Source organism: Natator depressus, chromosome 1 (genome assembly GCF_965152275.1).
Source record: "Natator depressus isolate rNatDep1 chromosome 1, rNatDep2.hap1, whole genome shotgun sequence".
Classification (NCBI taxonomy): Eukaryota; Metazoa; Chordata; order Testudines; family Cheloniidae; genus Natator; species Natator depressus.
The window spans coordinates 37,420,303-37,525,001 of NC_134234.1; the positions used below are offsets into that span (position 1 = coordinate 37,420,303).

At 43.4% G+C, this 104,699-nt stretch overlaps 1 protein-coding gene and 2 long non-coding RNA genes across 13 annotated transcripts; 2 read left to right on the forward strand and 1 right to left on the reverse strand.

Moving 5' to 3' along the window:
• Positions 1-860: 860 nt before the first annotated feature.
• On the reverse strand, positions 861-81,392 carry LOC141990437 (protein O-glucosyltransferase 3-like). Of its 6 annotated transcripts, XM_074957658.1 has the most exons (12): positions 81,144-81,385; positions 53,053-53,210; positions 48,699-48,855; positions 43,667-43,724; positions 39,632-39,758; positions 15,976-16,173; positions 13,226-13,512; positions 12,110-12,326; positions 10,120-10,316; positions 6,970-7,164; positions 5,752-5,856; positions 861-4,445 (listed from the first exon to the last, which is right to left on the reverse strand). In XM_074957658.1, the coding sequence occupies exons 1-12, from the start codon at positions 81,260-81,262 to the stop codon at positions 4,320-4,322; spliced, it is 1,944 nt and encodes a 647-aa protein (XP_074813759.1). In that variant the 5' UTR covers positions 81,263-81,385; the 3' UTR covers positions 861-4,319. The 6 variants fall into 6 exon arrangements, with proteins under 6 accessions (XP_074813759.1, XP_074813742.1, XP_074813750.1 ...); XM_074957641.1 differs by lacking the exons at positions 39,632-39,758; positions 43,667-43,724; positions 48,699-48,855; positions 53,053-53,210; positions 81,144-81,385 and adding exons at positions 4,944-5,074; positions 28,678-29,030; XM_074957649.1 differs by lacking the exons at positions 39,632-39,758; positions 43,667-43,724; positions 48,699-48,855; positions 53,053-53,210; positions 81,144-81,385 and adding an exon at positions 28,678-29,029.
• LOC141990480 (uncharacterized) lies at positions 21,458-24,759 on the forward strand. Its single transcript, XR_012640189.1, has 3 exons — positions 21,458-21,751; positions 24,233-24,335; positions 24,427-24,759. It is a non-coding gene; the product is annotated as an uncharacterized LOC141990480 (long non-coding RNA).
• On the forward strand, positions 29,547-73,033 carry LOC141990472 (uncharacterized). 6 transcript variants are annotated; one of them, XR_012640184.1, is made up of 6 exons: positions 29,547-29,750; positions 43,914-44,006; positions 48,753-48,795; positions 58,927-59,061; positions 59,307-59,493; positions 71,916-73,033. It is a non-coding gene; the product is annotated as an uncharacterized LOC141990472 (long non-coding RNA). The 6 variants fall into 6 exon arrangements; XR_012640182.1 differs by lacking the exon at positions 71,916-73,033 and adding an exon at positions 65,216-67,066; XR_012640185.1 differs by lacking the exon at positions 71,916-73,033 and adding an exon at positions 60,390-60,576.
• Positions 81,393-104,699: the final 23,307 nt, after the last annotated feature.

Sequence of the window (104,699 nt, forward strand, 5' to 3'; positions counted from 1 at the left end):
GAGGGTTGAGGGGGTAGCCACGCGGTGGGGGGAGGCAAAATGCGACCTTGTAACGAAAGCACATGTGCTATGTATGTAATGTTAACAGCAAGGTTTACCCTGAAAGAGTGTAGCAACTGTTTTATAAAATGTGTCTTTTTAAATACCGCTGTCCCCTTTTTTTTCTCCACCAGCTGCATGTGTTTCAATGATCACAGGATCTTCTCCTTCCCAGAGGCTAGTGAAGATTAGAAAGAAAAAAAAACGCACTCGTGATGAAATGTTCTCTGAGTTCATGCTGTCCTCCCACACTGGCAGAGCACAGACGAATGCGTGGAGGCAAATAATGTCAGAGTGCAGGAAAGCACAAAATGACCGGGAGGAGAGGTGGCGGGCTGAAGAGAGTAAGTGGCGGGCTGAAGAAGTAAGTGGCGGGCTGAAGAGAGGGCTGAAGCTCAAATGTGGCAGCAGCGTGATGAGAGGAGGCAGGATTCAATGCTGAGGCTGCTGGAGGACTAAACCAGTATGCTCCAGTGTATGGCTGAGCTGCAGCAAAGGCAGCTGGAGCACAGACTGCCACTACAGCCCCTATGTAACCAACCGCCCTCCTCCCCAAGTTCCATAGCCTCCACACCCAGAAGCCCAAGAACGCGGTGGGGGGGTCACCGGCCAACCAGCCACTCCGCCACAGAGGATTGCCCCAAAAAAAGAAGGCTGGCATTCAATAAATTTTAAAGTTGTAAACTTTTAAAGTGCTGTGTGGCATTTTCCTTCCCTCCTCCACCACCCCTCCTGGGCTACCTTGGTAGTCATCCCCCTATTTGTGTGATGAATGAATAAAGAATGCATGAATGTGAAGCAACAATGACTTTATTGCCTCTGCAAGCAATGATCGAAGGGAGGAGGGGTTGGTGGTTAGCTTACAGGGAAGTAGAGTGAACCAAGGGGCGGGGGGTTTTATCAAGGAGAAACAAAGAGATCTTTCACACCGTAGCCTGGCCAGTCATGAAACTGGTTTTCAAAGCTTCTCTAATGCGTGCCGCACCCTCCTGTGCTCTTCTAACCGCCCTGGCGTCTGGCTGCGCGTAACCAGCAGCCTGGCGATTTGCCTCAACCTTCCACCCCGCCATAAACGTCTCCCCCTTACTCTCACAGATATTGTGGAGCGCACAGCAAGCAGTAATAACAGTGGGAATATTGGTTTCGCTGAGGTCTAAGCGAGTCAGTAAACTACGCCAGCGCGCCTGTAAACATCCAAATGCACATTCTACCACCATTCTGCACTTGCTCAGCCTCTAGCTGAACAGCTCCTGACTACTGTCCAGGCTGCCTGTGTACGGCTTCATGAGCCATGGCATTAAGGGGTAGGCTGGGTCCCCAAGGATACATATAGGCATTTCAACGTCCCCAACAGTTATTTTCTGGTCTGGGAATAAAGTCCCTTCCTGCAGCTTTTGAAACAGACCAGAGTTCCTGAAGATGCAAGCGTCATGTACCTTTCCCGGCCATCCCACGTTGATTTTGGTGAAACGTCCCTTGTGATCCACCAGAGCTTGCAGCACTACTGAAAAGTACCCCTTGCGGTTTATGTACGCGCCGGCTTGGTGCTCCGGTGCCAAGATAGGGATATCGGTTCCGTCTATGGCCCCACCACAGTTAGGGAATCCCATTGCAGCAAAGCCATCCACTATGACGTGCACATTTCCCAGGGTAACTACCCTTGATATCAGCAGATCTTTGATTGCGTGGGCTACTTGCATCACAGCAGCTCCCACAGTAGATTTGCCCACTCCAAATTGATTCCCAACTGACCGGTAGCTGTCTGGCGTTGCAAGCTTCCACAGGGCTATCGCCACTTGCTTCTCAACTGTGAGGTCTGCTCTCATCTTGGTATTCATGCGCTTCAGGGCAGGGGAAAGCAAGTCACAAAGTTCCACGAAAGTGCCCTTACGCATGCGAAAGTTTCACAGCCACTGGGAATCGTCCCAGACCTGCAACACTATGCGGTCCCACCAGTCTGTGCTTGTTTCCCGAGCCCAGAATCGGCGTTCCACCGCATGAACCTGCCCCATTAGCACGATGCATGCATTGGCAGGGCCCATGCTTTCAGAGAAATCTGTGTCCATGTCCCGATCACTCACGTGACCGCGCTGACGTCGCCTCCTCGCCCGGTATCGCTCTGCCAGGTTCTGGTGCTGCATATAATGCGTGTGGTGTTTAATGTGCTCCTAATTGCCAAAGTGATCTGAGCGGCCTCCATGCTTGCCTTGATATGGCGTCCGCACAGAAAAAAGGCGCGGAACGATTGTCTGCCATTGCTCTGACGGAGGGAGGGGCGACTGACGACATGGCTTACAGGGTTGGCTTCAGGGAGCTAAAATCAACAAAGGGGGTGGCTTTACATCAAGGAGTATTTCAGGCAGGACTTCACGGAGGGTTCCAATAAGAAATGGTGCAGCTAAGTTATTGTTCTTATTGGAACAAGGAGGTTAGTCTGGCCTCTGATTGATACATGGCTAGATTTACCTCGCTGCACCTTCTCTGTGAGTGACTGCAGTGTGACTTAGAGGAATGAGTCCCCTAGACGGGGGGGGAAGCCTTTGTTTGAGTACAAAACAAATCTGGTCTATTTTTTGTTTTGATCCACTCCATCTATCTTTTACATCTTTGGCTGGCAGCAGACGGTGCAGAAGGACTGCATGCCATCCACATCTCATGGCTGCCTGGCAGAAGATGATGCAATAGGACTGCTAGCAATCCGTATCGCCTGCCTGCTCACCATAAGACGGTTCAATAGGACTGACTGCAGGACTAAAGAGAATGACCTGGTCAAGTCACTCCAAAATTAGTCCCTGCGCCCATGTCTGCCCAGGCGCTCCTGGCCGACGTGGCCAGGAGCACCTCGGACATGACGAGGACGGCTACCAGTCGTACTGTACTGTCTGCTGCCACAAGGCAAGGGGTTGATGCTGCTGTGTAGCAATGCAGTACCACATCTGCCAGCACCCAGAAGACATAGGGTGACGGTTACCTGAGCGGGCTCCATGCTTGCCGTGGTATGGCATCTGCACAGGTAACTCAGGAAAAAAGGCGCGAAATGATTGTCTGCCCTTGCTTTCACGGAGGGAGGGAGGGAACAGGGGCCTGACGATATGTACCTAGAACCACCCGTGACAATGTTTTAGCCCCATCAGGCATTGGGATCTCAACCCAGAATTCCAATGGGCAGCGGAGACTGCGGGAACTGTGGGATAGCCACCCACAGTGCAACGCTCCGGAAGTCGACGCTTGCCTCGGTACTGTGGAAGCACTCCGCCGAGTTAATGCACTTAATGCACTTAGAGCATTTTCTGTGGGGACACACACACTCGAATATATAAAACCGATTTCTAAAAAACCGACTTCTATAAATTCGACCTAATTCCGTAGTGTAGACATACCCTAAGTCAATCTAAATGTTAAGTATAGGCCAGGGCTAACTCATGGTCTATACTACAAAATTATGCTGAAAAAATATCACTCCCCCAAGTGACATGGCGATGCTGGCAAAGCCCCCAGTGTTGTCACAGCTATGCTGACAAAAGCATGCTGCTGCTGCTGGCAGCATAGCTGATAATGTTTGGAGAGGAGGTATTACTATGCTGGCAGAACTCCTCTTGTTGGCGTACACTGTGTGTGTCTACACTAAGTAGCTATACCGGCATAGGCTCTCTAGCAGAGCAGGGAATTGAACCCAGGTCTCTTAAATTTCAGGCTAGAGCTCTGACCATATTAGGATCATATATTTTTGAATATCTACACAGTCTACAGTAGGGGTGAAGGTATCTCATTCTGGTCACACGTGGAGCGTGAAAGAATACCACCACCATTTTTTACCTCCATTCTGACTCTTGATTTGGACAACTTTTTCACTAGGAACTGAATGGAGATCACAAGATTTATCTGACATCGACCATCAAGTGAACATCAGATGGTAATACTAGATTTGGAACTTGCAAACCTAAAATGATCCACTTTGTGTCTACAATTACAAATCTGCTGTATATATTGTATTCATCTTAATACTGTTGTAGAATAATTTCTGGTTTTAAAAAGTTATTTTCAGTAGAAAATAGAAATCAGCAGATGACTTAATGGAGAAATCTAATATTGTTCTGTAGAAGAACTTGCACTAAATTGTATATCATAGGCAGAGTGAATAAACGTGTGCAAATACAATAGGAGTGCTTAACCAAAAATGTTCCCCAGTGCACAAGTATGTTCTAGTTTTCACAGCTTAAATCCCATGTATATTTTTGCATCATTAGTGAAACAAGAGTGGTTTTCTTCATTTGGTACAGTTATAGATCTTCCCTTAAAGGCTTTTTCCTATGGCAATTGCAGACAGAAGTGCTGTCATCAGGTTGAGGTACAAGTTCCATTCCATCTCTTATTTCAGGTTTGCTGGCTTGGTGCTTGGCATATTTCTGAAATATGTAAGTGACATTTAAGAGAGCTGACACACTAGCATGTAATTCATGTAACAGACTTCTCCTTTCCATTCTTAAACCTTGCTTTAAACACTGCTTTCTACATCATTTACAGTCTGTTTACTAGGTTTTCACTGAAACACCTACTAATAAACTCAATTGCCTCTGGAACTTCCTTTAATGTTTTGTCTTATGTTCTATTAAATGTCAGCTTTAATACTGTCATCAACAGTATGAAACTGCTTAATATAAACACATGCAAATGATTGGTCATATTTTGGCACACTAAACAGTCCAAAAAGTGATGTCATTAACCTGTGCATGCATATGAGATCTGATTCTTTTAGCAGAACAGCAAAGCAATTCAATACCCATAAAGGGTTTCTGAGTCACATTAGAATTCTGCTTCTTGAAGTGAAAGTAACGTCAATTGTGCCATTCACAAACTGGTTGGATCTATACCCTTTTATTCAATCCTGCATCTCTTTCACATACCCTCTTGGATGGCCAGTTATCATCTTAGATGCTTCCCAAGTCCCCTCTGTGGACAACATTCCTTCTTCTGCTCTCCCGCCCCGGTCCTCAGGCTGTGACCAACTCCTGTTACTCCTTCTTTCACAATATCTCTGTAATTCAATTAATAATGGGCCCAACCTTCCATTCCCATGAGCAAATCCATAGAAGGAAGCTAAAAGGGAGGATCTCTGTGGGGTTCTCAGTTTTATCCGCAATTGTTACATTGCTGAGTATGAATTGCTCACCACCAAGAAACAGGCCCTGGGACAGCCCACAAATTCCATGGATCCCCCAGAATCAGTGGGAGACTAGTGCCATCTGCAACACACTTGGGTCTTTGGTCTGCTCTGCTACCTGGCAGCACAGCTGCCATATTGCCAGGGCTTCCTTTCCCAGTAACCAGAACCAGGGCCACCCAAAGAACCAATGCCATGCTGGGACATTAGTTCAGGAGGATGAAGTTGGAGCAAAAGGAGGAACACTAGCCAAAGGGTCAAAGGCCAATGGAAGATCACCTGTCTTAATCAGAAATAAAGCATTACAAAACACTGAATACAAATCAGATGGGGTGAGGGCGGAAAGTCATGAGACCCATTTCACAGTAGGACTGCTGGTAGCTCAGATTGCATCCCAATAATAATGAGATACGTTCTATCAGAGTTCTTGAATGATCCCTTACAACCTATCATGAACAATGTCTTAAGATATGTGGACTGAATAGAAAACTGTAGGGCTAGAACTAGTACCAGCTAGGCAAAAACGTAACCAAATGACACACTGTACTAACCTGGAACACTTTGTAATAATAGCAGTAAAGCCTGTGAGGCTGCAGTAATTCTCTTGCAACTAACTGACCTTCTTTAGCAATCTTTCTAGCTTCTTCATCATTTACCTGAGAAATTGGAAAGAAACAGCGGGGAATAAAAGAGCAATCAGTGAATCACTCAATTTCCTTCTAGCATGATAACTCTCATTAAGAGGGCTGTTCAGATCTGCAGTAATAGCTGGAATGCTATCCACGTACAATTACCGATACAGTGCAAGAACACTGTTCCAGGTTCCAGGTTTTTAGAATTTATCAATATGCTTGCATGGTCACAAAGACATTGATATCTTTAGGTTGTTGGTAAGAGTATTGGTGGCCAATTGTATATATTTGGAGAAATCAGTCAGTTACCGCTCTACTATATTGTTCAAGTCACAGCCCAGTTCATAAGCAGCTTTGATGTCTCTCACACAGATTTGATTACACAGAATACAGAGCTGTAGTTGTTGTCTTTTCCTACTGCGTGTAATTAAGTGTTTTTGTTTCCAGCTTTGTTCTTTGTGAAGCTTTTCAACTGAACCATCCTTGGTAGCACACGTGGAATGTGTTTTGGTGATGTGGGTAGTGTACTAAACACTTGTATTCAAGAGTTTTAGAGCTTCCATTTCAAAGCTTGTAGTGTCCTTCATCTGGTCCTTTGTGAACAACTACAGTACTCAGAACTGAAACATTCCTTGTGTTTCTCACACTGCTCGTTTCAGTTTTGAAGCCTAAGCTCTATTCTACTTCACCACAATAACGTTTGGCATATTTATAAATATCCCTTCTCTCTCATTCTATGTTACAGGAAGGTATTATTTTGGTGCATCTGATCAGGATATCTGTATTAATAATTTGTACTCTGTGATCACAGCATTTGAAAAAAAAATTAATCCAAGGTTTGAAAGCAATCTTTAAAGATCTGAAAATCTGTTTAAAGTTGTTCTACAGCAAAACATTTAAGCACATGCCTAAAGTTAAGCCTGTGCTTAAGTGCTTTCCTGAATGGGGATGTTTACCTGAATTGGGGCCTTATTATTTATTTAACTAAATGAAAGTAATAGCAATATATGCACCTTTTATCTCAGTGCAGAGTTGATGCAGAACACGGATTTAGCAATACAAAAGGAAGAGGACCACTAGGAATGTGTGTTTGTGTGTCAATTTACCCCTTTTAACTTTGTTGGTAACAACACTTACCTTAGCCCATTTTATTTTTTCTAGCAAGTCATCAAGGCTTCTTTTAATTGGAACATAATGCTTCCATGGCTTTAATTCACTGTAGAAGTGCTCATAGTATTGAGAAGTTTGTTTCAGTACTAGACTGTCACCCAACATGAGGTATGGGAATCTGTACGCTGCTACTGTCCCATCTACATTCACTTGATATTTGTACTGTAAAGTGAAAACAAAGAAGCAAAAAAGGAGAAAAAATATTTTGAATCAAAATATCTAATCTTTCAGCCTATTTAGTGTTATATACATGCACAGTTTCAAAACATCCTGGAAATAATAAGTATCCAGAGAAAGGCACCTGTCATAAATATAAAGGGAAGGGTAACCACCTTTAAATCCCTCCTGGCCCGAGGCAAAACCCTTTCACCTGTAAAGGGTTAAGAAGCTAAGGTAACCTCGCTGGCACCTGACCAAAGTGACCAATGAGGAGACAAGATACTTTCAAAGCTGGAGGGTGGGGAACAAAGGGTCTGTCTGTCTGTGTGATGCTTTTGCTGGGAACAGATCAGGAGTGCAGCTCAGAACTCCTGTAAAAAGTTAGTAAGTAATCTAGCTAGAAATGCATTAGATTTCCTTTTGTTTAATGGCTGGTAAAATACACTGTGCTGAATGGAATGTATATTCCTGTTTTTGTGTCTTTTTGTAACTTAAGGTTTTGCCTAGAGGGATTCTCTATGTTTTGAATCTGATTACCCTGTAAGGTATTTACTATCCTGATTTTACAGAGGTGATTCTTTTACCTTTTCTTTCATTAAAATTCGTCTTTTAAGAACCTGATTGTTTTTTCATTGTTCTTAAGATCCAAGGGTTTGGGTCTGTGTTCACCTATACACAGGTGAGGATTTTTATCAAGCCTTCCCCAGGAAAGGGAGTGTAGGGCTTGGGGGGATATTTTGGGGGGAAGACATCTCCAAGTGAGCTCTTTCCTTGTTCTTTGTTTAACACGCTTGGTGGTAGCAGCATAGGGTTCAAGGACAAGGCAAAGTTTGTACCTTGAGGAGGTTTTTAACCTAAGCTGGTAAGAATAAGCTTAGGGGTCTTTCATGCAGGTCCCCACATCTGTACCCTAGAGTTCAGAGTGGGGAAGGAACCTTGACAGCACCATCTTGTGGTTTAGGCCCAAGACTGGTAATTAAGAACCTTTGGATTCTAATCATGGATCTGACACAGATTTTGGGGAAATCATTTACCTCTATGCCTCAGTGTTCGCACTTACCTACCCCACAGGGCTAACCTCAGGGTCAATTAAAAACATGCCAAATACTGCTCACCCTAATAGTCCCACAGAAGTCAATAAATAAAGCAAGATGGATATGGCTCAATGTTTGTGAAGTGTAAACCCAGTAAAAAAAAACAAAACAAAACAAAAAAAAAACCAACTGACAGTAGGAGTAAGAAAATCAAATGCTTTCATCTAGGTGCCCACCAAGGCTTTTCAGATCATCCATATCAGCTCCATGTTTTATATGCATGAATTCCAAATATTATACAGTTTATTATGAAGAACCTCACCCCTTGTTGTCCTCAGCTCACATCACAAAACCACAACACAATTCACATGGACACCATAATGGGCATTCTGTTAAGAAGAGGGCTGGGACAAGGACAGAGCTGTGGGTGAGGAAAGCTGTCATCTAGTTTTACTCTATGTTTCTCATGAAAATCTCTCATTTCAATTAAAAGGAAACAGAGCAATAGTAAAAATTGCACTAAGTCAGTGTTTCCCAAACTTGGGACACCGCTTGTTCAGGGAAAGCCTGTGGTGGGCTGGGCTGGTTTGGTTCGCCGCTGCAGGCCAATGGGGGCTGCGGGAAGCGGCGCAGGCAAGGGACGTACCAGTTGCCACTTCCTGCAACCCCCATTGGCCTGGAACAGCAAACTGCGACCAGTGGGAGTCACGATCGGCCGAACCTGCGGATGCGGCAGGTAAACAAACTGGCCCGGCCCGCCAGGGGCTTTCCCTGCACAAGCGGCGTCCCAAGTTTGGGAAACACTGCACTAAGTAATATAAGGTGTTCACTTTGGAGAGGGCTGTTTTTAGCATTTCTGATATAATCCAAGGGGCAGAACCTCAGATGGCATAAAATATAATAGCTACTGAAGTCAATGCAGCTGTGACAATTTATACCAGCTGAGGCTATGCCACCTTTACTTCCAGAGATTTATAACTCTGCTGCAACTTTGTTTACAGGATCGCTGTTCACTTTCCCTCAAGGATCAGCAGATTCATTACGTTCTACTAAAGCCACTAAATCAAAATTAAAAATTTGTAAGGCAAAAATAAGGTTTAACAGAATTGCAAATGATAATGTTTTTAATATATTAGAGGCTCTAAGTTGAATCAGTCCCCAAATGCTCTCCTCTCCATCTCCTCACTCACAACCCTTCTCCTTGAGGTGGTGTGACTTCATACCATCCCCAGTGAATGGCACAATATAACCCAAGCAGTTTAATCTGGCACAATATAACCGAAGAGGACAGAAACAGAACATTGATGCCAACCATGCCTGCCTGTTTTGTGAATCACATTTAATAGTAAATATGAAGAAGAAATAACATTAGGGCTAAATCCAGCTGCCAGGAAACTCTGACTGCAGATGTCTGCACATGAGCAAAGTAAAAGAGGACATTTCACATCCTCCCCCTCGCCACTGCTCAGATCTGGGTGCTGCTGACATGGCAATTGAAGGAGCTGCAGGATCAAATAAATCAGCAACATTCAATATACTTCTCTGATACACTGCTACAAGAACTGTTTTTGAAATACACAGTGCACCTACATCTATATAAAATATGCCTATTGTTTGCATGTTAAGTAAGAAATAAACACAGTTACAGTGGGTCAGAAATCTGCATACAGGACCTGATCCAAAGCCCACTAAGGTCAAAGAGACCATAGTGGATAGCACAGTATGGCTTTTTTAAAGGATGTTTTACACTGTTTTTATTTATGGGTAAAATATCTATTTTGTATGGACACATGTGCCCAGGGCAGCATAACTTTTTCAAACACTGAAATGCAATCAGCAAAGTTAAAAAGGAAAGCTGCCTCTCTTCAGTTAGTAACCATTTAACTGCAAAGTAAGCCCATGTCTTCAGTATAATGTGGCAAACCTTAAAGAAGTCAAAGAATCCCATCAGCTGAGCCTTTCCCAGCTCTTTCTCCTTGTCTCGGAAGAAGAAATATCCTGTTATTCCAGCATCTAGTAGCTCTGGATTCTCCTTAGATAGCTGCACCAATTGAAGACGTTCTTCACGGCTGTCTCGACCTCTAAAGAAAGCTCGCTCTGTTTTGTTGTGCCAGAAAGGGCCTACATATATTGAATGGGGGGGTGGGGGGGGAAGAAGCCTTGAAATCTTCAAGTTACACATGCTCATACATTCAATATGAATTTGTTATGATATCAGGGTCATGCTCCCATGTATGGTAAAACAGGTATCAACATAATTTCCATTATGAACTTGTTAAAGAAATATTTAAACCTAACTGGTAAATATTTGCCCTGTCCTGAAGTTTTGGCAAGGAAAAAATTCTTAAATGTGAAATTAAGTCTTTTTTTCTTTTAAGAAACAAAGAGCTCTGTGAAGCTTGAACGATTGTCCGTTCCACCAACAGAAGCTGGTCCTATAAAAGATATTACACCTCACCTATCTTGTCTCTAAGAAAATTATTTGTCTTTCAACAAATTGTCAAGAAAATAATTCTGTTAGTTTTTAACTTATATGAGTACTGAATACTGTGAAATCTGAGCAAGAGACCTTCAATCTTAAAAGTCCATCCAAATATCCCAACACATAATTCCACTCCACTTTTAGTAACCTCTGTTAAGCAGCCAATATTGCCATCTTTGAGGGGTCACTTAAAGGTGACCTACAGAGGAATAAAAAGGTGGTGTATCCTTTTCTGTATCTTTACAATATACAGAGAAGTCCTGTAAGATTTTCACTCTGCTTGCTTGTTGTTATACTTTTAGAAATATCCAAAATGTCAAATCTTGCCTTTCCTGTTTGTGCTGGTAGTCTCCCTGGAGGACCCAGAGAAGTGGAATGGGAGCAGCTTATTCCATCTTTAATTGAAGGAACAGGTATACTGAGTCATTAACAGAGACCTTGTGTCCAAACTGTTTATCAGGTATTTGAATTAAGTAAATATTTGGTGAAGGAGAGGGAGCTTTAAACTGTCTAAATAAACATCACTTCCTTAATCAGGTTTCATTTTTTTGGTGCTCATCACTTCATATTACTAATTCCCTAAGCGGCCACAGAGGCTCCCAGGAAAAACAGAATTTTTCTAGCGTTCAAACAAACAAATTGGGGAAAAAAAGCCTGGCCCTTGAGGTTTTCTTTATACACAGACAATATTTTTCCATTTTCAGGCCAAATGAAAGACAATTTTCAGTGTAGTGGAGGCTGTCTTGAAAGAGGTTATGCAGTCATTTTCACAGTTTAATTTAAACAATTACAACAATAGCCCAAATCCTCTCTCAGGAACTGGACTAGTATTTGGTTATAATTAGCATTCTAAAGCACTTTACTGGATGAAGGGAGTTATAATCATGATATTTACATCTGTCAAGAAACCAGAGTAACTACACTTCACTGGGCACTTATTTTCTAAAAACATTCCAATGCAAAATGTAATAATTGTACTTTGCATACTAACATGACAGAGCACAAATCACTTCAAAGGGATTTTTATGGTCTGCTTTGTGAACTTTTATACCTGTAGGAGGAAAAGATTATTTTTAATACAAAGTATTGTTCCCAGAACCCAAATGGGAGACTGTTAATTTAAAAGTCAGTGACGTTGCATGGGTGTAACTAAAGTCTGAATTTAAGGCCAAATTTTCAAGCCTGAGTGCCTAATGTTAGGCTTTGAAATCCACATTTAGGAACTAAATAAGAGCATTTTCAGCTCCCACTGATGTCAGTGGATGTTGTAGGTGTTCAGCACTTCTGAAAATCAGGCCACTCTTATTTAGATACTTATATAAGTTATCCGGCTTTGAAAATTTTGGCCAATATCTCTCTTTACATATATTCTGCTACTTCGCCTTTGACAGAGTTATGAATTGATTTGTAAAGCCTATGAGTTCCGATTTACCTGTGTTTCCTTGAATAGAAAGGAGGTCATTTGTAACACCACGTAGGGTTTCAAGTGTTGAATGGGTTATATCATATGTTGGAAGGACTAGGTCTCTTGAATCCACAGAGCCACACCATGAAATGACAGGGATAGGGCCAGGCGTTTCATTTGCTTTTCGATGTTCCATTGGCCAGTCTCCAACATTAAGATAAAACTCCACATCAGGGAGACGAACCTAGAAGTATATCCAATACAGGACAATTACACACGAATTTATGCTTCAACTACTCATGCTTTAAAAGTAAAGTACGGTCATCAGTTTTCTTGTGTCAAAGAATCAATCGTTTTCAGTGTTGTAGCTGGGTTGGTCTCCGGATATGAAGACACACAAGGTAGGAGAGGAAGTATCTTTTATTCCACCAACTTCTGACGGTGGAAGGGACAGTGCCGTAGGAGACCACTTAAAATGAAGTGTGCAATTAAGAGGTATCAGACAGTAAAGTGTGTTATAAATTGTTGTAATGGACTCATTATTTATCCAACAGCCTGAAACCCCTTAAATGCCCACTTCACTTTAAGTGGCCACCTACAACATATGTAAACCCCCTATGCTTAACAATCTGCCCTAACTTGTATTTAGCTCTGACACTCTAGTTACCTTCCCCAGACCTGAAGAACAGCTCTGTGAAGCTCAAAAGCTTGTCCCTTCCACCAACAGAAGTTGGTCCAATAAAAGATTTTATCTCACCTATCTTGTCTCTCACAATCAGTCAATCAAGCCACCAAACAATGATCAGCACTGTTTGAGATAAAGACACTGACTACAGGCTCAATCCTGCAAGCCAGCTGTGCAATTGGAGTTCCAATTCAGGAAAGCCTGTAGCATCGTAGTGCCTGCAGTTTTCCTACTGACTTCAATGGGCTTTGGATCTGATAATTAGTCACCAGTAACATCAGGCTTCCTAAACAGATATCATGCAGATGCAGAAATAAAAATAAAATCTTGGTTTAATAATTAAATATGTAGCAGTAGTTTAAGGTTTGCTACGAAAATAAAAGTATGAATATAATATTCAAATGGTAGCAAATCTGTGTGATCCAAAAGTCTTTAAGTGAAGGCTTATATAGCTGTACCTTTCTTGCCAATGAGAGCAACATTTCATCTGAGAACATTTTGAAGTCTGTGTACTTCCCTAAGGAACGACGGTAGATGTGATTATTGAGAACAGTGTAATGAACAATAGCACCTCTCGTTTGCCCAAACCTTGTTGGGACTTCATGAAGCATCCGCTGAAGGTCGATGGAGGGAAAAGAAGTGAAGTCCTTAGTAACTTGAGGCTCCTGTGATGGACAAGAGAGAATATTCTGCCAGGTCTGAGAATCTTCTTCTGGGCACTCACAGTACTCATGATAAACAGGCCCTGCAGAACACAAAGCAACGAGAATGTATGACTTCTGTGATAGTCTCAGCTCACAATACCCAAGACTCCTGATGGATACAAAAATCTAAAACTAGAGCTGGTGCAAGTCTTTTGATTTTTTTGGTTTGCTTTTAAAATAAAAAGACCATTTTTACCAACAAATATTTTCTTGGAAAATTTTCTCCTTCTAAAGTGTCAGGGTTTTTGATGGGAAAAAAAAGCCATTTTTTTTATTTTTTAGAAACCCAAAACAACTAATCATTGAAACAATTTTATTTTGGCCAAAATCCAAACAAACTGAAAATTTTTTAAAAAAAGATTTTTTTAATTTGTCATGGAAAATATCTACCATTTTTCAATCATCTCTACTGAAAAAACAAAGTCGTGTACCAGTGTCATGCTACCTGCCAGTGAGCCAGAATGCCTATAGTTATTTAAAGCATCCATCAATACTATTATTCAGCTGTACAGCTTCATTTATCAATATTTTAAGCTTTATTTAGGACTTTATGGTGCCAAAGTCTTTACATTTAATATGAGGTGCTTTCTCTCATGTAGCCTGTCCTTTTGGATCAGTGTGGATTTATACACTGTAATAAGGCCTAAGCATTTAAGTAAACTTTATTCCGTAAACTTCTAGCCAAAAACAAGTACTCTGTCACACTTTTCTTTCTGTCACACGAGTGACTATGTAAGTATGCTCCAGCCCAATACCCAGGGTACTGTCTTGCTGCAGTTGGACCACATCCCCCCTATCTACTGTCAACTTCACTTGACATCCACAGTCCTCCAATTTTTCAAAACTTTTCATTGTCTTGCACCAACATTTTCTACTGTTGTATCAATCTATTACCCCATCTGCACTGTCTCTGGCTACAGTTCTGTCCTCTCCATGTGAGCAGTAGTGGAAACAGGGAGGAAATTGTTGTAGGAGCAGCAGTGATCTGTATGCGCTGTATGACTATGCTATGTTCAAAAGGTCTGTTACACTTCCCCCCCTTTTGTCTCCTCTCCGTCTGTGAAGTCCCTCCTTGAATGCCTGTGGGATGAATGGGCTGCTGGAACAGCTGGAAGATCAGAAGAGCTCCCAGGTAGACAAGGTGTCTGGGACTCTAATAAGGCAGCACTCACACACCCAGTGCATGGACACTGGCCGAGGTGGAGTGTAACCAACCAGACGTGCCCAAGTCATCTCTAGTCGCAGGCCATGAAGAGCAGGTCCTTAAAAGGGGAAGGGGCCATGTGCTCAGGAGTGCACTCACAAGCTTGTACCTCCCGTGAAGGCCCTTTGCCCGGACCATCTGGCCAGTGGTTTGTCGCGTTGCATTCCATCGTGCCTTACCTTCAAACACTTACCTTTAAGGATCCTGACATCTCCAGTGCCGTGCCTGTCCTGGGAGCGTGAGTATGCGAGTGTGACCCCCCCTTCTCCCTTCTTTTGAGCTTAGCTATCAATATAATAAACATGCTGCTTTCTGCCAAACTCTGGTGGGTCGTTAGTCCTCCTTAAGTTTACTAGCTGGCCCAATTTCGGGTAACAGAAATTTGCTTTCATTTTTGTGGTTCCAAACTATCTGGAACTCATACTCCAATTTACTGCCTTTAACTCTCAGTTTAAAACCATTTTTGCTTCAGTTTTATAGTGTTTTATAATAGTGTACATAGGATGCTATACAAAAATAAAACTTTGATCAGGAGAAGGAAAGAGTGGGAAATGATGCTGAAGAAGTAATTTCATTTTCAGTGTTCATCCTTTCCCCTTGGTAGGCAACCAATAAACTATGAGAAGAGAGAAGAAGACCAAAGAAGCAGACCAGAAATTTGAAAACAGTTTGCATTATATTCCCCTTTTAAGTGGAATTTATAGTGTAGGGACCAGCATTGATCTAAGGTGGGCCTGTAGGAAGAAAAGAGGAGATAATGTGGGGCTGGTTATAAGATTTCAATGTCTAGAAAGGACCGTGCTTTAGAAATAACAAAGGTAAGATGGACTGAACAAATTATGAATTGCTGGGAACAACATGGATTTCCTTGCTTTACTAGGTGAGGTTTCCTTTAGACAAATATAGCATCACACTCTGGCAGATGCTGTGCTTATGTGGACACATGCCAGAAAACTAACAGCTAGGCCACAAATGAAGAAGTTCTGTCTCTGCTATGGCACTCCACAAAACCTGAAGGTCACCCTGCCTCAAGAGCTAGGGAGGCATGTTCTGAGGCAGGCCCTGAAGTTCAGGGACCATGGTCTACATGCTTAAATATTTATGTCCCATAACTTGGCAACGATCTGTATGTAGATTATTTCTGCTCCTTTAATCTGTGTAAGAGGAAGGATGTGTAAGGGGCTGCTTAAACCAGAAAAAGCATCGGTACCTCCAGTTTGTTACCCTCTCCTGACTAGCCAAAGTTTAGTCCATAGCATTTCTGTAGCTGTCACCATAAAATGGTAAACTGAAAACTTACCTTTCAAAATATAAGGAGACTGAGCTACGTGTTCATTACCATAAAGCACCTCAATCTTTAACCCTTCGTTGACACTCCCATACATCCGATACTGTATAAGAAATGACCCATCATTCCTATCCATAAGGTTAGGGATGTGGATCCCAATGACTTCTTTGGGGGAAAGTGCTTTAATTCCCACTTTAAACTGTGTTCTTCCTGAAAAGAAGAAAATAAAAATAGTTGTAGACACTGCATGCTATTAGGGTTACTTACATGAAAAATAAAAGAGAGATGCCACTGATGGATCAAATTCTGCTCTGAATTATACCAGTGTAAAGCTGAAATAACTCTATAAAACTCAGAGACATTTCTCTGGATTTACCCTGTAAACTATTCTGAGTGCACAAATTTAGCAGTCTTGCTTTATAAGATACACCAACATTAATTCCAAGAATGTATGTAAGAGGAAGAGATCACCCTGTCAAGTTTTCCCGATCACCATATGTCTAATATAAATGGACAAATCACAGATGAAAATAAGCAAGATGTAAGTTACCTCGAGGTGTGACAGTTACAATGCAGTAAGAATGTCCCAAACGTTTTGAAGCAAAGATTAACTTTATTATTCAGAATTCAAGTTAATACTGTGAGGATATGTTAGTTCCTCGGGAATCAGAGACAAGGAAAACCAGGATAAAACCCAACAGGAGTGAAGAATACTTGCCAGATGGTGGGAAGGCACTTGCAGCATGCAGGAGTCAAATACAAAATCACAGAACCATACAGTTAGAAGGGACTGCAAGGGTCATGTAGTCGAACCCCCTGCCAAGATGCAGGATTTGAGAAAGATTTATTCCTCCAAGTGGAAGAGATTCTTCATAAGGGCAGCTGGCATTCCTCTCCATCCAGTGCTGGTGGTCCAAGTAGAGATGTTGCTGAAGCCTCCATTTCCTGGAGGTTAGAGAGCGTGGACCCAGTATGCCCAATAGGGTATGGCTGGCTCACATAGTGTGAGCTAGTCCATTGCCAGTCATGATAAGACTGTGATGGAGCCCTGAACAATGATCCTCCAGGTCTCTCCATCGGGCCATGTACTGACCTCAAAGGGGAGAGTTCTCTACTTGAGGATAGTGAAAAGATGTGGCCCTGTGAAGTGAAGGATGAGTACATCTCCTCTAGGGGAAGTGCTGAGGTGAACAGCAGTCTTGGTACCTGGGCCTGTTCCAATGCTGGCGGTGGTCTCAGTGTGGAGTCATCCTTGGAATCTCTGTGGACTCCTCTGAGAGGATGTCCTCCAATGCCGTGAGTGATTCTACTGAAAGGTCATCATCGGCGTCTGTGTGGTCGCTGGTGGGACAGGTGCAGGCTATGCTCTATTGGTACCATAATAGCCTGCTCTGCAACATTAGCCATTGCTTCTGTCTGGGGTTTAGCAGTCTTATCCTTGGAGGTATGCTTTCGTACTTCCTTGCAGGATGACACTGAGAAGTGCTTGGAGTCTCAGCTTTTGTGCCTGGAACCTCAGCTTCTGTGCCTTGAACAGCCTTTCTACCTGTCAGGCTTCCATGTTGAAAATGGTAGTGCCTCATACATTGGTCCCAGGGTTCTCTATACCAGTTCTTTTATTGATGTTACGGGTTTATCATTGCTGGCTTTTGGCGTTGCATGCATGCTAGAGGGGGCATTCATGGATGTTCACTTCTTTGATACCTGATTGGACATGGTACTCACTTCTTCAGGGTCCGAAGTGACCTCAGTTGATTACTCCAGAAAGTGAAGCTTAAATCAAGCATCCTGTGACTTGTGCATCCTGGTGGAAAAGGAGTAGCATACTGTCCACTGCTCCAGAGTGTGGCTTTCACCCAAGCAGAATAAGCACCTGCTATAACCATCAGTTAGTGGTCTCAAGCCACTGCAGGAGGGGCAGGGCTTGAAGCCCAAAAGTTGAAAGTCTGCCATTGCCCTGTAAAGTTGTACTAAGTGTCATCTATACAAGGGGGTCTTCTTCCTTTTTGATTTTTAAACCGACAATTTAGGTAGAGAGGAAGATTTCCTACCAGAAGGGTAGAAGATTATCTGGTTATCAGATGAACAAGTAGAAGAATTAGTGAACACTGAGAAGTAACGGATTGAACACTGCTGGGTTCCATTTTGCTGCCTGGTTAAGAGGGAGCTGAGGGAGGAATGAGGGAGAGGGTATGTGTGCAGTCTCGACAGACACTGCTACTGCAAAGACTCTGGGTTCATGCACATGAGTCATGTGTTTACCTACAGAAGGATTTACACTTACTCAAAGGAGAATTATATATTTGTTTATATATATGAATCACAATGTATATTGATATATCCATGTAATATGTTATGTTCCGAGAAAAATATGGAGTATCAGCAGAAAAGAAAACACCACCAGCTGGACTGATAAAAATTGTATAAGAATTGGAGAAAATGGCATGCCTTGGATCATGGTGGCCTGCCCAGGATTGTCTCTTTGGAATTGTGTGAGTAGAAGGCCTAGTAAATAAAGGCAAAGAACCAATGATGTGACGAAATGGACTATAAATGGTTGCCTATGGTTTCTGCAAATCAGAGTAGTTTATTGATCCAGAGCCCGTGTGGATATAGATGTGGTTTTTTCCGGCTCCCCGCATCTTATGATCGGAAGGAATCTCGACTGGCTGTCGGGACCATTCTGACCTTTGGACTCTGGTATAGTATGTTTGGGGTGTGAATGTGGAGTGAGTAAGGTTTGTTTTGTAATCAATAAAGAGCATTTAGAGTATTATATACCAACACTGTGTCCGGTATCTGCCTGCTCCCCATCCCATAGGGAGAGCTCTACTGCGGGTCTAACGAATGGTGGAGAATGCGGAGGGGGGGAGAGATATTAAGGAGTGACAGATTTCGAGATGGGGTCTTACAGTGTTGGGGGAGTCCTTATTTAAGACTAATAAGGGTGACTCCTTATTTGTGAGAAATTTGTGAAGAAAGAAACAACGCGTGGGGAGATACCGCGTGGTGTTATTGTAATAATGTTGAAACCACTATTTAAGAAGAGAAGTAAAGAGGTGAAAGAGGCACCCCAGTGAACTAAAGTTAAAGCCCCTTCTCTGTTAGAGAAGGAGATTATTGCATTTGGAACATGCCCTTGGATGGAAGGTGCAGTGGAACGGGATGTAATTCTGGATACCTTAGAAAACATGATTAAAAAATATGTACAGCTGTACAAACCTAATGCCAGTAAAAAGCAAACGGCTATAGTATGGCTGTTGTGGCAAGCTGTAAAAATGGCAATTGCATGTAAGTGGGAAGTCTGTGCAGAGTTACAGACATTATAAGAGAATTTTAAAACTTGCCAGGAAAATTTGGAGTGGAAAGTGAGGCAGGCATAGATCATGCAAACTCAGAACAAATGGGGAAACAAAATAGGGAACTGAAGAAAAGAATGATGAATTGGAAAAAGATTAAAACAGACAAAGATAAATTAGACCATCAAGTAATAGAAATAAAACAGTTAATTTGAGATTTGACTAAGGAAAGGGAAGAGAGATTGCAAGCGTTTCTCACAGTTGGTGCCAGAAAATTATAGCAGCATTGAAAAAGCAAATGAAAATACAGGAGCTGCAAGTTGCAGCTGTGTGTCAAAAAGAAAGAGATTTGGATTTGGATTCCAATGATATTTGGTATGAAGAGGATCTGTGAGGGGGTCAAGAGAAAAGGGAATTTGACCAACATCGAGAGGACCTTTATACTAAGTTGAGGGAAGAAATAAGAAACTGACCAGAAAAGGCTAATCCAGAAAAGTCTGTAGCAGTGATAGAATGGAGATAAACCATGAAGGATGCAGCAGGGGAGATACAGTCAGAGCAGACATGGAGATAAACCATTAAGGATGCAGCGGGGGAGATACAGTCAGAGCAGACACAAATAATCCCTGCGAGTTCGTCAGACTTACTGTTGATGGTAAAGTCATTAGGACCAGTGAATATGAAAAACTACATGGCTAGTACAGTGGGCAGAATTAGAAGGAACAAAGAATTTAAATGTAAATGAATCTTATAGGTTAATCAGGGCAGCTACCACTGAAGAGATTAGACAGGCAGTAGATCTAGTGAAAAATGCTTTCGACAGGCAGCCAGAAGCACACCAAATTTATTATGCTGTTAGGGAAAGAGAGAGGTCAAAAACCAATAAGGTTTTATCCAGTGCAGATTGCATGAAGCCTGGAGATTCACCCAGGGATTACCTATTAAGAAAAATAACATTGGGATTATTGGCTGGAAAAATACAACTGGTGATTAATCCCAGGTCGGAGGTTGGCAGACATGTCACAGCTGATTCTTTGATGGCAGCTGACTTAAATCAAAGGGAATTTTGAAATTATGTGTTTAAAGGATTGGACAGAAATTTATTAGCGATGTCTACTGATCTGGTGAACCAAGCAGCCCAGGATGAGGGGTTATGGATGCACTGGAGCACTGGATAACATGCCAACAACATGATGAAAGGGGGAAACCAGGTAGAAGGACTGAAACCCAGAATACCTTTTGTTAAAGCAATAACATATTCAAATGAGAGTGCTTATAGATCAGGATACTGAGAGAGAGGAAGAGGCCATGGTAAAGGACAAAACACCCCACCCCACGGAGGTAGAGAGTGGAATAATCAAAATGAGCCCCAGAAGAAAGATGTGATTTGGAATATCGCTTGAAGGTATTTGAAATTGAGGGGAGTAGATATGAATAAGTGAAATGGGAGACATACTGATGAACTGATCAACAAAATGCAAGGGATGGAAGAAGAAATATTGAAGGAGCAGAAAAAGGTTGCAGCTATGCAAGCTGAGAGTTCAGAAAAAAAAGCCCCAATAACAAGTTGCTCCCAGTGGAAATGGGTCCTCAGGAGTGGGAGATGGTAACTAAATTAAGATGGAATTCAAATCGAAGGCCTAGATGGGTGGAGAGGCGATTCCCACCAGAAATCATAATGCAGAAATCACTGCCAAAAAATTGTTGGAAGTAGTGTTCAGTAGATATGGAACTCCAAAAGTAATTGATTCAGATAATGGGCCACATTTTGTAGGAGAAGTAATTAAAAGTTTATTAAAAGCTTTAGGAATAAAGCAACAACTACATATCTCCTATCATCCTCAATTGTCAGGAACAATAGAAAGGATGAATCAAACTATTAAACAAGCTCTACGCAAAGTAGCGCAAGAAACTGGCAAAGACTGGGACAATAAATTGCCAATGGTGTTGGCGACAATCCGAAGTAGTGATCAGTTGGGTACTGGCCACCAGCCTTATCAAATTCTCTTTGGAAGGCCTATGAGATTGTGGAGCCCTTTATTGTACCCACAAGAAGAAGAGGAGGTATCAGTTACCCATTGAGTAAGGAAGTTACCAATAAAACTGAAAGAAAAATAAAATTTAAACTAACGCCACTGAAAAAGCAAGAGACTATGTGGATTCACATGTGGCTCAGGACAGTAAATTATGGAAAATCAGAGATCGAGTAATGTATTTAAAATTAATATCAAAAAATCATGTCCTGGAGTCTAGATGGGTTGGGACATTTTCCATCATAAATAAAATTTCACCTACTGTAGTGCAGATTAACAATGGGGAAAGGGAAAGTGGGCCAACACATCACAATTGAAGTCATGGCATAAAGATTAATAATGTTCCTTTCTTTTTCTTTTAGTTTATCTTACAAAGGAAAAGAAATGCCTAGCTGCACCAGAGATTATCCTGTACGGACCTTGGATTTGAAGTGTGAATACAGTGCTACAACTTTTGTAATTGGTTTATTGCTTATGCTTCTTTGCATTCTGTGCTTAGTAAAAGAATTGAGTTGTGTGCATTATATTTTAGGGGGAAAAAGATAATGCCGGAGCTCGAGTGAAGATAAAAAAGGTTAGTGTAAGTATCTAGAATAATACGGCTGGAATCATCGGACACTATGGAATAATGGCCATGGCTTCAATATTAAGGATCCTCATCATTCAAAAGGGTGGAAATATGGCTTTTGGCTTTTATGGTTTTTGAATATTTAGGGGTACATGGATATACATATGGGAGCACCTCTAGGATGGAGGTATAGATCAAAGGGGATAATACATTCAACTATTCGTGGGACAGAATGGAAAAAACAGTACCAAACAAAACCAAATGTTAAAAAAAAACCCTTTTGAGGTAAAATTTAAAATATGGTAGAAAGATGGCAAAAATGTAACATGGAAATATCTAAAGCCAAAACATTTGGAAGAGCAGTGAAAATATTTGTACATACTAAGGGGGAAGGTCACCTAACATTTAAATTTAGTTATAATAAAAACAATCTGAATATAAGTGCTCTAAACTGTACCTGTTGGAGTTTGGGATTTGATGTAGTCACTAATACTCATGTGGAATGAAATGAGTCAATGGCTCTTAAATTATGAAAATATGGTATAATGGCAAATCCTTCCATAATGATAAGATTGAGTTGCTTTAGGAAAATTAATGGGGGAATATATTTTCGGGAATATGGTCAGTATTTTATGTTTATTAATCAGATATCAGTAAAGAAGTTTGCACCAAGAATCATGGCAGATGAGCACCCCTATAGGAGGGGAAAAGTAATCAAAGACTCAGCTATTGTGGATCAAACAATCTGGTTGGAAGGAGCGCAAGTAAACATAGGTGCACAGCATCTGGAGTGCAGTGCCTCTATTACAAGCATGGCAACAACAATGGGGAGACGGGACTATACGAAATAAGAGAGGTATAGGGGAATATATCGTAGGTAGTATTGGTGCTGGAGCTGGAGTTTTAAACTCATTTAATATTAAGACGTTACAAGAAAAAATGTCAGCTTTGGGTAAGATTTTGGGGGCTATCCAGACACATGTGACACAAAATGTTGGTTCATTATTGAAACAAGGAAAAGAAGTGTGGAACTCCAATTAAAACAAGCCCAAGCCTTGAAAACGTCTCTAAATGTATATCTATTTGGTGTGTCTGAGATTAACAATAAAACTGTATGAGCAATACGATGTGTACAGATGCAAACTTATGGAATACAATACATAAAGAAAATGATTAATCTGTTAAGTAATGGGCAATGGCCTTTTAAGTGGTTCAAAGATCCTCAGATATGGAATCAACGCATTGCAGGATGGAAGAAATATATTGAGTTTAATTGGGATCAAGACACTCTAAGGGGAAAGTGAAAAGGCAGAATACTGTTACACAACACAGGGAAGAAAAGAAAAGCAGCAATGGCCTGGGTGTTGCCAAAAATTATTAATAAAGAGTTATGGCAAATAAAAATAAGTGAGACACACTTAATTCAAGAAGAAGGGAATTATAAATTAGTAAAATTAATGAAACATTGTAGAAAGTGGGGACAAAGTAAATGGGTGTGCCGACAACTAACTTGGTCCCTAAAGGGATGTCACTTGAACCATTGAAGCGGACAATGTACCATGCAATATTTAACCTCTAATGGCACAAAAGTGTTTGATTTAGGGAACGGGTGTATTTGTGTGGTAACCACTGAAAAACATATATTTTGGGGAAGTATGATAGAAAAAGGCCCAATTGAGTCATGTAAATGTAATGTAACAGAGGTTATTATTAATGAAATTATTTACTGAGGTCCTCTATTTTTTTTTTTAAAAAAAGTTGTTTGGAAATCAAAAAATATGAACTGTTTTTTTGATCTGCGGATACATTGGGAACAATGGGAAAAATTTATTAATAAAAGCAAAAAAATCAGGCAACATGCAAAAGATGTATCTAAGTCTGCTCAGCTGGGAAAAATAAACATTTTGATCCACATGGTCGAATATTAAAATTGGGGAAAGAAGAAAAAGAATTGGCAATTTCTCACTGGTATAGTATTTTTAAAGGACAGTGTCCCAGTGTCACAGATTTTCTTAATTAATGCTACATCCCATTGTCATATTATTTGCATTAATAATTTTGTTAACCTTTATTATGCTATGTTTATATTGCCAAATATAAAAGCGACATGAAGTTTTGGTGCAAGTAATATATAAAATTTAATTGCTTGCAAAATTATAAAGTAATACAATAAATTAATGGCATTAATCATGTATTAAGAGGGGGGCCTGGTATGAATGACGCGTGCTTGACATAAATAAGTGTGTGCAAGTTGGCAACCAAAGCAAGAACTTAAGGTCAAGAACTATTAGAACTATTTGTGCAAAAACAATCTTGTTATGTTCCAAGAAAAATACAGAATTCAGAAAAAAATCACACCTTACTTCTAGCTAGTGGCAGTTCAAGTCAGGACCTGCTGTAGGCCAACAGGGATTGTGGAGACAGGACAACAACAGGACACCAGTGCTCATCAAGGGACATCTAGATCCACAGGTACCCGAGGATGGGATGCTCTGGGAAATCCATAGGTCATTTTAAAAAAATAGTATTTGTAAATTGTTGTTATTTCTTGTATCCCTCGCAGAAGAAAAAGGAATTCCATGCGTAGAGTGGGGAAAGGTACAGAGACAGGGTACGAGAAAGAAACAAATTGGGCACTGATACCAACAGAGAAAAACAGCAAAGAACTGGCAGACAACAACGGAGGAGCAGGCATGTCTGAAGTATATGCAGAGGAAGATCAGTGAAGGGATTTGAAGGTAAGGTTCCATCTAAGTGTATATAATTGTACCAGCAATGATTTATTTTATTTTGCGTGTGTGTATACATATATATATACATACACCCCCACACCCACACACAAACAAACACACACACCCCAAATCATTTCTGGTAAAACTTGCAGATGACAAACATTGTGGTAAACAATGATGGGGGCAGATCAGTTATATAGATTAACTTTACAGTCAAATGCAAGGTCATACATTTAGGAACAAAGAACATAGGTCACACTTACAAAATGGGGGACTGTATTTTGGAATGCAGGGATACTGAAAAGGACTGAAAAGGTCAAGGTAGACAAGCAACTGAATATGAGCTCCCAATGTGATGCTGTAACGAAGCAGTTCACTGCAAGCCTTGGATGTATAAGCAAGGGAATTATCAAGTAGTAGGAAGATGGTATTACCTCTATGTATAGCATTAGTGAGACCATGACTGGAATACTGTGTACAGTTCTGTTGTTGAAAAGATTTAGAAAAGCATTACAGGAATGATCTGAGGTTTGGAAAACACGCCTTATCCTGCTATAGTGAGGGAGTTAAAAAGCACTGTCCATTTATCGAAAGCTTATGCTCAAATAAATTTGTTAGTCTCTAAGGTGCCACAAGTACTCCTTTTCTTTTTCTGAATACAGACTAACATGGCTGCTACTCTGAAAACTGTCCATTTAGTTTATCGAAAAGAATGTTGTCACATTCTGGGGTGCAATCCAGACCACTGAGGGGTTGTGTCACTGCCTGCCCTGTAACCTTCATGATACTTTGCTGCTGTAGCTCCCAACCTGGGCCACTCATAACCAACCAAACAGCATGCAGGCCACCCTGAGTGTCTGTGTATAGCTCCAGCCCGGGCCCCGCAGTTCTGACCCCAGCCTCTTGCCAGCAATACACCAGTCACACACTGGCTTCCACCAGCCTTGCCACAACTTGCAGGGTGACCCCAACACCCTCCCAGTACCAGAGTTTCCCAAATACGTGTTTTCTGCAACATCCAGCCCTCTCCTGGACAATTCAGGTATTAAGGTTCATTGCCCCTGTAAAGAGTCGATCAATATTCGACCATTTGTTACTTTAACTGGAGTTACCGAACAGTTCAGATTACACACAGTACTGGATTGGTTTAGATTAAAAATAAGTTTATTGACAAAAGGAGACAGGATTTTAAGTTAATTCAAGTACAGGAGATAAAGTTGGAAATGGTTACCAGCAAATAAAAGTGAAAATACTTAATCTAAAAATCTAAAACCTAATCGAGCAAATTTTGAGTCAAGGCTTTGTTTAAGATGGCCTTTCTCACCCACAGTCTTCCAGCAAGATGGTGACTGACCCTTTCCGTGGTCAGGATCTCTCCCAGAGGCCCAAGGGTCCTAGTGCCTTTGTTTTCTTGGGGTTCTCTGCCCCTTTCCTTAATAGTGCAGTGAACCTCTGAAGTGAATTCTTCTGAGGGCTACCTTTCAAAGTAAAGTTTATTCAAGCAGTAAGGAAGGTGACATGGAGTCGGAGGGCGGGGGGGGGGGGGGGCGGCCAAAGGAGACGCCAGGCTCTTTCTTCCCCTCTTTGTGCTTGCTAAAAGGCAAATTGTTTGGTTTCCTGCCATCTCCTCCCCCCGCTGTCTCCAGAACCCTGTTTATTACTTATATATAAATTGAGATAAACACACATTCCTTTGTTTAGGATAGGTCTGTTTAACAACTTTTGACTAGGAAGAGCTGTCTGATTTTGAAAATGTGCTAATAACGTCATAAAGAGAGCATTCACAACTTTACATATAATTTTATATACATTTCACCATCATGTTATTGACCAGCGAACTAGTTTTCAAATGATACCTCACAAGACATATTAGTACACAAAGGTTAAGAGGTGACTTGATCCTGGTCTACAAGTACGCACATAGGGAAGAGATTTCTGGTAGTAGGTGGCTCTTTATCGGAAAGAGGCATAATGAGATTCAATTATTGGATTCTGAAGCTAGGCAATTCAGACGAGAAATGTCACATATTTTTATTGAGGGTAATTAACCAGTGGAATAAAATGGATTCTCCTTCCATCACTTTAAGTCTTTAAATCAAGAGTTAATATCTTTCTAAAATATATGCTGTAGCGCAAATAGAAGTTATAAGCTTGATGTAGAAATTCCTGGGTGAGGTTCTATGGCCTGTGTTATGCAGGAGGTCAGATTAAATGATCATAATGGTCCCTTCTGGCATTAAAATCTATGTTTTATTCTATATAAATTTAATACTGGAGGCAGAGTAGTACTTTATATCTGATCTAGTAACATTCTGTTTCATAGCAGGAATGATGCTTGTACTGGAAAAGAAGCATGGTTTGCCAATTTAACATGAGTTTTACAGACGGGAGGCATGAGTCCTTGCTCTACCTCAGATTTCCTCTATCTATCTATCTATCTATTATCCTCTATTATCTTGTTTGTGTGGGGGGGAGGGGTGAGAAAACCTGGATTTGTGCTGGAAATGGCCAACCTTGATTATCATGCACATTGTGGGGAGAGTGGTCAGTTTGGATGAGCTATTGCCAGCAGGAGAGTGAGTTTGTGTGTGGGGGTGGGGGTGAGAAAACCTGGATTTGTGCTGGAAATGGCCCACCTTGATTATCATGCACATTGTAGGGAGAGTGGTCACTTTGGATAGGCTATTACCAGCAGGAGAGCGAGTTTGTGTGTGTGGTTTTTGGAGGGGGGTGAGAGAACCTGAATTTGTGCAGGAAATGGCCCACCTTGATTATCACACACATTGTGAAGAGAGTGGTCACTTTGGATGGGCTATTACCAGGAGAGTGAGTTTGTGTGTGTGTGTGTGTGGGGGGGGGCGGAGGGTGAGAAAACCTGGATTTGTGCTGGAAATGGCCCAACTTGATGATCACTTTAGATAAGCTATTACCAGCAGGAGAGTGGGGTGGGAGGAGGTATTGTTTCATGGTCTCTGTGTATATAATGTCTTCTGCAGTTTCCACAGTATGCATCCGATGAAGTGAGCTGTAGCTCACGAAAGATCATGCTCAAATAAATTGGTTAGTCTCTAAGGTGCCACAAGTACTCCTTTTCTTTTTGCGAATACAGACTAACACGGCTGTTACTCTGAAATCTATTATCTTGGGTAAATTACTCACATTTCTCTTAGTTGCCTCATCTGTGACATAGAGATAATAATGCATATGTATCTACTAGCCACACAGAGGTGTTGTGAGATGTAATTAGTTTACATTGGAAAGCAGTGTATTAGTGCTACGTATTATTAATTACAATTCTTACTGACGTTTCTCAGACATAAGTTTTGAGACTTTTGAAGCACAAGGGAGGCTGAGAGGCATAGATGACCGCACTAAGGGCCTGATTCTGATCTCACACTAGTTATGTACCTCAAGCTATTTCATGTACACACAGAATAGACAAGAGAAGGCGGAAGTCCTGCTATTTTTCCACAGCAGGCATGAGAAGGAATGACCCATGAACAGCAAAGCAATATTTCCAAAAGTTATCTGATTAGTATTAATGGTTGTGGTTGGATTAGAGATAGTTAGTTTGTCCTTACCACTGAAACACAGAGTGCTGGAACTGCTGTACCAAAGACTGGTCCCAGGAGGCTAATTTATTCTGAACACGCTGTTTTAATGCTGCTAATTGTCTGCTATTATTTACGAAACTGAGAGAAGATGCAGCGTTGCATGGAAAGACACACTGGACAGTAGAAGAGTAATGTAGGATTTTAATGTTTTCGGTGAGCTTATCACAGAGTGAGACTTTATGTGTTCAAACGTACGTGTATTATTGTAAAATGAGTCTGACGTTGCAACATGAAAAAGCGGCAGTGATTGATTCCGGGTTGCTGGAGCACACCAAAGCGCCTCGGGCGCTAGGAGGGGGAAAGGGTAGGGAGAAAAACTTAAGGCTCTTTGGATCCGCTTCTCATCCTAAGTCAACTCCTTCCTCAGCCTCAGACCCCCCGTGAGCCAGGCTTGCGGCTCAGATCCCAGCCTGGAGATCAAAACCCACAACCAGGGGCAGAGGCAAAGAGCAAATGCATGCACAGTACCTGGGGGGGAGCGGGTGAAGTTCTGTCCAGCTGCGCTGACCGCCTGGATGTAGAAATACCTGACGGGCAGCGTGAGCTCCGGTTCCAGACCGGGCCCCCAAACCAGGCTCCTCTCTGCACTGACAGGGGCTGGGGGAGCCTCCCCCGCTCGCAAGAGCGGCAGCAGGAGAAGCTGCAGCGGCAGAGCCACTCCTCGCAGCAGCAGCAGCAGCTGCTGCCATAAGGGGAGCACAGAGGCACAGCCGCGCCCCATCCTCCTGCCCGCCACGGAGGTGCAAGGTGGGGGGCCGGCCGGGCGGTCTCAACTTTTGGAGACGGGGGCGCGAAGGGAGAGGCGAGCTGGCTGGCTTTGATTGGAGGGTGCTGTGGCCAATCGGGCGAGAGCGAGACGGCCTCGCTCGTTCGCTGCCCAACGCAGCCCCCAAGGCGGTGGGTCGCGGGAGCGGCCAGCGAAGGGGTCCGGCCGGGCGGCTGGCGCGCGCCGCGCCGGGGCGGGGCCGGGGCGCTCGGCGGAAGGGGACTCCTCCCCCCGCGCGCGGCCAGTTCCTCAGGCAGTCAGGCTGGGCTTATCACGCCGTCCGTGACTGACCGCCCGGCCGCTCAGTCCCCTGGCTGGGCGGGGGCGCGGGCAGGGCGCCCGGAAGTTGGGTGACCCGACATCCCGCTGTTCCAGGGACCGGCCCGTTGTTTGAGGCCGCGTCTTCCCTCGGTGCCGATTTCCTCCCGCCCCGGCTGGCTTCTTGCGCTCTGGTCAGGCCCGCCCAGAGCGGCCTAGTCGGCCCTGTTGCCTGTCAGCCTGACCCGGGGCAGACTGACCGCAACCCCCTGCCTAACTGAACAGGCCGACGCTCCCCCCCTCCCCCCCGCCACGCTCCGGGGCGCAGCCGGTGAGCGGGTCGGCGCGCGGGCTCGGGGCTGCCGCGGCGCTGGGGAGGCGACACTGCGCGCGTGAGGCCCGGGGTTGTCGCGCAGCGTGCGAGATGCTCCCATGGGCCGGTAACCGCGCGTGTACTCTCGGATGCTGCTCTTAGCTTTAAAAAAAACCACACACCACCGCCCTAGCTTTAACCCAGGTATGTGTCAAAACCTTTATCTTTGAATATTGAAGTCAGACTAATAATTGAAGGGTGCTTCCTGGCAAGTCAATAAGGGTATCCATGTGTGTTGTTGGAGCCATATATAGACACCATTGTGTATGGAGTAGGGACACACAAATATACAATATGTTGTCTCACACTCATATTCAGCTTTACATTGACATCTCAAAAGAGAATCTCGGCCATGTTTCAGCAAAGCACTTAAGGATGGAGAATCCTTTCCTTTCCTTCCACAATTTGCATAACTCCCCCGCCCCCACTCTGCCCACTGAGGCTGGCTGCGTTATGCCAAATATCAATTAATAGTATCTAAAAGTGGCTGCTCGACATGCTTTTTCATACCCCAGACCATGAATTAACTTTTCCTTTCTTGTTGCTGGGCCATTTTGGTAGGTGGCTCATGGTGCCGCCAGTTCCCAAACTAGAACTTTCCTGAAGTGGGATTCATGCTCTCTCAGGCTTGTGGCATTTGGGAAACAAAGAATCATACTTCACTGGGGGAGCAACTTGGTAGCAGCCCCACGCTTGATTGACCCTATCATGCGTCTATCAAAAGGAAGGTTCCCTCTCTTATCCTCTCACTGCATGTAAAGGCCACAGTGATGTTCACACATATCACTGCAAATGTTTTTAAAACTATTCTGTTTGAATGATGTTTTGCTACTGCTCAGAATACAGGGCTAGTAAGATGCATACATTGTTATAGAGAACCATTTTATCTCTGATTGAAGAGAAGGCATTTGTGCCCCAAATGGTTATCTACTGTAAAGAGAAAAAAAAAGTACTGACTATAGTACAACTGCAGATGTGGACATCTAATAATTGACTTAATCTATAGCCATCTAGCTCCATTGCCAGCACTTGGCAGTTTAACGATTCAAGTCATTCATCTGCACAAGTTATTCCTCTGTGCATAGGTGTCAAAGGTGGCTAAATCAGACACACAGTTCTTGTAATACATTGAAAACTCTAGTGTATCCTTGGACATGCCTAGAGCTTATGAAGGATTATGCTTGGACACTTAATTCTAAATCTTTTAATGCTCTTAGCATTGTTTGGCATCAGCATCCCGAAAGCAGCATTAAGATATTGTAAAAGCATAAAATAATTAAGCATGAGTTAGAGTGCACAGATAAAACCAGTACAAACATTTATTAAGCAGTATGCACCATTTATTTTAAACCAGTCATTTTCAATATTAATATCCTATAATATATAAGCATTTATAGAATATATGATAGCTAAAGAGAAGGCGTAGAAGACATAACATGCCAAATTCACCACCAGGCAAAAGATGGTGTAAGCTCCATTCAATTTAGGAGAGCCGTATCTTCTTATTGAAAGGGATGAATTTGACTTCATGTTTTTATATGAGTGACTCTTAACAAAATTACATCAGCCCTATGTAAACATTAGTTACCAGCCACTCTGACCCACCACAGTCTTGCACAACTAATTTAGGACCAAATTCTAAACTAATTTTGATTTCTTTGTATGGCTCCTTGTTTTCGTCATATACCTAGCACTGTATTTAATGAAAGCCTCCTTTATGCATCCAACATGAGAACTTAGTCCAAAATCCACCATATGGGTAGAAAATATTTACAAGTATGAACATTCAAATAATCCACTTTTACTGGATCAAATCACATGACCATTTATCTCCCTGTAAACGTATCATAACAGAAAATCCTTAATTAGTATTAAGTGGTTTATTAATCTTATAGTATGGAACCCTGTATATATGGTGTAAAACCATGTACATAAAATAGTCATAGCATTTCTCAGAACAGCATATTTTACAAGTTTACATTTACATGGCAATTATTTCCTTCCAATGCTGTGTGCATCAGTCTGTATGTGCAAATCATTCCAAAATAGATACCTAAAGAACAATTCTGAATATAAATATGTAGTTTATATTAGTCTTATGTACAACCAAAGAAAATATCAAAGTATGTAACAACAATATTTATACATCAAAACTCTTTCAAACTACTGCTCCACTTCTTTAACGAAGTATACAATATCAAAAATAAGGGTACCAATTGTTTAATACAATATTTTTCATGTGGAGCATTCAGTGATACAAACTTTGCTTGCTTTGCCTAAAATATATTACTTTAAAATATCACGCCATTGTCTTTCCAGCTATATAAATATAATTTGTGTCTTAGAGAACTTTATTAAATGAAAAAATATACAGAATCTGGAAAGAGATTAATTAGAGACCAGATGTGAAGTTAGTAAAGATTAAGTACAAATAAACGTATGTGATCTTCTGGCTCTGAGCTACTGTGATTTTGAGTGGCCAGAGATGAAAGCTCAGTTCAAGATTTCAGGGCCCGGTGTGGGTTTTGGCTACTGTGTAATGCCGATACAACATTTAGTAAAGTGGTATGGGAACAGCTTCAGGGAAAACATTCATAGCCTTTCTATTCGAAGGATGAAAGGTATTGCAATGACAGAGAGCATGTTAGAAAAATACCACAGGGAGATGCTAATTTAGGGAAGATGCGAGACACAACATGTCAAAAAATGTTCCTCCTCAAGCTCTGACATGCTTCACTACATACAGAAAAAATTGCAGCTATTTAAAAACAATAACAATGTTGGCTTATGGGGCCAGATCTTTCAGCCTCATTAAGTGCCCACCAAAGTGGTGTAAGAGGCCCTTTAAACGGTCTTAAGCAGACAGCTGAGGCTTCATCCAGCACTCTCCTTCCCTCAGAGTAAGGGGTATAGTGGGGAGGGGGAAAAGAGGAAAGATGGGGCCAGAAAGTACAGCACTCTGCCCAATCTTCAGCCAGCACAGTAGTTCCTAGGACTGCTTTGTTGGTGCCATTTACAGTAGCTTTTTGGGCTATTCTAAGATCTGTTAAGGACGGTTTTAGCCCCCTGTTGGGCTGAGGGCTAGGGGAGATGGAAAAGTGATTTAGAGTCACCTTTGCTTTCCCACTAACAGTGCTGTGCTCAGCATGAACTACATGCAGCTAAGGTCTGAGCCCATGAAGTGTAGGAAATGAAACACATAGGAAATAAACAGAAGAGAACTAAGTTACAGAATTTTTTAAAATTCTGGTTCAATTTAGTGCTCTGTGAAATGACACATTATTATTAGAAACTAGAATCATCCCCAGGACAAAGGAAGACACCCTGGCAATGCACCTCAGCCCCAGCCAGCAATGACCGTTGCTATTTCAACCCTATGTCTTCCATATGATGCTTTAAAAGCATACTATCACTCATCTGTACTTATCATATTAAGGATTTGAACCCAATTTCCAGTAGTGAAAGTGTACTGCATGCATCTGTCATGCTCTTCTTTAGAGTTTTTGCCTTGCCTCAATAGGGTGGTTTTCCCCCTTTGTTCTGCCCAAAAGGGGGGGTGCGTACCTGGCCACTTAGCATATAAGAGCTCAATCCAGCTCCTACTGAAGTCAGTGGAGATACTTCCATATCATTACACAATAAAAAGCTCCACGTTCATCTTCCTTTTCTTAATAAAATACATATTTTTAAGAAAAGATTTGTGAAAATTTATCTTTTGCTTGCAAAAGAAAATGACAGTTTTAAATACTTCTAAAATAAAAAATGGCTAAATTGAGCTTTCAGAAATCAACATAGCTTCATTAAAGTCAATGGACCAACACTGATTTACACCAGCACAGGATCTGGCCCAAAATGTGTTACATGTTTATGCCCATCCAGGAACCACCAAAACACCGTTCAGATCATAGAATATCAGGGTTGGAAGGGACCTCAGGAGGTCATCTAGTTCAACCCCCCTGCTCAAAGCAGGACCAATCCCCAGTTTTTGCCCCAGATCCCTAAATGGCCCCCTACAAGGATTGAACTCACAACCCTGGGTTTAGCAGGCCAATGCTCAAACCACTGAGCTGTCTCTCCCCTCAAATCTCACTCTCACTCTTGTATTAGAGGAGCTCACAATTCTGATTCTTTATCAGTCTCACAAATATAGTATTCATCATCTGTGGTGGTATCAGTGTCTGAGTCTGAATAAACCATTAGTTCTTCTCCATAGATGTCAGTTGGGTCTCTTGGGGATGAAGCATCTACTGACATTTTGCTCCTAGCAGAACCTGAGCTCAAGAGCTCAGCCCTCTTTAAAGAATCACTCTCTTCACTTCTCAGAAAGCCAGGGTTTTTAAGAAGACATGGTCTCCATAATCTCCCTTCTGTGAGCGATCGCTTGATATTTTCCAGGAACGCCAGTTGTTGTTCTTTTCCAAATATACCAAACTCAATAGAAGGATACATCACACGGCTAGTGCCGTAGATGGTGTTCCTCTTATCATACGAAGCCCAGTTTTCATTTTCATCACAAGAACACAGCTCGGAATAAGATTTAAACTTTCTACTGTACCTGCTTTCTTTAGGTAGACAGTTACTTCCAGAGCCAGGGTTGTCATGGGAATCTTGAGTATAGGTGCTTTCAGAAAAGTGACGTTCACGTTGATTCTTTGCATGACTTATGCGTGACTGATTACTGTGCAGGTTTGCATTTTTTAAACTCTTTGACCGATGGAGGTTTTGATCATGATCACACTCATCTGGGGAAAGGACCTGTTTCTGTATACAAACACTTGCCTGCATATTTTTTATAAACGGGTTGGAGTTTTTGTCAGTTAAAAATGGCAACAGTAGAGGATCATAGGAACTACCAGTACTTGTTCTCTTTTGATTGCCTGATGAATCTGCTTCAGTAGCTCTGGAAAAGATGGTCTGATTTCTGTTTTCCAACCCCTGGCCAAGTGTTTGGGAATTTTTACTTCTTGCAGCTCTTTCCTTTGGAAATAGGGTTGTGGGGCTCAGCATGCTTTCCACTTCATTCTCGTTTTGTTTGGGATTGTTGACTTCTCTTCTCTGCTGGCATGAATTTGCAAAAGGCCCTTGATTCTTGTTTTTAACTAACAATGGAGAGTCATCATTAGCTTGTGATCTCTTATTCTTCTCAGATATTTTGTGAACAGGGCTGTTACAAACACCAGGGGTCAGATTTTGATTCTGGTCTTCATTCCCAGTTTGCAGAAATGGCTGGATAGAAGCAGGGGAACGCAATGTGCTGTGGGTCATGTTAATCTCTAACGAAGTGGTACCTCCATCATTCTGTGAAAATATATTACTTACGTGTGGTTTGGGGTTTACCTTTTTACTAGAAAATTTTCGGCTTGTTTTGTAAATGGCTGCCACTTCATTTTTAATTGAGGGCCTATTTTTCCTTTTTTCTATATTACTGAATTTCTCTCTAGTGCCATCAGACCTAAGCTTATTTTCGTTCACTGCACTTTGCAGCAGTTGCAGATCCTGTGTGACACTGGAGAGTTTATCTTCACTGTACATCACAGCTTTCTGCAAACTAGTGCAATCTTTGTCCATCTGAGTGTTCAGGGATATTTGCTCTTGTTTAGTTTTGGGGCTCACTAACTCATGTGTGTCTGGGATACCTGTTTTGGCTGGTTGAAGTACAGGTTTAGCTGCAGAAACCGTGCCAAGCTGAAATGGTTTGTTATGTGAATTTTGAAGCATTTGTCTATCAGAAATTAATGCTTCATCGGTGCTATTTCCGGAACTTTCAGCTCCTAATTGAAATTCAGTACATTTATTGTTATATAGGGAAATGCTTTGGTGTTGAAAATCTGATCTCTCTTTGGCTCCTGCATCATGTCTAGATTTACTTTCAGCAGAGGTTATTGGTGTTTTATTGACTGCAGACTCTATACGACTTTTTCCTTCATGGGAATTATTTTTATCTAACTGGGGTGGTAAAATATTCTGATTGTTACTCCCTCCTACTTTAATAGATTGCTGGCAATTTTTGGAGTCTCTGTTTTGCACACGATTAGTATTATTAATTGCAGAAGTAAAATTAAAAACATTCTCTGGAGGGTCTTTGGGTTTTGGGGGGGTTGACAAAGTGGAGATTAACGGTGTGTCAGTATGCAATATGTCCTCCTTCTCTTTACTTTCTTTACCTGAAGAAAAGCATATATCAATATTTTGGTTGTGTGAAACAGTAGAAATTGCCTTAACAGAAGTATCTGCTTCTGCAGTGGATTCTGGATCACGAATAGAAATGTCTGATGTCACCATGTCAGGAAGTACAGATGTGCTTTCTTTTAATGCAAGCCCTGGTGAAATATCTTTCTTATTATGTACAATGCTCATTGATTGTGAAGTACATACTTTCTCAGTGCTGGGAGAAAAATGTGAGCTTTCCTGATCAGTGTCAATAGCTCCTGTCTTTGCAGTCTGGGGTGTCATTGAAGCTGCAGGAGTTTGATCAGGAGTATGTGGGGGTCTCTCTTTTTCTAAGGTGCTAGGAAAAGCTACATTTGCTAAACCCATACGAACTTCAGAGTTCTTGTTTGGCATTTTTGGTGATTTAGATTTTTCTGTGAAAAGAGGTAAAGCTGTCCTCTCTGGATCATCTAGAAAGAGGTTACACAATGTTCTTGAATGACTCCGTGGTAAGGTGTAATAAATTGAAACCAACTCGTGATATTCAACATGATCCTCATCACCAGAAACTGTAAATGTGCTAATAGTTCTGTATTTCTGCAAAGAATCCCCCATTTCCTTTTCCAAACAGTCTGAAAATACAGGGGATTCTTTTTTGTTTACAAGTTTCTCTCTCTCTGTAAGTCCATCTGATTCAGAGACTACTGTACTTCCACTTATGGAGTGGTTAGGGCTCCTGTTTAGAGACAAAGGGTGATCCTTAATTTGCAGGACACTTCCTTTGATATCTGTAATACCATCTAAAGGTATTTGTCTTATTGAAGAATGTGCTGGTCCTAAAGAAGATATTTTATCTCCTTGATTAAAAGAAAAGGCAGCAGTTCTGTCTGAGTTCTGCTTCTCTACATGATCCCACCTGGCTGTTTTGCTTTGAGGGAAAGAGATGGACATATCTGACATTACACTGCCAGCAATGCTAGCTGATTTTCTAGGTAAAGTGTAATAAACGACAGGAGGCTCTGGAGACTCAGGGTTGCTTTTACCAGGAGAGCCAGAAATGCTGCTACTATGTGTGTGTCTCAGTAACCTTCCTTGCCTATAGAGACTTTCAGTACAAGATGCATTTTGTCTTGTTTTTCCATTTTCTCTTTCCAAACAAAAATAGTTTAAACTACGTTCTGCAATCTCTGGGCTTCTGTCATAACTATGTGCATAAGTATTCTCACAGTTCCTGTTTTGTGAATCACCAGTAGTTAATTGACTATTATGGTCCTTACTGGCTAAAATATTTTGATCTTTGGGTTTTTCCTGGGGAATATCTTTTGCAACAACATCTGCCAACTCAACTACTTTCCCACCTTCTGCTGGAGCTTCAGTAACTCTGCAATTCACTGAAGAATTAGTTGGAGTTTCTAAAGATTTCAGATAGCTCTTATGAGAAAAGTCTTCTAGAGAGCCTTGTGAACTATGAGACAAAAGTTCTGGAGGACTGGGCAATACGCTTTGATGGTTTGCCAATATTTCAGTAATTGGAGCAGAATGAACTGATGCACTACTTTGTAGAACATCTACCAGGAAAGACTCTCCCTTAGGAGTGATATGATCAGTAGTTTCTGCTCTCTGGCTTCCTAATTTAATGCCTTTTCTTTTTGCTGAATTAAAAAGATTATGTTCCCATTGCTTTAGATTTGAAAGAAACGATCCCCTTCTGCTCTCATCAACTGACAGAAGAGAAGGGGCCTGATTAAGTTCACTGTGAGCAGGAAGATCATTTTCCTTTCTTTGTAGGTTTCTTTTACAACTCTTTGATATGCTATTTTTTGTAATCTCTCTGGTGGCGGTGAGCTGGGTTTGTCTGCTTGAACTCAGTGAGAGAGGTGAATTAAGAATAGATGTGCTGTTTTGCAAGGCAGCAGCATTATTAGAAGGAGAAATCTGGGGATCAGTGGTATTTTTTGTATCCACTTTCTGAGAAACTGGCTGTAATATTATGTCTTTGATACTCTTCTGGTCTGCCTTGCCTGATCGTTCCAAGTCTCTGACCTTGTCTGAAGCAGCTTTTTTAACGTCTTTCTTAATATTCGTTTGGGTAACCAAAGGCTGTGGCTGGCTTTGGGAACCCTTAGTGGCAGAACTGCTGTTCTCTGCTACCAATTTCATTTTGACCCTTGAACCCAGTAAGACAGTCTCATTAGACACATCTGCGTTGATGCTGGGTGAAGTAATGGCAGATTTATAAGTGAGACAGCTCTGAAGGTCTTTTGAATTCTTTGAAAGCAGTTTACTACTTCCACTACTTGATATCTCCGCACTATTTCTGTTCTCTAGCACACATGTTTGAAAGCCACTCTGACGGCACTGTGAAGCAAGTTTAGCATTCTTTGCATGTGCACTTTGCTGGTCATTTAAATGAGATGTAATCATTTCACAGTGAGCATCAGGGGAAAGAAACACTTCATCATTGTAGTACTGATAAATATCAGAACAGGAAGGGTGCTCCTCTTTTCTTCCAAAAGGAGAACTCTTTTGGTGCATTTGGAACCTACCATGACAAGCTGTATCTCTATAGTGGGACCTAGAGAGGTTGTTTTCCAACCAGCATAATGGATAATTCTCCCAGTTATCAAAGGATAGTGAAGTAGCAGCTTTGTCTGTGCAACTGACGCTACTAAACCAATTAGTACTTGACACAGCTCTTCTGAAATGGTGTTTTGACCGGTAAAATTCATATTCTCTGTTTTCATGCAGAGGGCAAGGATATGTATCCTGTTTTGTGGCATTATATTCCGTTAATGATTGAGTCCTAAAAAGATTGTCTTGATTTGATGCATGTCCAGAAGTATATGGTTTATTCCATACAATAGAAGAGAGGGGAATTCGCTTTGGGGTTTGACGATTGTTCCTTTGTACAAATCCACTGTTGTTCTCTGTTGCCAATAGATTTTGTAAACTAGTTGTTGAAAATGGGTCAGGGGATGCAGAAGATGGATATCTCTGAAGAGAACACACAGAGTAACTTCTCCCAACTGTACTCTTGCCTATATAACTGTTGTGTCCGAATCCACTGCTCTGTCTTATGGAAGGAAGATGCAAGCTACCTTCTGAGGACTCTCCAAAAGATACAGAAGACAGCCTTCTGCTCAGAACAGGATAACTACTGTCTAATGAATCCTTGTGCATGTAATCTTCTTTAGAGGCTGAATGGCGCCTGTTCATATATGTATCATAAAATTTCCTTGGTCTGTAGAAAATTTTATGATCCTCTTTGGCTCTTATTGTTCTTGTTGCATCAGAGAAAAATGTGCTGGGTGTTTCACTGCAGTTATTTCTGTGTCGTCCCCTAATAGCAGTCTGTCTGCTTGTACTGGGAAACAGATATTGTGCTCTTGGTCCACTGTCAACTAGACGCTTTCTGTTCACTGAATCTTGGGCTTGTTCCTGTGCCAGCTGGTCATCCAGATCACCTAGAACTACACAGAAAAAGATAGCTATTTTATTAGTGTTCTCAAACTAATTATGCTGAAAAGCGTAATATACTATGTCAGCAACCAGATCAGGTTTTGAAAGGAGACACCTTCTCCATATTCAGATCCTGCCCCCAAATATACTTGTACTCATCAGATTTGGATTAATCTATAGAGACTTCATTTATAGAAAGGATCTCCCATCAGGGGTGCTGGAACAATTTTTATAATGGGAGTGATGAGAGCCCTTTAGCCAAACTGTAAACCCTGTATATAATGGAAACCACTTCAGGCCAGGGGGTGCTGCAGCACCCCCAACACCTTTAGTTCCAGCACCTAGGTCTCCCATATCCAGTTACATGTGTGTTGTTGGTACTACAGTCTAAAAACAGCATGAGTGCACACACTTACCACGGAAGAACTCTTTTTCTAGCTGTTCATTCCATATAGGTGCACTGTCCTCCATCATTTCAGCTTGAGTTGCATCAAATAAATTACCAGGTAGTTCAGCTGGTAAAGATGAGTTGCATATTTCAGCCTGTTGAAAAGTTTGAGAGACTGTATGGCTTATTTTCATAGCAAAACAAATCATCTTAAAATGAACAAGAGGAGAGAAAACCCTAATGGGTTCTAATATTCTTTTTAATAACATATGCCTGAAGTCACAGTGCTGCACGTTTGAAGTATTAAACTCTACATAGTAAGAACAAGGGATATGGAACAACCATCTATAGTTCAGACTTTCACTTGATTTTGGGGGGATTTTAGTCCATCTTCTTGTCCAGAGGCTGTAGCACACTCCAGAGCACATTAATGGTGGTTCTGTATTATAACTGATATTTGTAGTTGTTGGCTGTTTACTCATTTCACCTCCACATACATTCTAGTAGGATATTGCCTCTGTAATTTAAATTTTCCTAGTCCATTCTTCTTTAATGGGCACATTTACAACCCACGCCAACAACAGGTGGTGTTCACCTCCCAGCAAAAATGTAAATACCACAGTCACCTCTCCTATACTAAGATTTCATCTTTACACAATACTACAACTAATTTAGTAGTATTTTATAAATATTCCAGTAAAGACTGATTAGTAATGGTTTAATGAAACAAATTCCATTTGTGATGCTTTACTCTTGAGTTTTAAAATTGTACTTTCACATGCGCACTAATTAAAAAAATTCAGTAATTAGTAATCAGTCTCACAAGTGCCTGTTTCCCCCGTCCCCAGTCCACCCCAGTGGGAAGCAATCCCACACAGAAGTTGCAGTTTGGTCATGTGTGATTCTTCCCAGGGTTATCCAGGGTTGGGAGGTACCTTGCTATACCACCTGCCCTTAATCTGCGAAAGTCTTGGTCTGTGCCTGCCATGGATCAGCTACCTAATTACATCAGCCTCTGGCAACACAAGCACTGCCTTCCAGGCCTCTGCAAGCCTTGCTCTCTCTGTACAGGTTAGCTATAGGCACACACGACCCCTTAGCTCCTAAACATCTCTCTGGAGTGCCAAGCCCCTGATCCCCTGAACGCTCACACAACTCCCAGATTCTCTGCTCCCAAAGGAATAGCACACACCCGCTTACTAGATTCAACACAGGATCACTGCTCCATTTAACACACAGCACTTAGATACATTTACAGTGAAAACAAGAATAAGTTTATTATTAAAGAACTGAGATTCAAATGATAGTCAGTAAGCCTATTAGAAACAAACTGATACATATAAAACAAAATCATAACACATTTGCTAGAGCCTAAACTTAACACACATAGCATTCCAGTCTCCTACAGGATAGCTTACCCCAAGTCCTTTTCCCAGTGTTTTCAACCAGCGAGGCTGAGATTCCCCTTGTCATAAGATCAAGCCTGCTGCCAGCTTGTCGTCCCAGCTTGAAGGATGCCAGAGCATCTCTCTGCATCCCCAGATATATGACCCCAGACCTTTGATCTTCCTCTGAAAACAGGGTTCCTCCCCTCCTCCTGCTGTTTACCTCTTCCTGTTAATTTCCTTCTGAAATCTCCACAAACTCTTCATTAGGATTAGACTCAGTATGCTAACAGATTTCCATTGTGAGATACACAAAGGTTAGCTAAGGAGAGAAGTGTGTCTCACTGCCTGTCTGGAGAAGTTTGCCTCAAGGCAAGCTACCTTTGAGAGAACCTGCCTTTAACTGGAAGGCCTAGAGAACACAATTTTCAGCATATATACAAAACTCACATAGTTTCGGTATATACATCTCTGAATGATTATGATAACCTGTGTGACACAGGCTTTCATTAGAGACCTTACATTACATTCTTTTGGTGAACCCAGGGGATTGCTGGGCCCCTATGTACCTCACTGCCCTTTGCCAGTTACCATTAAGAAGTCTTTGGGTCACTTCATGGGAAAGGGACACCCTTTAGGGGGCCTAAAATGGAGGACCAGAATGCTGACTGCATGAGCTATTCTCCGCTGAGCACCTCTGTGGGTCCCACCATGGAATGGGGGTGAAGTCCCTTCATGACCTTTCCTGCTCTGGTCTGAGTGATCTCAAGATCGATCAGACTGGTGCAGAGTCAGCAAATGCACATGGAAAGACTGAATGAGCCCTTTATTCCTGTGTAATACGGGACCAAAATTCCATAAAAATGTAGGGATTGCCAGACTGGATCAGACAGATGATTCATCTAGACCAGTATCCCGTATCTGACTTTAATGGATTTTGGCTGATTTACATGAGCTAAGCATCTGGTCCCACTCTCATTAAAAAAAAAAAAAAAAAATCTTTTCAATTGTAACTCTGGATGTTCTTGTTATTCATATAGACATCCAGTCTCTCTGAATCCTGCTCAGATCTTTGTTTCAATGATATACTGTGAGAATAATTCCTCAGGCTATCTGGGCATTGTATTTCCTTTTATCAGTTTTAAATTCTGCCATTAGGTTCCTTGTTCTGGAAGCATGAGAGAGGGTAAGTAGGAGTGCCCAATTTATCTTCTTGATACTGTTCATTATTTGTATACCCTTATGTTCCCTGTTAGACTTGGTCTACACTACCATCTTATGTTGGTATGACTATGTCACTCAAGGGTGTAATATAGCCAAACCCCTGAGCGATGTTGTTAAACCCGACCTAACCCTGGTGTAGATAGCACTATGTCAATGGGAGGGCTTCTCCCATCGACATAGCTACGGCCTCTCGGAGAGGTGGCATATCTACACCAATGGGAAAAGCTCTCGTCAGTGTAGGTGGCATCTTAACTAAATGCTACAGCAGCACAGCTGCACTGGTGCAGCACTGTAAGTGTAGACAAGCCCTCAGTTGTCTCCTCCCTGATTACACCATGTAACAGAGGGCATGTTAGTAATACAGGGCAATGAAATGGTTAAAACTGAGACTCTGAGCCAACTTCATCCCAGGTGTAATTCTGTTGATATCCAAGGACTACATTGAAGTTACACCAGAGAGGAATGTGGTGCCTCATGCTTGAAACGTCTGTGTGCTACCAATCTGGAGCATCCAGCCAAAACAAATCACCTGAAGTTAGAACACAAAGGAGCCTTTCTAGTGCCCAGGCTCTATTTAGCTAAAGTAGTTCATCGTGACATCAAAAAGCCTCATTCCTATAAAAGCTCAGCGCATAGCACTCTCAGTGTATGGGAGTTCTGTGCACCGACGGCTTGCAGAATCAGACAAAAAATACTATTGGACCAAATCTTACTCTCACTGGGTGAAATTCACCCCCATGCATAAGACCGACAGAAGGCCTTATGCATCGCTTAACTCCCACTTAAGGCCTAAAAATAGGATTTAAGTGGTTCATAGGTTTCGTGCAGGCTGTCTGCATGGGGGTGAATTTCACCCACTGAGAAGCCCCTTATCAGACAGACAGTCCCACTGACATCACTAGAACCAGTAAAGGTGGCAGAATCTGTGCCTAACAGAATCTGAATGATCTGCATCTGAATGTAAACTTGCACTGAAGCCAGAAATCATGTGGATATGTGCTCAACCTGTTTGTAAGCACAGATGCAACAAATAAAACTAAAACAATTATAAATAAATCCAAACGGTAAATATTTGTTCAAAGTGAGTTCACATTTATTTGCACTTTGGTTACTACTAACAAAATATATCTTGTGTTTGTCCCATAACAATAATTTATTAAATAATTTCCTTGTTAAAGAGAACTGAAACTGCACTGCAGAAGTTAGACTGCGGACTTCTTTGGAGACACTCATACAATAAATGGGGCGAATTCATCTCTTGTGTGACACCACTGAATTCAACAGGCTTACACCACATATGAATTTCCCCATGTATTTAAATACAGAATTGCAAGAGTCATGTTTAAATAAGTAGCCAGCTGGACATAATGTCTATTCTACAAAGACAGTGGACTAGTATTCAAAATATTCCCTGCTTTAAACATTTTTGACAATAAAGTTACCAAGCTACCTACCTGTGCCATTTCCTCAACTTTGGAAGAAGTATGAGCGCCCAGAGCAAAGCTGTCATATCTGTGAAAAGAATTTAAAATGCTACTTTGAAGATGAACGCAATAACATTTTACAAGGGCGTAAATAACCAGCTTCCTTCCTTTTAATAGCCAGCAAGAAGCTTCCGAAAATACTTTTTATGAAGAGTCCACAGAGATTGTCATGTTGTTTCTCAAATGCATCTTCTGATATATTTTTTTCACCCATCAGGTTGCTCGAATCTGCAACTTGTTAATGTTCCAAGTGAACAGCCAAGAAGGGACCTCAGATTAATGGCATTTACGCTGTTGGAATATCAGTAAGGTAACTCTGCATCTGTCATTCTAACATAAACGGTTATTTTGCAATCGTAGGTCATTTTCCAAGTGACAAGAATTTATTAAGTACTGAGGAGAATCGAAGGTTTTGGTTATATGACCTATAACATTCAAAATGGCCTGAGAGCTACTTCTCTGAAAGACTGCCTCTCTTTCTGTCCCAAATTGCCACAGTGGAGATCACAGGGGCACCCCATTTGTATAAAAAAGTGGGGGAACTAACAGATGATTCTCTATAAGGCCCTGGGGAATTTGTTCCCACCAGTCCAAAGTAATCCTAGTTTTTCAACTTTCAGTGCACACTGCAAGACCTAACTATTATCCCAGGTTGTGAGGGATTGCCAGGACTCTGGTGGGAGTCCTTGTAAGGATCTTCAGTCATTTTTTAGCTGCTGCATTAATGTTAATTGTTGGCCAAAAGAGGGTTGTATATGAAATAATGTATTTTTAGAATTGTCGTTTTTTAAATGTGTCCAGGGTCACCAAGAGCAAAGGATGGGCACTCTTTTTAATGGAATGAATGTATCTATCTAACTAACTAACTAAATAACCAAAGGAAAAAAGAGAAGTGCAGCTGATTTAAATGGGGATACTCACGTGAGTAAAGCAAGATGGATTTGTACCCACACAGGTGGAAAAAAAAATGTTCCTAATTCAAATGAGGAAATTAAACCAATCACAGTAAGATATGGTTCCTTCTCCCACTTGCAGACCTTTGTTTAAAAATTAACATGCCTATCCCCTTCCAAAAGGGTATTGAAAAGAATTTTGCCTAGCTTGTGGTTGCTCTTAACTGTTCAGCCCTCCTCCCAGAGGGCTTTGTTTTGCTTATTCTCATTTTTTGTGATCACTCCTATGAAAGTCTCTTTTTACAGTCATTATTTATTTTGGTTCTTAAGGCTTTCACTGGACTGAGGTAAATTATTTTATTGTGCTTCAGCAGCAAGTATAAACTGGCTTGTTGGCATGTTCTGTGTATCCGAGTCTTTCTTCCCACTGTGCTTTGTCATTTGTTTGTAATGCGCTTGCAGGCAGGGAAGAACGGTTGGAAGGGATAGTATTTTGTTTTTGCAATTGGGAAGGTTAAAATCAGGATCCTTTCCTCATAGAGGGCATCATCCAAAACCCACTGAAGCCTATGGAAAGATTCCCTTTGATTTCCATGGGCTTTGCAGAATAAGGCTCTGTGGGCCTGTTCCACTCCTTAACTTTGCTTGATAGCAGTTAATCATGTGAATATTCCCATCGAAGTCAATGGGATTACTACTCAGTGTGTGTTAGGGTTTCAGAATCAGATCTCAAAGCCATATTTAAACTTTTGCTTTAAGCTAAATGATGCAGAATATGCATTAACACTTTTAACACAATGTATAGAGTTGAGCTTGTGATATTTCGGAATCTTTACAATGATTTCTTTCAAACCAAATGCGGTGAGTTTGGTGTTCTGTTTTGTAAACAATCTCAAGTCTTATTCCATTAGAAATGGAAAAAATTCTATTGGCTGCTTCAACTTTGCAGATGGAAAATTGTTCTGTACAGCACACTTGCAAGTGCTGTCCCTAGCCCAGTTTTAATTATTCCAAGCAGTGGGACATCCATTATTCCTTTTCCAATAGATCTAGCCATCAGAAATGTTGGGTTTTTTTTAATATTCTGGCCAAATTTTCACTTTCCTAATTTAATCTCATTACTCCTGGTTACACCTCCTTGCACCATCCTAAATAATTTTTCCCCATCCTTGTTATTAGCACTCTAAGTAATAGATGATGATGTTCCTCCTTTGTTGTCTCCTAGTCAAATTACAATAATATTGTGTCCTACATCAGTCCCTCCAGCCCTCTAATCATTCTCATTGCTCTACTCTGAACTCCATCCAGTTTGTCAGCATTTTGAAATTAAAGGTTTGTTTTCCTACATGCAAGTATTTCTTGAATTCATTACCATAGAAACCAGAAATAATTTGATTTCTTTTGGTCATCAAACCACGAACACACACACACACGAAACTAGGTACCTGTAGCTAGACAGCTGATTATGGAGTGCAACACTAAAAGAGTGATTGTATTTAATAATAATACACAATAACTCCATGAGATAGATTCTGAAGCAAATTGTTAGTTTCAGTCGGGCTCGAATCTGCAATGGCTCGTGCCTGGGTTCTCTCTCAGATCGCAGCCTAATTCCTTTTAGTATTCATATGAGTCTTTTCGTATTTGTACGAGCATTACACAGTACCTAGCTACACAACAATCAAATTATGCAAGCATGCTGAAAACACATGGTTAAGTAAAATTTAGCGCTTCTTTTTAAATGTAACACCTATTTAAACATGCTATAAGAAGAGGAGAAGAATAACTTAAAACATCAAATACCTAGAATCGAAAACAATCACAGGTTGTACTTACTGCATACTTTTGGTGTTACAACCCTTTTATTAGCCTCTTAAATAGCTCCACGTAAAGAGACTTCTTTTTGCAGCCTTCCATAATATTTTTCCCACAACAAAACACCCCACAGCAGATGAGACTTTTTTTTTCCTCCCCCTCTTTCCCAAAAGAGACAAAGTACCATCTAAACAGTCGCTAATATCTAGCTGTTTACAGGCTTCTGCCAGTCAAGCTTACTTACATGACTTACAGTGCTGCTGTCTATTGTATATCACTTACTCTCCAAATAACTTTACCTGGTGACAGGCAAAGTATTTTTATTGCTCTGTCTACACATAAAACAAGTCACATGCAAAGACAACACCTATAAAGGGCGGAGAAGTTTTCAATAGGGAGACGTGACTAGGCTATTTAGTAATTGGCTCAGCTCTACATCAGAATAGCCTTGCTGTTTATTTTTCAAATTCTGCCTTGTAATGAGTCAAGATCAGTGCTAGGCAACATGTGGGCCTCATGCGGCCCATCAGGGTAATCTGCTGGCAGCCCGCGAGACAGTTTGTTTACACTGACCGTCCGCAGGCACGGCCGCCCGCAGCTCCCAGGGGCTATGGTTCACCATTCCCGGCCAATGGGAGCTGTGGGAAGCAGCACGGGCTGCAGGGAAGTGCAGGCCACCACTATCAGCAGCTCCCATTGGCCGGAAACAGCGAACCACAGCCACTGGGAGCTGCGGGCGGCCATGTCTGCAGACGGTCAATGTAAACAAACCGTCTCACGGGCCACCAGCAGATTACCCTGATGGGCCGCAGGTTGCCCACCATTGGTCAAGATCATCTGAACCCGAGATCTAATTTATACATTTTCTGTTGAAAAATTAGGATAAATATATAATCAGGAAAACCAAAGCAGTGAGTACATACCATTATATGCATCTTCTATTGCTTTTTCAAAAAAGCCATTTTAATACTGGTAAAGGCTGCCAAATTGAAGAGCCCAGAATCTGAAGCCCCCTAGGCTTTGGTTTCATTTGATCTCATCCCCCAAGACTGATTTCACACCAATATATAGGTATATCCCTCCTGAAACCCTATTCTCTTTCTCAGTTACACAAATGCTCCTTTATGCTGTTTTGCTAGCATGGAATGGCCTCCTGAATACTCCCTATACAGAGGGCCACCCTGGTTTGCATAGAGATGGTGTGAGAGCTCTACATTGGTCCTGCTCCCAGTCCCCAGTGTAGGGGTTATGCCAAGGGTGAAGGAGGAGAGGGAATAGCTGGACTGTGCTGTGCCACGGCTAGTATCTGCTTCCCAGCACTCACAGGGGGCCAGTAATTTTCAATTATTGTCACCTTGCTACTCTGCTAATGTGGGAGGAGCTCTCTGGAGACATCTGCAAGGCTACCTCACTGTCCCTCTTCAGATCCCACCTTAAAACTCTCCCCTGCTGCAATACAAAAACCTCACCAACTGTTAAGCAGCTGGTGTGCTAAAACAACTGCTTATCACACTGACCAGTACTGTCTCATTATTACCTTATGCTTTCTTCCCCCTCCCCCAGTCTGTTGTTGCATCTACCTGTTGTCTCGTGTTATTTATTATTTGCATTATTATAGCACCTAGGATCCCTGGTCAGGACCCCGCTTTGTTAGGCTCTCTACACACACAGAACAAAAAGGACAGTCCTTGCCCCAAAGAGCTTACAATCTAAGTTTGTCTTACAATAAGTCCGTACGCTCTTCAGAGCAGGGTCCACCTTTTTGTTGTGTGTTTGAAAAGGACCTTGTACCATGTGCCCCTGATCCATGACTGATGACCCCAAGCACTACCTCAATATAAATAATAATAACAACAACAACAACAACATCGCATCACAAAGAGGGGTTTGACAGTGAGGTGTTGCCAATGTGTCTACAAACTACTTGAATCTATTATCCAGGCCCCATGAAGAAGGGGCATAATGGGCTAGAGCTGCTGTTATAGCCCAGAGATCATAACAACCATGCCGCTTTCGTGCAAAGCCTCAGCAAATGAAATTTCATCAAAGGATGGGAATTTGGCCCTTACTTTCTACTTAGTCTTTTTTCTTTCTGACATTTAACTGATAACTTCGCATTACATAACCAAATAAAATCATGCTCCTACTGGGACATGTGAAAAGCAGTAGGCTGGAGGAGCATCTAATTCAAAGGGGGCTGTACACAAAGTTTTGCAAGCGAGGCACGAAACAATTAATTTTCTTCTCTAACTACCATTAAGTAGTAGAACGAACACCTGTTGTGTATAGCTCACCGTGGCTGCTGCCGAGTCTGATGCTTTAAACTGTGCTTCCTTGATTTTTTGAAGGAGAAGAGTGAAGCGAAAGGAGTTCTGAATCCCAGAATGGAAGGTAAGACATTCTTTTGCGCTTGTGGATTTTGGGGAGATGACATTTTAAACTCTTTAGGATCTAAAAAAAAATTTAAAATGTTGCAATTATTTGATTTATTTCCAGTTCTTGTTAAAATCTAATTTTTTAAACCATTTTTTAAATAAGCTACATCTTTGCATGCCTGAATAAAGGCAGGCAGTAAGCTGTAATTAAAGATGACCTGCAAAAGAAGCAAAAAGGGATTTGTTCCCTTTTGTGATTCTTTATCGACACAGCAAGTTTGTAGTTGTTTTCCCCAGACAAGTACATTTTCTTCTGCATAAAGTTTGTTAGAAATTTCAGACCATCACGGATTTCTTTTGACTAAGCAAAGTGACATGCTGGCCTTTGGTATCTAACTGGAGAATGGGGAAAAATGGTCCCACAAAACACAGGTCCACATTTTCAAAAGGGACCAATGATTTTGGGTGCATCCATGCTTGGGTGCCCAACATGAGATAAGTAAATTAGCCTGACTGTCAGACACTGCTGAACACCAGCCCTGTGAAAGTCAGGCCCCTGTTAAGATGTCTCCCATTGGGCATCTGCAATTAGTCATTTTTGAAAATTTTTACCAAAGATCTATAATGGGTTGACTTCTCAAATGTGTAAGGCACTCGGATACCACTGTCCTGAGCATGCTATAAACACCATACAGACAGAATCATTAATTACATGAGTCATTTATATTATATACTAGAATGTTATAAAAAAAAAAAAACTAGTTATACCTAAGTTTATGATGGATTCACCAGCCCATTCTTGGTGGTTGAATGCTACAGTTAATATTTAAAGTGTTTTATTTTATGTACATTCTCAGCTTATTTTGTTTGCAGAATCATAAAAGGGCATCATACTTTAATTATTTTGGGAGAATATGGCCTTGTTTCCACAGGGAACATGAACCCCGTCCTCTTGGCAAAAGCAGTTGAAAGTGGGTGTGAACGACAGATTGGTTCACAGAGTAAGCAGAGAAACTGCAGTCTCTGCTGCTAATAGGTGCCCCAGTGGGACCAGGGAAGCAAAGCAACATTCAGATAACAGGGCACCATTGAAAAACTGAACATGTCATAGGCAGCATTCCCTCTAATTTTTTACATCCATGTGCAGAATGAATTTTGTTATGTGCACACATCAGCTTCATATTGGTGCACATAAAATTCACGTTGTGCAGGTGGAGCCGAGGGGTTCAGAGTGTGGGAGGAGGCACGGGGGGGTGCGGGCTCTGGCTGGGTGTGCAGGCTCTGGGGTGGGGATGAGGGGTTCAGGGTGCAAGAGGGGGCTCAGGGCTGGGGTAAAGGGTTGGTTGCAGGGGGTGAGGGCTTCGGCTGGGGTGAAGGCTCTGGGGTGGGCCCAGGAATGAGGGGTTCGGGGTGCGGGAGGGGGCTCAGGGCTGGGGCACAAGGTTGGAGTGCAGGCTCTGGGGTGGGGCCGGGATGAGGGTTTTGGGGTGCAGGCTGCCCCGGGGCTGTGGTGGGGAGAAAGGACTCCCCACAGCCCTCTCTTGTTGCAGCAGCTCGGGACTGGGGAAGGGGTGCCTGTCCGTACCGGGGGAGAGGCATCTCTTCCCACCACAGCCCTGAGCGCCTGTGCAGGGCTTAATAGGCAGCTGCGCAGCTTAAAGAGAACTTAGGTCACAGGGTTTCATTTTTGCCTGTAGTTTATCACTTGTACTTCACTGACAGGCAGATTTCATGTTAGAAAATCTTTACTCCTTTTGGAACCTACCCTTTTGGTGACAGTAAGCATGACATCAAAAGAGTTACATGAACCTCTTTGCGACCTTTAGGTGACATTTTTGGTATACAGCCCTTCTATGGAAATGTAATTCTGCTTCCTATGATTCTGCCTCCAGGTATTGAGAGGCAGAGGTGATGTATGTTTGTGGCAAAGGGTGACAGATGAAAAAATTATACCAGATAGAAATGTGAATGGAGAAAAGACCTATTCATGAGAGCCACATGGAGGGGGGATGGGGGAGACACCACACCAGGGGTTCTCAATGGTTTTATTTCTGAGCCCCTGTGCCACCCTCCCCCCCAACATGCTATAAAAACTCCACGGCCCACCTGTGCCACAATAACTGGTTTTCTGCATATAAAAGCCAAGGCCAGCATTAGGGGATAGCAAGCAGAGCAATTGCCTGGGACCCCACACCACAGGGGCCCCAGCAAAGCTACTTTGCTCAGGCTTTGGCTTCAGCCTTGGGTGGTGGGACTCAGGGCCCCAGGCTTCAGTTCCATGCGATGGGGCTTTGGCTTGCTGCCCTGAGCCCAGCAAGTCGAACGCTGGCCTTCCTTGGTGGCCCCCCTGAACCTGTTCGCAGCCCCACAGCAGACCCTGGTGCGACGGGTTAGATCACAGAAACCCCCTTGGGACTGCCACCTGATGTGCCTAGACTACCTCTGAGCCCGTTTTCCCTGCCAGCTTGGGACTTCAGTACCTTGACTTGTTTGAGCCAGACACGTTTGCCTGCTTCAAACACAGATCCAAGTCTGAACCATGTCCCCCACAAGCTGCAGGCTTAACCGAAAACAGCTTAAGAAGTGCTCCTGCCTCCAGCACTCAGATACCCAGCTCCCAATGGGGTCCAAACACCAAATAAATCCCGTTTTACCCTGTATAAAGCTTATACAAGGTAAACTCATAAACTGTTCGCCCTCTATAACACTGATAGAGAGATATGCACAACTGTTTGCCCCCACCACCCTGGGTATTAATATATACTCTGGGTTAATTAATAAGTAAAAAGTGATTTTATTAAATACAAAAAGTAGGATTTAAGTGGTTCCAAGTAATAACAGACAGAACAAAGTAAATTACCACGCAAAATAAAACAAAAACACGCAAGTCTAAGTCTAATACAGTAGAAAACTGAATACAGATAAAATCTCACCCTCAGAGATGTTTCAATAAGTTTCTTTCACGGACTGGATGCCTTCCTAGTCTGGGCCCAATCCTTTCCCTGGTACAGTCCTTGTTCCAGCTCAGGTGGTAGCTAGGGGATTTCTCATGACTGCAGCCCCCTTTGTTCTGTTCCATCCCCTTATATAGCTTTGGCACAAGGTGGGAATCTTTTGTCTCTTTGGGTCCCCACCCCTCCTTCTAAATGGAAAAGCCCCAGGTTTAAGATGGATTCCAGTACCAGGTGACATGGTCACATGTCCTGTGAGACCCCAAGCCTTAATTCTTCCCGGCCCGACTCACAGGAAGGCTTGCAAGTAAACAGAGCCATTTACAGTCAATTGTCCTAGCTGATAGGAGTCAAGATTCCAAACCACCATTAATGGCCCACACTTTGCATAATTACAATAGTACCTCAGAGTTATATTTCATATTTCTAATTTCAGATACAAGAATGATACATTTATACAAATAGGATGACCACACTCAGTAGATTATAAACTTTGTAATAATACCTTACAAGAGACCTTTTGCATGAAGCATATTCCAGTTATATTATATTCACACTCATTAGCATATTTTCATAAAAATCATATGGAGTGCAACGTCACACCTGGACCCCAGGTTGAGAACCACTGCACTACAGAATGGGAAATTTGATAGGGACATTGTCCATGTTGGGACCTGATGGGCAACAGCATGCATGGAAGACGACCACCCAGAGTTCTATCACAGTGGCAACCAGGCAGCAGACAGGGTCCATCTCCCACCTTGGTAATCTGACACTTGCACACATTTTATTCCTGTGTAATCAGTCAAGCTTCTATTCAAATACATTCAAACCTCTTTCATCCAAATCTTGATTATCCAAAATTGTCCCCTGACATCTACTCTGCTTCTCTGAAGCCTCATTTATCTAAAGTTATTTCCATTTCCCTCATCTCCTTTAAAAAAAACTAGGCTTGACTGTAATCATTATATTTACCTTTGATTTTTATTTCTGTGGAACTAATGCAGTCTATACGAAGCTAGCACTCATTCTTTCATCAGATAATACCTGCTGTATCTATTTGCTTATAATCTTTCCAACTCTTAACTCTAGGGTAAGAAATACCAAGAGCTTCGTAATCTGTTGCACGGTTGTGCTTTTAACACAATTACTTCAAAGGAACACATTTCCCTTTGGAAATGTTATTTTGCAAAGCTTTGATGTGAGAAGGGGTCTAACACAATTTCAGAAACTTCTCTCTTACTGAACTCTGGGATGCTTTGCTGCAGGGTTTTGGTGATCATCACATAAGAAAGGGATTTGAAAAACTCGCTATGACTCACCATTTCTTGATGTCTTTCTTAGCCAATGTGCTAGTGGTCGTTTTAACATTCTGTTAACATCAGTTTCATTCAGAAATTTTTTTCTCTGTATTTCTTCAAACCATTCTCCTGTCACTCCCTGTAGTCCAGTTACATCTTGCTTTTTCTTCTGAAGTTTGCTAAAAAGAAAACAAAATGCCAGTCAACTATTTCAGCTGATTTAGAAATTTACCTTCTATTACTGTTCACCACTAGTAACTCTCCTTTCCGTCATGAAAACACTTATGCTTGATTTCTACAAATCAAATTACTTTAAAAAAAAAAAAAGTGTAAAAGCAAACCAAATAAGGATTAGCACATGATCCATAAAAGTCAATGGAAAGATTCCCTTTGTCTTCAGTGAGAGCTGAAAGCCCAGTTCAGCAAGGTATTTAAGCATATGCCTAACTGATTTCAGGAAACTACCCATATGCTTAAGTTAACCTTCTGCCTTGCAGAACCGGGGCCGTAATGCATAAGCAACTCATTAAACCTAAGACTGAGGGTCTGTCACATCAGTAACCTAAATAATATATATTGTAATTAAACCATTTTTGAGATTTTTCATCCTCAGATTTCTGTAGGGGGAAAAAAAAAAAACAGTAAAATTGTTCTTGTCCTAATAGTAAACTACTTGCAGCAAGGACTGTATTTTGTAAAAACAACAAGAAGTCCTTGTGGCACCTTAGAGACCTAACAGATTTATTTGAGCATAAGCTTTCATGGGCTAGAACCCACTTCATCAGATGCATGGAGTGGAAAATACGGGAGCAGGTAAGGCAACTCCCATCTTTTCATGTATTTATACCTGCTCCCGTATTTTCCACTCCATGCATCTGATGAAGTGGGTTCTAGCCCATGAAAGCTCATGCCCAAATAAATTTGTTAGTCACAAGGACTCCTCATTGTTTTTGCTGATACAGACTAACACGGCTACCACTCTGAAGCCTGTATTTTGTAAAACACTCAGCAGTGTGGGGTCCCTGTCTGTAGCTTTCAGTGTGTAATACAAACACGATACTAAATGCAGATTGTATAGCTATGCACTGTCAGTTAAACAAGATTGTTACTCTTAATTTTCATAACTGCCTCGTGGCTTGCCCGTATTTAACGTTGTGTATAACCAACCTACAAGTTACAGATTTCTCCAAAGGAGATTTAGGCATGGATTAAACTATAGAAATGTGGCTTGGACAAGGTACCAAACTGAAAGAGAAACTGAACAGAAGTTGTTATTTTTACTCAAAATAACTGGTCGCATGAATAGAGTATTTATTGGGACCTAAAAGAATAGTGTGCAGATGCAAAAAAGCCTGAATGATGCATGTTGCAGGGTGGACTGGGCCCTTTCAGAAGGAACTGCTCCAGCCCACCTGTGCAATGTTAACAGCTCTGATGGGGCGTAATGGAAGACAGGTGTCATCTATGAGATCAGCAGGAAGCTACAGAGAGGAGTTGTAGTGAGCAGGAGGCTGCTGTGGGAGACTCTGACAGGGAGAAGGGTTTGGGCCTGGAAACCAAAGCCAAAGAGCTGAAGAAGGCTGAGGCCTGGAAGAGGGGGTTTGACTGCTGACCTCTAAAAGATGGAGCGTAGACAGCATTGGGAGGATGTTGAGCCCTTTCCTGGAGATGAAAGGACTCGGGGTAGGAAGACTGGAGAGTATGTGTTGGGAAGAGCAGGGAAGGACTCCAGCTAGAAGGGGCTGAAATAGCTGGTTGATTGAAGAGCAGGCTGGGACTGAAGAAGAGCCCCGAGACTAGCAGAGTAGAATAGGTGGTGTATTGATGGACTATATTTTGGGACTTTGAGGATGGTTTGAATTGTTTATGTTAATACATCGAGATCCCAAGGAGGGTTACTGCTGGCCACGAGAAAGCCTCCAGCACAGTTCTTAAATGCTCCTGAAGAGGGTAAACAAAGGCAGGGTGCTACACAGCCTGGCTATGCTGGGGTGCTCAGCATGTGGCCAGCCCTGTTACTGTGTGCCTGGATTGCAAAACTACTGTAATGTAATTTGAAAGCAAGAAGTGCCACACCACGTGGTATTTTGGATGGGGAGAAAGCCTTTGTGGGCAGCCCTGTGACCGAATGCCAGTGTTGAACTATGGCTCTCAAAAAATCTTCCCTGTGGTAAATCCCACGACTCAGGAGTGCCTGTGCTCTGAGAGGAGGGTTACAGGCTGAGGAATCTATTCACTTATCCATTTACATACGATCACTTTCTGTCTCTGTTCGAGAGACCGCTGCTGGCACACAAGCTTACATTAAATGCACATCCTGGGAACACACACACTTCTTCCAGAAAACAGTACTGAGTAATGCATTGTTTAGCTGATGTCATTTGAAGGAAGGTAGGATCGGGGTAGACCTTTATAGGTAGGTTTGTGGAGATTTCCTTTTTTTTTTTTTTTTTTTTAAAAACAACTGGATATTTGGTGCAATCTGATGCTAAGGCAAAAACTCTACTCTTCAGGAAACCCTGGATGATTAAGAAGTGTTTAGGGAGATGGTGAATTCCATCAGAAGCAGGAAAAATCACCCCCACTCCCATGTCAAACTGCTGGAAGAATTTGAACAAAGATGCTCCCATGAGCCACCTCCATTACCTCACTAGTGCAGCCTTAACACAAGGGATTCAGTATATCTGAGTGAGTAAAAATACAGACATGGAACTATAAATGCAGCATCTGGGGAGAGTCTGTAGTCACAAGGAGCACAAACTGCCTCAGAAACAAGCATAGACCTGCTTTGCTGGAGTTCTGAAAGATGAGAACATCTATAAGGCATCCCCATCGTCTCTTCGAAAAAAATAAGTATAAATTATTAGTCTGATTTGTGTATGATGTAACGATATGACAGATCAGAAGTTACATATATATATTATATATCAAACCAGGTTAATGTTTGGACTTATTTTTAAGAGGAAAACAGTTCAAGAAAGGCAGATGAAAATCATATTCAATTTATTGCCATCTAGTGGTAAAAAGCAAAAAGTGTTCAGAAAGCTTGATGAAAAACGCCTGAATTTTCCTACATCAACAAGCTTCCAAAATCAAAATGGTTTTTTGGAGGGACAATTCTTCATGGAATCTGTGGGCTCCCAGGCACTGGAAGGTGATTTGTTTACTCTAACGAACCTTAGATTATTTATATATATATATAAATATCCTAACCAGAACCTCAAAACTGTTGGAAGTTTTGGGCAGTTTTTTTTAAATCTGTTTTTAAGATTTGCTCTCCTGCTAGGTCAAGAAGGTGTAAAAACAAAACAAACAAAAAAATCCAACCAGCCCTACACTCTGCCTTATAATATGTTGATATTTCATTCCAACTGTACAACACTGCAAAGAATTTTTTTTTAATCATATACTGTAAATATTGATCCACTCCCTTTGGAGTAGCTCCCATCAACACTATCTTACCCCCGCTATACATTTGCCCAATCATGTCTACATGGTCCCTCTAATCTGTGCTGAACAACAATATTAAACTACAATGAAAGTAGTTCTTGAGAATATAAAGTAATTAACAATCTTGTGTTGTTATCTGACTCCAAATATAGACCAGCCTTTGAGTCACTGGAATTAATATTTGGATTGCAACACTGCTGAATAAAGCAGAGAACAAATTAAATATTGAGACAGTGCTCTGTAACACTGTCTAAACCCTAACTGCTCTCTAGTCCCCCTCTTCCATCTCCTCCACTCCAGTTCTCTCACGGCATCTATTTGAGCATCTTGGGAGGAGACAACAATGTGACTGGCAAAACTACCTCCAAAAACTTGGAGGATAAAAGATTATTTCTAGGGCCCTACCAAATTCACAGTCCATTTTGGTTAATTTCACAGTCATAGGATTTTAAAAATCATAAATTTCATGATCTCAGATATTTAAATCTGAAATTTCATGATGATGTAACTGTAGGGGTCCTGACCCAAAAGAGGGTAGTGGGGGGGGGGGGGTCACAAGGTTATTGTAGGGGGCTCATAGTATTGCCATCTGTACTTCTCTGCTGCTGACGACAGCACTGCCTTCAGAACTGGGTGGCTGGAGAGTGGCAGCTGCTGCCCGGGATCCCAGCTCTGAAGGCAGTGCCACCAGCAGCAGCAGCACAGAAGTAAGGATAGCATGGTATGGTATTTCTACCCTTACCCTTAGCCAGCAGTCGCCACTTTCTAGCCACCCATTGCCACCCTTACTTCTGTGCTTCTGCTGGCGGTGCTGCCTTCAGAGCTGGCCACCTGGCCAGCAGCTGCCACTTTCTCGTCACCCGGCTCTGAAGGCAGTGTAGAAATAAGGGTGGCAATATCACAACATCACAACCCCACAATAACCTTACAACCCTCCCCCCCCCCCCACCGCATGACCCCTTTTTGGGTTAAACTAACCCCCCAGTTTAAACAACACTGGTTTCCCCTGTGAAATCTGTATAGTATAGGGTGAAAGTACACAGAAGACCAGATTTCATGGTCCATGATGCATTTTTCATGGCTGCGAATTTGGTAGGACCCTAATTATTTCCAAGGACTTCACTCAGAAGGCTGTGTTGGCTGTTCAACAAACTATAGCAGGTACAATCCTGAATGACCCTTCTTTTCTCACTTTTCCCCATCTTTATCTCAAACAATATCTCAACTATACATTGCTCAATCCATGAACAATTTCATAACTTTTTTTTTAATACACACCTCTTCCATATTTGCATAAACATGTCCTAATGCTTCTTATGTAAGCCTGGAGATCTCTAATAACTGGAGATGGGGAGGAAGTTACCCGAGTTTTTTTGTTTGTGCTTTGATATGGAGCCTACTATCATTAACATAATTGCAGAGAAAGCTACAGTCCCAACATGGCACTTCCTGTTGTGACACTTGTGAGTTTCTACTGCTAGAGAAAGAGGAAAAGTATCTTTTCTACCATCCTCATACTTTAGAAGGGGGAGGGAAGGAACTAGTAAGGTAGCAGAGACTGGGTTGCTGAGCAAGAGCCTCTGAAAGATGCTCTGTAACAACCTGCTGTTTACTTGTGAACGAGGACCCAATTCTGCTTCTTCTTAAGTCAAAAGTAAAACTCCCGTTGACTTCAGTAGGAGCAAGATCAGGCCCTAAATGATCCTTGACTATAAAATGGCAAACTATACATCTTGCAGTACCCAGAGAGAAGAGGAAGACTTCATAGGGGGAAGGAGAGGCAGACCAGAAAGAACTCATCAGTTCAAGGCAACCATTGGCTGAGAAGGCAAAGCTGAAGTGGCTACATGAAAAAGAAAACAACTGTGTCCACAGCATTAGATACCAACTATTGCAGTGCAAATAATTTGCAGCAGTCATTCAAGGAATTTATTCTTTTATTCTGCTCATACTTGAAATGCATTGCTTCGTCAGTGAGGGGTATACAAACACATTGGGAAAACAGCACTAGAAAACCATTTTCTTGTCTAATTGGAACCCAAGATTTCTCTTTACAAAGAAAATCATCTTTCCCTGGTATTTTAATTTACTATCTTCCTCCTGCTTTATTCTGTATGCCCCTTTGGTGAACTCTCTATCCTTGGCTTATGTAACTAGTTAATTTTCTAGAGTAACCATGGCTCAGTTACTGCAATCACACGTCCCTCAAAAGGCATAAGCCAGCAGTTCCACTAATTATGTATGTATGTATGTATGTATGTATGTATGTATGTATGTATATTGTAACTATAGAAGAGATATTTAAATGTACACGGGCAAGATGTCATCATTAAAAAAAATTCTTTATGTGTTACTAACAATAGCTTATATTATTACAGCTGAGAAAATTTAAGATCTTACTTATGTACCATTTATGCTCTTGTTTTTTTCTTGCACTTCTTTCAGTTTAGAGAATGAAAATTTCACTTCTCCGTTGGAGGCACACTGCAGGAGTATTAAGAGCCAGAAAGTGAAACTGACTACAATGTCTGGGATGAACACACTATAGGGATTTCTATAAAAGGCTGTAATCCTGCAAAGGTTTATTTATCTAATGTTTTCATGTCTGTCAAGTTAAGCATGTGCATATTACATCTCTGCAAAATTAGAGTCTAAATCTGAAAAATGTTTACACTGAATTTTTTTTTTAGAAGAACAAAATAGTTTTTGTCAATAGCGGATTGGCAAAATAATACAAGGGTTGGGTGTAGACTACTAGAAAGTGTCCTTTTAACCTGTCACCTTTCATTTTCTCTCATTTCTCTTCTCTGAATGTCTTCACACAGTGGCGCTATTATTTACTGCTTTTACAACACTCATAATCAAACGAACAGTAAAGGGAGTTTGAGATAAAGGTCACAACAAGAAGACTGCACAATATATACATTCAATCTTTTGGGCTGGATCCAAAGTCCACTGAAGTCAATGGAAAGACTCTTCCCACTAATGCAAGGAAACTCCTCAAAAGTAAAGGTACAAACGATTTTGGGGAATGAAACCTCTGACTCTGTGGATCAGCCTCTCAACTCTAGCCCTCTGGCCCTCCTCTCTCAGGTTGCATACAACCTTAAGGAGCTGGACTGTCAATGGGCAGAGACCCACTCTTGCACATAACTCCCACACGCACCCTGGAATGCAGTTACTGCTATTTGAAGCGGGAACGTCTTAAGGCAAGTCTACATTAAAAAATTAAGTTGAGCTAAGCCCTGGTCTACACTATGAGTTTAGGTCAAATTTAGCCAAGTTAGGTCGATTTTAAAATGAATGCATCGACACAACCAACCCTGTTCTGGCGACCTAAAGGGCTCTTAAAATCGACTTCAGTGCTCCTCCCTGGCGAGGGGAGTAGCGCTAAAAATCGACCTTGCAGGGTCAAATTTCGGGTAGCGCAGACGCAACTTGACGGTATTGGCCTCTGGGACCTATCCCAGAGTGACCCAATGTGACCACTCCGGACAGCACTTTGAACTCTGATGCACTAGCCAGGTACACAGGAAAAGCCCCGGGAAGTATTGAATTTCATTTCCTGTTTGGTCAGTGTAGCGACCTCAGCAGCACAGGTGACCATGCAGTCCCCCCAGAATCGCAAACGAGCTCTAGCATGGACTGAAAGGGAGACACTAGATCTGATTGCTGTATGGCGAGAAGAATCTGTGCAGGCAGAACTCGGATCAAAAAGAAGAAATGTAAATATATATGCCAAAATTGCAAAGGGCATGGTGGAGAGAGGCTACAACAGGGACACACAACAGTGCTTCGTGAAAGTTAAGGAGCTCAGGCCTCAGACCAAAAGACAAAGGAGACAAACGATCACTCTGGGTCAGAGCCCCATACATGCCACTTCTATGATCAGCTGCATGGCATTCTAGGTGGGACCGTACCACTACCCCACTGCTGTCCTTGGACACCTGCAAGGGGGAGTCTCACGCAACAGGGAGGAGGATTTGGTGGAAGAGGAGGAGAATGCGCAGCAGGCAAGCGGTGAATCTGCTTTCCCTGGCAGCCAGGACCTTTTCATCACCCTGGAGCCAATACTCTCCCAAGGCGGGATCCCAGACCCTGAAGCCAGAGAGGGCAGCTCTGGTGAGTGCACATTTGTAATGAAAGAACAGGGTTTAAAAGCAAGAGTGTTTAATGTTTGATTTGCCCTGAAGAATTGGGATGCATTCGCGGCCAGTACAGCTACTGGAAAACTCTGTTAACGTGTCTGGGGATGGAGCGGGAATCCTCCAGGGACATCTCCATGAAGCTCTCCTGGAGGTACTCTGAAAGCCTTTGCAGAAGGTTTCTGGGGAGGCTGCCTTATTTGGTCCTTGTTGGCTTTCCTGCAGCTCCAACAGACCGAATGTTGCTTGAATGCAGCCAAAACTCAGTCGATTTTTAGAAATTGATTTTATACAGTCAACTGTGTATGTTCCCACTAAGCGCATTAAGTCGGCGGAGTGTGTCCTCAATACTGCGGCTAGTATCGAATTACGGAGCGGTGCACTGTGGATAGCTGTCCCGCAGTCTCCACTGCCCATTGAAATTCTGGGTTAAGCTCCCAATGCCTGATGGGGCAAAAACATTGTCAAGGGTAGTTTTGGGTACATGTCGTCAGTCGCCCCTCCCTCCCTCTGTGAAAGTAATGGAAGACAATCGTTTTGTGCCTTTTTTCCTGGGTTACCCATGCAGATGCCATACCACAGCAAACATGGAGCCCGCTCAGCTCACCACTGCTGTTGTGAGCATTGTAAACACCTCATACGTTATCCTGGATATCTGCAGAACCTGGCTAGGAGATACCAGCACGAGGATGATTGTGATGAGGACATGGGCACAGATGTTTTGCGGATGTGGAGAGACGATGCTTGTCTTGTGAGTCTTTGAGCGGCCAGAAACCAGGGCGATTAGAAGAGCACAGCTAGGTGCGCTGCGCATCAGAGAGGCTTTGAAAACCAGTTTCATGACTGGCCAGGCTGTGGTGTGACAATTGTGTGTGTTTCTCCTTGCTGCAAACCCACCCCCTTTGTTGATTTTAATTCCCTGTAAGCCAACCACCCTCCTCCCTTTGATCACAGCTGGCAAAGGAAATAAAGTAACTATTGTTTTGAAACTATGCATTCTTTCTTTATTAATTAAAAAAAAAGTGAGATAACTGACAAGGTAGCCCGGGTGGGGTGGGGTGTGGGAGGAGGGAAGGATAAGGGCACATTGCTTATTGTAGCCACACTACAAATCAAAACTGTTTGAATGACAGCCTTCTGTTGCTTGGGCCATCCTCTGGAGTGGAGTGGCTTGGTGCCCGGAGCCTCCCACTCCCCCCCCCACCCCCACCCCATGTTCTTGGGCGTTTGGGTGAGGAGGATATGGAACTTGGGGAGGAGGGCAGGCAGTTATACGATGGATGCAGTTGGGGGGGGGGGTGTCTGTGCACTTGTTGGTTTTCCTGCAGCTCCAACAGACACTTCATCATGTCTGTTTGCTCCCCGATTAGCCTCAGCATCACCTCCTGCCTCTGCTCTTCGCACTCACTTAATGCTTTCCTGGCCTCTGCCACTGAATGCCTCCATGCATTAAGCTGTGCCCTATCAGTGCGGGAGGACTGCATGAGCTCAGAAAACGTGTCATTGCGAGTGCGTTTTTTAGCCTTCTAATCTGCGATAACCTCAGGGGCGGAGGTGATGGGGGAGCATAGAAACATTTGCACTTGGGAGGAGATAAAAAGTGAGAGTAAAATTTATGATACATTTCTGAGAACAAAAGGGAGACTCTTCCACAGTGAATCAAGAAATTCATAGGAGACAGCACATGTGCTTTAGTTACATGGTCGCATTTTGCCTTTTATATTGAGCGCCTGCCAGTACGGTGACACCTCACACACGGCTGGGCAACAGAATTCGGTTTCCAGGAAGCCATGGTAAGCCTTTTCGTATGCAGGGTTGGCTTCTTCCGCCTTCATAGCATGTGGAAATGTTTTCAAACTGCAGCGCCATCCTTTCCCACAGCAAGCAATGCTGGTTGGGTTTCACATTTAAAAGGAGGAGCTGCGGTTTTCGGGTGTATGTGCAGCACATACCTCTCCCCTCCCCACCGTGTGGCTACTCTCTGGGATGATCCCTTCACCCCTCCCTCAGTCATGTGGCTGTTTTCTGGGATGATCCCTCTTAGCCAAGCGCAAACAACCCAGCATGAACGGGGTCCTTTTACTCTTCCCTTACAAAAATTCCCCTATTTCAACCAGGTGACTATGAATGATATCACTCTCCTGAGGCTAACACAGAAAGATAAAGACTGAATGTTGCTTGAATTCGACCAAAACCCAGGACCATTTGCTGCCATGCTTTGTGCTGCAATGATTCCAGACTACTTGCTACTGGCTCGGCATGGTAAGGTGTCCTACCGTGGAGGATGAAATAAGGCAGCCCTTCCCAGAAACCTTCTGCAAAGGCTTTCGGAGTACCTCCAGGAGAGCTTCATGGAGATGTCCCTGAAGGATTCCCCCTCCATCTGCAGACACGTTAACAGAGTTTTCCAGTAGCTGTACTGGCTGCGAATGCATCCCAATTCTTCAGGGCAAATCAAACATTCTTGGTTTTAAACCCTGTTCTTTCGTTACAAATGTGCACTCACCAGAGCTGCCTTCTCTAGCTTCAAGGTCGGGAATCCTGCCTTTGGAGGGTATTGGCTCCAGGGTGATGAAAAGGTCCTGGCTGCCAGGGAGAATGGATTCACCGCTTGCCTGCTGCACATTCTCCTCCTCCTCCTCTTCCAGAAAAATCTTCCTCCCTGTTGCATGAGACTCCCCACTTGCAGGTGTCCAAGGACAGCGGTGGGGTAGTGGTACGGTCCCACCTAGAATGCCATGCAGCTGATCATAGAAGTGGCATGTATGGGGCTCTGACCCGGAGCGACTGTTTGCCTCCTTTGTCTTTTGGTAGGCTTGTCTGAGCTTCTTAACTTTCACGCGGCACTGTTATGTGTCCCTGTTGTAGCCTCTTTCCACCATGCCCTTTGCGATTTTGGCATATATATATTTACATTTCTTCTTTTTGATCCGAGTTCTGCCTGCACAGATTCTTCTCGCCATACAGCAATCAGATCTAGTGTCTCCCTTTCGGTCCATGCTGGAGCTCGTTTGCGATTCTGGGGGGACTGTATGGTCACCTGTGCTCGCCACGCTGACCAAACAGGAAATGAAATTCAAAATTTCCCGGGGCTTTTCCTGTGTACCTGGCTAGTGCATCAGAGTTCAAAATGCTGTCCGGAGTGGTCACATTGGAGCACTCTGGGATAGGTCCCAGAGGCCAATACCGTTGAATTGCATCTGTACTACCCCAAATTCGACCCTGCAAGGTTGATTTTAGCGTTACTCTCCTCACCGGGGAGGAGTACTAAAGTCGATTTTAAGAGCCCTTTAGGTCGACGGAACAGGGTTGGTTGTGTAGACGCATTCATTTTAAAATCGACTCAACATAGCTAAATTTGACCTAACCCTGCGGTGTAGACCAGGGCTAAGTTACAGCGACATACAGCCATTGCAGTAATTACATCGCTTTTGCATGTCCACACTATGCGCCTCGTGTCGACGGTGCGCATCCTCATCAGGAGCACATGCACCGATTTAACTCTCAGGGCGGGGCATTGTGGGACAGCTTCTGAAAGGCAGCAACAGGCATTGTAAGCAATGCAGTGTCTACACTCATGCTGCGCCAAACTAACTATGTCAACCTAAGCACTACGCCTCTTGTGGAAGTGGAGTTATTAAGTTGGTGTAGTAGGCGTTACATTGCTGGGAGCTACATTTTAGCGTAGACGCTTAGAGTTAGGTTGATGTAAACTGCCTTAGCTTGACCTAACTCTGTAGTGTAGACCAGGGCTTGGCTTGTGGCTATTTGATTGCTGCGTCTAGGAGAGATAATGCCACAAATAAGGGGTTTCTAGCACTGAAACTGCAAGAGCCCTGTTCACATTAAGCATTTGCAAAAGGTCTTATGGGTGGGGAATATTTTAGTGGAAGCAGCACTCCTTTATCTTCTCTGCCCCTTCCAGGAGTTCCACTGCCTATAAATCTCTCCTTCCAGCTGCTTGTAAAAAAAAAAAAAACCACACAAAATCTGTCCAATATATTTCTCTTAATGAGCTATGATAATAAAAACTGCTACTGTACATCACACAGCTTCAAAGCCCTTAGAGCAAAGAAATAATCAGAGGTACCACATACCAGACAGATGCCAGAACATCTGGGAGACAGAACAATAAGCGTGTGAACAATGTGCATGCTAGCTCTAATCACAAGTTTATACGTTTAATTTAACACTGACTGTATTTTGGTAAAGCCTAACCCAGTATGAATGTAGAGGTTAAATTTTAATCAGCCTACAAAGGAACTGATTCCAGAAGACTAAGCTATCACATCACTGATTTAAATTAATCATCATCTCTGGACTTCCTCCCTGGGTTTTAACCACAGGAGCAGCCTTGCACCCTATAATTTATAGTTGTCTTTGGTGCCGTAATCTTAAAATGAGCCCCCTCTAGTCAGCGGCAATAGGCTACCCTCATTTCCCCCCCATCCACTCCAAAGCAGCAATTCAGCATATTAAACCATATCCATGAGTTTCCTTACTGCAGGCATTTTATTCTAGATGTTATTTTTCCTGTATTTAAGCCCAAAACTCGATCTCCATTAACTGCAGTCTGTTCTCCTGGGCAGGAGCATAGGCAGACAGACTGCTTTGAAGCGGAAACCATTGGAACTTCATAACAAGCTGCCAGTGGGCAGCTACAGGAGCAAGAAGCCAGATTCAGCCCCATGGAGAGCACACAAATTACCTCGGTTCTAAATGACAGCGTAGGAAGCAGGAGTTCACAGAGGAAGCTAAGAAATCAGGAATTCAGATTGTTTTTAAGTCAAATACTGCAAGTCCTTAAACCACAGAACACTACAAACTGAGATCACAATAGCTATAAGTGTATTCATCACCCAGCTCAAGCTATAGTGACGTCTCAACCCCTCCTGCACATTAAACCACTTCATTACCAGAGGCTGAAAGAACAGTCAGAGAGGAACTTAGTGTCGCTGAATCTTGACATCTGAATCTCACTATTACCTTGTACGAGACAAGGTGGGTGAGGTAATATCTTTCATTGGACCAACTTTTGTTGGTGAGAGAAGCTTTTGAGCCACACAGAGCTCTGCTTCAGGTTTTATCTTGTGTAGTCACAGTTTATTGTGAAGATGTTATTTTGTGCCATGTTGATGTCAGGGAACAAGTAGACAAGGCAGAAATTGGAGTATCTTTTTACTGGACCTATGAATAGGTTAGAAAACGCAAGTTCTTGAGTGACAGGTCACTAAGAGCTAATGCCATTGGGCTGTCAGCGGCTCTCTAGAAAGTGGGCCTGATTCTCAATTGTCCTGAGCCTGGTTCAGTTATTTACCTTTATGCAGAGTGCATTATGGGTGTACAATGCTACCGTTGTGATCTGGTAATATTTCATAACCGCTTTGTGCTGTCTGTGCACAGCTATAAATTACTATCGCAGCTGAAGGACAGAGGGAAAAATCTGGCTGTGTAGAATGGCGGATGTTCTGCACTTGTTATCACGCTGCCGTTAACCAAGATGTTCACAAGCTGCCTCGCCATAGAGTAATAAAACTAGAGGTTCATGATGCAATTCAGGGGAAGAATATTTATAATCTTTTAAAGTATGCTGTGTGGGTGTGTAAATTCCAAATGGTAGGTAAGGTAATGTAGCCACTGACGTAACCTGACGATTAGAAGGGACTCTCTTAGATAATGTCCCTCGTAGTGGTTTTGATTTGTATGTAACCAAGAAATGTCCCCGCTTCCAGTCTAATGAATGGGGACATTAGTGGGTCATGAGAAAAGACTTTTCATAAACAAAATACCATAGATAACAGATAACAATAACGCGCTGAGGGAAATCATAGCAAGTCCCTGCTCTTCTATGCGGGTAACTTATATACACTTGGTGTATGCAGTAATAGATACACTTGGTGCTTTAAATGTCATACAGCTGAAAACAATTATAAGCCAAATCTGGAAGAAAAAAATGTAACCAGAACAATCTAAATGACAATGGTTTAAGAACACTCTACTACACCGTTTTTCAAAGTTCGAGTTGCAACGGCATGTCAGGCACCGGGTCGCTCTGGTCAGCACCACTGACTGGGACATTAAAGGTCCTGTTGGTGTTGCTGCCCTGCTAAGGGAGGCTAGTCTACCTGTTTCGACACCGCACTGCACCCCGAAAGTGGCCAGAAGTGGCTCTGGCTTCTAGGCACGGGGACCATGGGGCTCCATGTGCTACCCCAACCCCAAGCACCAGCTCTGCACTCCCATTAGCCTGCAGGTGAGAGTTGCACGAAACCGCTGGTGGGCCTCCACCTAGGAGCTGGACCTGCTGCTGGCTGCTTCCGGGGTGTAGCGCAGTCCCCAGTGCCAGGACAGGCAGGAAGCCTGCCTCTGCACCCCGGCTGCGCCGCTGACCAGGAACTTCTGGAGGTAAGTCTGCACCCCAACCCCATGCCCCAATCCCCTGCCCCAGTCCTGAGCCCCTCCCAAACCTGGAACCCCTTCCTGCACCCCAAACCCCTCATTCCTGGCTCTACCCCAGAGCCTGCACCCCCAGCCCAGAGCCCTGACCCCCTCCTGTACCCCAACCCCCTGCCCCAGCCCAGAGCCCCCTCCCACACCCTGAACTTCTCATTCCCAGCCCCACCCCACAGCCCTAACCCCCACACCCCAACCCTCTGCCCCAGCCCCGAATGCCTCACACACCCCAAACCCCTCATCCCCAGCTCCATTGGGTCAAAGGCATCAATAATTTTCTTCAACTGGGTCCTCAGAAAAAAAGTTTGAAAGCCACTGCTCTACTAGATGTCCAAAAAGCCATAATCAAGAAAGAAGGCCATATTGGTTAAAAAAAAACAACCTGGTTTAGAGGGTAAATGAAGGCAGCTATAATGTATATAAAAAACAAATGGAAGAAAGGGGAAGTCGATAGTGATGAATATAAATCAGAAGCTAGGAATTGCAGAAAATTTAAAAGGGAAGCAAAGAGACACAAGGAGAAAGCTATAGCCAGCAGAGTTAAGGACAATACAGAATTTAAGTATATTAGGAACAAAAAGAATCCTAATCGTACTGGAAATGGTAGACTCATCAATAACAATGGAGAAAAGAGAGAAGTGTTCAATAAATATTTCTGGTATGTATTTGCGGAAACAGATAGAGTCTCATCATACAACACACTTTCCTTTCCACTAGTATCTCAGGAAGATGTTAAACAGCAGCTACTAAAGTTAGATATTTTAAAGTCAGCAGCTCCAGATAACTTGCATCCAAGAGTTTTAAAAGAGCTGCCTGGGAAAACTCACTGGACCGTTAAAGTTGATATTTAATACATCTTGCAACACTTGGGAAATTCAAGAAGACTGGAAGAAAGCTAACGTTGTGCCACTATTTAGAAAGGATAAATGGGTAATTATAGGCCTGTTAGTCTAATATTGGTCGTGGGCAAGATAATGAAGCACTGATACAGGACTCTATTAATCAAGAATTAAAAGGAAGGTGATATAATTAATGCAAATCAACATGGGGTTTATGGAAAATAGATCCTGTCAAACTTACTTGATTTTTTTAATGAAGTTACAAGTTTGGCTGATAAAGATAATATTGATGTAGTATGCTTAGGGTTCTCTAAGGCGTTTGACTTTCTACTGCACAACATTTTGATTAAAAAACTAGAACAATGTAAAATTGACATGGCACACATTAAATGAATTAAAAACTGGCTAACTGATAGATCTAAAAATGTAACTGAAAACTGGGAATAATCATCGACCAGGTGTGTTTCCAGGGGGGTCTTGCGGGCATTAGTTTTTGACCCTCTGTTATTTAACATTTTTATCAATATTAGAAATGGTAGAAAACAGAGAAGCATCACTGATAACATTTGCAAATGATACAAAAATTGGGGGAGTGGTAAAGAAAAAAAAGAGGACAGGTCACTGGTACAGAGCTATTTGGATTGTTTGGTAAAATGGGTGCAAGCAAACAATATCTGTTTTAATATGCTAAATGTATATATCTAGGAATAAAAATATAGACTAACTTACAGGATGGGGGACTCTATCCTGGGAAGCAGTGACTGAAAAAGATTTGGGGGTCATGGTGGATAATGAGCTGAACAGGAGCTACCAGTGTGACACTATCTGGCTTTAAGATTAAACTTGATAAGTTTATGGAGGAGATGGTATGATGGGATAACATAATTTTGGTAATTAATTGATCTTTAAATATTCATGGTAAATAGGCCCAATGGCCTGTGATAGTATGTCAGATGGGATGGGATCTGAGTTACTCAGGAAAGAATTTTCTGAAGTATCTGGCTGGTGAATCTTGCCCATATGCTCAGGGTTTAGCTGATCGCCATATTTGGGGGTCGGGAAGGAATTTTCCTCCAGGGCAGATTGGAAGAGGCCCTGCAGGTTTTTCACCTTCCCCTGTAGCATGGGACACGGGTCACTTGCTGGAGGATTCTCTGCTCCTTGAAGTCTTTAAACCACGATTTGAGGACTTCAATAGTTCAGGCATAGGTGAGAGGTTTTTCGCAGGAGTGGGTGGGTGAGATTCTGTGGCCTGCATTGTGTAGGAGGTCAGACTAGATGATCATAATGGTCCCTTTTGACCTTAGTATCTATGAATCTATGACACGGTGGTCAAAAGGGTTAATCCTATCTGTGGATACATAAACAGGAATCTTGAGTAGGAGTACGGAGGTTTTTTCCTCTTCCGTATCTGGCACTGGTGTGATGGTTGCTGGAATATGGTATCCAGTTCTGGTGCCCACAATTCAAGAAGGATGCTGCTAACTTGGAGAGGGTTTAGGAGAGCCAGGAGAATGCCTAAAGGATTTGACAAAGTGCCTTACTAAAGGATTAGAAAAAGTGATTGCACTCTGTTAAACTAAATAAAAAGAAAATTAAGGGGTGACTTGATTACAGTCTAAGTATCTACATGGGGAACAAATATTTGCTAATGGGGGTTCTTTAATCTAGCAGACTAAAAAGGCATGACCCAAACCAATGGCTGGAAATTGAAGCTAGACAAATTCAGACTGGAAATAAGAAGTGAAATTGTAACAGTAAGCATAATTAACCATTGAAACAGCTTGCCCAGGGTAGTTGTGGATTCTCCATCACTGGCAATTTTTAAAATCAAGATTGTATTGTTTTCTAAAAGATTTGCTCTAGGAATTATTTTGGGGAAGTTCTATGGCCTGTGTTATACAGGAGGTGAGAATAGATGATCACATTTATTCCCTTCTGGACTAGGAATCTATGAACGTACAGTGCAGTCATAAATGTTATCATGAACTACTTTATGAAGGTGCAAGATGCAGACTTTTCTCATATAGCCATATTGCTTTTTTTTGTACAAAGAATAAAAGGGAAAAATAAGGAAAGAGTAGCAGAATATGTATGAATTCTGAAGTTACATGAACTGGGAAATGAGCTCCAATTAAAAACTAAGATGCCAGTCCTGCAAGCAAATTTGTATGGAAGGAGCTCTGGTCACAGGCAGAGCTCCAAAGTTTAGGGGGGATCTACATAGGGTCAGAGGTCTGTTGGCAGAGTTCTCATTGCAGGAGTGGGGTTTAAGGGCCAGATGCTTCTCTCAAAATATGCAGTTACATTCCTAGGTGATCAAACAGAGTTGTGCACACAAATTTGGGACTAGAATTTGGCCCACAGCATTGCTTACATTGTGTGTGTGCGCGCGCGCATGTGACACACATATATACACACACACGATGACGGTTTATATGTAGCTATAATGCTGTGATGTCATTGTTAGTTTACAATCCAATAACTCTTGTTGTTGTTTTTTCTCATAAAGAGCCATTAAATACTTTCACAGTGTAAAATACTTCCATCCTTTGAGGAAAGCAGACATTTGTACTTTCTCATGACAAGTCTCCAGGAGGGAGCACAGTGTATCAGTGTCTCCTCTATAGCAGGCAGTAACTCTGAAAACAAAATGTACCATTCTTACTTATATGGTCCCTATTACTATACTATCTGAGGACCTCACACTCTTTCCCCTATTTATTCTCTTAACACCCTTATGAGTTAGGGAAATACTGCTACACTTACTTTACAGCTGTGGGAAACCGAGGCACAGAAACTAAGTAACCTGTCCAAAGTCATGCAAGTCAATGGTGTGCCAGAGAATTGAACACAGGTCTCCCAAGTCACAGGCTTGCACCCTTAACAATACACCACCTTCCTCCTAGGCTACTGTCTCTGCACTCAGGCCAGTATACTTTGATGTGTAAAGGTGCAGTACACAGAACACAAAAGTATCATGGTTTCCTAGCTACATTCACCACAAATTAAAATGTACATAATTATTAGTAATAAAATCCAATTAGATTTAGATCTTATCTACTTCACTTAGCCTTCTTTTGCATTAAATGTGTTAGGTCTCAGTTGTTATGGTACCAATACATGTAACTATTTACCGCGTAGAACTGGAAAAAAATATGAGTAATGGTTGCCAAGCCCAGGCATTTATATACGTGTTACTGCACTTAAATATGTCAAGCATAATTGTTCAACTGTTAAAAAGACAGAGTAAATCTCACATCAATTTTTAGTTGCACAAATCATCAAGAAAACTCTTTTATAATCTTTTTTTTCCTACTTTGATTTTTTTTTCTTACATGAAAATTTAGAATTTATGAAAAGTTCCAGATTGTCAGCTCTAGGAGTTGAAGTCCTTTATTTTGAATAAATCCAGGAATGGTAGAACAAATGTCTCCATGCTGTTCCTGGACAACATGCCTCATCTCTGTCCTGGAAGGACCACCTGCATCAATGAGAAAATCCATCCCACCATCCACCTCAGCCTGGATCAGTCCCATAAGAGATCCACTTCATCGCTTATTAGCACTGTAGTGTCCAGGGTCACATAAACACCACCCTATACCAAAAAGAAAAGGAGTACTTGTGGCACCTTAGAGACTAACCAATTCATCTGAGCATAAGCTTTTGTGAGCTACAGCTCACTTCATCGGATGCATACTGTGGAAAGTACAGAAGACGTTTTTATACACACAAACCATGAAAATTTTGTAGTGATAATCACCCATTTTTTCATGGTTTGTGTGTATAAAAACGTCTTCTGTACTTTCCACAGTATGCATCCGATGAAGTGAGCTGTAGCTCACAAAAGCTTATGCGCAAATAAATTGGTTAGTCTCTAAGGTGCCACAAGTACTCCTTTTCTTTTTGCAAATACAGACTAACATGGCTGTTACTCTGAACTGTGCACCCTATACCAGAAACCTACTGACTGCTATGCTTACCTACATGCCTCCAGCTTTCATCCAGACCACACCATACGATCCATTGTCTACAGCCAAGCTCTACGATACAACTGCATTTGCTCCAACCCCTCAGACAGAGACAAACACCTACAAGATCTCTATCTAGCGTTCTTACAACTACAATACCCATCTGCTGAAGTGAAGAAACAGATTGACAGAGCCAGAAGAGTACCCAGAAGTTACCTACTACAGGACAGGCCCAACAAAGAAAACAACAGAATGCCACTAGCCATCACCTTCAGCCCCCAACTAGAACCTCTCCAGCGCATCATCAAGGATCTACAACCTATCCTGAAGGACGACTCATCACTCTCACAGATCTTGGGAGACAGGCCAGTCCTTGCTTACACACAGCCCCCCAATCTGAAGCAAATACTCACCAGCAACCACACACCACACGACAAAAACACTAACCCAGGAACCTGTCCTTGCAACAAAGCCCGTTGCCAACTGTGTCCACAGATCTATTCAGGGGACACCATCATAGGGCCTAATCACATCAGCCACACTATCAGAGGCTCGTTCACCTGCACATCTACCAATGTGATATATGCCATCATGTGCCAGCAATGCCCCTCTGCCATGTACATTGGCCAAACCGGACGTCTCTACGTAAAAGAATAAATGGACACAAATCAGACGTCAAGAATTATAACATTCAAAAACCAGTCGGAGAACACTTCAATCTCTTTGGTCACTCAATTACAGACCTAAAAGTGGCAATTCTTCAACAAAAAAACTTCAAAAACAGACTCCAATGAGAGACTGCTGAATTGGAATTAATTTGCAAACTGGATACAATTAAGTTAGGCTTGCATAAAGACTGGGAGTGGATGTGTCATTACACAAAGTAAAACTATTTCCCCATGTTTATTCCCCCCCCCTTCCCCCTACTGTTCCTCAGACATTCTTGTCAACTGCTGGAAATGGCCCACCTTGATTATCACTACAAAAGGTTTCTCTCCCCCCCCAACCCCCGCTGTCCTGCTGGTAATAGCTCACCTTACCTGATCACTCTTCTTACAGTCTGTATGGTAACACCCATTGTTTCATGCTCTCTGTGTATATAAAATCTCCCCACTGTATTTTCCACTGCATGCATCCGATGAAGAGAGCCGTAGCTCACAAAAGCTTATGCTCAAATAAATTTGTTAGTCTCTAAGGTGCCACAAGTACTCCTTTTCTTTTTGCGGATACAGACTAACACGACTGCTACTCTGAAAAAAAAAGTTTGTCTCCAGGTCCCGGGCTTGAAAACTCCATTTGCCCATTCACCACGGAGGAGCAGGAAATTTTAAAGGGTGACTAAACTCAGTATAAATAAGCAGTTTACAACTCTTATTTTTAAATTGCATGGGGCATAGCCTTGGAAGGCAGGAGATATACGTGCAACATTTTTCAAGCCCTGTCAAAGCCCAAGATGGCCTGATCCAAAGGCTGCTGAAGTCAATGGAAGTCTTGACATAGATCTCAGTGTGCTCTGCATCAGGCTCTAAATCAAGCCTCCCTAAGCGTATGGAGCAGTAATTCCCAGTTCGAGTAGATATACCCATGCTAGCTCTGATCAAGCTAGTGTGCTAAAAATAAAAGTATAGCTGTGGCCATGTGAGCAGCAGGAGGGAGCACAAGTGAAACAAGGATAATTACTATGGTTGGTTGCCCTTGTATTTCCCTCTCTTGGCCTCAGAAGTTGCTGTGGCATAAGGCTGGATGTTAGAAATCTCCCTTAATGATAAAGAGTTAGAGGACTCTATCCCATTACTCCTAACTCCCATCAGTTCATCTTCACTCATGCAAGTGGTCTCATGCTTCTCAATGGGGCATTTTGTGTAAATGAGTAAAGGCTGGAAGATCAAGCTCTTAAAAATGTAAAGTCAGAACAAATTAAATCCCAAGATGCACCAAGTCTGCTCCATAACCCAAAGGAGCACAATCTGCTATGAGCGGAGAACGCATATGAAAAAGATGCATTCCCTATGCACCATTTTATACCTGGCTGCTACAGTAAAACTCTTGGGATCAAGCATCTCAAAGGAGCAAAACTCCAAATACCACCAAGTGCACTGCCTGCCAAACATAAGGAGTAAGTTCAGTTGGGAGCAATTATTTATTAAGAAACACAAGAGTCCAACTGTAGCAAGTGTTTACAAAACAGTGTGAAGAGGATTCATCTTTCTTGCATGCTTTCTGTATTCATAACCCAAGGGGGCATTTACTGAAAGGGGGCAGAGGTGCTGAAAATTCATTACTTTGGTTTGACTCTTTAGCTCTAATGTAATCACAATCTGCTCTGGTGCCAGCTGCTCCTGTTCCCGTGCCTGGACAGAAACAGTTAATAAACAAGCAATCAAGCAAGACAATTTAGAAACAAGAGTGACCGATTGATTCTGTTCCCTTCCTCCTTTATTATCCCTATGTGCTTCCCTCCCACCAATTGCAGCTGGTGCCCATAAGTGCTGGGGCTGGCAATTACATCCTCACCACTCTCCCCACTAGAGAAGGCACCTAAGAATGTGATCCACAAAAGCCATCATGCCAGTGGGGAGCCAACTAAACTAGCCAAAGGGAGATGCTGCCCAGAATGCTGTGTGCTCTCTCTGGGAGATAGGTGCCTAGGGAGAAGCCTAGCTCTGCACAGCAATTCACAAATATGCACCTGCTGCAGAGAGCCAGGCAGCTTAGGCACACAGGGCTTTTCTTGTGGGAATGAGTTAGGTGCTTGCCTTGTTCCACACATGGCCAGAGGAAGTGGTGATGGTGGTACCCACTGTATAACTTTCAGTCCAGTGGTTAGAGACACAGGTTCAATTCCCGCCTCTAGGAGGGTGTTCTAACCATGGAGTTATGGAATATTTTAATGTGGAGCTTTCTCAGTCTCTCCTGCTGAAGCTGTTTGAGCGTAGCTAAATAATGGAAGAATGGTAGGAGAAGGGGGACTGGACCTGGGGTCTCCCAGCTGAATTTCCTAACCACTGGGGTACAGTCTCATTCTTGCTCTCTCTGGCCCAATGATTATTTAAGTATTGATCCACTGTGGAACAGTCATTTGGGCCACACAGAGAGAGAGAGCAAGAAAAAGAGCAGGAATAACTCTGTAGCCCAGTGGTTAGGGCATCCACCTGGAAGGCAACGGATCCTAGGTCTAGTTCCCCTGCTCCAAAGATTCTTTCATTTTGTATTCACAGTGGAACATTTCAGCAGGAGAGACTGAGGGAATCCCCTTCCCCCATCAGAATAGCTAGTACCTCAGTGGTTAAAGCACCTCCTGAAAGGTCGGAGACCCCGTTCAAATCCTTTCTCCCACCTGACAGAGAGGGGGGAATTAAACCAGGGTCTCCCATATCCCAGGTGAATGCTCTAATGACAGGGCTAAAACGGATAAATAGGCTTGGATGGATTAGACTTTTATTTGATAAACGTTGGTAATGTCGATTTCACCATACACACCCAGGCCAACAAAAAAATATTTCCATCAATAATAATCAAAATGTAGAGATAGGAAAAGTAAGAAAAATGCTGCCTGAGCAGTTAGACTCTCAGACAAAGGCCAGGAGGGACCATCATGATCACCTAGTCTGACCTCCGGCACGTTGCAGGCCACGGAACCTCACCCAACCACTCCTATAATAGACCCCTGAACTCTGGCTGAGTTATTCAAGTCCTCAAATCATGATTTAAAGACTTCAGGTTACAGAGAATCCACCATTTACACTACTTTAAACCTGCAAGTGACCCATGTTGCAGAGGAAGGCAAAAAACAAAACAAAACCGAGGGTCTATGCCAATCTGAGAATTTATTAGAGTAAAAATCCAAAGTGATTTAGATTTTTGAATTAGGCTTGTTACAAATGGACTAGTAACTAAATAGTAGAAATGGGTATAATTTGCTGATCTAAAGATATTTACTTTGTATATTTTGACATGTGATGTTGACAATATGCGTTTTAGCAGTTATAAAACTAACTTTTTGAATCTCAACATCTGTCATTAAATAATTGTCTGACTCCCTCCATAATTTCCCAGAACTGTGAAAATTTAAAACTATAATCTTTAAAAACAAAACATTATTATCCATCAAAATTATTTTAAAAACCCTGAATTCTGCAAAGCCTAGTTATAAGGTCACTGGCAGCACTACCACAATGATGATTTTGAATGGGATCCAATCTGGTAGGTGGCCTCTGAGCACACCTACTGGATTGGGCCTTGTAGGGAGCCAGGGTGGCTTCCCTCCGAACCCGAGGGTAAAGAGCCACCCTCTCAGCTTGAGTGAGCGGGGCCAGACTAAGCTTACGCCAATCCCCGGAAGGGGAGGGGTGGGACAGGAAGTACAAAGGGTGGGGCCCTTTGCCCAGTGAGGAGAGTATCAGGGAGGGAGACAGACACAGGCTGCTCCCTCGCGATCCTGCTGCCGACCCAGGGGAGGCCCTGGGCCAGGAGGAACCTGGCCAGAGGAAGGCCTGTGGCGACCAGGACTGCCAGCTGCTGAGTACCCGGAGGACCTGGAGGGGCCCGACTGTAGCCCAGGCCAGTGTGAGTCCGACACAGAGGGGGAGCTGGAGCTGCCAGCAGCGGAATACCTGGACGAGCTGGAGGGACCGGAAAGACCCACTTGAGAGACCGGGTAGGAGGTAGCCCAGGGGCAGGACTGCACCATGGGGTGGGTGTGTTTGGTCAACGGACGCGGGTGGCCCCCCGCTGACCGAGCGGCGGGACCTTCGGCTCCCGCCACTGTCAGGGCCCTGGGCTGGAACGCAGTGGAGTTGGGTGGGCCTGCGTTCCCCTACCCCAGCCAACCTGCCTGAGGGGCGCGCTGCAGACTCGTGCCGGCGCTCCCCTCTGCCTGAGGGGCGCGCTGCAGACTCGTGCCCGAAAGGTGTGACTAAGGCCTGCCAGTGGGACCATAGCTCTCCATCGCCCCCTAGGGGCTTGGAGGACCGATTGAAACCTGTCATAGGTCTGTATGCAATTTAGACAGCCAAATGACTTGCTTCCCCAGCTCATGGATCGCTCTGCAGCTTAGGTGGAAGGCAGTAGTACATGCGTAATGCTGACCCCGGTCATCGGCGGGCAGGATTGAACAGGGGACCTCTGGAGCTTAGTGCATGAACCTCTACCGCATGAGCTAAAAGCCAACTGGCAGTTAGCTAAGTCTGTAGAGCAAACTCATTAATCTCTCTCTCTAGATCAGGAGTGAGCAAACTACAGCCCATGGGCTGCATCTGGCCTGCAAACCATTTTAATCCAGCCCTTGACCTCCAGCTGGGGATCGGAGTCTGGGGCTTGCCCTGCTCTGGCATTCCAGCCGGGGAGCAGGGTCAGAGGCCGCTCTGCGCAACTCCCGAAAGCAGCGGCTTGTCCATACCTCCGGCTCCTATGCATATGGGCAGTCAGGGGGCTCTGCTCCGCACGCTAGCCCAAGCGCCGCCCCTACAGCTCCCATTGGCTGGGAACCGCAGCCAGTGGGAGCTGCAGAAGTGGTGCCTGCAGATGGAACAGCGCCTCCGCGTAGGAAACAGAGGGGGGACGTGCCGCTGCTTCTGGGAGCTGCTTGAGGTAAGCCCCACCTGGAGCCCGCCTTTGAGCTACACCCCCCGGCACTCCAAGCCCAATTTCGTGAGCATTCATGGCCCACCATACAATTTCCATACCCAGATGTGGCCTTCGGGCCAAAAAGTTGCCCACCCTGCTCTAAGTGGTCTCGGTTCCACTAGATGGGACACAACACCACACCCAGAAGGTGTGTGGGTTACACATGTGCTCAGAAGGGGGCAGCTGGGGAACTTTTACCCTGAAAACTCTGAGTGAGTTTAGGAGTTTAGTGACCGGATTTGGCTGAAGTTTTGTGGATCACAGTGGAGCCAAAACTGGGACTTATGTTTATCTCTGGGGCTTACATACCTAAGTACCTCTGTGGAGCTGAGCCTTATTATCTTTGTGCCTCAGTTCCCCACCTGTAAAATGGGGATAATAGTACTTCTCTACCTCACTGGGATGTCGTGGTGATAAAAACTTAAAGGCTGTGAGGTGCTCAGATACTGTAGTAATTGGGTCTATATAAGCTCCCAAATAAGATCAACTACCTAAACAATTTGGGGCTCTTCCTATTAAATAAATTCAATACCTGCCCATGGGTCCTCTGCTGTACTTCCAAGCTTTTTTTCCCTGGTCCTTGTGATAATGAACAGGGAGCCTGCTCCCACCTTGCCAGGTTACAGACCTACTTCTTTTAAAGGACTCACCGGCCATCTCCTCACTCCCTCTGCCTTAGCTTTCTCCACTTAGGCCCCGGGTGCCACTCCACTGGTGGAGGTTGTTATCTGTACTGAGGCAGAGCCTGTGCTCAGACAACTTGAAGCAAATCTTCTTTGCCTCCAGAGATGACTGGAAAGGCAGCCTGTGGGTGTGCCTGGCCTGACCTCAGACCTGCTCTAGCCGTTCAATGGAGAAGGTAACAGCCCCACCTCTCCTTCCCCTAGCTCCATTCTGTGGTGTTGCTGACACCAGATAATGCCATCCCTTACCTGACGGCACTCTAGGGTGCGGCCCCGAGGGGGCTAGAATCTGATCCCATTCAGGAGTATGTCAAACTGTACTAGGGAACTTTTAGTGCATGGTAGCAGAATCCACCTGGCCAGTTAGTGCACGGCAAACTAGTGCACTGCAGATTTACACCCCAGTTTTCTGTGCACTAATTGATATGATATTTTTATCCCAATGAAGACAGTCTTTTCACGGGCACAAACACTTATGTTAGAAACAGACATAATTAAATAATTTTTGGTATTTATTATTTGTATAGCACTTTCAGTGTGTGTGGCACTGTATAATCACATGAAGGGTATCACAAACAGCTCCCTGCCTTGAGAAGCTTGCATTCAACAGACTCCTACAAAAGGGTCAGTGGATCTGTTTAGTTGGGTGGATACCTCAGGCCTGCACAGTTCTACCTCACAAACCCCATTACAGGGAAACAATTTAAATGGGCTCCATGGCCCCCTGCACTGGTATTTTTAGTAAAAGTCATGGACAGATCACGGGCACTAAACAAAAATTCACAGCCCATGACTTGTACTATATACCCCTAATTAAAACTTGGTCTGGGGGGCCACAGATGGGCGGGGGGAGGACAGTCCGGGGACACTTTGGGTGTTGGGGAGGAGGCATGCATGCAGCAGCGCGTGGCCCAGGACCCCTGCTGGTGCTGGGGGGAGGGTGCGGGAGGCTTGGCAGGGTTGGCAGGCTTCCTACCCAGCTCCGCGCAGCTCCCCAGAAGTGGCCGGCATGTCCCTGCAGCTACTAGGGGGAAGGAAGGCCAGGTGCTGGCTCTCCAGCTCCCATTGGCTGGGAACTGCAGCCAATGGGAGCTGCGGGGTGGTGTTTGCAGGCAGGGGCAGCGTGCAGAGCCCCCTGGCCCCTCCGCCTAGGAGCAGCAGGGACATGCTGGTCACTTCCGGGGAGTGAAAAGCGAAGATTTATTATTTTTTCAGGCTGGAAACTGAGGCACAGATAGATTAAGTGACTTGCCCAAGGTCACACAGAGACTCTGGTTGAGCCAGTAATTTAACCCAGATCCCTGTCCAGTGCCTTAACCACAAGAGGCTATTTCCACTCTTCTGCTCAGCTTACATTCTAAGGCTAACTTAATTGAAATTTAAAAGTAGACCTCTAGCTCAACAATCTATCAGTAGAAATACCCCATTATGTATTAAGCTTACTTGGATAGCCTTTGCATAAAGAGAAAAACAGAACCATAAATATAGAGATGTAGGACCAAATTCAGACTTGGTGGCAGGTATAAGTCTATTGAATTCAATAGGCGTACTCAGCCCTTTTGAAAAGCTTATTTATATGCCTAATTGTGGACTTAGAGCCTCACTTTAGGTGCCCATTTTCAAAAATCTTGGCCAACATTTCTACCTCACAACGTTTCCAGCCTTGCAAACAGTCATGCCTGGCCAATCTTCCCCTCCTTATCTTATCATAGTAGGGAAAATCACACAGAAACTAGCTAAGGTTTCAGAGTAGCAGCCGTGTTAGTCTGTATCCGCAAAAAGAACAGGAGTACTTGTGGCACCTTAGAGACTAACGAATTTATTTGAGCATAAGCTTTCGTGGGCTACAGCCCACTTCATCAGATGCATAGAATGGAACATATAGTAAGATTATGTGTGTGTGTATACACATATATACAGATACGTTCCATTCTATGCATCCGGTGAAGTGAGCTGTAGCTCACGAAAGCTTATGCTCAAATAAATTGGTTAGTCTCTAAGGTGCCACAAGTACTCCTGTTCTTTATGCTCATGAAAGATGCCAGAGGGAGAACCCTGGAGAACAAGTGCAGCACCAGCACCTCAAATCTGACCTGGACGCACCGTACCTCTAAGGATCACCGGCTATTTCTGTTCAGTGCTTGGCCACTGCTTGGACTGGCAACAAGTAACCATTGTTGGTGGTTATGTGATGTATACACCTGTCCATTAGGAACTGGACTGAGGCCACCCACCTAGGTCACTCTCAGCCATCACTGACCTGGGATGAAATCAAACAGGTGAGCTAGTGGTGAGTCGCCTTATTATCTGTTTCAGTCAGTGGAGGCTTGTACTTTGGTTTTGGAGAGGTGCCAAAAATCAATCTGGAATGTGCCTTAGACTGTCACAGCTGTCATGGATCATTTCCTTACAGCCCTTATAAAGTATTCATGCCATCCCCGCTGCTCCACCAGGAATCAACCTTCAGCCAACACCCTGTGTCCCTGGCAGGTTAAGAGACAGAACGGCCTCCCCTGCCGGGAGAGGGGGACCCGGCAGAGCCCTCGGTGCCCCACTCACCACAGACACACACGCTTCTTACCCAGCCCGTTGCTGTGTCTCCAGAGCTGCTGCTAAATCCTCCCGCATGGGGCAGGAGCATCTGGCTGCCGGTAACCTGCCGGCTTTGGGGGGAGACGTGGGGAGCTGCCGCCTCCCCCTGCCGACACGCACACAAACAAATACGGCCTAACAAGCTGCACTGCACCCACCCAGCCCATGGCGGCCACCCACACGCCAGCCGTGCCCCCAGCCTGGGAGAGGCAGGGCCGCTCGTTGCGGGCACGAGGGTCTGACACACTCAACGCAGCCCAGCCTCGCTCGCCGGGGAGGCGGGACGGGAAGCCGGACCACCCGGGGTAGGGGGGTGGGGAGCAGCCCGCCAGGATCAGGAGCGACGCCTCCTACCTGATCCGGTCCCGCTCGGCCCTTTTCAGCTCCGCGTCCCGCTCCAGCACCTGGAAAATCTGCCGGGCTTCCTGCTCGCTGAGGAAGGTGAGGTCGAGCTCGCGCGGGGCACCAGCCATCGCCGCGCACGGGCTGGGCTGGGGGACCGGCTCCGGCTCCGTCCCCGTCCCCTCAGCTCCGGGCCCTGCCAGGCTCCTGCCCCGCCCAGCGGCCGGCCCCAACCTGCAAGAAGCACCAAGTCCCACGGGGGCCGGGCACCGCCTGCACCTGGGGGCCGGGCCCTGGCCCACACCCGCGTGAGTGACGGCCCGCGGAGCGAACCCCGGCGGGGCGCCAGCGGCTGACCGGGGCGCCGGGACCAATCCCGTGTGCGCAGGGGCGGGCCCGGTCCCAAGGTGGCGAAGCCGCGCTCGAGGTCAGTCGCGGAGGGCTGCCGGGGCCGAGGCTGAGTTCGAGGGAAAGGTTTGCTCTGAGCCTTGGGCCCTTGGCCCGCGTTCGGGCTTTGGCAGGGAAGGGGCCGCCTGGCCGGAGGGGCTTTGTCGAGACCTGGGTGAGGGGGTCTGACCCGCGGGAGTCTGGCCTTTTTTACCAAGGTAGAGGGAGCTAGCGCTGGAAACAGGTGGCCCCGGGTCTGCAGGAAACACGCTGCTGGAGAGAGACTTGCGCTGCAGTGAGGAGGAGCCCTGGGCTACGGGGAAACACACACACCCTGGCCAGCTCCGTTCACATCCCTGCGTGACCTGTTCGGGGCTGTGTCCTTCGCTGTAAAAGGGGGTGATAAGTCAGCCCTGGCTCGCAGCGTTGTTGTGCGGTTTTTAATTAATGGCTGTAAGGGAATGGGAAGATGTGGACTTTGTGTTATCACTTACAGGGGGGAGCCCCACACAGGAATGGGAGTCAGGAGACATTGCTTCTAATGCCTGGCTCTGCAGCTACGCTGCTGTGTGACCGTGGGGAAATCACCCCAGCTGTCCGGGCCTCTGTTTCCCATGCGGCTCTCGGTCTGTTTAAATTGAAAACTCTTCAGGGCAGTGACCAGTGCTTAATTTGAGCTTGTCGTGTCAGTTACTAAAGTTAAAAAAAAAAAAAAAAAAAAACTGCTTGAGCCCCAGCACCTCTTTCACTACAAATTAAGCACTGGCAGTGCCTGGTGTAATGGGGACCCCCATCTTGGTGGGGGAGTTCTACCTGCTACAGTAAACACTAATAATTATTGATACTTGCATAAAGAGAGGGCAAAATGCTATTAAATCTGAATTTTCCATTTACAGAGAAAGTAGGCAGGAGCATTTGACACTTAGCACAGGTGTGAGTGATTTCACAGGCTGCAAAGCAGTGGAGAATCAAGGCTTGTTAATTGTTAAGTATTATAACAACACAGAAATAACTTTTGTTTGGGTCTAATTTCTGATGGCTCTTATTGTGGAGCAACATATAAATAATTTTGATGCTCCAGCATTGTATGTATCAAGGTAAGAATATATTACCCTTAATAGTTTTTATCCTTTGGTTGAAATATCAAGTTTTTAAATTGGGGCTAAATTGCAGGCGCAGTCACGGCAGCCATCGGCAGGAGCGTGGATGCAGTTTCCAGTTATCAGTTTTCAAAAGGAAAAATGCACGCATTGAAGATGGCAAAATGTGGGAAGCATTGCAAATGCAATAGAAATTGCAATGAGCTTGGTGCAGCTGGGCTTGCCCTTCACAGTATATTGAAGTGAATGCTGTTTGAAAAATGCACTTCCAACAGGAGACCCTGTGGTGCTGGTGAAAATAAGGACCTCAGAGAAGAGTAGCTATGATGGGTTTCAGGAGGCTCTTTGCTTTGGTGTAGTTCCTGGCATCCCTTGTCTGGTCTGAAGAGCAACCCTGTTTCCTGACATCGGGAGAGATGATGCCAAGACCACATATGTGACAGAACTGATCAAAATGTCATCAAAGATCATCTGGACTATGCTTAGCAGAAGAGGTCGGGGGGGAAAGGGAAGGAAGACAGAATCTTCCCCAGAGATAGAAGCTCTTGAAGAACCCGGTAGCCTAAGGGCTTGTCTACACAGCAAATTGATATGGGGCAAGGTAGAGTGCTGTAGATCCACACAAAGGCTTGCTGCACACTAACTCACTGTATTGAGTGAGTTTGGTACAGGATTTGGTCCTGGAATCTCTTGACATTAAGCTCCCTGTCTAATTTTTTCTACTTCTGTTCCTGTCCAGCCTTCTCAGCCTGGAGGCCTGATGAGTTATTTCAAAAGGGCCAAAGAGCCACAGTCAATACTTTATATGTTTTCAGAGCCAGTTGAGCTCCTATCCTGCTCTTCCTACAGTTTCCATAGCCTGGCAGGGAAAAGGGCAGTGGATCAGATATAGATGCTATTTCCTCCTTCCCCTCCCTAAAAGGCATCAGACTGTTAGCAGAAGCTCCCTGAACTGAGCATCTATAGCAGGTAGGGACAGCAGCTGCTCAGAGTATTCCTGGCTCACGCCACAGCTGCTCCTGTGGCAGCAGGGAAGCCAAAAAAGGTGGCAGTGCTGTGCCACAGCAATTTGATTTGAACACTTCAGTTTAAAAATCACCGTGCTCAGTTCAGGAAGCACGCTTCCCATTCTTAATCCAGCTAACCCCTTGTTCTGAATGCAGTCATCCTCTAGGGCCACAGCTTAGGTCTCATGGACTACAGCTGGTCCTGATGTCACAGGTTGGGCATGATGGCCTGAACCCTAGCTGCTTTAGTGCTGGGGGCATGGGCCCTATGTACTCCCTGTAGGACTGATGCAAAGCCCCATGAAGTCAATGAGAATCTCTCCACTGAGTTCATCTGATATTTAAGAAAAGCTTTTTTCTCCTGAACCTTGTGTTAGCCTCCATACAGGTCTTGGGGTGAAAAGTTTTATCTGAAGAGCATTTTTTAAATTTAAAAGTACCTTTTATAAATATGTATTCTGTTGAGGGGATAGTGTAAAAGCAGAGCAAAATATTCTTATTTGGTGGTAGGACTCTGTCTGCCTGTCTCACTTAATCTAGTCTATATAATCTTAACTATGTATTTTTTAAAGTACAAAGCACTATGGCACCCCCAGCCCATTACATATGTTTACAAACAATACAAGGGGTATCCCAGGAAGTTTCCTATTTTTAGAAAGCTCTTCTCTTTAATTTGAATGCCACAGTCTCAAGACAGGATACACACTCTAAAAGCTTTTACCATAATTTTGAGCTAGCATATGTTATGTAAAATCATAGTAATGCTTCCTTCAAAATAGTCCCTTGTGTTCAGCACAATGACCTGGAGGGCTGGAAGAATAGCCTGTGATGAGCTGGATGACACACTACATGACCATTAGCGATGGTATCATCGGGTACCACTACGTAGGATGCTAATGCATATCATAGAATCATAGAATATCAGGGTTGGAAGGGACCCCAGAAGGTCATCTAGTCCAACCCCCTGCTCGAAGCAGGACCAATTCCCAGTTAAATCATCCCAGCCAGGGCTTTGTCAAGCCTGACCTTAAAAACCTCTAAGGAAGGAGATTCTACCACCTCCCTAGGTAACGCATTCCAGTGTTTCACCACCCTCTTAGTGAAAAAGTTTTTCCTAATATCCAATCTAAACCTCCCCCATTGCAACTTGAGACCATTACTCCTCGTTCTGTATATTTGTAATTACAGGATAGGTTCTCCAGAAAACTTAGCTCCATTTTACAAAGACTGCTGTGCTGTGGGAGGGGTTAGCCTCACCCATCCTCAATAAAGGTTTTCAAGTGGTGGAAACGCAAAAAGCCCAAGGGGCTGTTTACAGATGGTGAAATATTGGTAGAGAATGTAGGGAAATGTGCAGCAGTTGATTCTTGTAGCGATTGGCCCTGAGTTTTTGAAGAACTGTAGAATCTTGTCTGTTCCTGCTGAACTAATTACTGTGTGAGTTACCATGCGGATTAAGTACAGGCAAGTTTAATTAACCCCATACATTAAATCGTAGTGAAAAGGGTCACAAAATATAAACATGACACATCTTTCAGTCTACACTGAATTTTTTTTTAAACTTCTCATTTTGTTTGAAATAAATCCTTCCAGTGCTGACCCAGATCAATATCAGTTTGATCATCCTACCCATTAAAAGACAAATTAATCACACACACCCCTACCCTTTAAGATAGGCCCATCATCTGGGTCTCACTTTACTACTGCTATTATTTATTTGTGGTCCCTTTGTGCTAGGCATTGTATGTGTTTATAATAAGAGACAGACCCAGCTCCAAAGAGCTTACACCTAGGCAAGACAAAGAAAGGGTGGGAGGGGAAACCAGTGAAGTGACTTGCCCTATGTAATACAGTAGGTCAGTGGCAGATTCAGAAACCCAGCTCTCCTGGCTCCCAGTCCAGCACCCTATCCTCTAGACAATACTGCCCTTTGCAGTGCATTTTGTATCTGATTTGTATTGTCTTACCTATATCGATTGCAGGCTTCTCCCAACAGGGCTGCCTCTTTGTGCGTCTTATACAGTTTTGAGTACAGTACTCCTGGGGGAATTTTGCATCACTGTGTACATGCAGAATTCATGTCCCCTGCAAATTTTTTGCTTTCCTGCAGAAAAATGACTTCTGACAGAGAAGCTGCGGGAAGCTGCAAGAGCGATCACATGCCCCTCCCCAGCAGCACAGGCAGAGCGGTTTGGGAGCCCGGAACAGCCAGTAGAATCATAAATCACCGCCACCAGTGGAGGGGGGTTGGGCAGTCATACGTGTGAGAGAGAGAGAAACACTGTCCCTCTCATTTATTGCGCCACGCTTAGCGTAGATGGGCAGGGCTTCGGGGTATTTCTGAGGAGGTAGGCATGCGGCAGGCTCTGTCCCTTCAGGCAGAGCAGAATGTAGCAGCCTGCCTGCTTAGTGAATTGTTCCCATTGTTTTTGTGAATTCCCTCAAGTATAAAACTGATGTAAAAGTTTTAAGGCTTCTTTACATTGCCACAGTGGTGTAAAGGAGAGTACGGCCTTATAAATGCTTACGGTGCTTTAGTGATTAGAACTGGTCTAAATTTTTGGACTGAAAAAAATGCGCTCCATAAACTGTTTGCTACTCATCTTTCTGGTGCTGGTCAGTAGCCAATATAAATTGTGAGTTTGATTTCCCAACTGCCACTTGCTCTTCAGTTGCCTGTGATGCAACACTGAGCAGATGGCTGCATGTATTTGTTGACTAATAACTAGAAATAAAGGGTCAAACCTAGCTACATTACTATTAGGCAAGGGGGCTTGGGAATTTCCTCCAATGCTCCTCACACCCATTCTCCATCTATTGTATTGTAGTTTAAATAAATTACCTAAATAAATGAAAGCAGCAGGGTGGATTTGATTTAAATCACTAGTCAGGAAGACTCGATTTAATCATGGATTTCTACATAAAAGTGCATTTTTGTTGGTTATAGCCTTAATACATATTCTTCACAACTCAGAGATAGATGTAGGTTTCATTTTTAGAAGGTACACACTATACATTTTTAATGTGATTTTATTTTGAAAACTATCTCCAGTTCAACAGGTTAATCATTAACATTTGGAGGATTTTCTTGCCAGGCTGTATTAGGAGGAGACTATCACCAGACAGACATTTAAATTCTTTTATTTAACTAAAACAACAACGTTATGTATTCTGGATTTTTTTTTTCTTCAGCAGCAAACATATTTTAACAAAACAAGCATATGAAAATTTGAATTTAGTTAAACATTCAAGTTTTATAAAATCAGGTTTGTTTTGTTTGTTTTTAACTAAAATAGTTAATTTTTTAAAAAATTAACTATTTCATTTAAATTGACTGTGTCAGCCAGGTCAACAAGAGAAACTTAAAATATTGGCTTCTGCAGCTAATTCAGTCGTCTTCACCTTCACTTTCCTGTTTGTTCATAATCTGGAAAAGAAAAACAAGCTTTCCTGCTTTTTCAGGTCCCAAATGATTTCTCAATTTGGAATGAATTAGTCCAAAGGAAGAAAATGTTCTTTCTACACCAGCAGAAGTTGCTACCACTGTTAAAAGTGAGATTATCACTTCAACAGTCTCTGAATCCAAGTGCTTAAGTGACTTCCACCAGTTCACTGGTGTGACTTTCTTTAAAACATCATCAGCAAACATATTTACTGTATGGTTCACCCTTAGCTCTGAAGTTTATTATAGTTGGCGTTATGGAGGGATGATTGCAGGATGTCCATGTGATAGCCAACTCCTCTTCTTCAGCCGTTAAGGTTTGACCTTGGTGCCGAATATTGAGAATATTTGCAAGAAAATGAGCTGGAGCTAGTGTTTGTCCCATTTGTTTTTTTAATGCTTGTAATTTAACTCTGTCATTGCATATTTCTCTTTTTAAGATCTCACTCAGTTCCTTCCAAATTTCAACAGTGTCAGCAATAAAACAGCAATTTCCCTGCATTTTGTTCAAGGCTACAGAAATAGGCTTCAGGGTATTCAGCATGTGTTCAACATTTCTCTTAAGCCTAATGTTGAGAACTTTGGCTGTGACGGTGCCATCTATATTTTCACGGTTTGTTCACAAACTGTCATCAGATTAGGCCAGTTCTTGATATAGTGCTCAAAACAGTCCACTACTGAGTTCCATCGCATGTCTTGTGGGAGAGTTAGCTTGGTTCCTCCCACTTTTTTCAGAGCAGCTGCTTCAAAGTGGTTGTTACGGAAGTATTTTACAATTTCAACAACACTGGCCTTTATTTCTGGAACACTGAAGTCATTGCATTCACTGACACTCAGTACTACTTTAAAGGTGAAATTGTAAAAGGAAGATCTGCCTATTTCAACTATTTATTTTTTATCACAACTGCATCTAAAATTATAGTTGTTACTCTATGGTACTATCTTTTTTTTGCTCAAACATGAGAATTCAAGAATAGTCCAGAAGGAAGACAGGCCTTCAGAAAGAAGTATGAAATAAAAAAATTTACCAACCTGAAGATCCTGTATGTTCAGACATGTTCCTTTCATCATCTTCAGTGCAGCTTCCTCCTGAGAAGGAGCGCGTCTCATGATGTTGTTTCACTTGGGCTACAAGGCCTTGCATTTCTTTGTTGCACTGTTTGCATTTTGCTTGCATGCATGCCTGTCTTTCCCACAGGTAGAGGAACTTCATTAAAATTGGGTCTCTTTTACAGCCTGCTGCCATTACAGATATTCCCTTCTAGTGAGAGAATGGTATGGTAGAGCTCAAATGAATGAAGGCTATACCTAGAAAGACCTCAAGACTTTTGGAATATTCTGCTCAAACAGTTTCACTTTTGTTTTTAATGCCTGTCCCTCCCTTCTCACATTTATCTCCAGACTTCTTCTCCTTGTCCAGATCTATTCCGCCCACAACAATCTTCTATTCATTGAACTTTTTGAAACTTTGCACTTTTAGAGAGAGGTAAGGGACTGTGTGTATACAAATTTGCAGAGGGACAATAGGGCTGAGGTCTGTTATTTCTCACCTCTATATTTTATTTATTTATTTGAAAACATTTTTGCTGTTAACAAGCATGTTATCTCTGGAGACACAAATCCACAGTTTGAGAACTGCAAAACTAAGCATCTCTTATGGTATCTTCTAGACTGAGCACTGAGTCCCATTGGGTAGATAGAAAGATTAACCTAAATAATCTATACAGAAGCCCCTGGAACCCCATGAAATTGGGTCCTAATCCATGAACGAGTGTAACTCATTCACAAAATTTTTCTTAAACATTATGTGACCACCTTTCCCCCACCCCCCACTTTTCTTCCCTGTGTTACTCGGGAGCAGGCAACACTCACCTGTGTGCCTGGGTGCCTGATGATGTTGACATTAAAGGAGATCCTGAGTATCCCAGTGGTGATACTGGATAAGTGGGAATCCTCTGCTGCAGTCCCTTTACTCCTAAAGGAAGTTAAAATTGGCAGTGCCTCCACCTGGCTGGCCCCTGTACACACTCAGTCACATGCCTTGGGAACCTCCAGGAATAAATCCCTTCAAATAGTAATAACTGGTAAATAGGCCTAATGGCCTGTGATGGGATGTTAGATGGGGTGGGATCTGAGTTACACAGAAAATTCTTTCCTGGGTATCTGGCTTGTGAATCTTGCCCATATGCTCAGGGTTTAGCTGATCGCCATATTTGGGGTCAGGAAGGAATTTTCCTCCAGGGCAGATTGGAAGAGGCCCTGGAGGTTTTTTGCCTTCCTCTGTAGCATGGGACACGGGTCACTTGCTGGAGGATTCTCTGCTCCTTGAAGTCTTTAAACCATGATTTGAGGACTTCAATAGCTCAGACATAGGTGAGGTTTTTCGCAGGTGAGATTTTCGTGGGTGAGATTCTGTGGCCTGTGTTGTGCAGGAGATCAGATTAGATGATCATAATGGTCCCTTCTGACCTTAGTATCTATGAGACATTATAGCTCAAAGATATATCTTTATCTTTAGATAGGTTTTTTCCTCAAAAAGCATTTTATCAAAAAAATCCGATTTAAATAAAACAAATCATTGATTTTTATCCACCCTGGAAAGCAGCATGATTACATTGTTATTTTGACAAACTGCAGAATTTTGCAGGATTTTAAAATATTGTGTGCAGAATTTTTAATTTTTTGGTGCAGAATTCCTCCAGGAATAGTACAGGCACTTAGAATCGGATTTTCAGAACTGTGCAGGCGATTTGGATGGCCAGTTTCCATTAGTTTGAATGGGCATTGGGCACCCAAATCTCAGTGCCTTTGAAAATTTCCATCTTAATTAAAAATTATAGCCATAGAAAACAGATAATTCCCCAGCTACAATACTAATATTTCCAGCTAGTGCTGATCAAGATCTCCACAGCAGCTGGGAGAATAAGACCTAGTTCACAGAAAACAACACAAAAGCCAGAATACAGGTTGGCTATAAGAGTTGTTATATGGTAAGAGGTTTAAACATGATAGGACTTCTGTTCATTTACACATGAGGACCAGCTGGTACCACCTAACTTGGTGCTTTGGAGTCTCAGCTGTCTACAGGTCCTTAGAATATGGAAAGATATGTGTGGAGACAGATTTTCCTAGGGAAAATCTATCCTCTTTGGTGTCTAATGCTCTTCACCATCTCCCTCGGGACTCCTCCCAAAAGAAATGAGTATCAAGACCCAGCTTCCTTTATAAATGGCCAGTCATATTGTAGTGATCTTGATCTTCAGCCCCAAACAAAGTAGAAAGATAGTCAGGAACATCTCCTTCGAAAATGAGAGGTCCATCTGAGTTTTCATACCTCACAATCTGCAGAGAAACCAGAAGACATGGCCCTGCTACAAACACTCTTCCATAATCTAAATTATCCCGGATTTATTTCTTATGTAAAGGAAGGACCATTTCATAAGAACAAACTAAATGTAACAAGACCAGAATGTGAAATATCAGAAGGAAATACAGGGCCAGGTTCACCAACATGCTCTGGCTTTTGTGCCATTCTGGTGATACAAAGCAGCCATAAATTAATCTAGCCAGTTAATTGAATCAGCCAATGTTCTTCTTGAAGGGTCTCAGGCAGTGCATCCTGGAAAGACAGTCCCACCCACCCATTATTATTATATCACAGTAGCACCATGAGACCCCATTGTGCTAGGTCCTGTACAATCAAATATTAAGGAAATAGTCTCTGCTCTGAAGAGTTTACAATCTAAGGAGGCAAATGATGTATGAAGGGTGGGGAGAGAGGGATACAATGAAGTAAATCAATATACATTACCAAATGATGCCAGCTCTTGTGACTCATGCAGTGTCTGCGTAGTGGCATGGCCCTGCCCTCACTTTGTCCCTCTCTGGCCACTTTCAAGCACCTAATACCTATAGAAAAGATCAAAGGGAGTAAGGACTATGTACCCCATAAAGACTATGGGCAGCCCTAGTGCAAGGACACAAAACTGTGGGAGTCATGCACACTTGTCAGGGTTCCTTCCCCACTCTGAACTCTAGGGTACAGATGTGGGGACCTGCATGAAAGACCCCCTAAGCTTATTTTTACCACCTTAGGTTAAAAACTTCCACAAAGTACAAACTTTGCCTTGTCCTTGAACCGTATGCTGCTACCACCAAGCGTGTTAAACAAGGAACAGGGAAAGAGCCCACTTGGAGACGTCTTCCCCCAAAATATCCTCCCAAACCCTACACTCACTTTCCTGGGGAAGGCTTGATAAAAATCCTGACCAATTTTTACAGGTGAAAACAGACCCAAACCCTTGGATCTTAAGAACAATGAAAAATCAATCAGGTTCTTAAATGAAGAATTTTAATTAAAGAAAAGGTAAAAGAATCACCTCTGTAAAATCAGGATGGTAAATACCTTACAGGGTAATCAGATTCAAAACATAGAGAATCCCTCTAGGCAAAACCTTAAGTTACAAAAAGACACAAAAACAGGAATATACATTCCATTCAGCACAGCATATTTTACCAGCCATTAAACAAAAGGAATCTAACGCATTTCTATCTAGATTACTTACTAACAGAAGTTCTGAGCTACATTCCTGATCTGTTCCCGGCAAAAGCCTCACACAGACAGACAGACCTTTGTTCCCCCGCTCCTCCCGATTTGAAAGTATTTTGTCTCCTCATTGGTCATTTTGGTCAGGTGCCAGCAAGGTTATCTTAGCTTCTTAACCCTTTACAGGTGAAAGGGTTTTGCCTCTGGCCAGGAGGGATTTTATAGCACTGTATACAGAAAGGTGGTTACCCTTCCCTTTATTTTTATGACAGCACTCATGCGGGGACTGACCAAAATCTAGACGGATTATAATGATACATTACTTGATGTGTAACATAAATGCTGCATCATAATAAAGGACTGGCCAGGGCCACGTCCTGAATGTGGTATAGTTTTTGTGGGTGCTATCAATTATGGAATACATGTGTAAAGGCACTGAGTGAAATTTCAGCCCATGCATAGAGCCACCCTGAGATTTAGGGAGCACCTTCTACTTAAACCTTCAAAATGGGGTTTAAATTAGACTTATGTAGCACATAGGCCTTGTAGGGGCTGTCTGCACAGAGGTAAATTTCATGCATTGTGAGATCACTTGATTTTGGGTATGCGGAAGCTCATTCTCTACGAGAGATCAATAACTTGATTTTCAGAGATACTCACAGCTACCATTGGTTTCAATAGGAGCTCAGTTGCTCAGCATTTTTGAGGGGGTGGAGGAACGGCCATAAATCTTATGGGAATTAAGACTTATCAAACATATAATGGAGGTCTCATTATCTAGAAGAAAATGATGGTTAAACTGGTTGTATTAAAGACACACACAGACACATATCCAAGCTTTGAGGTAACCCCAGATTTTACTCAACCCAGGAAAGTTCCATTTGCATTCAGGGACTATGTTCTGAAGGAACTAACATGGATAGAAAATCTAAAAGTTATAAAGAAAATCACTGAACTAGCTGACTCAGTACAGCCTTTCCCGAGGACATACCAAGACTCAAAGGAACTGAAAAGTTATAAAGAGAGAGAGCAATTTCAGCTTCCACTTGTGAAGAAATAAGTAGTAGGTTTGCTGGAGCTTAATACAGCAGCACCAGATTCTGACATCTTGAAAAGCACCTTAAGGCTTCTGAAAATTACACATATATTTAAGTGCCCTGATATTGACTTAAGAGTCTAATTTTAGGTTGATAAAATATATATACACACACAAACTTAATATATTTACTAATGAGTTCATATATTTCTCCTTTCAATATATTAGTTCAGGTGTTTCTCGTAGTGCTTTTAGTTTATAAAACAATAGAAACATTTTAAATGGTTAAAAATTGGTCTCATTAAAATAACCTATTTGCTCCCTAATAGCAATACACAGATCTGAAGTCACATACCTTTAGAACTTCCCATAGTGTGCTATGTTCAAAAGGTAAAACATTCACCTTTTTCCATTTAATGTAAGTATTTGATGTTGGCCAGCTGTGAATACAGAGTGCTGGAAGAACAGTAGGGAAGCTGTTGGTTAAAATTATATATTTTTAGCTCCTTTTTTATTTGTAAAAGGTGGGTTCCACTGAGAAGGTGAGGAAAAAGCCCAATTCCTGCTCTGGTTAAACTCAAATGGCTAATCATCTATTGAATTAAATGAGAACAGGATCAAGCCCAGTAGCTTTAAATTTGAGCTTATGATGTAACCTGTGTAGAAAAGTAATAAAAGTATAAAATTAATGTAATACAAATAATTAAAAGTATGGGAAACAGTAACAAGTATTTCAAAACTCTATAAAAGCTCAGCACTCCGTAGCCAACTATGGAGCTGAAATCAAAGGCTTTTTTTGTGTTTTTGTTATTAAAGGAAAAGACTTGTCCTTACCGTGGTCTGACTCATACATATTTAAAATACAGATAAGTGAACAAACCCTACTGTCCTCATGCCTTAAAGTATAATTTTATTCAGTCTTCAAGAACAATTCATCTGGAATATTGTGTCCAGTTTTGGGCCCCCCACTGCTGAAAGTATGTGGACAAATTAGAGAGAGTCCAGCTGAGGGCAACGAAAATGATTAAGGGGCTGGGGCACATGACTTATGAGGAGAGGCTGAGGGAACTGGGCTTATTTAGTCTGCAGAAGAGAAGAGTGTGGGGGGATTTGATAGCAGCCTTCAACTACCTGAAGCGGGGGTTCCAAAGAGGATGGAGTTAGGCTGTTCTCAGTGGTGGCAGATGACAGAACAAGAAGCAATGGTCTCAAGTTGCAGTGGAGGGGAGGTCTAGGCTGGATATTAGGAAACACTATTTCACTAGGAGGATGGTGAAGCACTGGAATGGGTTACCTAGGGAGGTGGTGGAATCTCCATCCTTAGAGATTTTTAAGGCCTGGCTTGACAAAGCCCTGACTGGGACGATTTAGTTGGGGTTGGTCCTGCTTTGAGCAGGGTGTTGGACTAGGTGACCTCCTGAGGTCTCTTCCAACCCTAATCTTCTATGATTCTATAAGTTTACTTTCAATCAAATGCCTGTTCACCTAAAACTGTGCTAATGTGTCCCAGGTTTGACATTGTTATGGCAGGAGAAGCATTCAGAGCCTTGGGGTGCTGAAACAATTTTTATAGTGGGGGTGCTGAAAACCGTTGAAGAAAACTGTAAACCCTGTATATGATAGAAACCACCTACAGCTACCGCACCCCCAGAACTCCTAGTTGTAGCTCCTATGTTGGGATTAGGGGTGTGTCATCGCCATTACACACAGGGAAGGAAAACAGTGTAGGCACCGGCTTCCTCCGGGCCCAGGGAGTGTTCAACCCCCCACTCCGCCCCAGGCGCTGCCCCCACATGACCCCTTCCCCCAAGCCCTCACCCCTGCCCCGCCTTTCCCCACCCTGCCTCTTCCCCACCTCTTCCCACCCAGTTCCGCCCCCTCGCCTGAGCATGCCCCATCCCCGCTCCTCCCCCTTCCTCCAAGAGCCTCCTGCACCACCACGAAACAGCTGGTCGTGACAGGCGAGAAGCGCTGGGAGGGAGGGGGAGGAGTTGATCAGCAGGGCTGCCAGTGGACGGGAGGAGCTGGGGGGGAGGGAGGAGCTGGCTACCAGTGGGTGCTAAGCACCCACTAATTTTTTTCCATGGGTGCTCCAGGGCTGGAGGAAGGACTCAGTATCCAGGTTGGAGGGCAGAGGCAATGCTGTTGTATACAGATTCATGATTTAAGCAGTGGCTCACTGTGATGAGCTGATCATAGCTGGAAGGTTTTCTCTTATTGATTTCCATGTGTTTAATGGTGTTACTGAAAGGTTGTTGTGGCTTATAGAAGGGTGGTTATGGGGTCTATGGTCCATTCCCTTAACATCTTTCAGTCTCTCTGGTGTTGCCCCTCCAATTCCAAAATGTGTCATTTCCTGTCCCACATTGTGTGGGGAACATTCCTCACTTTTTCATACTCCTGTTTTGACTGCATTAATTATATTCGTAGTTTTCCTGCACATTATCTCCTTGTTTAATTAATCCTATAGAATAGATGATACTGAATCTCATGATGTCTGTGTACAGTATAAACAAGTAGGAGTGTTTAATCCACACTGAGTTTTCATAAGCAATAATGGGATCCAGGGAAATAATTGTAATGATCAAGAGAGAGAATTTTGTATGGCCAAGTAGATGTATTCACACAATTGTAGCATATCCTGGGAACTTTGCCATGTGGTTGTTCCATTGTGAAGAATATATCTAGCACATAATTTGTGTAATATATAAACTCTTATTCTGCTGTTACACACACAATTCAAGAGTAACGCCTCTGAAACAAAAGGAATTACTTTAGTGTGTACAATCTGAGATCTGAATCAATCCCGCTAATGCTACTTTCTAGCATATTGGAGGACAGAGTTTGGTACTGTATTAGCATTAAATGTGGACTCTTTTGGGGAGATTTACATCCCTCAGCACAGCTACATATGGTATCATTTGTATCATCCGGTTATATATTTGAGTAAAGTCATTGTCACAGTTGTGGAACTGGTATGTATTGATCTACGAATACTGATCTATAATAATAAGAGGAATATGAATATTGTAAGTAGCCCGGTCAGTGAGGTAAAATTACTATATGACTGTATTGCTCTAACTTAACAGGTGGCTGTGGGAAGAGCAAACAGGAAAGCAACACAGTAGATCTAGATAAGGACACCCCAACACACAATTGAAAGCCAATGGGGGGCAAGTTTCAAGGATCCTGTCTCAAGGAAGATGCAAGATTGTTTTGCCAGGCTGGGAACTTGGAGATTAAAACAACAAACACACACACACATCATTAAGGAGTTTAAAAAGTGCTTCTCGGGGGGAGAAGAGATGGGGATGGGGAGAGATGATCACTGTCAGAAGCTGTCTAGGGAGACAGGTTGAGACACAAAGAGTGACTCTATGGAAAGAATATAAGCAGTTGGGCCTTCTCAGATCCAGGGCACAATATGCCTTGGGGGAAAAACTACTTATGTGTACAGTCTTTTTTTATTGTTTTAAGATATGTTTTCTCTGAAATGTGTTTATTCTAAATAAATGTTACTCTAAGGGGGCTGTCTGGTCACTGTACTAACCACTGGCATGGCATTGCTTTCAGAGGGAACAGAACTTCAGGGTCTGGCCCTAAGTCATGGCTGCTGAGGTAATCACAGTTAGTACAAATGACTGCAGTCTAGGGCCCAGCCGGAAAGTGGGAGAATCACAAGATTCTACCTGGAGCCAGGTGATGGTTAGAGACCTGAGGGGGTTGCACTCAAAGAGACCAGGAGGGATCAGAGCTGCAGCTCACCTGGGAACTATAACAGATGTCATTTTTAAATGGGGAAAAAATATATCAAAGTGTGTGTACTGAAAAATTTCAAATATCAACTCCTATAGGAGAAAGTATCTAAATGCAGAGGGCTGATTGCTTCTGATAGGAGATTTGTCTGAATAGTAGTACAGGATCAAGTCCTTAAAGTAATTTCCAAAGTTGTTTTTTAAAGGCTCCTTAGATTTTCATTGTGATAATACAAACATGCTGCTGGTTTTTTATTCTTTGTTGGCATAGTCTATTTTTTTCTATTTGTTATTCTGCATTGTGGATTTTAAACACAGCTCATGTAGAATGAATTGGTTAAGTGACTGTTAATAGAATGTGAGTTTATGCTCAGATGATGGTCTCCTACTGCTGAAGGAAATGCTGAAGCAAAGCCAAGACATTTATTTTTAAGTGGTCTCAAACCTTATTGGCGCAAAAACTTGCATTCTATTACTGTTAGTTCTGTACTACCAGATGTAAAAGAAAATTGCATGTCAAGACAAGACTTCTCAGTGAGAAGCCTTATAAAGGTAATCTCAGATGGAAACTGTGATTGAGTTTATGCAGATATTTTTAAAGTAATACTAAATCACCAAAAACCATCACCAGGATTCTCTCCTGCTTAAGGGCATCAAAGATGCTGACTGATTTGCAATGAGCTCCACCTCCAATGGGACACCGCAGACATTCAGAAATCAGCACATTCATAAGAGTATGGGTTTTTACTACTATTATCACCTCTCTCTGTGACCAAATGCATCCCTATATTCACACCCTATGCACTATTGTAATAAACTTTGTACAAAATATGCCTTGTGTGGTATCATTGAAAACTAATAACGCACTGGTCAATAATATTATGGTGAAATGTATGTGGCAACATCATAATTTTACATATAAATTCCCCTTGTGTGATGATGATAGCACATGTTCAATCCCACATAGCCCTGACTAGACGGAAGTTGTTAAACAGGTTTATCCGAAACAAAGAAATGTATGTTTACCTCAGTTTACATAGAAGTAGTAAACAGGGTCTTTGGGACAGCAAAAGGGGATAAACCAATTTCTCAAAGACAGAGGACAAGCTGACGCGTCTAGCCAGGTGTCATCAAAGTTGATTGGCAATCACTGGTCAAGTCGCCATTTTTTCACAAGGAAGTGGTCCAGGAACAGATCTGTCTGCATTTTTGAAAGCAACCACATGGAACCTCTTTCACCATGAGACTCCATATCTCTGTCTTCATAGTGGAAGGAATTTTATTTAGGAGCAACCCTCAGGAAAATGCATTTCAAATGGCAACTGGACTCTAAAAATTAGGGGCAAAAACATCCCATGTTATTTTTCTCTCTCTTTCACCTAAGTAGACAGCCTACCCTTGCTCCCATGGCTCATGAAGCCGTACACAGTCAGCCTGGACAGTAGAAAGGAGCAGTTCAACTATAGGCTGAGCAAGTGCAGAATGGTGGTAGAATGTACTTTTGGATGTTTAAAGCTCGCTGGCGCTGTTTGCTGACTAGGTTAGACCTCAGCGCAGTCAACATTCCCATTGTTATTGCTGCTTGCTGTGTGCTCCATAATATCTGTGAGAGTAAGGGGGAGATGTTTATGGCAAGCTGGGAGGTTGAGGCAAATCGCCTGGTGGCCGATTTTAAGCAGCCAGATACCAGGGTGATTTGAAGAGCACAGCTAGGCGCGCTGTGAATCAGAGAGGCTTTGAAAACCAGTTTCATGACTGGCCAGGCTATGGTGTGACAATTGTGTGTGTTTCTCCTTGCTGCAAACCCACCCCCTTTGTTGATTTTAATTCCCTATAAGCCAACCAGCCTCCCCCCTTTGATCACAGCTGGCAAAGGAAATAAAGTAACTATTGTTTTGAAACTATGCATTCTTTCTTTATTAATTAAAAAAAAAGTGAGATAACTGACAAGGTAGCCCGGGTGGGGTGGGGTGCGGGAGGAGGGAAGGACAAGGCCACATTGTTTATTGTAGCCACACTACAAATCAAAACTGTTTGAATGACAGCCTTCTGTTGCTTGGGCCATCCTCTGGAGTGGAGTGGCTTGGTGCCCGGAGCCTCCCCTAACGCGTTCTTGGGCGTCTGGGTGAGGAGGATATGGAACTTGGGGAGGAGGGCAGGCGGTTATACAGTGGATGCAGCAGGGGTCTGTGCACTTGTTGGCTTTCCTGCAGCTCCAACAGACGCTTCATCATGTCCGTTTGCTCCCCCATTAGCCTCAGCATCACCTTCTGTCTCTGCTCTTCGCACTCACTTAATGCTTTCCTGGCCTCTGCCACTGAATGCCTCCATGCATTAAGCTGTGCCCTATCAGTGCGGGAGGACTGCATGAGCTCAGAAAACATGCCATCGCGAGTGCGTTTTCTTCGCCTTCTAATCTGCGATAACCTCAGGGACGGAGATGATAGCGGGAGCATAGAAACATTTGCATCTGGGGGAAGATAAAAATGAGAGTAAAATTTAAGCTGATACATTTCTGAGAACAAAGGGGAGATTCTTTCACAGTGAATCAAGAAATTCATAGGAGACAGCACATGTGCTTTAGGTACAAGGTCACATTTTGCCTTTATATTGAGCGCCTGCCTGTATGGTGACACCTCACACACGGCTGGGCAACAGAATTCGGTTTCCAGGCAGCCATGGTAAGCCAAAGGGTATGCAAGGTTGGCTTCTTACACCTTCATAACATGTGGGAATAGTTTCAAACTGCAGCGCCCTTCTTTCCCATAGCAAGCAATGCCAGTTGGATTTCACATTTAAAAGGAGGAGCTGTGGTTTTTGTGTCACACACCTTCCCCAACCCCACCATGGCTATTCCCTGGGATGATTCCCTTCCCCCTCCCCCCACCATATGGCTATTCTCCGGGATGATCCCTGTTAGCCAAGCGCAAACAAGCCAGCATGAATGGGGTCCTTTTACTGTTCCCTTACAAAAATTCCCCTATTTCAACCAGGTGACTATGAATGACATCACTCTCCTGAGGCTAACACAGAAAGATAAAGACTGAATGTTGCTTGAATGCGACCAAAACCCAGGACCATTTGCTGCCATGCATTGTGCTGCAATGATTCCAGACTACTTGCTACTGGCTTGGCATGGTAAAGTGTCCTACCATGGAGGATGAAATAAGGCAGCCCTCCCCAGAAACCTTCTGCAAAGGCTTTCGGAGTACCTCCAGGAGAGCTTCATGGAGATGTCCCTGGAGGATTCCTGCTCCATCTGCAGCCACGTTAACAGAGTTTTCCAGTAGCTGCACTGGCTGCAAATGCATCCCAATTATTCAGGGAAAATCAAACATTAAACACTCTTGCTTTTAAACCCTGTACTGTAGTTACAAATGTGCACTCACCAGAGCTGCCTTCTCCGGCTTCAGGATCGGGGATCCCGCCTTGGGAGGGTATTGGCTCCAGGATGATGAAAAGGTCCTGGCTGCTGGGGAGAACGGATTCACCGCTTGCCTGCTGCGCACTCTCCTCCTCCTCCTCTTCCTCATCCACAAAAATCTTCCTCCCTGTTGCGTGAGACTCCCCCGTTGCAGGTGTCCACGGACAGCAGTGGGATAGTGGCAGGGTCCCCACCTAGAATGCCATGCAGCTGATCATAAAAGCGGCATGTATGGGGCTCTGACCTGGAGCAACCATTTGCCTCCTTTGTCTTTTGGTAGGCTTGCCTGAGCTCTTTGACTTTCACGTGGCACTGCTGTGTGTCCCTGTTGTAGCCTCTCTCCACCATGCCCTGTGCGATATTGGCATATATATTAGCATTTCTTCTTTTTGATCGGAGTTCTGCGTGCACAGATTCTTCTCCCCATATAGCAATCAGATCCAGTGTCTCCCTCTCAGTCCATGCTGGAGCTTGTTTGCGATTCTGGAGGGACTGCATGGTCACCTGTGCTGCTGAGCTCGCCACACTGACCAAACAGGAAATGAAATTCACAATTTCCCGGGCTTTTCCTGTGTACCTGGCTAGTGCATCGGAGTTCAAAGTGCTGCCCAGAGTGGTCACATTGGAGCACTCTGGGATAGCTCCCGGAGGCCAATACCGTAGAATTGCATCTGTAGTACCCCAAAGTACAGATTTGGGGGAAGGTAGATTTTAGTGCTACTCTCCTTGCCGGGGAGGAGTACAGAAGTCGATTTTAAGAGCCCTTTAGGTCGACAGAATGGGGTTGGTTGTGTAGACGCATTCATTTTAAATTTGACCTAACCTCGTAGTGTAGACCAGGGCTAAGAAGGTGTTCAAATTCGTACGTAGCCAAGCAGGCTATTCCCCCTAATGTTGGCCCAGAAAATTGTTGGGATGCCACCTGGAGCCTGATTGTCTCCATACAAGGACTTTTTGTGGACTTACAAAATACAGTGACTAAGGCGAAAGGCATTATCTATTCTTGGCTATAAATATGGCCCAGTTGAACTCTTCTGGGTAGAGCTCAACTTCTGAGCAATCTGCCTGTCCTCAATACCAGTCAATATTCCCTGTTGCATTTGTTTCCCATTCAGCCCCTTGCTGGCTAATTTCAAAAACTGCAGTAATTGGATTAATCATGAAAGGCATCCACAAACAGGAAGTTTTTTTGCTAATTTTACTTCAGGGAGAGGGGTGGAGTGGTTAGAACTCAAATGCAAAGTAAGAACTATCCAGGATGAGAATCAGGCAGATGAATCAGTGGGCTTGGTCTGTTTTGTTTTTGAAAGAAGGCTTAACAAAACTGGTTTCATTTTTCTTTCCTGTCAGATTAACATTATTGGGCTGGATTCTCCAGTCCATCAAGTTCATTTCGCCCTGCTTATGTGGGGCAAAGTGAACTGAAAATGGCTGGAGATTTTCACTGGAAATCTCCCTCTGGAAGCGGAATCTCTATCAATACAAAATTGGCAGAGCCAGCTGCTGTGTCAATTCTGCCGCCCAGCTCTACTTCCTCCTGTGCTGAAACCCCCTGGACTGGTGCAAAGGGAAGCAAAAATTGGGAAGGGTGTGTCTGGGACAGAAGGATCGTGGGAAGGAAATATCTTGTTTCAAGTCAAAAATGTTCCCTTGCACCTTTAAATTATGCCAGAGCTGGCAGCTGAGAATCAGGGAGCTGGGACTGGCTGCCTGTCAATCCCTACTCTCCACTGTGCCTGAGTTTTGCTCAGGGGCAGTGGCCATGCAAGCCCGTGGCTTTTTTTCAATAGACAGTTAAAACTGAAATAGATTTAAGAAGTGGCTGTTCTTTTGGCTGTCACCTTAGGCACAAATTCTTCATTGTTATCTGTCTTGTGCCATTGATGTGCCTGGTGCTTTACAGGTTTCCTTTGTAATTAGTGCTATCTCCTTCTTAAATTCGTGGTTGAGGCTTTGACAGTTTATTATCTATGAACACTTGCAAACTAGAGCATGTGTATCCAGGGCCGGATTAACCTTTTGTGGGCCCGGCACCAAACATATTTGTGGGACCCCATAAGGGCAATGGAGCATGGCGTGGGGGGGTCGGTCCCCGGAGCGAGGGGCCAGCCAGGGGCAATTGGGCATGGCATGGCAGGGGTGGCCCTGCTCCGCCCACTCCAGTGCGAGAGCACTATTTACAAACCAGCAGTTGCCAGATGCACAATGGCCCGCCTGGCTCTGTGCTGCCAGCATACCCCTTCCCCTCGGGGGTGGGCCCATGCCACGCCACACAGCCTCCCCCCCTCCCCACCGATTCTCTATGGCCAGAGCCCCCCCAGAACCCAGGGGCTGGTGGGGTCTCAGAGCACAGTGCAAGCAGAGCAGGCCGGGGCCCGTTCTGAACATGGGCCTGGCTCTGTGGCGCCACTGGTGCCATTGTAAACCGGGCACTGGGTGTATCTTTTCCTTCTGTTCTATATGACTTGGAATGTAAGGGCCCATGAAATGCCTCTTTCCCCTGCTTAAATTTAAACTGAAATGAATCCCTTACAGTGTGTCCTATCTTCTCGGCTTCTGTCTTTCAGAGTCTAAGCTCTTTCAGACAAAGATTGTCCTTCATTCTGCGTCTTGTATAACGCTGGCACAGCAAACATACAAACGCAGCTTCAACGAGCATAGCAACAAACAACAGTCATTCATAGGAAGTTTTCTTAATCTGACAAGATTTGAGTTCATATTTCTGGTTTCTTTTGCCTTATGTTGTTAAAATCCACAGCACCACCTTACAAGGTGCCGCATTCCTTACAGTACTGCATTCCTTTGCCGCTGTGGTTCTTACAATACTGCATTTGATACATGGAGCTGCATTCCTTCCAGCGGTTTAGGTGTTTGTGAGCAGGAAAAACATGGAGGGTGAAATCCAGACCCCAATTAAGTCAATGGCAAAACTCACATTAACTTTAATGGGGCCAGGATTTCAGCCTGTGTCCTAGCAGTAGAAGGGGATGATTTGCATTTATTTTGTTTTCAGAAGAATGTACTGGGAGGAAGGATTTCTGGTTTCTATTTCTGGCTCTGTTTTGGTTAGGTAACTTAATTGCTCCATGCTTCATTTAACTTGTGAAATGAAGATAATAATATGGCCTGGCTTCACAGAGTTATTGAGAGATTTGATTGTTGATAAAGCAATCTGACATCCTCGTAAAATACACAAACCTGACAGAAGGGATGGTTTGGGAGATATTCGCTTACCACTGTGCATAGTGGAATTCTGAAGTGAGTAGTGCAGAAGTAGTCCAAAGTAGGTTTGCCAATTTTCTAAGTGCACAGAACCGAACACCCCTGCCCGGCCCCGAGGCTCTGTCCCTGCCCCTGCCCCTGTCCTGCCCTGCCCCTTCTCCAAGGCCCCAGCCCTGCTCGCTCCATCCCCCCTCCCTCTGTTGCTCACTCTCCCCCACCCCCTCTCACTTTCACCAGGCGGGGACAGGGGTTGGAGTGCCGGGGGGGGGGGGGGGGGAGGGGGAAGGGCTCCGACTGGGGTTGCAGGCTTTGGGGTGGGGCTGAGGATGAGGGGCTTGGGGTGTGGGAGAGGACTCCTGGCTGGAGCAGGGGGTTAGGATGCGGGGGGTGGGGGGGGAGTTGGGCTCTGGGCCGAGGGTGCAGGCTCTGGGTGGGACCAGGGAGTTAGGGTGCAGGAGGGTGAGGATTCTGGCTGGGGTGCAGACTCTGAGATGAGGCTGGGAATGAGAGTTTTGGGGTGCAGGAGGGTGTTGGGGGGGAGTGCGGGCTCCGGGAGGGAGTTTGGGTGTGGGAGGGGACTCTGGGCTGGGGCAGAGGGTTGGCGTGCGGGAGGTGGTTCAGGGTCCCGGCAGTGCTTACTGCAGCTCCCAGGAAGCGGCTGCCAGGTCCCTGCAGCCCCTAGGTGCATGGGTGACCAGGGAGGCTCTGCGCACTGCCCTTGCAGGCGCCGCCCCCTAAGCTCCCATTGGCCAGGAACTGCGACCTATGAACTGCCAAGCCTAGAGCAGCTGGGGCTCAGCCCTGGCAAGCCCTGGCACAAATTAAGCACTGGGCTGCGGTGGAAGAGGGTGGGGAGTCAAGCTCTATTGCTGTTTAAAAACGTAACAGTAGTCCTCCAACTGTTTAAAATGTGCATATGCTATCATGGAGGGCTCTTGGGTCTGTGGACCTTCTCTACACTAATATGATTGTGTAGGCTGCTGCCTCTGGGGCCTTTCTGCTGCTTTTCACTTTCACGTGCTCTTTTCTGTGCCTCACCACATAATTTATAACCTGTGATTCAGATGGCAGATGATGGGGGCTTGGAGGAGAGTTTTGGCAGTGGGGATAGAAGGAAAGAAAGGTAAAGGTTAGAACGGTTAAGAAGCAGCAGCACTTGGATTTGAACAGGGCCCAAATCTGCGGGGGGGGGGGGAGGGGAAGAGAAAGGGATGAGTCAAAGGTGACTCCCAGGTTGTGGGTTTGAGTGATGGTGGTGGTGTCAACAGTGACAGAGAATGGCAGGAGGGAAAGGGGTGGGATTACACAAGTGTGACTCAAATTCTTTCAGTTATTCCTGATTAACACAGGTGTACTTCCATTGACTTTAATGGAGTTATTCTGGATTTACACCAGCAGAAATAAGAACTTAATCTGGCCCATTGACTTTGGAGGAGTTTCTCCTCATTTACACCGGTATATGTGAGAGGCCCTTAAAGTAGAAAAAAATGTTGGTTAGGTATATTTGTTTCCTGTCTGAAGGCTAATACCCCAGAAGACCAAGAGTTCCTTTGTAAATAAAGTCTGAGGGCTACACGTCCTAGAGTAAATCTGGGCTCAGTGGAGTTCTGCAGGGCTTTTGTTTGATTTGGACAATTATCAAACGTGTA

Coding starts and splice junctions, on each gene's coding strand:
- LOC141990437 (XM_074957615.1), bottom strand. CDS start 81,262: ATGGCTGGTGCCCCGCGCGAGCTCGACCTCACCTTCCTCAGCGAGCAG. Junction 39,759..43,666: donor AAGTTGAGGAAATGGCACAG/GTAGGTAGCTTG, acceptor ACTTTTCAACAG/GCTGAAATATGCAACTCATC. Junction 39,227..39,631: donor AGAAAAAGAGTTCTTCCGTG/GTAAGTGTGTGC, acceptor TTTTCTGTGTAG/TTCTAGGTGATCTGGATGAC.